The sequence below is a fragment of the Caretta caretta genome, chromosome 9 (assembly GCF_965140235.1).
Source record: "Caretta caretta isolate rCarCar2 chromosome 9, rCarCar1.hap1, whole genome shotgun sequence".
Classification (NCBI taxonomy): domain Eukaryota; kingdom Metazoa; phylum Chordata; order Testudines; family Cheloniidae; genus Caretta; species Caretta caretta.
In genome coordinates this window covers 25,803,060-25,947,238 of record NC_134214.1, presented here as the reverse complement: position 1 = coordinate 25,947,238, position 144,179 = coordinate 25,803,060, and the positions used below count along the sequence as shown (strand labels likewise).

Genomic DNA, 144,179 nt, shown 5'->3' with positions numbered 1-144,179 from the left:
AGCTGTGCCGCCATAGTGTAGACACTTCCTACATCATTGGAAGGGGGCTTTCTGTCTGGTTAGTTAATCCATGTGTCTGAGAGGTTGGAGCTACTCTGATGATTAGGGTACCTAACTACGGTGCTCAGGGCACACACAATTTTTCACAGCCCTGAATGACATAATTGGGTTGATCTGGTTTATACTTAAAAATTAGCCTAACAGTAAACAAAGTTAAGTACATGTGAATAAGTGGTGCAAGGGCTGAAGGAAATAAATTGACTATTTTTTCCTGATTTAGGATGGGGGAAAAAATTTCAAAGTCTATCTCAAAAATTATTGCAAATTGATAATCCACAAAAAAAAGTCAATTGAAACACTTCATTTTGATTTTGAAATGTTTTGTTTATGCTCTTTTAAAAGATTAAACCTTTTTTGTATAAAAGATGAAAAATTTGAAACACAACTTCAAACCAGAAAAAGGGGTTTGTTTTGAAAATGTGGAAAATTTTTAAAAACAAGTTTCAATTTTTTTTTCTATTGGAAGACTTGTCAAAACCAACCCTTTCCACTGAACAGTTTTGATTCTGATTAATCAGCATTCTCCAATAATAAATGTTTAATCTGAAAATTCCTGACTAGCTCTACAAACAATGTAGGAAGAAGGTACGCTGACAGCTATTTTCTTATTTATTCCACTAAGTTAATGCTGTAGGAGACTGATCTCTGGACACTGCAAAGGTGGGCAGGGAGGCTGCCACCAGAGGGTCCCTGGGCTGGGACCCAGAGTAGAGGGTGGGCCTGGGTCCCCCCTTTCCCCCTTGTATTACACCTGGTCATTAGAAGTGGCCATAGAGGACTGCACCCGACCCCTGACAGAAGGGGTTAGACTTTTGGGGGTGTGCTTGGCCACTGTGGCTGGGGCAAACTGGAAAGACTGCTGTTAACCTCCCCCGGAAGGGGGTGAGCGTGGACTAGGGGGCACTGCTGGAGGGCAGTGTCCTGAAGAGGATGCCGCGAGAAGGGAGCAACGTGGGTCCAGACGCCAACAGAGGGTGAGAGATGGACAGAACACCACCAGCGGAGGGTGCTCCACATGGACTGAGCTAATTCCCGGAGGTACCAACAGGAGGCGCTGCGGTTGTGAGTCCCAACCCCCTCACACATACATTGGGATTTGAAGTGACTCACAGTCCATTACTTTTAGAGAATGACAGAGGCCCAGCACAGTTGCAGGAAGACACCATTAGGTTGGGGATGGGAGAGGTCACTTGCTGCGAGGGAAGAGAGCCTAAGTTGTTGGCTACAGATGAAAGGGGGAAAATAGGTTGCTATTGGAATTTCAAACTGATAAATTATTCAGCTTTTCTACAAGGATAGCAATCACTTACCCAGGAGTATAATTTTTGCTTATCCGCAAACGTTTCTACCCACAACAAATATCAAGAGACCATTTTACCCTCTCATGTTGAGGGAAGGAGTTTGTTTCTCGTAATACAGTGATTACGAGTGTTAGAAATTTTAAGAGTAAATAAAAGGGTGTATTTATAGATCTGGATGCAAATGTATACAGAAGGAGCTGCATCAGAGCCGGATCTACAAAATGGGGTTAACTGAATTTTAAGGGTATTTATTTGCATATTTTGGGGAAGACATTGGGGAAAGACATCTTTTGGAAAGGATGTCATTAAGAATCACTGTACTAACCTAAAGTTAAGGTAATAAGGTACATAATATAACTCTTCTTTGCAAAAAAAAAAAAAAATCTTCAAAAGACTTGGACTGATCAAGGACGCAATGGAGTGTTCCTATTTTAAGTATGCTCCTTGCAGGCTAGCTTTTAGTTACATTGAAATCCATTATAAAATTTTAAGCTCCTTTTTACAGCGTAGCCTGTCTACACCATGCCGCCTTTGTCCTCCACAACAGTTTGTGCGGCACCTAGAATATTGTATGCACTATTAGAAACATTCATAATTAATAATAATGCAATGCTCTCTCCCGCATAGGGGTGTGTAAATATCCAACTGGCATTTTCTTTTACCCTATCATATCTGGCTAATAAGTTTTCTTCTAAGAAAAATAATATCTTTAGCAATTTATCATTTTATTCTTTTGAGTAGAAAGACATCTGTCATGTCCATCTGCATCAAAATCCAGATTTATGGTTATTTACAAAAAAATTGGATAAATACTAAATTTTGCATAAAATTGTGCAGGTCTGATTGCCATCTTCAGCACAGATGAGGGAATGGAAGAAAAATTAAGTAGAATGAATTAATAACTTCATTTTGTTCAGCATCAAGTATGAAATTCAGAATAGTACAGAAGCCCTTGCGTGGGCCTGTGTCACTAAATCCCACCCTATGGCTTAAGAGGAATTAATGTGGCATGTAGAGTATTGCATGGGCCTTCTCACCCCAAATGAATACATGTATCACTTTATATTTTAGGAGCCTGATTCTTAAACCAAAGCCCCTTTAAAGTGCCAGAGTAGTATAAAGAGGGCCTCGGTGTAAATGAGAATCAGGCCTTGAAACTGGAAATATTATATTCCCTGCAAATTAAATTTAACTATGCTGAGTGAAAAATCCGCAAAAAATAATAATTTATAATTACTAATTCTAGCAACTTTCAAGTGACAGCCCTCCACAGCAGAGGCTGGCTAGAAGCCTGGCAATTAATTGCGTGACTATGTAGCAAGCCATATGTGTGCTAAAATAAAAATTTCTGTGGAATTATGTAGCAATGGAAATGATTGAGGTTTGAAAGCATAGGTTTGGCATGTGAAATTACATATGTCTCCATATACACCCTTTCCAATATTTAGGGCATGATTTTTAAAAGAACAGGTGCCCACTACAACAAGCTAATTTTTGTACACAACTGTTGCCTAATTTTGTCCCTAGCCTCTGTTTGTCAGAGGGTGGAGATGGATGGCAGGAGAGAAATCACTTGATCATTATCTGGTAAGTTCACTCCCTCTGGGGCACCTGGCATTGGCCACTGTCAGTAGACAGGATACTGGGCTGGATGGACCTTTGGTCTGACCCAGTATGGTCATTCTTATGTTCTTACATTGTGTGTGTAATGACAATGGTTGCTCACTGAAATTTGGATACCTCATCATTTGTGTGTGCAAAGATCCAATGTATTGCCTCAGTCAGTCATTTTGAAAGTGAAATGTAGCCTCTTATATCACCTGAACACTTTCTAAAAGAAAGAAAGTTTAACACCTGTCACCTAGAGATATATAAAAAAACTGTCTTTCTTTTTGTCATCTTGTCATCTCAGCCATAGCTGCTCACTGCATTGTACTGCTCTTCAATGTGTACACAATTAACCCTGCTCTGCTTATCCCGGGGCGGGCAAACTTTTTGGCCTGCGGGCCACATCAGGTTTCTGAAATTGTATGGAGGGCCAGTTAGGAGAGGCTGCGCCTCCCCAAACAGCCAGGCATGGCCCAGCCTCTGCCCCCTATCTGACCTCCAACCCCCCCCCCCTGACTGTCCCCCTAGGGCCCTTGCCTCGATTCAACCCCCCCTGTTCCCTGCCCTCTGACCGCCCTGACCCCTATCTGCACCCCCATCCTCTGACCACCACCCTGAACTTCCCTGCCCTCTATCCAACCCCCCCCCGCCCCATTCCCTGTTACAGTGCTGCCGTGGCTGGCAACACTACAGCCATGCCGCCCAGAACACCAGGACAGGCAGCCGTACCACCCGGCTGGAGCCAGCCATGCCACCGTGCAGCACAGAGCACTGGGTCAGGCTGTGGCTCTGCAACTGTGCTGCCCGGCAAGAGCTCGCAGCCCCGCCGCCCAGAGCATTGCACTGGCGGTGCAGTGAGCTGAGGCTGCGGGGGAGGGGGAACAGCAGGGGAGGGGTCAGGGGCGAGCCTCCCGGGCCAGGAGCTCAGGGGTCAGGCAGGAGGGTCCCACGTCCTGGATGTGGCCTTCGGGCCGTAGTTTGCCCACCTCTGGCTTATCCTCTTCTCCAGCTATTGGAGTGACGTGTTCTTTTGAAACTAATGAAACATAAGGATTCAGCTTTATATGATTGAAGGCATATGTATGTTCTATCTGACATATCTGGTACAATTTATTTACTACTAAATGTATCGTTAATTCCTAAGACATATTAGAAGAAAATCATTTGCTCTAAAGTCACGTGTGGTGTGAACAGAACAAGTATGTTGAAAAATAAATCAATATATCGTATTTATACTTGTAACTGATTATCATGCCTAACTGATTTGGAATGGTTTCACATTGCCAAATTTTTTAATTCCATTCTGAGTGTTTATGTATGGAGGAGAGGTAAATATATATTCCTGTAGTGGTAGGGGATGACCTTGCTTTCTTTTCATGATTTACAATGGCTGTATGACTCACAAGTTGACTCACCTTAAACTCAAGTTGATCAACCACCCTCACCAAGCTCCTCTCACAGTCTACTACCCCTTCCCTTGCCAGATCCATCCCTTGTTCTATCTGCATTTGAGTCAGGCTGCTTCCTTCTCTGTGCTGCCTAGGATCATTGAGAGTACCACAGAGTGTCTCCCTGCTCTGAGTTCCTGTGCCTGGTCCTACAGCAGCCTTTGGCTGCCAGGAGAAGAAATTGCAGGGTACGTCTTGTTCAGTCCCTGCAACCCTGAGCTGTAGCATATTCAATCACTCCAATCAGCATGTAAGAGTTGTGAGGTGATGGAGCATGATCAGTACAGACAGAATCGTCAAAGAATTTAGGTGCCAACTCTAGTAAGTTTCTACTAAGTATGTGTGAACAGAGATTTTTTTCCAGAGGCTTAAAACCCACCTAAATTTGGGTCAATATTCATAGGAATGGCAAATGGCCTGACACAAGAGCAACCCCCTTGTCCAATTTCAAGTCCCCGCTCCAAAGCAAGGAGGCGATAAAGGTTCTTAATTAAAAGGTTGTAAGAATTTTTTTTAACATGAGCAAAACAAAGTATTCCCCCCCCCTCCCAATTTCATTCTCCAAAATGGGTGAACCATTTATTGCTAAAGTTTTCCAACAGCAAGTCCACCTGAGGCAGATACCCAGAATGGAAAAGTTCAGCTCAAACAGTTAAAGTATGGCGAAGTTTTTTATAAACCACTGAAAACAAGGTCTTATAGTGGGGAAATATAAGGGCAACCTTTACTATAGGAGGCACCACCAACTCTGCCTCTAATTGAGAAACCACTTCACGGATCACTGACATTCAACCAACTTTTGGGGCAGAATAAGGCAGGCGCTTAATCAACATCATGCAATTGTTTAGGACAGAAAGTGGGGGGGAAAAATACCCATGTGAACATGCAGGGAGATTTTTGGGCTGCAGAGCTGTACATACCCAAATCGGAATTTAGCAAGGGCTGTGAAGTTAACAACTCTAGTTACTGCAAGTGTACAGAACCTTGTTTTTACATCTCCACAGTAAGATGTCACTCCCAAAATCTTGGACCTGGAATACCGTACTTGCTGGTAAGAGTAGCAATTACTGAGGCACCAGCAGCATTTCCTGCAGAACTCTGCATTTGCTTTTGAGGTCTCCCATCCAAGTACTGACCAGGCTCTATGCTGCCAAGTTTTGAATCCTGGCAAGTTCACTGCTGGAATGGTATGGTGGCAATAAAATGAATTTTTGTTTGAGAACAAAAAACGTGTTGGAGAGCTGAAATCACAAACCAAGTTTAGAACATTGTTTACAAACTCATCTGAAAAGATCAGCATACAAATGCTCACGGGTTCTTCATTATTTCCGTATGGTACGGTCATTCTAAAATAACCTTAAGTTAGTGTTATACAGCCTGTTTATCTCTTGATCAGTTTAAAATCCGCTGAAAGAACGTTTTCTTTAAACTTTTCTCTTACATATTGTATCTTCTGATGTACCTGGTTTAAAGGTAACATTTGAGCTGACTATCCTTCAAATAAGATATCTCGTAACCTGTATTCACACAGAAATGAAAAAATTGAGGCTCAAGAGCTCCTTCCTCTTCTGCTTAGTATGTTTATAAATTTCCTGAGCTTGTCTTGGGATACCTGTGCTATTGAATTTGACAAGTGTATCCTTCAGTAAAAGTCTGCTCCTGACATTGGCAAGAAGTGGAGCTCCCTACAGGCTCATGTCCCTGACAATGAAGAAAGCACTACCAGATGTATTTTACCAGCGGCCTGGATGTCTCACTTTGACCTCTGTCACCTCTGTTCCCCTGGTGTTTTTTTTTGTGAGACAGTACGAGTCTTATTCATTCACTCATGCTAATTAAATGATAGCGTATTGCATTAAACTTGAACTGAGGGAAGTCAACAGCCTGCCTCTGTCATTTAAAAAAGTGATTTTTCTTAAAGAATAATGTATGAATAATGTAAATACAAGTTATGGATTCAATTATTAACATTTATATTTTATTAACTGGTTGCATTTGGGCATTTCCACTTAGGGCAATTTTGTTCCCTCCTGTGAGGGCCTGTGGGTCTCAAAGCCAAGTCTGTGAGGGTCATCATTCTCCAGTCCTCACCCAGCATCTCACAGGCAGCAGCTGGGACCAGAGTCCATGAAGCCCAACTGAGGCTCAAGCTTCACCCCTACGCTTTGACTGGGAGAGGTCCAAGGATCCTGACTGGGCTGCAGCCCCTGTTTAAGCCAGAGGAGGAAACAGGAAGTTTGTACAACTGGGTTTCACCCTAACGGTATGTCTATGGGTATTATTGGGACATGGTCCCAATATTAGGAGTTTTGTCTTGTATAGGACCTGTGGCAAATTGCCGGCACTACTATGATGGGTTTCGCGTTCTCTTCTTGGGGGAGGGAGGGGCGTTCAGGACACTGTTTCTTGCCCCTGAACTGGGGTATTAACTGCCCCACTAGTGTCCTAGAGGAGGAGAGTGGAGAGGGAGGGACCCAGGCCCGCCTTCTACTCCAGGTCCCAACCCAGGGACCCTAGGGATAGCGGTAAACCACTAGAACTAGCGGTTCCTTCCCCTGGGCTACTTCCCTCTCCTGCCCTTCAGCTTGTGGGGCTTCCTGCCCTCCCTCTGCACAAACGACATGTCCCTTTTCCTAGAGTCTCGGTCTTCTTAGCCTACCAAAGCACTTCTCCAAACTCTCCTCTGCTTCAACTCCTCCAAACTGCTCTCTGCTCCAACACCAATCCACTCTGCTTCAACTCCTCCTCTTGTCTGATTGAAGCAGGGAGTTTTTATCCTGTGACTGGCTTCAGGTGTTTTAATTAATTTATAGCAAACTTTCTTCCCTATACAGGGAATAAGGCTCCCTTCAAACACTCTCCTGCTGCCCTCTGGCCATGCTGTATCACAGACCCTATTACCCCCCACTGCCCTCCCCATCCCAATTTTTCACACTTGCTATCTGGTCAACTTAGTCCAGGGGTGGGCAAACTTTTTGGCCCTAAGGCCACATCGGGTAGAGAAATTATATAGAGGACCTGGTAGGGAAGGTTGGGGGAGGGAAGGCTGCCTCCCCAAACAGCGAGGTGTGGTCTGCCCCCCCCCTTATCCAGCCCCCCAAAACCCCATGCCACCCTGCTTGAGCTGGGGGAACTGTTACTGTGAGGGAGGGGAGAAGAAGGCGAGGGGCCAGGGGCTAGCCTCCACCCCACTCGCCATGCTGCTGGGGAGTTGGGCTGGCTCTTCTGCAAACCTGTCCTGACCACTCCCTGGCAGGAGCTCAGGGGCCAGAGGGAAGGGTCCTGTGGGTCGTAGATTGTCCCCCTCTCACCTAGTCCACGCTGCAGTTAGATATCTGTCACTGGTCCATGCCAGCTGACTCAGGCTAAGGGGTTGTTTCATTGCAGTATAGACACTCAGGCTGTAGCCCAAGCTCTGGGACCCTACCTCTTAGAGTCCTAGAGCCCAGGCTCCAGCCTGAGCCTCCATGCCTACACTGCAATTAAACAACTCCTTAGCCTGAGCCCTGTGAGGCCAAGTCAGCTGGCACAGGCCCATTGCAAGTTTTTAATTGCAGTGTAGCCATACTCTGTGGTTTCATTCTATCTGCCCCAGGCCTGGTGAAGCACATCTGCATAGCTCTTCAGGTTTTAGAGATGTGGGGCTGGTTTGGAAGAGGCTTGGCCAAAGCACAGCATCCAAAATGGCATATCTTATTGCAAATCCACCAGAATTATTGTTGGTGCTGTCATTTTTCTTGGTTCATGCTTTAAATTCCCTAGCAAAAGCAGAGGCAAAGGCTGAGCAGCATTGCTAGCATGACACACCATGGAATACCCCATTCTTCTGTGAATGTCCCGAGCCTTTCCCTGCAGATCTCAGGACATTTGCAGGGTTTAAGAGCTATGTTGCAGTCCACTCCATGGGGAGGCAATAACAGCCCCCAACTTCATGACTCCTTGAAAACTCTGGAATTGGAATCCTGAAGAGTTTTCAAAGTATGTTTTACTCTCCCACAGATATTTTGCCAGAAATCATGGTCCTGTCCCTGGCTTTTTAATTATCTTCTTAACTATCTTCTTATAAGTAACTACATGTAAACTTGTATTTGATTTAGATAAGGATGTTTATTGAAGCTAAGGTATTATCACAAAAATGTGGTCCTGTCTTTAGTTCTGAATTCTTACTATTGCCCCATTCATCTGAGACGTTATCCATCATCCATTTGCGTTTAAATAACAATGAAGAAGACGCATGAAAATGTGCTTCACTTATATTCACTTGGACAGAAGAATTGGTAGCCCTAAAATGAGTGCTATATTTATATTATTATTATGGGCAAGGTAGTGAATTTTGAGCATCCAACTAAAGATCAAGTAGAACATTCATAAATAGCACAGAATGCAAGAGCTGCAGAAACTAAAGACATGCAAAATTAGACTATCACATCAGAAACACTTTGTCAGATTCTACATAGAAAAAAATGTGGATGAATTGGTAACTGAATTATGTTAACATCCATATGCTGTTTAAGTTAGACATCAAGTACATACAGAATTGATCTGGCAGAGCATATTTTGTTTAGGAGCATCTGGTAGATGTGGATAATAAACACAATAGGATTTACCAAATAAATTACATGCAATAATAAACACATCTGATGCCAGCCAGTTATTCTGCCAATTTTAATGTATATTTTTCTTTGTATCCAAACAGATTCCCAAAGTGTTCTGAATACTCTTAAGGGGTCACATTCATCAAAGATTCTGGAATTTATAATGGCTTAAGTATATTTTGTTCTTTGGGGGCCACCTGATTTTAAAGTGGTTAGTAAAGTAATTTTAAAAATAAATTCTGAGCAAATGATTTGAACAGTTCTGCAAGATCAACCTACATTTGAAAATCAAGCTGTATCCTTTTTGCTTCATACACGATCACCTGCAATATAGACTTGAATCAAAATGCAGGGCCAAATTTTTGCCTATAAATGTGCTTTCACAGATACTACATATGGCTAATAATGTGGAAAGCAGAATGCAGATAATATTGACTCGATATTATAGGTCATATTGTCGACTGGTGTAAATCAACATAACTCTACTGACTTCAACTGAGCAATATCAATTTGAACCAACTGAGAATCTGGTCCTGTGTATATATTATAGAAATTGATAGATGGACGGATTAGGTAAAGAAAGCTTGCTCTTCCAAAGCTAAGCGAGCTCTGAAGAGCTAAGAATGTAGTTTTGGGGACTATGACTTTTAAGGGCTGAGGATCCCAGGCAGAGTACCTGAAGCACTGAAGGTCTGATTACCCCACAAATGAAGGTGTGGTGTAACTGTAGGGTGTGTAGGCATACCCATGTTCGCTCTAATCTAGCTAGTGCATGTAACCATAGCAATGAAGATATAGTGGCACAGGCTTCAGCGTAGTGTAGCTGCCCCAGTACAAGCCCACCGGGGACCCTGATTATATATTCAGATTGCTGGCTCGTACCACAGTCGGTGCTACCTTGACCTCACTGCTATCATTACCAATACTAGCTAGATTAAAGCTAGTGCAGTTATGCTTACCCACACTACAGTTGCACCTTTATTTTCAGTATACATGTACCCTAAGGGATCACGGAAGACCACAAAGAGTCGTAGAAATTGCTTTGAAGAGTAAAGCAGGAATATGCATGTGGTGTGACTCGGAAGGCGCACAAGCCGCAGGTAAGACAAGTAACAAGGTGGCAATTTTATGCACTCACTTTTCTGGCACTTGCACAGATTGAGATAGATCCAGTATGTTGCTGAGCACCCTCCGCTCCTATTGCCTTCTAACCTGACACCAGTGCCCATGGCAGGAAGTCCCTGGCTCCTGTTCTCCCAGCATGTTAATCTATTTGAAGCTTCCCTTGACACTATTATTTTATTTAATTTTTGACTCTCAAGGTGGCGCCAAAAAACAATACCATATGGTAGTTTTGATTCCTTAAAGTGACTCCATTATTAACATTAGATCCAAAGTATTTCTCAGTCTCCTTTGGATAAGTCAATGCAGTGTTTTAAACTCTGATTTTTTTTTTTAGCTAGGTTTTCTATTTACAAATAATCAAATGGCTTTTCAGTTAATACAGGATCATCCAATCACAATTGTGACAAAGCTCACTGACCATATCAAATAATTCAAAATATTTGAATCTTTGATCTATGCTGTCTGTAAACCATACTATCGAGATCAGGAATTTGCATGGTTACTTCTTCGGTGGTGAGCTCACAAAAAGCAAATGTATGCCCTTGTGACCATGTATCACAACTATTTTAACTCCTCTATTTTAGGGCTCTCAGTGGGGCTGCTCCATCACTTTCAGCGTGTTTGGAGTGCAGTGGCCCAACAGCTCGCTGGTTTGAATTATCACAATCCCACTGGGCTGATCCTGCAAGGTGCTGAAGCACGATGGCCTCAATCCAGCAAAGCACTTAAACATGCATTTAACTTTAAGCATATGAGTAGATTCATGGATCAGATTTTCAGGCCAGATGGGACCATTTGCTCATCTAGTCTGATCTCATGTCTGTCACAGGCAGTAGAATTTCACTCAGTTATCCCAGCATTGAGCTCAAACACTTGAGTTTGACTAACGCATATCTTGCAGAAAGCCATTCAGTCTTGATCTGAAGACATCAAGAGATCGATAATCCACTGCTTCCCTTGGTAGTTTGTTCCAACACTTAACCTCCTGCACTGTTAAAGTGCTTTGCTGAATCAGGGCCCAACTGCTCAGCGTCTTGCAGGATCAAGCCCATTGCCAGTCCTACTCTTTTACATTGGCTTGAAAATGGTGGATGGAACTTTAAATTGGCACCTGTGCTTTTTAAGCCCTTAGCAGAGTTGGCCTTGGTTCCCTTTGAGACCATCTCGCTGAGCATTTTCCTGATGGGTATCTGAGTTCACACATCACAAGCTGTATCAGGTTTCCATCTTCACATCTGAACTTGTCAAGCAACTGCACTTTTGCTGTGATGGGCCCTATGGTGTCAAGGTTGGATTTCCAATTAGGCACAGTTGGCATATGTGTAGGGACGCCTAAAAGTTAAAGGTGGGTTAAAGGTTTAATTTTTTATGGAAAAATGGTCAGCTGTGGGGTGGGGAGGGAGAAGGGCACTGAAAATGCTTTGCCTAGGAGTGTGTAAGGTGTAAATCCGGCCCTGTGTGGTGTGTAACTCACTCTCCCTTGAACTTTATCTCATTTCATTCTCTGTCACTTTTAGAAAAACACCTTAAAGCTTTTCCCCTTCTAAGTTGTTTTATAACAGCCTTTATTTGCAATATATCTAATTCTTTCCTCATTAAATATTTGAAGTCCACATTTATTTTTGTTTTATATTTTTAATTGTTTTTGTATAAATTTGTATTCTATTGTACAGTGTCTAAAATGCAGTGTGTGGGGTCAAGAGGGTTGCTATAGAAACACAATTATTAATTACAGCATAAATAAAGAACTATGTAATCAGACAATCTTGTAAAATGTGAGTACTGCAATTATTAATTATGGTGGATTTAGGAATGCTGATTATTTCAGTAATGTGCCTGGAGCAATACCAAACCTCTTAACGATGTTGTATGATGAGTTAGATTTGATGGTGAAACAGATGGAAAGTTTGTTTCTTTCTTTTGTATACTTTTCTAAAGATCATTCAAAAAGAAATCCTGGCTATATAATATTAACATTCCCATTCACATGCTATGAAACAATAACTGACAATTGACCTACCTGTTCCTTTTTTTAAATTTTGGGATGTGTTTTTTCCCTTGTATTCTGCAGTTAGTAGAGATAAAAATCTCTGGTTGAACATAATACATTATGTTTTCCCTCACTTATGGCTGTGGCATTTTCCCCCTCGTGCTTGTTTTTGAGAGAAGCATGTGTTTTTCTCATATGACTGTGTGGAGTTCTGTCTTGTGGAGACATATACTTTTTTTTTCATTTACATTTTTTCCTGGTTTGTTTCATTTTATTTTTAGTCAGATTTTATGTTTCCTGCATTGTTTGTGGAGTACATGTTTTGTTTGTTTAGGCTTTATCTGTGTTTGTACGTGTGCTTGGCTCTTCCCCATATGTTTTGTTTTTTCCCTGATTTTTTTTTTATTTTTTTTTAATTAATGATTTTATTTACATTCTGTTTCAGAGACCTAGGCACACCCTTTAAGAAGGCTTAGGACAATTTTTTTTTTCCTTTTTAATATGAAAGAACTCTTAATATGTTCTCTTTGATTTTTTTTTTCTTCAGTCGAATAACATAACTTCAAGTGAATGTAAGGCAATTAACTTACTGTCATCTGTATCGTATCTATTCATAATCCACTCTGTGGTCAGAAATATGGCATTGAGTAGAAATTTGGCTCTGGAAAGTTGCAGTTTTGCTTGATAACCCATGAAGAAAGGAAACCTGCATGATTTCTAGCAATAATCTGAGGTTTTTTGTGAAGAGTTTTGCTAGATTTCAAATTATTCTGCCACTTCTGATGTATTTCCTAAGTACCTGTTCAGCCAGCTGGTTAAGCATGTGCCTATCTTTAAGCACATGAATCATCCCATTGACTTCAGTGAGTTGACAGGCACATGCTTAAGTACCTGGCTGAATCAGGGTCTGTTTGAGGAAACACTCATGTAGTTACATGCTGGTTTTCATCCTACTGATTCCATAATCCTGTGTATATTTGTGGGTAGTCCAGAGGTTTTTGTAATCCACTTTGCCATAAAATCTGTCCTTACCTTAGTTGTTCTCACTCTCAAAGTAATTAAATCTCCTATAATAATTTTGCATCAAGTTAAATCCCCATCTTAGAACAAACATGACCATCATCACAGAAATGTCCTCTGCAGAGTCCAAAGCCTCTGTGAAACAGGATCCTTCCTTTTTTAGTGTAAACACATTTTTCCATGAAATGAACATCCCTTATTCTTGTCAACAGCAGAGCCTGACTTAAACAGGTCTCTTAATCTGCATGTTTTTTCCCTGAGAATGAAGTCCTAATCACTCATTCAACAATTGTCTGTGTCACAGACACAGAGAGCAGCCTTGCAACCCTCCCTTTAGCCCCTGAGCTCTCTTCTGTAAAGTCTGTGTCATGGGTCTCAGGCTACTGAAGAAAACCCTTCCAAATGGTTGCTAGGTGGCAGATCTCCACTCTGCAAAGCATTTCTTCTATTGTATTACTATTGCATGTTGTAGAATAGATTGGCTGTAGGCTCAAGTTCAAAGCTTTTTTGTATTATTGTTTTAAAGTTAAAATCTGTGGCAAAATCAAGTCCACACTTTGCAGGTACTGAAAGCACAGTGCCCTCTCAGCCAGGTGCAAGGAAATCTGGGTCAAGTATAACAAAGCTCTTGTTGGCTCCAGCTACTTCAGCTGTTTCCTTTAACTCTGTTTCAGACAGAAATGACCTAATGCTATTTCAAAAACTAATTTGGGTGGCAGAAGACTGGACAGCCCAGGCCAAGATTAACAGCAATAGACAGTAGGCATGCACCACACAGTCCCAGTTGTGGTGGGTTTTTCTGTTTTTGTAAATGAAGTTCCAGTCTGAAGAGGATCCTAAGCCAAACAGTGAAGATCTGAATTCAAACTTCTTCACAATTCAAGAGATTTCTGCTCTGGTGTTGCAGTTCAGGTCCATTATACAGTACTGATGTAGAAGTTGAGCTATGAAGTTCAGATCTGATTTGGTATCTCCTCAGACTTATGGAAGTTCACTTATGGAAGTCTCAGGAGATACCAAATCAGTGTTCTTGTTTGGGGTTTTTGTACCTTAAATATATTCTGATGGCCTTTTAGCATATGACCCCTGGTATGAACAATTAATATTGGACCTAAAAAATTACTTATTCTGAAATCTGCTTATGTTAAGTATTCTGAAAAGTATCACTTTTTTTTCTTTTTTCATTAATTTTAAATTTCAGATAAAATGAAACAGATTTTAATTGTTTTGAGTCTAGAAGGAAAAGGTGGAGTTAGAGTACCTAAATACTACCAGGACTATTATAATATGAATACATAAGACAGAGAGAAGTACCCTCAGCTATACATAACTTTCTAATAGCATGAACATCTTAATAATCAGCCTTAGTAATGTGTTTTCTGTACAGTATATTTTGCATTTCTGTCATGTTATCCATGCTTTGTTTTTTCTAGCTAGTGATAAATGCTAATTTATAACTCCTTGACCAAATCTTATTGAAGTCTGTCCTCCCAGTGCATTTTACTGAAGCAAACTGCTCAGTTGTGAACTCTGCTACATGTCTGCACAGGGGAGAAAATTGGGTGTAATTGGGTGTAAGGCACCTCTCTACTCAGCTGTGAAGGCTACCTGTGTATCATGACCAGTGGAACTGGAGTCAGAGGGCCCATGTTCCCTGGTGGGACTGTTATTGACAGGCCACCAGGGAAATGGAACATTGCCACTGGAGTCAGGCTGGAATCCATTCCGCCACATGGACAGAGCAGTCCAAAGAGTTTAATAAATTTCCAATTGTTCAGCTTAACCTAAATTCAGCATCACTCTTTATAAATGAAAGTGTTGGTGCTGTAAGTTCTCTGAAGTGCAGCAGCTGACAGCATGAACCATGGATATCCGTCTAACTCCTCCCTCGGAGCCCTGGATTTTGTAGACATAAACCTTGCCCAGTGATTGACACAGTGGAAGATGGAGTTTGAGCTGTTCAGAGACCTGGCCATGCAGGAGGCCAACAGCAACAGGTAAGTAAAACTATTATTTTACTCTACATAAGAACAGTCATACTGGGTCAGACCAATGGTCCATATAGCCCAGTATCCTGTCTTCTAACAGTGGCCAATGCCAGGTGCATCAGAGGGAATGAAAAGAATGGACAGTCATCAAGTGATCCATCCTTTCTGGTCTACTCCCAGTTTCTGGCAATCAGTGGCTAGGGACACTCAGAGTATGGAATTGCATCCCTGACCATCCTGGCTAATAGCAGTTGATGGATTTATCCTCCAGGAATTTATATAGTTCTTTTTTTTGAACTCTGTTATAGGTCTTCAAAGTATCCCCTGGCAATGACTGTGCATTAAGTACTTCCTTTTGTTTGTTTTTAAACCTGTTGCCTATTAATTTCATTGGGTGACTGTTGGCTCTTGTGTTATATGAAGGGGTAAAAACACTTCCTTATTCACTTTTTCCACACCATTCACAATTTTATAGAGATCTGTCATATCTTCTCTTAGCTGTCTCTCTTCCAACCTGAAAAGTCCCAGTCTTTTTTAATCTATCCTCTACAGATCTCTTCCATACCCTTAATCACTTTTGTTTCCCTTCTCTGTACCTTTTCCAATTCTAATATATCTTTTTTTGAGATGGGATGACCAGAACTGTATGCCGTATTCAAAGTGTGCACATACCATGGATTTATAAAGTGGCATTATGATATTTTCTGTCTTATTGTCTATTCCTTTCCTGATAGTTCCTAACATTGTTGACTTTTTGAGTGCTGCTGCACACTGAATGGATGTTTTCAGAGAACTATCCAAAATGACTCAAGATCTTTCTTGAGTTATACCAGCTAATTTAGACCCCGTAATTTTGTATGTATAGTTGGGATTATGTCTTCCAATGTGCATTACTTTGGTTTTATCAATGCTGAATTTCATCTGCCATTTTGTTGCCCAGTCACCCAGTGTTGTGAGATCCCTTTGTAAGTCTTCTATCTTGAGTAAACTTGTTTGCCACCTTACTGTTTACCCTTTTTCCAGATCATTTATGAATATGTTGAACAGTACTGGTGCCAGAACAGATCCCTGGGTGATACCACTATTTACCTCTCTCAATGCTCAAAACTGACCATATATTCCTACCCTTTGTTTTCTGTCTTTTAACCAGTTACAGATCCATCAGAGAACCTTTCCTCATATCCCATTACTGCTTATTTTGCCTAAGAGCCTTTGGTGAGGGACCTTGTCAAAAGCTTTCTGAAAGTCCAAGTACACTATATCCACTGGATCACCTTTGTCCACGTTTTGTTGACCCCCCTCAAAGAATTCTAATAGATTGGTGAGGCATGATTTCCCTTTACAAAAGCCATGTTGACTCTTTCCCAACAAATTGTGTTTATCTATGTATCTGATAGTTCTGTTCTTTACTATAGTTTCAACAAATTTACCTGATACTGAAGTTAGGCTTATTGGCCTATAATTGCCAGGATCACCTCTGGAGCCTTTTTTTAAAAACTGATGTCACGTTAGCTACTCTCCAGTCATCTGGTACAGAAGCTGATTTAAATGTTAGGTTGGACAGTTCTTCAATTTCATATTTGAGTGTCTTCAGAACTCTTGGGTGAATACCATCTAGTCCTGGTGACTTCTTTTGACACCTCAATCTGAGACCGTTCCTCAGATTTGTCACCTAAAAAGAATGGCACAGGTATGGAAACCTGCCTCACATCCTCTGCAGTGAAGACTGATGCAAAAAATTCATTTAGTTTCTCTGCAATGGCCTTATCTTCCTTGAATGCTCCTTTAGCACCTTAGCCATTTAGTGGCCCCACTGATCATTTGACAGGCTTCCTGCTTCTGATGTACTGAAAATGCGTTTTGCTGTTAGTTTTTGAGAGTTTGGCTCTTTGCTCTTCAAATTCTTTTTTGGCCTATCTAATTATACTTTTACACTTGACTTGCCAGACTTTATGTTCCTGTGAAGCGACACAGGTTTTTCTCTAGAGATGACTCCAAAGGGGAGGGGATAGACCTCTGTTACTGCCTTACACACAGTGGCTGCTATATGCAATTTTGGGGAGTTGGGGTTTGACAGACTCCCTAATTTTATGATAGGATAGTCTCTGGCACTTGGGATCACCATTTGCAGGAGTGGCTGCTCCAGAAAGGCAATCTTACATTAGACAGATGCTTAGACATGGCGTGTGCAGCGGAAGCCTTGAGAGAGGATGTAAGCCCGAGGAGACACCACGCTCCCAGAAGTACATGCAGTGAGACAACTGCAAAGGAGAGCAAGTGGTCAGGGTTCCATACCCATAGTGAGATGCATTTCCTGTGGGAGACAGCACAAACAGGTAAAGAAGTGCCCCACGCTAGGATAGCATTGCATGGAATGTGGCAAGTTCAACCATTTTAGCAGTGTATGCAAGAGCAGAGGAAGGTCTCAAAGATTCATTCAGACTTGTACAAGAGGGGGATGGCACATCAGACAGTGGTGATAACACCATAACTCTCTCCATGAGTCCATAGATAATGGAGACAATTTTGAAAGCATATGGGGATGTTTTCCAAAGACACTGTGTATCTCAGAGGAAATCTGTGATTTGAAGTAGACTCGACAATGGAACCTGCATGCTTATCACAAAGGAAAATTCAAGGGGTACTACATAATCAAGTACTCCAGGAGCTCAAAAGTCAACAGAGCAGGGATATCCTAGCACCTGTAGAGGCTGGTATAACCTTGGTAAGCAACATGGTGGTGACGAAGAAGCCATCAGGCAAATTATGCATTTATATAGAGAGAGAGCCACTGAAGTGAGCATTGAAAATATGCCACTATATTCACTGGCCACAACTGATGACATCTTACCTGAACTTTCCAAAGCCAAAATGTTTATGGTCTGATGTGAGGAATGGGTTTTGGCACATAAACCTGGATAAAGACTCCAGCATGCTGATAACTTTTGCAATGCTATTTGATCACAACAGATGGCTGCTCATGCTGATGGGCATAGGCCCAGCACTAGAGGTGGTCCAGAGGAGATTCACCCAAGCATTGGAAGAACTTCCTGGGGTGAAAATAATTGCAGGTGATATCTTCATAGGTGAAGGGAGTAATGATACAGAAGCTGAACGAGACCATGCCAGAAAATTATAAGCTTTTCTACAATGATGCAGGGACAAGAACATAAAACTCAATCCAGCAAAAATACGACTCAGACAGCATGAGGTGACATACTTCGGATATCTGCTCACAACTGAGGGATGGAACAGATTCCAACAAGATCAAGGAGTCAGAGGCATGCCAGCTTCAGTGGATGTGAAAGTGGTACAGTGCCTCTTGGATGGAAAATGTATCATTCCAAAGTTCTGTCCACACCTGGCTGTAGTAGCAGAACCTGTATGTTGACTCATAAGGAAGGATGTTGAGTGGACTGGGCAGGTCCCCAACAGCAAGCATCTAGCGCACTGAAACTGATAATGGATGCCTCTCTCCTCTCCTAAAGTATTACCAGCCAGGAGAGCCACTGACACTCCAGTGTGATGCATTGGAGAAAGGATTGGGTGTAGCTCTTTTGCAGGAGCAGCCGGTTGCTTATGCCCTCGGAACCCTGTCACAGACTGAACAGGGATATGCCTAAATACAAAAAGAGCTTCGGACTGTGGTATTTGGAGTGGAGTGATTCCATCAGTACACTGATGGCCATCCAGTAATCAGACCACAAAACCCTAGAGCAGTAGTTCCCAAACGTTTTCAATTGTGCCTCTTACGTGGTGTGCACCCCCTGGGGAGCTGGGGCAGAGGGAGGCAGAGTGAGTGTAGCAGGATGGGGGCAGGGAAGCCACGCTCTGGGGATGGTGGGGTGAGTGTGGGAGGGGGAGCCATGTACTCCAAGAATAGGGCAGGGTGGGGAAGGGGAAGCCGCACTCAGGGCAGGATAGGGGAGCCGCCAGAATCTATGAGTGCTGACTGAACACTGTCAGGTCCCCTTTCCAACCGGACTTCCTGGTCAAAAACCAGGCACCTGGCAACCTTTGGCCGGGGGGTTGCAGCAGGGAGCTGTGGCTGGGAGAAGAGCCATGGCTGGAGCAGAACAGGGGGCACAGTGGGGCTGAGTGGCATTCCCTCCCTGCCCCTAGGGGGCTGACCCAGGCTCACTGTGCCCCCTGTTCTTCTATGACCCTGGGGGGGGGTGCCTCACAGTTTGGGGACAACTGCCCTAGAGGCAAACATGACAAAGTCCCTCCTTAGTGCTCCAAAGAGATTGTAACAAGTTGTGGTGCATGCAGTGCTACCAGATGGAGATCAGACATTGTTCAGGGCCATTACTGGTGTTAGAATCCAGGCTAGATATATCTAGCATCAGCGAGTTGTGGGAAGGAGATCAGGGCACTGACTCCGTTAACATGCTGCTCTCGCTCAGGTTCAACAGTGAAGCTGATAGAAATCAAAGAGGTTACAGAAAGGACATCCAACTACAGGCAGTCAAGAGAACAATACTAGGAGAGTGGCCAGAAGATAAAAGCCAACTACCAGTAGGAGCAGAACCACATTTTCAAATTAAAGATGAGTTGTGTGTGCAGGATAGAATCATATTTTCATGACAGGGAGCTGTCTTGCCTCGTTATGAAAAAATACATGCTTCACACATTGACAACTGTGTTTACTACCTGGGAATAAATACACAACTCCACTCCTTGATAGAAGGGTCTGAAACCTGCCAGTTGTATGATTATTACCACATGACCTGCTCACCTGACCTATGTACCTATGAAAAGGACTTACTTAAAAGGAAATGCAGTATTGTATTACAGTGGAATTCAAAATTGGGAGGCCAATATCCTGCCTGATATAAGAAGCAAGTCAGTGTTTGTCAAACTGATGATATCTTTGCAAGATATGGCATTCCAGACACTGTAATCAGTAACAGCCCTAGTTTGTCTTGAAAGAATTTAAGGAATATGCACACAAATGGGAGTTTGATCACCACAATATCTCCTCCACAGAATACCCACAGAGTTAATGGTAATGTGCACTCAGTTGTGAAAACAGCATTACACAAGGCTGTTTCACAAGGTTGGTTGTTCTGGTTCAGACCCCTTGCTAGCATTTTTGGCACACAGGAGTACCCTATGTCAGGGGGTGCCAAAACAGTCCCACACAGGCACTGATAGCAGGAAGGACCAAACCCATGTTATCAATAAGGGGAGATCTGCTGCAGCCAGAAGGATGGGGACACTACTAAAAGGAGATGACCAGCAGTTAGAAAAAGCACACACTAGGGTACGACAGGTCAGCCAAGAACCTACCAGCCTTGGAGACAGGCACTCTTGTGTGGATCCAGCGTTTAGAGAGACACCGGATGGAGTGAACCGAAGGAATCGTGAGGGGTTCAGTGGCATCCAGGTCATATGAGGTGACTACACAAGAGAAACAAGGGATCTGAAGAAACAGGAAGCACTTATGAGCCAGGAGATACAATACCCAGAACAGAGAAACAAAGCCATCTTGAGGCGAAGCCCACAGGGAAGGAAGAGACTCCACAGAGAAATAGTTGCTAGACTTTGAGGTGCCAGCCATGGATTTTTAATTGCAGTCTGTCACCTGTCTCAGAGTATGTCTAGTGAGACAGAGATAGGACGCTCCTGGTGTGGTCACCTGTTGAGGACACCAAACTATCTTAAGATCTCTGTTATGTGCTAGCAACCTCTTGCCAAAGGATAGGGATCTGGGCATCAATTACTTGTTTTTAATGTTTGTTTGTAAAATAGGGAAGATGTATTACGATCAGTGGCACTGGAGTTAGAGGGCCCTGGGGCGGGGGCTATTAGTGATGGGACACCAGAGAAACAGGGAAGTCCAGAAAGTTAAGCTGGAAGCAACTTTGCTACATTGACAGAACAGGCCGAAGTGATTAATAAAGTTCCACTTTCTCAACTTAACCTGCTTTAGCATCGCTCTTTGCACAGGAAACAACCTGCATCTGCTGCCGGTGCATGGGAAGGAGACTCACTACTACTGAGATGCTACTTTCTTTCCTGTACAGGTACATGGGCAGGAGTGAGGGAAAGAAAAAAATCTTTGCTCCACCCTCTCCTGCACTGACACAGCACAGCTAACCTCACTGAGTGGAAGTAAACTGCAGCTGGAAAAGGGCTAGAGCAGCTTACTTCCCTCCTTCAAGCATGGTGCTCCACAACTATACGTTGCCCCTTACTCAAATTGGATTGCAAGGTGCCAGTCCAGCCCTAAGGGAGTGTCCATCCACGGGACTGTTCTGACCCCATTAGCTGGACAAATAGTACAGATCCCAGAGAATAAGGGCACAATTGTCTCTTCTAAAATAAGTGAGCGAGATTTACCACCGGTGCAACTTTCAATGTCCTTGAGTTTAAGCCTGCATTATATGAGTGAGTATTGAATCATGGTATCATAGTATGGTACATAGGAGAGGAGTCTTTTACAGTCAATGAGGAACACGTGTGAAGCAGTTTTGAATTTTTTCCCCAATACCTAGTCTGTTTTTATTTCTCTTGAAAAGATACATTATGTACCAAAGCCCTATAAAAGTTGCAAAATCATTACAACCACAATTTTTCAAGCTTATGTAATTCATAAGAATTAACTGCCAATAGAATTGCTGTGTATTTCCTATTTTCTTACCAAAAAGTTCTACCCTTTTCCCAGATTTGTTCTAACCTTTGTTTGGCATGCAGCAAAAGAATCTGAGCTAGCCAACTCTGATTCCCTCTCTAGAAGAAAGAACAAGTTTGCTGGAAGAAACTGTTTACGCAAACCTTTGGCCATCTTCAGTATTGCCAGTGGCCACCCCCACAAATCTCTAAATATACACAGGAAGACAAAATGTGAGATGGTACTGCTGTCCAGCAATTTTGTTACAAAATGCTGGCTTTTGTGATTTTTTTTTAAATACATTAAATATTTTTAATATGCATAGTGTTGAAATATTTGCGGTTCTCTTGGAAATTGCTGGATTGTCGTTCCTGGAGATTGCAGTCTCTTGTTTATGCACACATTTGTACTGAAAGGCTGTGACCCTTAGTTTATCTCAACCCTGAACAAGGGAGGAATTGGCAATGTACATTCAATCCATGGCCTCTTGGAATGTTTGGGCACTACAGCGCTGTAAGCTAGTGCTACATACAAGGGTAGTGGTCTAGGTGATATGGATACTTATCTATTAGGGACCAGGCTTTGGCCTCAAAATTCACCTTACGCAGCTAGTACTAACTTTTTGTCACTGCTCCTTTTGATTGGATTAGTATTCCATTTAATAAGAAAAATGTCTGACTAGGGTGTAGAGGGCCACTGAAATTTCCCACTGCATTCAAAACATCCCTTTATTCACACATGTACAAGTTTGAGTTCTACCCTGTATGATCTGAAGTGGGTGGTGGTTCTTCCAGGGTGTGATTTTTCTCTTTCAGATTTAGTCCCTAATTCTGCACTTATACAAACCCTTAACTTTATGGACAGCAGTAGTGAATTCAAAGAGGGTGCAGGCCTGATGAGAGTACTCCTGCATAAGCAGGGTCAAGGTCTTGGTTTGCAATCCCTTATTTTTCAGGTTTAAATGAATTCCCTGAAGTCCACCTGAAATGAGTTTTCCAGCACACCATTGTGTAGACAAAACTCAGAAACCTTCTGAAAGGTGAGCTGGATGCTAACTGAGGCCCTTATTCCTGTCTAGACCTAGGGCAGGCCTAAGCTTAAATGCTGTAGCTTTATGGGTGCTGCGGTAGCACTTCACTGGAGAGGCTATTCCACCAGTGGCGGAGCTGCTGTGGTTGGTGTAGCTAGTCCCTTTCTGCAAGAGGCTGTAGCTACGCTGACCGGAGAAGCCCGACTGTTGATAGTGCGCTGTCCACACCAGGCCAGCGTCGCTCCGAGGGGTGGGTTTTTCACACCACGGAGCAATGCACTTATACTCGTGTAAACTATTAAAGAGGGTCGCGCAGACGTGGCCTGCTGCACCTGTGCCATGTATGCACTTGAGTACTCCCACAGTCTCGGGGCCTAATGTCTTCTCGGGCTGCTGCCCTATGAAACAACTGGGCCATACTGTGTTAAGGGCAGCCCTAGCGCTCCACCCCTGCAGTTTCCATGGTGCTCGTGTGTTGGACCACGCTATGTCCAAGCGCTGCCCTGCTCCCAGCTCAAAGTTACAACTGCCAGCAGCGCTGGCTTGAGACAAGGACCGTCTGGCTCCAGACTTCCCCACCAGGCCCGGCGCTGGGCGACTCGCACAGCTCGGGGCCAGTCCGGGAGTCCTGAACCGCCCCACGACCTCCGGGGGCCTGGGCTTCGCAGCCACCCGAAACAGCGGGGCCGGGGACTCGCCGCCCCGAGGGGAGGGGGGTGGCGCTGGAGCCGTGACTCTCGGTGCGGGTGCGGGCGCGGCCGGCCGCGGGGCTTCGCCGGGCGCCCGCAGGGCGGCGGTGTCTCTCCTCCCTGCTCCGCGGGGCCGCGGGGGCGGCGCTTAGCTCCCGGCGGGCGGGGCGCGGACGGCTCAGGTTGAAGGCTGCGTGGGTGGGTGGGGAATCCCGCTGAAGCAGAGCGCGGTGGGGGCTGGCCCGTGCACCGCAGTCCGTGGCAGAGGCGGGCAGCGAGCGGCAGGTGGGGACGGGAGCGTCCACCCCCTGCCTTCCGGGCGAGAGGGGCTTTCCCTCCTGCGGCTGCTCGCGGCCATGCGGTGAGTCCCTAGCAGCAGCCGCTCCGCGGGGAATCGTTGCGCTTGGGTCCGGGCTCGGCGGGGGCAGCTGTGGGACAGGCGCAGGGGGCCGCGCGGCTGTGTGCAAAGTTCTCTCGCCGCGGGGCTCGCAGGCATGGGGGGGGCTCCTTCGGTGCTGGTCCCCCTCCGGCCGTGGGGCGCCCAGCAGGTGGGCTGCGGGTCTGGGTTTGCACCCGCCAAGCTCGGCTGTAAAGTTCGGCTGCCTGGCCGGGGGGAGCCCCTGTAGCTCTAGCGGCTGCTGGGGGCGGGGGGAACGACTCTCTGAAAACTCTCTCCAACTTCTAATGCCGTGCGGTCACCGCAGCGGGGCGGGGGTGTAAGTGGCATTACAAGAAAACTCCTTCTGTAAGTCCTGTTGGGGCTGGGTGTGGAATGACAAAGTTATGCTTACTACTATTTCCTCGTAGTAAAAGGAGAGCGTGCGAGGACTGAGCCTTTGCAGGATTTGTTGCTTCCTTCTTGCACTAGTGGTGACCCTAAGGAATTTGCTATGGATGGGGAAAGTGAAGTGGATTTTTCTGGTAACAACGTAACGCCATGGTGGAGGAGGAGATCGACCCCGCAGCAACGCGCCAAGAGCAAACCTAGACCCCAGTCTTACCAGAGCCCCAACGGGGTCCTCTTCACAGATTTCCCTGTGGAAGACAGGGGTACATTCACTGTGACTCAGCCCGCTGAAACAATAGTTACTTCTCCAGACAACAGATTAGTCCAAAGGAGCCCCTCCTCTTTTAAGTCCAAGATGGGATCTGTGCCAAATGGAAAAATAGGATCTCCAGAGTATAAAGCTGTTTCCCCCCAACTTTCTTCTGACCAGGCATCTCCAGTTCTGAAACTGGTTTCAGATAACTTGATAAGTTTTACAGTAACCTCGCCAGATGACACATTGCTTCGTCCAGTGATGATTTCCAGTCAATCAGCACTTATCCCAGAAGATGAACAGACTGCTTTTATGTCAACTCCTGGGTCCTTACCTGGAAATATGCCTTCACTGAGTAATAACACAATGGCTGTTTTGCAGTTACAATCCTACCAGCTTTTTAAAAACCCAGAAAAGGCACTTGTGGGACCCTCATTGGTTTCCCAGACAGCTCCCTCACAGCAAAACTTAACTCTCCACAGACTGACATCTAATCAGAACCAACTCCCAGAAAAACAGTCAATAGTTCTGAGTACAAATAGTCCTGCTGCGCTCAAAGTGGGGAAACAACAGATCATTCCTAGGAGTTTAGCTTCTGAGATAAAAGTGACAAACAAAACCAGCAACCAGAATGTGGAGCCGAACAAAAGGGTCCTCAAGGTCCGTAGCATGTTGGAGGTGCTTAATATGCCTTTGGTAGCTGATGGTGATGGAGAGACCGAAGGTAACCTGAATAGCCCAGGGGCATTGAGAAGAGGATTGAGGTCTACTTCCTATCGAAGAGCAGTAGTGAGTGGCATTGACTTTGACAGTTCTACAAATTTTAAGAAAAAAAATAGAATGTCCCAGCCAGTACTCAAAGCTGTTGTGGAGGACAAGGAGAAATTTTCTAGTTTAGGAAGAATAAAGGTGAGTAAACTGGTAGATGAAACTTATGGGTTTTTTTTGTTTGTTTTTTTTTGGAATGGTACTGGCCACTTTAAAGGTAGTGATTAGCAGTCTAAGTATTTTTTTTAATGCATTTGTTTTTGAGTTCATTATTTACTATTAGAAGCTTCTCTGTGACATTTGACAGGTATAAATGGTCACTTAACATTTCCTCCATTTTACTGTAATGAAAACAGTACTTTTAAGGATACCATTAATTTGAAACCTAGCCAGTTTAAAATATGAGTTAAAGGTAATTTCATATTTTACGTTTCAGAGTAACAGCCGTGTTAGTCTGTATTCGCAAAAAGAAAATGAGTACTTGTGGCACCTTAGAGACTAACCAATTTATTTGAGCATAAGCTTTCGTGAGCTACAGCTCATTCATCGGATGCTCAAATAAATTGGTTAGTCTCTAAGGTGCCACAAGTACTCCTTATATTTTACATTTGTCACTGAATCCCCCTGTCAATTTAGGTTTTGTTTTGCATTCATATTTGCTTAGATTTAAAAATGTTTATCCCACCCCTATATACATTTGAATAGGGGAGACAATTAAACTGACTTCACAAAGTGCTGCCTAATGTAAAAAGTAAATACAGTGGCAAAAAAATAGTCCAACTACTCCCCCCCATCTCTTTCAGTTATCATAACCTTGCCTGTTACTTGTAACAGTATGTTTTTAAAAAATTCAGGTAGAAGTGAACTTTTTAAATTGACAGAGTCCTTTTAAAGTATCTTGAAACAGCCTCAGGTGTATCCTAAAAGTAGAATGTCTTATTTCAGTCCTCAGATTTAATCCTTTTTGAATAATAGTTTTATTACATTTTCTCTTGCTAAATTAATTATAATTATGCCACAAAACCTTGCTTAAAAAAAACTGTAAAACCTTTTTCTGTCTTGAAAAAATGTTAATCTTTGTCTTTTTGTTGTGTTTCATTTGCATTCTACCCTTCAAGCATCGAATGCTTTTAATAAATTGGTAGATTAAAAAGCTCTGCAGGGTGACTTGGAATTGTGCAGTAAAGCACTCCAGGCAAGGCATAATAGCTGTAACTAGTAGAATAATTATCAAGTGTATGACAGTTCTCAGGCAAACAAAAAATTTAGGGGGTGGGGGTTGGGAGCTTTCACAGAAATTACACAAACAAGCAGTTTCAGTAGGTCAGATTGTAGGCTGTATCATTCCATTAGTTTTTTTTCCTACAGACCTCCCCCAATGAAAGCACTGAGGAGTTCTGCTTAAAATAAGAAGACATTATATTGCCCTGTCTTTATACAGAGATGACTTTTTGTTGTTGTTGCTAATGTGGTTTTTGTTGTTGTTGTTTTGCCAGTTGAACTAATAGTATTGAAGCACATAAAGGTCTAAAATGTAGTTCACCAATAAGTTTGTTTTATTTCAGAGGGCTTGTTATGGTCTCAGAAAATAGCTTACATGGTGCCTTATGTGAATTTTTTGTAGCATGAGAAGGAAAGCTAGTCCCTCTAACAAGAACAATGTATACTTGATAGGATAGCTCAGAGCCAATGAAATGCGAGTTTATTGAACTCTTGTAATGCTATAGTATGAAATAATTTTGAATGGCTTTTTATTCAGTTTGTAGGAAAAATGCAAAGTGATGAATGACTAAGCAATTAGAAGAAAGTCCATAGCAACTTTAATGTCACATCTGTAGTGAAACAATGGTTGTGTGAATAATTTACTAATTGTCAAAAGTTTATAAACTAGGAATAATTAACTCAGTGCCTTTGCTAATATTAAATAAAATAGCATAACCTTTGCTGCAGTCAGTGGCTTTGTATTCTTATTTTTCATGTTTCTTTTCTTTACAAAAACATCCTAGAAGAAAGCACCGAAAGGACAAGGGACATTTGATGGGGAAGGTAAGCACTGGATTTTGTGGAGACTGGTTTTTATTATTTGAATGCATGTTCTGATAAAAACCCAAGCTTTCAAATGACCAAATAAATCTCAAGAGAAGCTGACTTCAAGAGAATAATATGTCAAAATACTGTAGATTTTTTTCAAAGAAAAGCATGTTAGTTCAAGATTTTTAGATTTCAGTTATCAGCTGGAAATACTTTTAATAATAATACAACTGCCATTAAATTCTGTTTGTAGAATTGCTTAAAGAATACAGAAAGGCAGGTAAACAATACCTTACACTGGAATATAAAAAAGAACTATTTATATGTATTTGTGTATATAGTTTAAGCTTCAGCTCTTATAAAAAACACTGTGGGATTTGCATAAAATAAAGCCAATTCCTGCAAGCTGATTTCAGTGGTCAGACCTCATACATAGACCTTTGACTTCATTGGGGTCTAGGTGAGTGTCAGGATTAACCTATGTGGATTCAGGTTGCAGAACTGGGGGGGGGGCAAGGTGCCATTCTCTGGATTTTAGGTGTAAACCACCAATGCTTATGAAAACTATCCCTGCAGTCTAACATAATCTTTTTTCTCATGTTGCCGTTCTGACCCATAAGCTTGTAGTCTCAATGTCATCTTTGTCTCCGCTCTTCCCTGTTCCTCTGACCCTGATTTTTGATGAACTGGCTGCATCCCCTCCTCTCTATTTTACAACGAACCGTTAGTCCTTACTCTTGTAATCTCTCCTGACTATGGTAATCGGCGCTGTCTCTGCTTGCCCATCTTTAATCTCTCCCCAAGTCCATTCAAAACCTGGTTGCTGTGAACATCTTCCTTTCCCACTGCTTTGTCTCCTCTTCTTTTCTTAACTTCTCAGGTCTCATGCATTGTTTAAGCAACTCTTTGCTTTTGAAGCAATCCACGAATATGCCCTGCCTTCATTTTCTAAGATACCTCCTTCCTCTCTCCTGATTCTATGTCCAAGGTTTTCTTCTGACTTCTCCCTTCATCTCTGTTGTTCACTCCTTACTCTTTGCTCCCTAGAATGGCATTCAGGGTTCAGTTATTATATGCCAAGCTTCCATCCTCAAAGTTTATAAAAATCTCACATATTCTTTGGAGCATGCTGTCTGTAATGATCCTGGCCCACTCTGTTTTCTTAATGTAATTCTTTGGATTGTAAACTCTTTGGGCAAAGTCTTAGTTTTTTCTGGCAGAACTCCCCTGTTACACAGCACCATATGCAGTTATGCTATGTGTTTATGATTATATGATGTGTGTACACACCTTATAAACTCTAGCCCTTATGTACAACCCTTGAGCAAAGTGCTAACGGACACAGCAGCTAAAGCAAATCTGACCAGTTTGACGAAAGACTTTAGCAGACTCTTAAAGACTCACTGAGGAGCTCAATCTCTTTCACTTTCCTTCCTACAAATAGTAGGTTGTAAAAAAACACCTGCCCTTCTCCTATAAAAGTATTTGCCTTTCAAAGTATCATCAGCCTTTCTCCTATAAAACGTTTCTTCTTTTCGTGGCTTAGTTCCTGTATTTTGAGTTCCCTCTTTCCCCATGTGCTTGTGCTTAATATATATAAAAAGAGTGTGAGCACTAGAAGAAGCTGGTCTTCGTGTTTGTGCTCCTTCCCCATGTGGTTTTGTTGCATTAATACTGGTAGCGCTGAAGCACATAGAAGAGGAATCTGAGTGCACATGAAAGTGTGCAGGCCCTGCATTTAGCATGTCTCGGAAGACAGGCTCTCTCTTGGTCAGTCCTGATTTTAAAGTTCTGAAGTCAAAATTTGGGAAGGGGGAAAATAATCCCCAATGAAATATGAACAGTTTTTAAGGCTAATAGTGTAAAAATTGCCATTGGTAATAGGTTCTTAATACCTTTTACTATGTGCATGAGATAATCACACACCTGGATGATTGACCTTACTGTACTGATGTTTTTGTTTTTTTAATCTTTAGCTTGTTATGACACATTGCACAACAAATTAGGGGGAAATAAAGCTGTTTTCTGGCTTTCCCCAACAAAGGACACATCTGTTCTTTAATTCAGTCAGAAGGCATTTTTTTTTTAATAGTGGTACAGTGATCCATTGTTACTGTGCCACTGTCCGTCTTTAATAAGACACTATCTTTGTCTTCATGCAGTTTGTGAGCAACATCTACAATTTGCTTTATTTCATTGTTTAAATGCTACTTATGCCATTTGTTTTCAAAAGTTATAACTTTCTGACAATTAATGGCACTTTCCTTTGCATTGTAGAAAATGCGGTATTGTATCAAAACTACAAAGAAAAGGCTCTGGACATAGATTCTGATGAAGATTCTGAGTCCAAAGAACAAAAATCAGAGGAAAGGATAGTTATTCAGTATACGCCTCTGAGATCAACATGGAGTCAGCTATCAGTGGTGAGTATTTAATGGTTATATAGCCAGTAAAAATATAGTATGCAAGAATATATATAAGCAAGGATTTTATCTGCCAGTGGCATTTTCTGCCTGAAGTTTGACTTCCAGCCCCTTCTCAAATGTAAAGTGATTGCAGACATTTTATTAATACTCGGAGTTGTAATTGCCCATGTGTTACAGATATGGGGCCAAATCCTAAAGTCCTAGCTCTGCTTTACTCAGCTCTTACCTGCACAAATCTCTTTACTCTTCAAGATGATTTAGTAAGGCCTATTGGAAATGTCTTTTTACTGAAAAAGACAAAAGCCAGTATCTGTGAAGTATTAAGATAAGTATCTATAGAACAAAAACATAAGGCAAAATTAAATAAAGTGGGTGACATGAGAAAGTAAGTGTGACCTGAGGATTTAGTAATTTCAGTCTCATTCTACTAGAAATGCTGGCCTACGCTTGTGGAAGAGAATCATTTGGTACAAATGGAAATAATTGCTCTGGATTAACAGGACATTTTTTGGTGTATATATTGTCAATCAAATTAAACAGAGGCAAGGTGGTGAGTTAATATCTTCTATTGGACCAGCTTCTGTTGGTGAAAGAGAAGAAGAGCTCAGTGTAGGCTTGAAAGCTTGGTTTTTGTTTTGTTTTTTTTCATCAACAGAAGTTGGCTGGAAAAAAGATATTACCTCACCTCTCTAATATTCTTGGACCAACATGACTACACCAACACTGCAATCAAAATAAAGGGTTTTTAAAAATGTATGTGTGTAAAACAAAGGATAGTGTATTGCAGTTCAGCTTTACGTTCTTACAAATGACTTGCAAACTTAAATAAATAATTTTTAAAAATGCAAACTAAAGGATGTGCTAAATGGCCACAATCCAGAAAATAATTGCACATTTGCCATCTTAAGGGCCTGATCTTGCAAACACTTCCTACAGGGCACAGTGATTACTGCTCAGGCCTTGTCTACACCAGGATTTTAGCACTGGTGTAACCACATCATGGTAACCCCTTAGAAGAGAGAGAATTTTTACACTGCTGCAGTTTACCCTTGTTTGAAGGATCACATTCAAAATATCCAGACTTGCTGGATAAACTGGTTCTGATTCTACTAGGGTGGACATGGCCCTTTAGATTAAACTGAGTTCTATGTGTTTGCACTTGTATTCTTTGCATGCAAGGGCTATGGACAATCTTTAGATCAGGACCATAAACCGTGAGTGAACTTTTTTTTTTAACACAACCCTTGATTTTTAGAAGACCATGGAGGACTGGAGGTTTATTCCCCTTGACGCTCACTGTCACAGAAAGTGACTTTTGTGAGTGGAGAAGCTCATTTTAACCTGAGAGCTCTTGTGCTTTGCATGGACATATAGCTCCTGAATTTCAAATTTGAAAAGGCCATTGCCATGTGTTTAAAAGTTCATAAATGCACACAGTTCTAGATACAACTGGACAGTTAGGCATTCAACCAGATGTCCTCACATGCAAATACTTGCATATACAAATCTAGGTGCATACCATTGTGGTAACTGCACATGCAAATTGGGTGCTCAGATACGCATGCTTTTTGCATGTGACCCTAAGTTTCTCTGGTGACAGCAATAAAGCTCTTCAGTTCCCATGAGACTTTTCATAAGAATAGAGGTTTGCCTGGATGCCTTTAGTCAACAGTGCACTTCCCCCACACGTGCATCACACTTTACAACCCCCCTGCCTTCTCCAAAGGGGCTGCATTTCAGTGTGCTGTATGTAATGTGGTGACTTTTTGCTAAATATTATTTTTGTTGCTGCATTTCTTTGCTTTACATTTATATTTGGTGCATTAAAAATAGTGACCAAAGAGTTCATGATTAATAGTGAAATATGAAAGGAACAAATGTAGATGGTAAACCTAGGAATTCTAACCACCAGCCACAGGGATAATTTCACATTTTCATGTTTTGTGAAATTGCCAGACTCGTCTCTCTAAGGCGTATAACAGTTTTGCACCTCTTATGCAGAGATTGTCTGCTATCTTTAGAAAAGTTTACTTTTTTTTTTTTTTGTTTTTGTTTTAGCATATTGATGATTAATTCTCCTCGTTGATGATTTTTGGAGGCATGGAAGATGGAGAGCAAAAAATTATTATTTTCTGTTTGTATTATGATGATACTTAGGAGCTCTGGTTATGGACCAGGACTTCATTATGCTAGGTGTTGTATAAATACAGCACAAAAAGATGGTCTCTGCCCCCAAAGAGCATGCAATCTAAGTACATGTATAGGCATTTCTGAGTTTTCTACATGCTTTTGTAGTAGTCAGAAGGAGGAGTATTGAAGAGTTTCCTTTTTATGATCCTATCAAAAGGATGAGGTTGAGTTTGCAGTGCCAGAAACACATGCTGTGTCTGTCAAAGCTATGAGAGCATTCTAAATTCGCTTATACTGGTAAAAAAGGAAAGGCTCATGCTATTGGAGGAGGCTTCTGTTTGCTTTCTTGTAGGAATATGGTGAATTGGCTGCAGGAAAAACTCTTGACTTCATTATTCAACAAATTTCTTGGGCTATTGGTGGAGGTTTGTTACTTATGTAAAAGTGTTTTTTTGCCACTCTAAAGTGGTTTAGTTAACAGAAGTAATCCGTGTCATTTTCACTTTGTTTGGCAGGTGGTTTCTTTGACTCCCCTTCATTCCCCAGGAGTAACTCCAAAATGTATGGAGAGAAGGGACAGTTTCTCTGATCTTCCCCTCTCCACAGACACATGGTGGGTTTCTGGGCGTAGCTAGAGGGTTACAGACAAGCAGGGTTGCATCAGTTTAACTACAGGTGTTATTTTAAAATCAGTTTAGTTAAACCAGTGCAGAAGGCCATGTGGCCACTCTTAAACTGATACAAACTTGGCTTTAAACAAATTTTAGCATATTTTAAGCATAGGTTTAAGTTAAACTGAAATAAGCCATTATAAATAAGTGTTTTGGCACTGATTTAAATAATTTTTAAACTGTTGTATGTTAAACCAGTGCAAATTCTGTGTGTAGATGAGGGATGGGTGTCCACCGCCCTTCTTATTGCAGTCTTTCTTTCAGTATGCACAGTAGTTCTTCCTCAGAAGTGACAGGAAACCAATTAAGATCCAGCTGTTTAAGGCATCACCACGATATTACTAGCAACCCCATAAAGGTATTAATATACGGGAACAACTGGCTCTGTGGATGAGGGGAAAGCAGTGGACGTGTTATTCCTTGACTTTAGCAAAGCTCTTGATATGGTCTCCCGCAGTATTCTTGCCAGCAAGTTAAAGAAGTATGGACTGGATGAATGGACTGTAAGGTGGATAGAAAGCTGGCTAGATCATAGGGCTCAACGGGTAGTGATCAATGGCTCCAAGTCTAGTTGTCAGCCAGTGTCAAGCAGAGTTCCCCAAGGGTCGGTCCTGAGGCCAGTTTTGTTCAATACCTTCATTAATGATGTGGAGGATGGTGTGGATTGCACTCTCAGCAAGTTTGCAGATGACGCTAAATTGGGAGAAGTCGTAGATACGCTGGAGGGTAGGGATAGGATACAGAGGGACCTAGACAAATTAGAGGATTGGGCCAAAAGAAATCTGATGAGGTTCAACAAGGACAAGTGCAGAGTCCTAAACCTAGGATGGAAGAATCCCATGCTCCGCTACAGACTAGGGACCGAGTGGGTAGGCAGCCGTTCTGCAGAAAAGGACCTAGGGGTTACAGTGGACAAGAAGCTGGATGTGTGTCAGTGCGCCCTTGTTGCCAAGAAGGCTAATGGCATTTTGGGCTGTCTAAGTAGAAGCATTGCCAGCAGATCGAGGGGATGTGATCGTTTTCCTCTATTCAGCATTGGTGAGGCCTCATCTGGAGTACTGTGTCCAGTTTTGGGCCCCACATTACAAGAAGGATGTGGAAAAATTGGAGAGAGTCCAGCAGAGGGCAACAAAAATGATTAGGGAACTGGAGCACATGATTTATGAGGAGAGGCTGAGGGAACTGGGATTATTTAATCTGCAGAAGAGAAGAATGAGGGGGGATTTGTTAGCTGCTTTCAGCTACCTGAAGGGTTCCAAAGAGGATGGATCTAGATGGGTCTCAGTGGTATCAGATGACAGAGCAAGGAGTAATGGTCTCAAGTTGCAGTGGGGGAGATTTAGGTTGGATATTAGGAAAAACTTTTTCACTAGAAGGATGGTGAAGCACTGGAATGGGTTACCTAGGGAGGTGGTGGAATCTCCTTTTTTAGAGATTTTAAAGGTCAGGCTTGACAAAGTCCTGGCTGGAATGATTTAATTGGGGATTGGTCCTGCTTTGACCTTCTGAGGTCCCTTCCAACCTTGATCTTCTATGATTCTGTGAACAAAGGAACAATAATGCTAAACTGGTACAATTTGGAAAATCCTGAGGTTATGTCTGGTGAGAATAAGAAAAAGTTAGAAGTTCCACAATTTTGTACCTAACTTAATCCTCTGAATGCTGCTTTTTATAGCTTTTGGATGATGCCTATGGAGTGGGAAAGTTTTGTTCATTGCATTCTTAAGCTATAACAGAACATCTTTTCTATATATGGAGTTAAAAAGGATTAGCTTGGATGTAAAATAGAGGTCACATGTTAACAGGTCAAGTTGTGTGCCTTGACAACTTGGACTGCTGGCTGTTCACACTGAAGCACTAGTTGTTAAGATTCAATAAAATCCTACTTAGGTTATAAATTTTGTAAGAGCTGTCTTACTGATGTTGGCTCCTTTGCAGTTCCAGGTAGTATAATAGGAGAAGTTCTACCCTTACGTGCATTAGTTATAAGTTAAAGTCTTCATTCGTTTTGTATATGGACAGCTATATAGATGCCTTTGTGATTATAAGAGCACCTTATTTAAGTACTTAGAAGTTCAACTGACTTATCACGCTGTTACGTTGCCAGTTAATGAAATCTGTCTTTCTGTATGGATCAATTTAAAATGCAGTCAATGCAATAAAAGTTTTGTTGGTATTTCAAGAAAACTCTAGCAACACAGGTCCATATTTTTCTTTTGCAAATTGAGAATTTAAACTAATTTTAGTTATAGTAACAAACTAATATTATGTAAGAAAAGACAAATGTCAGTATGTTTTAGGGTTTTATCTTTGCATTTGTCTAAATAACAAGGAGACTACTAGGAGATTGGAGGCAGGAGTTCACCTATTTCTTTGTTACATTCTTGGTGCTAGTGTGATAACCAAGCCCCTTCTTTCTTTCTCTCTCTCTCTCTATCTATCTATCTCTAGTTCTGTGAGCCAGGCTTCTTTAAAGTATTATTTTCATTATTGGATACCTATTATTGAGTATTGCCCATTACAAAATAACTGCTTTTGAACATTTATTGATTTACACTGGTGCCAGACATAGCATAAAAAAGTCTGATTTAATTTAGAGTTGATATGCCATGGTTGTAGTTATTAATGGTCACCTTGCATAACATGTTTCATCCTTCACCCCCAGCACATCAGACTTTGTATCAGGATGTTTGCTTACCCTTCTTTACTTGATTTCGTAAGTGGGGGAGTGAGAGAAGTACTGGGTAGGAGAGGGCTTTGAAAATCAAGCATAGCTCCTGTGAGATGTGACACACTGGGTCTCAAAGAACCTATGTTTTCAGTTCTGTGGGAAAGCTAAATGGTGCAGTGGTGTATTAAAGAACCAAATACGAGATTGTCCAGTAAATCATGCCAAACTAGTAAATTTCACAACCTGTAATGAGGGCAGGAAAATAAATTGATTATCTAAGCTATACATGTATAAAAAGGTGAAGAATAAAATGAATCTGGAAATTCTGAAAGGGTAACTTTAGACATGCAGAACTTGGTTAAACCAGCTATGCAGGCTTGGGTTGAGGTCAGCCTTTTCATTAGAACAAATATGAAACTGAAGGTACTGTGTTGGTTACTTAGGAGTTATAAGCAAAATCTTCCTGGATGGTATAATTAGTGATTTTGGTGTTCCCATCTTCTTGCTAAACATATGCATGTGAAAGTAACATTGAGCTTTGAAGAATATTTCAAAGCGCTGAAATGTCATGGCATTTAAATGCGTCTTGTTCAAATTCCTTTTCAAGACCCACTTCTATCATGATGGCTATAAGACATTATCTAACTAACGATGAAGCAGAGAAAAAGCTCGGATATTATCTCTCTTCCCCTGCCCCAAATCTTCATTTGTTGTTTGTCATCTTAGATTCTGAGTTCTTTTAGGTGGGTTCGTCTTTCACTATTCTTTTGGATAGTGCCATTTCTGCCCGTCGTAGGTACTGTTGCTATATAGATAATAAAAAAGAAAATTACAGCGCATGCAGTGTATTAAAAAGGTTTGTTTCTCACTTCTCTGTGCTTTACTTTCCAATATTTTCCTCATTGATTTATTTGATCACTTAACTATTTTGCCTAAGGCTACAGCCCTTTTACTGTTAACCACTCCTCTCTTCTACCCATAAGCACAGAGCTGGATTTTGCAGAAAAGGATATTGCAGAATTAGAGAGGTTCAGAGAAGGTCGACAAGAAATGATCAGGGACATAGAAAAAAGAGATTGAAAAGACTGTAATTGCTTACTCTAGAAAGCAGACTAATGAGAGGAGACATGTTAAAAGCATATTAAAATAATGAATGATTTAAAGAAGGTAGATCAGGAACTTCCATTCTCCCTGTTTCATTATATCAGAACAAGGAAACATTCAATTAAATTAAAAGGTAGCTAATTCAAAATTGGTAAAAGGAAATACATATTTTGGCTTGCTACGGGAAATCATTGAGGCCAAGAACTTCAAGATTCACTTATATGAGGCCAAGATTCACTTATATGGATATAAAGAATATCCAGATTTGTTTTCAAGATAAAAATGTTGGAAGAGATATTAAACCTCGTGCTTCAGGGTTTAAGCCAACCTGTAACTATTAAGAGAACAGGATGAGGCCTAATGTCTGGGGTAGACTTCCCACATTTACTTACTGCAGGGTTCTTATACCTTCCTATGATGCATTAGATACTGGCCTGTGTTAGAGATCAGATACCGGACTAGATGGATCTCAGATCTGATCCAGTTTGGCTATTTGTGTGTTTCTTAACTGGATATTCTGAGATTTGACCTGGGGAAGTCCTGCTACCCAGACTAGTTCACAGCCTAAAAACCTACCCAAGCAGATGCAGTGAAGCAGAAACTGAAATGGTGCTAGAATGTGAGCTGGACAATTGTATGGGTATGCCAACCCCTGAGACTGCCAGCCAGTTGGATCACTAGTTAGTGTCTCAGTGGTTCCATTGCTGTCAACCTATTGTTGCCAAAGCATTCCTGCCTCATTGCAAAGTGGAAATGGTATAGTCCTTCTGAGAGTAGAGAAGGTAGTTCTGTACTCATTTTGGTCCCAGTTCTGCTCCTACTGGAGTCAGAGAAGTTCTGTCATTGACTTCCGTGTGCACTGTACTGAACCACTTGCCAACAAGAGGAATTATCTTTGTATTTACATGCCCATATTTAGCAAAATAATTGTAACACAAAACTGCAATTTTTGGAAAACTAATGCAGAAAATGTGATAGCACCATCACTGGAAATTTAGTCACTTGTAGTAGCAGGAATTCTAGAGCTCTCTTGTACATGTTCATAGGTACTCCCTGTCTCTGCAAATTTTTAGCAAATATTCAACAGCATCAAAAAAGATAGCACCACTTGTCTTAGTAGTTTTTGTTCTTTTTATGATTGCGAATTAAAATACGAAGCATACACATGCCATTTCACTCGTAAGGCATAGCACGCTCTCCTGTTCACAGCTGATCCCTAGTTGCCTGTTGAGGGAAACATTCAGCTACAGCCCTTCATAATAACACACACTTATAAACACTCTTCATCTTTATAGACCTTTATAAATACTGAGAGCAGATTATGTCTGTGGAAGTACAAGAAACTGTGGATAGTGTTTGGAGTGCACTCTGTTAACTGACCTTCCTTGCCAGCCCCAGGACCCAGCCATGAGTCACCAGGTACAGATGGCTGAAAGGGAGCATGCCTACCAGGACAAGAGGAGATCCCAGTTGGACCTAGACACTAGCTACATGCTGGCATTGGGGGTCGGTACAGTTTATGGAAGAAGATAAGTTCAAGTCTTGAGGAATTTATACTTCAGAGCATTGGAATAACACCCTCCTCTCCAGACTCATCCAACACTATTTATATACCTAATTCTTGTCTGGTCCCAGTAGTGCTCCCCTCCCAATATTTGATCCCTTGCTCCCAACCACAGTCGTCATGAGGCCCACAAAATCTGGCCACGTGATCAGACCTGGTTTTCCCTTTGTCCCTCAGAGTTGCATCTGTATCTCCCCCGCCCCCCATCGTCACAGTAGTCCTCCTACAGAAATTTGGTTTCTTCTCTTTCTTCTGCAGTCTCCCTGTCTTTCTCCAGAAGACGATGGCAAAGTGTTGTCCACACATAGTAGTGCTTTCAGACTCTCTGCTTACTTTTTTTCCACTCCATGAGATAGCAGCATACAAAAAAACCCCCACAAAACAACCCTTTCCCTTCTCTCCTGACTGAGGTGCCTCGTCTCTGTATATGGATCCTGGCCCAGAGAAGCATTTAGCTCCAAATTCACTAACCAGCTCCCAGTGTTTGGAAGGAAGAGTATTATTATGCCCGTGTTGCAGACAGAGAAACTGAGACACAGAGAAAGGTGAAGTAATTTGTATGCACAAGCAAGGAGTCAGTGCCAGAACTGGGACTTAAGTATCAGTGGGTAGCCGTGTTAGTCTGTATCCACAAAAACAACAAGGAGTGCGGTGGCTCCGTAAAGACTAACAGATTTATTTGAGCATAAGCTTTCGTGGGTTAAAAACCCCACTTCTTCACATGCATGGAGTGAAAATTATAGATGCAGACATAAATATATTGGCACATGAAGAGAAGGGAGTTACCTCACAAGTGGAGAACCAGTGTTGACAGGGCCAATTTGAGCAGGGTGGATGTAGTCCACTCCCAACAATAGATGAGGAAGTATCAATTCCAGGAGAGGCAAAACTGCTATTGTAATGAGCCAGCCATTCCCAGTCCCTATTCAAGCCCAAATTAATGGTGTTAAATTTGCAAATGAATTTTAGTTCTGCTGTTTCTCTTTGAAGTCTGTTTCTGAAGTTTTTTTGTTCAAGTATAGCTACTTTCAAATCTGTTATAGAATGTCCAGGAAGGTTGAAGTGTTCTCCTACTGGCTTTTGTATGTTACCATTCCTGATGTCCGATTTGTATCCATTTATTCTTTTACGTACGGACTGTCTGGTTTGGCCCATGTACGTGGCAGAGGGGCATTGCTGGCACATGGTGGCATATATCACATTAGTAGACATGCAGGTGAATGAGCCTCTGATGGTGTGGCTGATGTGGTTGGGTCCTCTGATGGTCTCACTAGAGTAGATAAGGGGACAGAGTAGTTAACGAGGTTTTGCTACAGGGATAGGTTCCTGTGTTAGTGTTTCTGTGGTGTGGTGTGTAGTTGCTGGTGAGTATTTGCTTCAGGTTGGGGCGGTTGTCTGTAAGTGAGGACTGGCCTACCTCCCAAGGTCTGGGAGAGTGACGGATCATTTTCCAGGATAGGTTGTAGATCATTGATGATGTGCTGGAGAGGTTTTAGCTGGGGGCTGTACGTGATGGCCAGTGGTGTTCTGTTGTTTTCCTTGTTGGGCCTGTCCTGTAGTAGGTGACTTCTGGGTACCTGTCTCACTCTGTCAATCTGTTTCCTCACTTCCCCAGGTGGGAATTGTAGTTTTAAGAATGCTTGATAAAGATCTTGTAGGTGTTTCTCTGTCTGAGGGATTGGCGCAAATCTGGTTGTATCTTAGGGCTTGGCTGTAGACAGTGGATCGTGTGATGTGTCCTGGATGGAAGCTGGAGGCATGTAGGTAAGTATAGCAGTCAGTAGGTTTCCGGTATAGGGTCATGTTTATGTGACCATCACTTATTTGCACTGTAGTGTCCAGGAAATGGATCTCTTGTGTGGACTCGTCCAGGCTGAGGTTGACGGTGGGGTGGAAATTGTTGAAATCCAGGTGGAATCCTTCAAGGGCCTCCTTCCTGTGGCTTGAATAGGGACTGGGAGTGGCTGGCTCATTACAATAGCAGCTTTGCCTCTCCTGGAATTGACACTTCCCAATAATAGATGAGGAGTAGACTACATCCACCCTGATTGAATTGGCCCTGTCACCACTGGTTCTCCACTTGTGAGGTAACTCCCTTCTCTTTACGTGCCAGTATTTATGTCTGCATCTGTAATTTTCACTCCATACATCTGAAGAAGTGTGGGTTTTACCCATGAAAGCTTATGCTCAAATAAATCTGTTAGTCTTTAACGTGCCACCAGAACTGAGACTGAAACTCACTGTGACGTCCAGTCCAGTCTCACCTAATCTAATTTCAAGGGTTTTTTCCCAATTTTAAATTTACGCTTACATTGCAGAGGAACGGAAAAAGATTAATTTTGTTTTCTAAATTGAGTTCTTTATCTTACCAATATCTGAAACTTATTTATTATTATTTCTCAAGATTTTGAATAAAATCTGATTTTTTTTTTTAAAGTCCTTCATTTTTTAGGTAATTTATACCAAAGATCTCTTAGGACTAAGTTTACTCTCTGAACTTTGTGGCCAGCGTGCGAACATATGAAAACAAGTAGAGTCAATGGCTGAATGCAGCTATTGGCAGTAAGTCTAGAATGCTTTTGAAATTCCATAGGCTGCCTCTATGGTGAAGTAAATACTATGACCCATTATCAAGGAAGTAATAGAAGAAACAAAGAGCCATTTAGGTGCATATTTACCCAGGTTTATAGCAGGCAAGCACCATGAGTCTGTCTCCGTTTAGATATTTCCTGCATCGCGAGAACCCCGGCGCGGGAGAAATGATCTATTAACTTAGTTAACCCAAGCTGAAATCAGATTACCAATAGAAAGGAATTGTTTACTATATGGTTTTAATGTTTAGATCATAAAAATAAACATTCAACATTCTGTACTTTCACATAATGTCCTGCATTTTCAGTTTCTTCTAATGCAGCAGTTCTCAAACCATGGTTTGGGACCCCAAAGTGGGTCACAACCCTGTTTTAATGGGGTTGCTAGGGCTGGCATTAGACTTGCTGGGGTCCGGGGCTGAAGCTGAAGCCTGAGCCCCACCACCTGGGGCTGAAGCTGAAGCCCAAAGGCTTCAGCCTTGGGAGATGGGGCTCAGGCTACAAGCCCCCCATCTGAGGCTTAAGCCCTGGGGCTTTGGCTTTGCCCTCTCCCCTGCCCAGGTGGTGGGTCTTGCGTGGGCTCAGGCTTCAGTCCCCCTTGTGGGGTCATGTAGTAATATTTGTTGTCAGCAGGGAGGTGCAATGAAGTTTGAGAGCCCGTGTTTTAATGATTCTCAAAGTTTAGCTCATAGTTGCACGATTAGTGAGACTATCTGTGATGCCTTAATATGGAAGGTTAATGTTTTTATTGATAAACACCAGGTTTTATTGATAAACACCAGGTTTAAATTGGATTTGTTTTGTTTTTTAAAAGGGGCTATTGAAATGTTTTACTTGTGAAAAAAATTTGACATTCATGTAAGCCCACGTTTTCAAACTTTGCTGCCTAAAGTCAAGTTTCTTAGTCTGTATTTAGACATCTAATTAGATGTGGCTTGATTTTTTTCAGAGGCGGGTTCATGCTAAGGCCTGAAAAATTGCACGCAAACTGCAGATATGAAATATCCCAGTTTGTATATTCAAATATGCATTATCTCATTAAAATAACGAACCCAAAAATATATATCACAAAACCACATCACTGTTTGAAATTGTGTAGAAAAGATGTAGGGGTGAAATGACATACCAAGTGCTGAAAGTCAGAGAGGGAGGTAGAATATCATTGGAATGGGGATGATGTAACAGAGTGGGAGGTAGAGGAGGAAAAAAAAGTTGCTGCTGATGATTTAACTTTAGATTAGACTGGTAGGCTAAGAAAGAGTCGGAAGGGAGGAGGGAGAATGGATGGTGCAGAGCTTAAAAGGGTTGTGATGGGGCTGTGAGGGGTAGAATGTAGTGGGAGAGGCTGGGGCTGGGAGACAGAATTAGAGAGGATAGGTAGGAGTTGAGACTGAGTGACTGTGGAGTAGGATGGGGAGGAGTGGGAAAGGTGAGACCAAGCGAAATTATAAATTTAATGTCAGCCTCAAGTGAATTTGTGATATGATATGTATAGGGCTCCTCCAGCATCAAATTTTAGTCAATGAACAATCTCTCTAAAAAGGCCCTGAGGTGAGAGAGAAAATATTTAGGGACAAATTTTCAAGGAGGCCTCAGAAATTGCATTCAGGTATGTTGTGTGTATGCAAATTAAGTAATTTAACTTTAAAAATAAAGTTCTGCATGCTTAAATACTTGTGTGTGCAAAATCTGCCACTTAATTCTTAGCACAAAACTTGAATCCTTGTTTACTTGGATAATGTAAAAGAAAGTGTTTTTCATAAGGATGTTAAATATTAAAATTTGTCTTTTAGGTGAAAAAGAATGGACTGTCTCTGACGATCAGTCAGGAGGAAAGAAAGAGGCAAGAGGTATTCTTTAAGTAATTTTTTTAATTGTTGATTATTTAGTAATATATAGCATGCCTGATTTGATACTTTGTGAACTTCCTTTATGTACCTGCCCATAAGGGGGACAACTTTAGTACCTCCTAGTTCCATTCTCTGCTGCCCTATAGAATGGGCTGGATTTTCTCCCTCACTGTGACTCCTTTGCCTGCACCAAGGGACAGTAAAACCAACTGGAACTCCCTAGCATGTGAATCTCCAGCTTGGGTAGCTGGGATGACCCCCTGTGCGCTCTTGGTAGAAGTGTGGTTGAGGCAGGCTGTACTCCAGTGAACTCTAGCTGATGGATGGCTCCTTAGAGGTCATAGCTAGTCAGCCCCTCTGCACTATGCTGGGGCAAGCATGGAACCAGCTCCAGAATCAGAGCTGCAGCTAGTGCCTTGTGTGATATCCCTTCCACCCTCAAGCAGAGAATATAGGCCGTTATCTCTAGATTGTGTACACAAGATTTGTAACAGTCTCCTTCTCTGCAACTCCCCCATCCCCGTGGATTTCTTGTCTGCTCTTTGCAGGATTTTGATGTATTTCATTATTTACGGATGAGGAGAATCCCAAGAGATGTGACCTGTCCCTGAACAAACCAGGGGTTCTCCTTCTGCCTGTTGTCACCTTAGTGGACACTTGTGCTACACCCTCTGGCCTGTTTTCACTTTTGGGCCTGGGAGAGGGGCCTCCTTTTCATCCCTTTTGAATTCCTCAGGAGCCATTACTCCAGCTTTCTGAAGTCAGATCTACATATACTTCCTCAGAGAGAGCAAGTCCTTTGTGCCTTTCAGGGTTAGAGCCTTTAGATTTAGCCAAAATATGTCTTGCAAGCCTCAGGTTTTTGTGTTTTTGTGCTAGTGTTTCAGCAGAGGCAGCTTTTACAGGAATCAAAAAGAAGTAATCCTAGGATGCAGCTATGCCTGTAGTTGTTTTTACACCATTCTCATTGTGTGTATAGTTTAAACTTAAAAGCCTATTTGTTAGCTAAATTTCTGTAACACACCATCGATATGGAAACTTTTTGGAAAAATTTGTTTGCTACTGTTGGGTGGGGTTTAAGAGGAACAAGATTTTAAATTGAGGCACCACCTTTAACTGTGATTTTAATATGCTAAGTCGTTGTGCGTATATTGTGTCCAAAGGAAATACTTCTATAATTATGGTGCTCTAACTAGTAATACTTTTTTAATACATTCACTTCCCTTCAAACTATCATCAAGTTCTAATCTTGAATTCATGTACTTCTGCACCACTACACAAAACTGCTCTTCCCACCAGTCTGTTAATATTTTCATGAAGCACTCATTAGCTATTGCGATACAGACAACTGCTCATGCAATGCAAATGAAGTCTTTCAGACTCTTTCATAGAAAGTCTCCTAAGTTGACTATAAAGTAGTAATTGGTACATATGATCTCAAGCTTTCTCCCTCTATTTCTGTTTACTGTTATTACTGTATATGTGAACTTAAGATTATCTTGATTTGTTCTGTCATGCTAAGTGTTTTGGATATAAAGTGGTATTATACCAAAGCTTGTTTGCACTTTGCAGTCATCACATAGCAGATATTAATAGCAAATTGGCTTTAGTGCTGATTTTCAAACACACTAGCATGGCCTTGTAGTTCTCAAACTGAAAGAAGTCAAGGAGGGCTCTCATAAAATGCAGAAACAAAGAAGCTCCTCAATAATACAGTGAAGGGAAGGCTCATGTGTTTCCTTAAGTTCAAAAATGCATAGATCAGAACAAATTAGTCATGGAACACTGCAGCTCTCTTTAGGCAAATCCTTTCCTGGTGAGTGCAGCTGGAGGAAACGCAATGTAGCCAGGGTGAAGTTAGAAATACATGTGGTGAGCAAAGGAAAATGGCCAGAATTCTGTGTTCAGACACCCTTTTCCCCCTACATCAGCCATATAAGTATAGCTGACCAGGCAGCTTTGTTGCCTTAGTCCAGCTAGCATCTGGCTATATTCTGTAGACCTCTAGGGCCGAGGGATACATCAGGCTGGAATATAATGTTTTAAGAGTCATTAACTTTATACATCTCCTTATACTAAGACAATGCACTTTTACAAGGACCATGCTGTTTAATGCAGCTGTTATATGGCTCCTAATATGTTTCCGGTCACATCCCTTTTTGTTTTGAGTCTGCTGGCTATACAGTTATCTTGTGGAGGGAACTGAGAGTGGCTAGCAGTGGGGAGGAGGGAACATCCCACATACTCACCTTTCTGACATCTCTGGCATCCCTACAGTTTTCCCTTGGAGTTGGCTCCTTCTCTTTGCGCAGCAAAGGCTTTAGAAAAGTGTAACGAGTGCCTCCTGCTGCTACATGCAATACTACAGGCCTTTTCTGCTCCTGGCAGCCCCTATAGGTTGTCAACCTTATTTGGTGGGTCTTCAATGGCTATACCCTCCGGCTGGGTCTCACAGTCCAAACATACTCCTTCTGGGGAAGCAGAGTCCAACAGAAATTGTCCATCTGCCATCACCAGGGCCCTTTAAATCCAGCCCTTCGCTTTGGCTTCTAAATGCACTTGGTCCCTTTCTCAGAGCTTAGACGGCTTTGTCAGTAGCCAGCGGGGGAACCCAAGCCTGCCCACTACTCCAGGTCCCTATAAAGAGAAGCCACGTACTGTTTCCTTGAATTAGTTGCTGCTATTTTGGGCCTTTTCCCACAGCCCCTTTATCTTCACCCCACACCTCAGGGTTAAGGTTCTCAGGCCCTCTCTTCCCCAGTTTAAGCAAATACAGCTGGTCATGCTCCTGTGGCCAGAGAGGAGCTCCCAGCCAGAACCTGACCTACTAAGGGTATGTCTACGCTACGAAATTAGGTCAAATTTATAGAAGTCGGTTTTTTAGAAATTGTTTTTATGTAGTCGATTGTTTGTGTCCCCACACAAAATGCTCTAAGTGCATTAAGTACATTAACTCAGCGGAGTGCTTCCACAGTACTGAGGTTAGCGTCGACTTCCGGAGCATTGCATTGTGGGTAGCTATTCCACAGTTTCTGCAGTCTTCACTGCCCATTGGAATTCTGGGTTGAGATCCCAATGCCTAATGGGGCAAAAACATTGTCGCTGGTGGTTCTGGGTACATGTCGTCAGGCCCTTCCTCCCTCTGTGAAAGCAGAGCAGACAATCATTTCGTGCCTTTTTTCCTGAGTTACCTTTGCAGACTCCATACCACAGCAGGCATGGAGCCCGCTCAGATCACTTTGGCAATTAGGAGCACATTAAACACCACGTGCATTATCTAGCAGTATATGCAACACCAGAACCTGGCAAAGCGAAACCAGGCAAGTAGGTGACGTCAGCACAGTGACGAGAGTGATGAGGATATGGACACAGGCTTCTCTCAAGGCATGGGCCCTGGCAGTGTGGGCACCATGGTGCTAATGGGGCTGGTTCATGCCATGGAACGCCAATTCTGGGCCAGGAAACAAGCACAGACTGGTGGGACTGCATAGTGTTGCAGGTCTGGGACGATTCCCAGGGGCTGCGAAACTTTCACATGCATAAGGGCACTTTCATGGAACTTTGTGACTTGCTTTCCCCTGCCCTAAGGCGCCAGAATACCAAGATGAGAGCAGCCCTCACAGTTGAGAAGTGAGTGGCAATAGCCCTGTGGAAGCTTGCAACGCCAGACAGCTACCGGTCAGTTGGGAATCAATTTGGAGTGGGCAAATCTACTCTGGGGGCTTCTGTGATGCAAGTAGCCAACGCAATCAAAGATCTGCTGATATCAAGGGTAGTGACCCTGGGAAATGTGCAGGTCATAGTGGATGGCTTTGTTGCAATGGGATTCCCTAACTGTGGTGGGGCCATAGACGGAACCGTATCCCTATCTTGGCACCAGAGCACCAAGTCGGCGAGTACGTAAACCGCAAGGGGTACTTTTCAATAGTGCTGCAAGCACTGGTGGGTCACAAGGGACGTTTCACCAACATCAACATGATGCTCACATCTTCAGGAACTCTGGTCTGTTTCAAAAGCTGCAGGAAGGGACTTTATTCCCAGACCAGAAAATAACCATTGGGGATGTCAAAATGCCTATAGTTATCCTTGGGGACCCGCCTACCCCTTAATGCCATGGCTCATGAAGCCCTACACAGGCAGCCTGGACAGTAGTCAGGAGCTGTTCAACTACAGGCTGAGCAAGTGCAGAATGGTGGTAGCATGTGCATTTGGACGTTTAAAAGCATGCTGGCGCAGTTTACTGACTTGCTTAGACCTCAGCAAAACCAGTATTGCCATTGTTGTTACTGCTTGCTGTGTGCACCACAATATCTGAGTAAGGGGGAGACATTTATGGCGGGGTGGGAGGTTGCTGGTTATGCGCAGCCGGATTCCAGGGCGGTTAGAAGAGCACAGGAGGGCACGGTGCACATCAGAGAAGCTCTTTGAAAACCAGTTTCGTGACTGGCCAGGCTACGGTGTGAAAGTTCTGTTTGTTTCTCCTTGATGATCTCCCACTCCCCCCCACCCACCCCCAAAGGAGGGCAGTTGGTTACACAGGGGCTGTAGCGGCGGTCTGTGCTCCTGCCTTTACTGCAGCTCAACCATACACTAATATGCTCCAGTTTGATCCTCCAGCAGCCTCATCATTGAATCACGCTGCTGCCACCTGTCAGCTTCAGCCCTCTCTTCAGCCTGCCACTTACCCTCTTCAGCCCACCACCTCTCCTCCCAGTCATTTTGTGCTTTCCTGCACTCTGACATTGTTTGCCTCCACACGTTTGTCTGTGCTCCATCAGTGTGGGAGGACAGCATGAGCTCAGAGAACATTTCATAGCGAGTGTGGTTTTTTCGCCTTCTAATCTTCGCTAGCCTCAGGGAAGGAGAAGATCCTCTGATCCTTGAAACACATGCAGCTGGTGGAAGAAAAAAAAAAGGGGACAGTATTTAAAAAGACACATTTTATAGAACAATGGGTACACTCTTTCACGGTAAACCTTGCTGTTAACATTACATACATAGCGCATGTGCTTTCGTTACAAGGTCGCATTTTGCCTCCCCCCACGGCGTGGCTAGCCCCTCCCCGTGGCTAACAGTGGGGAACATTTCTGTTCAGCCACAGGCAAACAGCTCAGCAGGAACGGGCACCTCTGAATGTCCCCTTAAGAAAAGCACCCTATTTCAACCAGGTGACCATGAATGATATCACTCTCCTGAGGATAACACAGAGATAAAGAATGGATGTTTGAACGCCAGCAAACATACACTGCAATGCTTTGTTCTGCAATGATTCCCGACTATGTGCTACTGGCCTGCGTGGTAAAGTGTCCTACCCTGGTGGACGGAATAAGGCTGCCCTCCCCAGAAACCTTTTGCAAAGGCTTTGGGAGTACATCCAGGAGAGCTTTATGGAGATGTCCCTGGAGGATTTCCTCTCCATCCCCAGACATGTTAACAGACTTTTCCAGTCGCTGTACTGGCCGCGATTGCCAGGGCAAATTAATCATTAAACATGCTTGCTTTTAAACCATGTATAGTATTTTAAAAGGTACACTCACCAGAGGTCCCTTCTCTGCCTGGTGGGTCTGGGAGGCAGCCTTGGGTTGGTTCGGGGGGGACTGCCTCCAGGTCCAGGGTGAGAAACAGTTCCTGGCTGTCGGGAAAACCAGTTTCTCTGCTTGCTTGCTTGCTGTGAGCGATCTACAACCTCATCATCATCATCATCTTCCTCATCCCCAAAACCTGCTTCTGTGTTGCCTCCCTCTCCATTGAAGGAGTCAAACAACACGGCTGGGGTAGTGGTGGCTGAACCCCCTAAAATATCATGCAGCTCATCATAGAAGCGGCATGTTTGGAACTCTGACCCGGAGCAGCCGTTCGCCTGTCTGGTTTTCTGGTAGGCTTACCTCAGCTCCTTAAGTTTCACTCGGCACTGCTTTGGGTCCCTGTTATGGCCTCTGTCCTTCATGCCCTGGGAGATTTTGACAAATGTTTTGGCATTTCAAAAACTGGAACGGAGTTCTGATCGCACGGATTCCTCTCCCCATACAGCGATCAGATCCTGTACCTCCTGTTCGGTCCATGCTGGAGCTCTTCTGCGATTCTGGGACTCCATCATGGTCACCTCTGCTGATGAGCTCTGCACTCACCTGCAGCTTGCCATGCTGGCCAAACAGGAAATGAGATTCAAAAGTTTGCGGGCCTTTTCCTGTCTACCTGGCCAGTGAATCTGAGTTGAGAGTGCTGTCCAGAGCGATCACAATGGAGCACTCTGGGATAGCTCCTGGAGGCCAATACCATCGAATTGCGTGCACGCTACCCCGAATTTGACCCGGCAAGGCCAATTTCAGCACTAATCCCCTTGTCGGGGGTGGAGTAAAGAAATTGATTTTAAGAGTCCTTTAAGTCAAAAAAAAAAAGGGCTTTGTTGTGTGGACAGGTGTAGGGTTAAATCAATTTAACGCTGCTAAATTCAATCTCAACGCCTAGTGTAGACAAGGGCTAAGACTCCTTTTATCTGAGCCCGCTGGGATAAAGCAGTAATTGGCTGCTTCCATGCAGCCTTTCTAGGCAGGCCTGGAGGAGCCACCTTTGCCGCTCCTCTCCTGGGGCGTGGCATAGTAGGACCATGGGGGCTTCCAGCAGAGGGCCATGAAGAGCCCTAGTACACCCAATCACAGAAGGAATACGTTTTTGTGGATTTGATTTAAAGCTGGAGTTTTTAAACTATCCAATACCTGTTACTTGTTTTCAATTTTAAAATCCCAGTTCTTTGAAGAAGAGATTTTAGAAACAAATGAAGGATTTTGAATAAAAAATCTGGGATCTGAAGGGAATAATCATGAGCACCCATAAGCACTGAAGGGCATTCATTAACATCTACAGAAGAGTCCACTGTACTTGAGATGCTGATCAGTCCTTTCAGAAGCTGGAAAGGTCCAATGTGTTCAACATGTTTGTCAACATGTATGTTACTTCTCAGTTAGTAAAAATCCATAATCAGAACTTTCAGCATACAGTCAGCTTCTGAAGTATATTCCCTTCAGGTTTGAAGATGCTTAGAGACACTAATTACAAATAGTTCCTGAAATTCATGTGAAGATATTTACATTTGTTATGTTGTCAGCCAAGTTCTATAAACTCTCCAAGTGTCCTTACTGTAAGACAGTCAAAAATTTCTAGGAAGTATATGGAATAACAAATGTCTCAGAGCCAGTGGGACCCCATGGTGCTATTTAAAAAGGAAGTGTCAACATTCTTTAGTGATCAGCCAGTCTGTATATACAGCGAGATCCAGGAACCCCAGTTAGATTTTTTCAAATGAAAAACTAAAAGCAGGGCAGGGGAGGATATTACAACAACTGGATACATTTCTACATCTGAAACAGTAAAACCCTGGTTGACCAAACCTCTGCAGTTCAAAGATCAACTGTATCACCTAAGGTTTTCTATGTATGTCAGCCAGCTGAAGGAAGAGTTGGGAGGAAAGACCCAGGGGTATGGTGCTATATTGGCTGACTGATGGGGAGAGAGAGAAGCAGTGACAAATCTTTTTGTGAGAGGCTGTATCTGTGTGCCAGAGGTCTATCCTTTCCTCCTCAGCTAACTGCTCCACCCTCCTAGTTCTGTCTACTAGCTGAATCTTTGATTATCCAAAGATTTTAAGTGTTCCCATAGACTTTTGGGTAATCAAGGTTCCATTACACAAGAATGTTGCCCTAGTAGATAACTTGAAAAGACACATTAACTGATGTGTAGCAGCCTGCCTATGTTTAAATTCTCTGCCCCAGAGTACTGGAGTGGGCAAATCTTTTAAGAGACATGTTGACGTCTGCAAAACTGGAAAGATCACAACTGGTTTGAGTTTAACACTTGGCTTAACATTCTTTGGATATGTCTACACTACAGTTAAAAACTCACAGCTGGCCTGTATCAGCTCACTTGTACTCGTGGGGCTTGGGCTGGAGCCCAGGCTCTGGAATTCATGTCTACACTGTAATATTGCAGCCCAAACGTGAGTCAGCCTTGGATGTTTAATTGCAGTATAGACATACCCTTTGACTATGAGTCAGAGTTGAAAAGGCTGCTTTTTTTTTTTTTTTTTTTTTTTTTTTTTGCAGTACTCCACTTTACATTTAAAAGTAAATTTTGTGACTACTTTTAAACTTGTATTGGCAAACTTAGTCTGGATGATAAATTCTTCTGTTGTAATTTATACCATAACTCCATCCAAAACAAAACAGTTGATTGTAAGTCTGTTTTTCCTACCGTGCAGGCTATATTTGAAGTAATATCATCTGAACATTCATACTTGCTGAGCTTGGAGATTCTGATCCGGATGTTTAAAAATTCCAAAGACCTGAGTTTAACAATGACCAAAACAGAAAAACACCATCTTTTCTCCAATATTGCTGATGTCTGTGAAGCGAGCAAAAAGTAAGTTTATTGTAAAGGACAAAACCCTTTTTTATTTGCATGAAATTCTGAGAGTGGTGGTTACGCGCAGAAATAAATTACTGTGTGCATTATATTTCATGACTTTAGTAGGAAGCATCGTTACTTGATTTTTGTGGTGATAGCAAGAAAAAAACAAATCTATTTTTCATTAAAACCAAATGGTCTCCAATGACAAATATAAAAGGTTGATATTTTATGCTTTAAAAAGACTAATACATTCAGATGATAGATGGACCTGTCATATTTTAAAATAGTAAAATACATTTTGCGGCAGTTCAGAATAAGTAAAATACAATAACTAAAGCATAAAATTGTGGTACTTCAGTTACTTTTTTAATGATTGACAAGGAGATGAAGTTGTTCGTTGTTTTAAAAACAACAAAATATATTTAAGATGGATTCCGTAATAGGTGTTTGTTGAGTTATGGTATGTCACCAGTTATTAGCAACAGATTTATTGTTGCCTTACTATAACTCTGTGCTGAGAGGAAAAATTAGCTACTAAATAATACATTAAAACTGAATGGAAATCATTTTGAGAAGATGTCAAAACGGGAGTTAATCTTCTGGAATATTTTAAGGCATTAAATAAACATTCTTGTTTTTTAAAAGGGAGATAAAACTTTCGAAGTACTTAGAAATATGAAATAAGGAATAGCATGAGTATCATTAAGTCAAACCAAAACAGCAGAAAAATATTTCAATGATTCTTTACGTGAACTGAAGAGGTGCTGCAGAAACTACTTCCGTGTTTATCTTGCTTGTATCGTACACACGCAAATGTGTCTGTGTTTGGTTGGAGGAGGAGGAGGGAGATTGATTTTGTTTGTTCATTCTTTAGTTTTTGGTCCAGATTTTGTGCTTATTAATCCCAGTCCTGCATGGAATGAAATGAAATCCGTACCAAATTAGTCCCTTTGTGTTTTGAGATTGCCAAGAAGACTGATGACAAAACAGTGTACTATGTAGTTGGAAATGACTGCATAGCTCTCTCTTTTTTTCCTCCATGAAACAATACATTTTCTTTTTTGCATTGTTTACATGGTTTGGGGGCACGTATTGTGTGTCAGAATTTGAAAACCAGTATGCTACAGGTAAATTAGCTTCATTATACAACTTGAAATTAAATATAATTACTCTTTCCTTTTGTACCTAAAGCTCTGAAATCAGGTAGGCTCTTCTGAATAAAGTGTACAATTTCTATCAGGCTGTCTTTTCACTTTTTTTTTTTTTTTTTTATTTCTGTCCAAGCACCATATCCTCAAATCTAGTTTTCATCCAGACAAGTTTTTGGAGTTTTGACTCTTTCTGTCTAATTCTTTTTATCAAACTGATGTCCAGCTATATTATAAATATTCTTATATCCAGCTACAGGTTTTTTGGAAATTAACATTAAATGCAAATACTGGAGATCAGTTTTAAAACTTTATTTTGTATTTACTTTTTCAATAAATTTGAAGGAAATAACATAATACTAAAGAGCAAAGTACTGTCATAGAATGAACAGTATAAGAAGAAGGAAAAACATTCTGCGAGAAAGATACTGTTTTAAATAACAATTAAACTCCCATTTAGGGCCCAAACCTTTAACTTCAGTGGGAGCTGAAGATACTCAGTACCTTTCAGGATTATGCCCTTAGTCTTTCATGGTAGAAGCTCAGAATTATAACTTTACAACTAATCATTGCCTGATATTATACTGATATGAAGTGATAAGAGAAAAACGACCTCTTTCTATCCCTGGAATGTCATAGCATTTGAAGGGAATAGAAGAATATTTTTGAATACTATTCCCATCTGCTGTCCTTTGAGATTTGGTTCATATGGCTTCCCCACTGACTTCACTGACCTACCTGCAGTGTATAAAGTGAAGCACAAAGTTTGCAGAATCAGGGACTTAGGTTCTTCATTTGTGGAATATCAAATGTCATTTTCAATTCTTGAAGTCTCTTCTAACAGGAAATCTTTTTGCAGAAATAATCTGACCATATTCCTTCCTTCCTTCCTTCCTTTTTTTTTTTTTAAAGTAGGGTTTAATTGTTACAGACAATATCATAGGTGTGCATGATGCATTACAGACAACTAAAATAATTCCAAGCCTCATGGAGTTTTTAATCTGAATTAGGATAGAAGGGATGATGACAGTAATGGAGAGTGAAGAAGGGGGAAAGAAAAGTTGTGGATTCCAGTAATAAGTCATGGAATAACCATATGTGTAATTGCATCTTGTCAGTGCCATTTTTTTTCTTTAATACATTAAACATTTGGGATGCTGTCCAGAGTGGAGCTATCAATGGAAACGAGCATCAGATGGGTAACCAAAAAAACTGATGGTAAAAAAAAAAAAAAAAATTTTCTGACAACATCCAGAAACCTATTTCCAATATTTTTTCAGGATTCAGACTTTTCCGTTGGGTTAAATAGACTTTATTATTCAAAGCAGCAAATCTGGTTGCTACTTGCATTAATTGAAAGAGAAACTGGAACAGATCCTGCTTCCTTTTTGCTACTCTAGCAATCTTTGCCTGGAATAATGGCCCCTTGGGGCTGGTGAAAGCCAGTGCAATGGGCCTCTGGCTGGACCAAGATTGGGTGGAGATGGTCAAGTGGCATAATGTCAGCTCTGGCACCACTCTCAATATGTTCAAAGTGTAGCTCTTGAAGATTGAGCCCTCTGCTTTCAAGCCGGAGGAACCATGTTTCATGACTATCAACCTAACTTCCATAGCTTGGATTTTACCAGTCTGAGAGTCTAACTTTTTAAAAATCGATATTAGAGAGCGACTCCTTTAGTGAAGCAGTCCCATGATTTGGATTGTATTTTCTTGATGTGCAGCTTTTTGAGATTGTTGATCTTGTATCATCAGGGTCCTACCATAATATTTGCAGGACTCGGGCTGTATCTTGAACAGGCTCTTATACTGAGAGATCTTTCATAGAATATCAGGTTTGGAAGGGATCTCAGGAGGTCGTCTAGTCCAACCCCCTGCTCAAAGCAGGACCAATCGCCAATTTTTGCCCCGGATCCCTAAATTAACTCAACCCTGGGTTTAGCAGGCCAATGCTCAAACCACTGAGCTAGCCCTCCCCCATCTTTTATCTTGTTAGCTTTTTCTAATGCTTTCCTCACCACAGTACTTGCAAAATAAACAGCAGATAATTGTTTGCTTTTGTGACTGTAGTGACTAGATGAGAAAATGCTTGAATGGAGCTGGTCAGAAGTGTTGAAAATTATTGTTTATTATTATTGAAAATTATTTAGATTTAATAGAAAGTATTAATTAAATGCCAGTTGTTGTTAATCAATTTGGGAAACTGACCTACAGTAGCTGGAGGGGAGGAGCATATAAATACATCTAAATATGTTAGAACACTGCATCTCTAGAGTACAGTGGTCTGCACTATCCAGTACAACTACAGGTGCCTTGTCTATATCCATTACAACTTCCAGTCCTGGATAGTTGAAGAATTGTCTACTATTTCCAAGGAAGTATGCAAAAATATATTGCTTAGCAGTTCACTTTAAATTCAGGAGAACATGAAACACTGTTTTAACACACTCTAATTAGGCAGGTAGGGATAGATGCACATAAAGAGGGGGAAAATTGAAAATATAAGTTAATGTACTCTTAAAATTACTTTTTGGATTTAAAACACATTTGTTTTTATCATTAAACCGTTAATAACCAAAAATTGGAAAATAAAACAGCCATATCTAGTCTTTCAGGATTTTTAAACTAATCTTAATATGAGTCTATTGAACTGTCCTAAATTCAGCAACAGTTTAATATTTGTCCTCAAGTACTGGCTCTTGCAAATGCATTCTTTAATCAGTGAGTAACTGTTTACCTTCTGTTGAATGTCATTGTGCAGCATTCCATTTTATCTTTTTCGTAAAGTGCATAGTCCCTTTATTGTTCTTGAACAGTGTCTGTGTATGTCATAGCACCTGTCTACAGAAAGCTGCATTGTGTTTGGAAAGGAACTTTCTTGAGTAGACAGTCACCAGAGAGAGAAAGAAGTGCTAGATAAACAGAGCTCATATGAAACGGATGTGTCTGCAAATCTTTAGATGGTTGCTAACATTGTAAAATCTAATTATGTTTCTTTTTTGGCCAACTGTTCAGACTTTTATTTGTATTAAGACTTTTTTCAGTCATTTTCTTGTACTCTAAAAATGGCAAAGTAATTTTTTCATGGAGTGTGTATGCGTATGCTACACTTGTAGGTACATATGTAATTCTCAATCCAATTAATTTCTCAGGGATTGTATTACTATAGTTTGTGCATTGTCCACAGCCTGGTGAGTGGGTACTACACTGGCTGACAGGCCTGAATTGCTATGTCCCAAATAAGTAAAAGAAATTAAAGCTTTTGCTATTTTTTTTTCTTTTCTCTTCCTGGTTTCTAATACGAAAGTCAGCAAACTGGATGAAGGATTCACACAAAGGCCCCTATCACCTTGCAGTCTTTAATGTATTGATCCTCCCAACACCCATCTGAGGTAGTGATTAGTACGCCTATTTTACAGATGGGAAACTGAGACACAGAGGCACTATGTGCCTTGCCCAAGGTCATACAGGAAGGCTATAGCAGGAAAACTGAACCCAGGTTTCCCGAGTCTCAGGCTAGCACCTCAATCATAGACCATCCTTCCACGTTTGCATTTGCTACCTTTTCCCTCTTCTTCTGTCCTTCATTTTGTATCCTTTTCTATGTAGAAATTGCTGTGGCTTGAATTTCTTTAGGCTGCAGAATTTGTAGGCCATATGGGGGAAGGACTCTCCCCATTCACCCTAGTGCATCTTATAAATTCTGGAGGCTCCTAGCCCCACTGACCTCACCTCTTGCTTCCCATTTATTTCAAGTATCCCAGTGAATCTTATGTCCCTTGTGTGGTAATATAGTTTCATATCCCCCAAGGTTGTACTGTAATATGATTTTATTTCTCAAAGTTTTGAAACTGGAAGTGGTATACATCAGACACAATCTGGATTTTGGCTTAAGTATAAGATGTGAGTGGACAAAATGATTTGAGAAAGCACGCTGCTGCCATAAACTTAATAACTATTTGATCGGAATGTGTCTGTACATTTCAATATTTGGATTAATTTCCCCATAAAGCACAACACAGATACAGTTTTCTTTTCTAGTGAAGTCTTAGTTTTACTCAACTTGTGGTAAATGGCACAAGTACATTTAAAAGTTTCTTGTCCCAAGTTGGGCAGGGTTAGATTCTGAGATCTTTACTTCACAAGTAGTCCCAATGAAACCAACAGGAGTAAGGAGCATCCTGACTAAGGATGTGAAAATCTGACCCACAAAGTTTGAATGTGTTGGTCTGAATTAGAACCCAGAGCCTGTCTAGGTAAGTCTTTTAGTCTAACGGCTTAGAGTGCTCTCTCACATTTGTCACTGACTATTTTATGCTCCACTTATTAAATAATTCTGCGTTCTAAGGAATTAGTAGTTTTATTAGTAAGGGCATTGCAAATAAAATGAAATGGCCCACCATTTATGGCTGATGATGGAATCTTTCATCTCCAGGTAACTCATCTGCAAGGCCCCAGGTTGGCAATTCTGAAAACCAATATTGTCTGACGGTTGTTTGGTAGAATAATATGAGTTGGTTATCTCTCTCCAGTTCTTAATGGACAGGTGTTGATGTTACAAAACCACTCTTGCAATAGGTAGTAGTTGGCACCTGTTTTTGTTAGCTTAATACATAGCAACGATTTAGTTAGCCTAGAAACTTTCCTTCCCCTTTGGATCATTCCTGTAGGGCACAGCATACTGGCATATCAGTGATCAAGTTTACACTGGGATCCAGTGTTAATCATCAGCTTTTCTTATAACTAAATTCACTAAAACTATTTTTGAATGAGAATTTTAAAGTAGCAAAAGGAAAACAAAAGTTTTTAGAGGAATCTTTCTAACTCCTCTTAAATAATTGTCTTCAAAATAACGGGGGAGGGGGAGCAGGAGAGAGGGGAAACAATGGAAAATAACAAACTGGCCTGAAATTATAATTTTATTTCTACTTGTCTAGAAATTTAGTTAGTGGCTCAAGAACTTTTTTTGTAGTTTGGAGTGAAAAATGAGTTGTTTATTCCTTTCTCAGAACTTAAAGCATATTTTATTTCCCCAATTACAGGATTCTGTAAAACCATAGTGAACAAGGTGCTTTTGAAATACTGTCTTTCTGCACCTTCATCTATACAAACAAGCCCATGGGAAAGGATTTTGCAACTAAAACCTTTCTCTTAGTACATCAAAACTGTTTGACCTCCTTTTCAAAAGTTTCAAAGGTGGTGTAAAAACATTCCTCAGTCACGAAAGTGTAGTAATTTAATACAGCTGTCCTATTTTACATGGTATATTCTAACCAAACTTCCTTTTGTTTTTAAAAACACAGTCTCAAATTGCATATTAGGGTAATAGCTGGAATTCGCTGGCTTCTGAGACAGGAAGGTAGCTACTGAAAAACAAATGCACTGGCAAACATACTACATTTTAATGAAGATCCCATGTAGTTTATATCTGGTATCTTAAGGTTGAACATGTTCAGTGGAAAAGCTCCCCAGAAATGTCAAGCTTCTAATAAATGACAAGGCCATTCCTAATTGAACAAAGCTCTCTTTGTAACAGGTAAAAAACAGACAGCAAAGCCTGTCTCTGCATTTGGAAGCTTATTGACATATCTCTCCTCAGAAAAGAAGGGTTGATGTGAATAATTTGTGTAGGGTACAATATGCACAGTCATGTTTAGCTATAAAATACTTTGCAAGATTACTTCAAAAAGCTAAAGTCTCATAATTGTGTGTATATATCTGATTATATAATATGCCTGTTCACAAAGGATATACAGTATGTATAAAATCATATGAATTTTATCAAAATTCAGTGAGAGGTGGACTGTCTTGGGAAAGAAGCTAATGGGGTTGTAATAGGCTGATTTACGCTGAAGTAAAAGTTTGTGTAGCCTGAGAATAAATCAGTTGTCAGATAAAGAGCTTGAATCTCAATGCATTGAGCAAAATGGTCAGTTTCCCAAGAATCTGTCTTGGAAAGGAAAAGTCAAAAGGAAATTATTTAAGCATCTCTGAAAACAGTTTATCCGACATCCCTAAACAACAAATTTACAAGACTGTTGGGAGTTTTACTGCGGTGTTCCCTTTTCTCCCATTAGTTCAACAAATGCTTAGAAACCTATAGAATATTAAAAGATTAGTGTTAATAGGGAAGAAAGACAAAGAAATAGAAAACACATTGATTCACAAAGTTGTTTAGACTATGCAATGCCTAATGATTTCAGAGGTATGTGGCTTGTGAGGAACCTAGCACATATTGGGAGCTTATGTTCCCTGAAGCATCTGGCACTGGCTTCTGTTGAAAGACTAACCATTGGTCTGACTCAGACTGTGGCCATTCTTATGTTTTTTTTAAATATATATTGCATATGAGCTACACGTGTAAGACATACCTGTGTTGGGAACAGGTAGCTTTTCAATAGTACTGCTTTGTAAATCAAACTAATGTATCTATACTTGCCCATATCTTGATATTGTGCACTTTTTGCTTTTGCCATATAATACTCTTCCTGCTGGTGAATATTCCTGTTTATGTTCTCTCATTCTCATACTGTTGAGATGGTACATACTGACACTCTTAATCCTTTTTGATCTTTAGAAGTGGTGAATTGTTTGGAGTTTGTGTAATATATTAATGTATAGTAGGTGAATGGTAACGAAAGAATTTTTCACAAATTCTAGATCACCAGTTTGAGTGCAATCTAAGACAGAGACTAACAGTCATTACCATCTGCTAACTCTACAGTGGCCTGAAATGAGTTGGTTTTCTCAGTCCAATTTATAGTGGACAAGTGTCTGTATCCCAGTTGTCCTCTTTTTTTTTTTTTTAGCCATTTCAGCAGAAACAGGCCAAGTGCTAAACTGAATGCACATAGAGAATTAGCTACTCTCTAACCCCTCAAGGTGTTGCTTCTAAATCAAGTTGGAAGCACACGGATAGGTAAAACCACAGTATTAGCATTACCAATTTATGTTTAAAGATTTGAACTCTGATTTTTCACATTGGACACAATGGGTTAATCTGTAAGGGGGAAAATCTAATTCCTTGGCAGTAGATCTGAGTGAATGGGCTTTGAGAAAGAGGGCAGACAAACAGGGATGGGAGGGACAAAACCCTCCCATGTAATCTGGAAGCAAGGTGTGAGAAGCACCTACTCAGCTGATTCATGGCTGTTACTATTACAACTCATGAGTAGTTTTACTACTTGTAGTCTATTGCACTAGCAGTGCTGGTGGCCTGTGGACCCGTGCAGTGTGCTGACTTGTTGACCGTACCCTATTACTCCTGTGTTCAGCCCAAATCTCCTACTCAGAGTAAAACTATGCAGAGATCTGCAGCAGAGTTTGGCTCCACGTTGCAGGGGACTGCTGCATAAGGTGACCAGACAGCTAGTGTGAAAAATCAGGATCGGGGTGGGGGGGAGGGGGTAATAGGCTTCTATATAAGAAAAAGCCTCATATCAGGACTATAAAATCAGGACATCTGGTCACCCTACTACTGCATCTCCCCTTTGCAGTCCTTGCCTTTCCCAGCATCCACTTGTATCCTGCATTTTGCACCTTCTGTGGCTGTCACAAAATTCCAAGGAGCCCAGAGACTTTAGAGCAGTGGTTTTCAACTTTTTTAGGCTGCGTACTCCTTTCGAAATAATGTAGTCTGTGTACCCCAATCTGAGAGAGGGTCATAATATAGCTATGATTAAATTGCCAAGCCTTACTAAATAAAATATATTGTCCGCCATTGCAAGATTTTTCTTGAGTAACCCTGGTGAGAGTTTGTGTACCCCAGTTTGAAAACTACTGCTCTAGATCAGCAAGTTCCAGAGTATCAGTGTCCATTTCCTAGCTACAGTTCATGGATTTCTGTAGATGCCAGCACATGAATTTTAGCATTTGCAGTATCAATAACTTTGTCAACTATTCAGCACAAAATACATTTTCACTTCCTAAGAATAATTTTCTAAATGACATTTAGGGCAATGATAGACGGTTAACGTAAAGTTGAGGCAACTGGTGCTCTTTAGAGACATTTAGGAGAGACAAGTGGCTAGAGAAAACATTCGTTGTTATTGTTTGGATAGGTGTTTCCCATAAAAGGCCTTTATTTGGTCTTTCCTGTAATACTGTTTCTATATTCTTTTTCAACAGTTAGTCCGTACACCTTGTGTCTTTTACACTGAATCAGCAGCAAATCTAATAGTGTGAAAGAAGTAACATGTATATTCCATAGAAAAAGGTGCTGGTGGAAGAATAGTTAAGTACCCCCAAGGTCAAGAAATATCAAAGCTAATGCACATGTAATCTTAACTGCTCCTCATAATGTGTTTATGAATTCTGAAGTATGTGATCACTGAGGCCTAACAGTAAGGCTGATGTGCTTGCCAAAGTAAGGATTGTTCAATGTCGTCATTTTTGCAGTTAAAAAAACTTCGCAGCTTTTCTTAGATTAATCTAGCCACTGTTAAAATGTCTCTGTATTTTACCTCTGGCTCTTTCCCCATTCAGATAAATTGGCTTCAATTATGTGATAAACCTAAAACAGAGCATTGGTGAAATTTATCTGATTACCTAGCAACCCATCTATAGAAGCTTCTTCACTCCTACTTTGATTGTCAGTATTCTTTGTGTGTTGTTCTTCTATTAAGGGTATTCTGACAAATGAATTCTCTCCGTTTGTGCCCCTTTCTGAAAGATTTATGACTCTGGAGAATTCTATTCCATCAGTATGTCTTCCCTATAGAAATACAACACAGATGGCACATAACTCATTGCGCCACATATTTATGAGAAGAGTTTCACTATAGGAGCTCCCTTTGGAGCGTTCCCTTTTATAACTCTGGATTTATTCTACACTCTTCTGTCAGATCTGTTGTCTAGGACTTCTCTATGTCCTCGTTTTCTTTTGCCTCTAGGATCAAGTATGTTTAGAGGGGCTCATGCTCAGTTCAGATTGTCTTCTGTTTTTCCCACATGAATTAATAGTCCTTAGCCTGCCTGATTCTTTATTATCTAACTTTTTATCTTTGATAATGTCAGTAAATTACCAATCTGCCTTTTTTTGGCAACAACTCCCTCAATGAGAAAACACACACACGCACGCTTCTGTATGTCAGCCCTCTAAAAAGATTGGTTGAATTAGTCTTATTTCTTTGTACTTATATATCAACAAATAAGTTTATCACCAGCAGTAATCTCAGAAATCTGAAAAGGAGTACTTGTGGCACCTTAGAGACTAACCAATTTATTTGAGCATAAGCTTTCATGAGCTATAGCTCATTGCATCGGATGAAGTGAGCTGTAGCTCAGGAAAGCTTATGCTCAAATAAATTGGTTAGTCTCTAAGGTGCCACAAGTACTCCTTTTCTTTTTGCGAATACAGACTAACACGGCTGCTACTCTGAAACCTGTCAGAAATCTGAGTTATCCAAGCCATAAAACTGAAAATATTCCAGACAAAAATTATGTCTCATAGTAGTGTTAGGAATAATTTCTGATGACTTTTGCACTTGGAACACCATGGCTCTTGGTGAGCAAGTATAGTTCAGTCCCCCACCCATAAGACAAAGTTGGAAAATGAATTAAAAGGTGCATTGCTAGGGATGGGTGGGGCGATATGCATTGTGCTTCCTTATGTGCTGATACACAGGTACAGATTTTCAAAGGCACCAAATGGAGTTGGTGTCTAATTCCCATTGACTTTCGATGAGAATCAGTTGCCTAACTGCAGTTAGTATCTTTGAAAATCTCCCCAAAAGTCAGTAGTTCACTCTTTTTCAGTGCAATAATAATTTAACAGATTCATTCCCAACCTTCTTAAAATAAGGAATAAAAACAGAAATATTCAACATTACTGAATGCATTGTTGGACTTGCCACCCAGTAACCAGAAAAAAAAAACAACTTTTGTTTGTGGTGTACCTCCACATTAGATTTGACTAGCTCAGATTTGCTTGACCTTGAAACTTTCACATCCAACTGTCTAATGTGAATTGACTAGATAACGGTAACTGAGATGTTCATGGATGCTAAAACGTTAGAATGGAATAATTTACGGTTACAGATGCAGTTTTAAAACTCTCAGCAGCAAATTGTGTTGCAAAACCAGAAAAAAAAAAATTTAAATGCAGCAGAATTTGTAATACCATCTTCAATAAAGTAAGTGTTAGTGGTCAGAGAAGGGACACAAGAACTGGCCAAAGAAAAAGAGTGTTGATTTTATCAGTCTTTGTTTCTCCCTCAATAAGTTGCAAGTGGTAGCTTGCTATATTGGAAGTAAAACAGAGAGGTACCAAGCTATATGAGGAACCCATAATTCTCCCATAATGCACAGTGGATGTAAGGAAAGAAAATAAGGATCTTTGTTAGAGTATGCACAGTATACTTGTATGACAAAAAGATTAAATGAACCCAGTTGTCTGTAGCATAGTATCCCTTCAGTTCTGAATGATTATTAAGGATGTTTTTTTAATTTAATTGTTTGAACTGTAGCAATAATGATTAAATATAACAGCTACCACTTAAGTTCAACTGAAAATGATGATTCTTTGCACTGCATGTAATATTGGTTTCTCTAGCTTCCATGTTCTCCATGTGTACTGAACTTTTCAGCACCAGAGTGGTAGGTTACCACATTACACTTTATTGCAGGGGTTGGCAGCCTTTCACAAGTGGTGTGCCGAGTCTTCATCTATTCACTTTAATTTAAGGTTTCACTTGCCAGTAATACATTTTAACGTTTTTTAGAAGGTCTCTCTAAGTCTATATATTATATAATTAAACTATTGTTGTATAAAAAGTAAACAAGGTTTTCAGAATGTTTAAGAAGCTTCATTTAAAATGTTGATCTTACGCCGCCGGCCTGCTCAGCCTGCTGCTGGTCTGGGGTTCTGTTCACCTAGACCGGCAGCAGGCTGAGTGGGGCCTGCAGCCGGGACCCCGGCTGGCAAGGGGCTGGCAGCCAGAACCCCGGGCTGGCAGCCAGAACCCCGGGCTGGCAGCCAGAACCCCGGGCTGGCAGCCAGAACCCCGGGCTGGCAGCCAGAACCCCGGGCTGGCAGCCAGAACCCCGGGCTGGCAGCCAGAACCCCGGGCTGGCAGCAGGCTGAGTGGGGCCGGCGGCCGGGACCACTGAGCAGCTCAACCCGCTGCTAGTCCAGGGTTCTCTCCACTAGCTCTTACCAGCGAGGGTCCCAGCTGCCGGCCTGGGATCCTAGCCCTGCCCAAATAGAGTGGGTACCAACCTTCTCCCTGGTTCTAGCCCATTTTCTTCCTCTCTCTCTGCACTGAGCACAGGGCTGGGGGTGAAGGAGCAGGCTGGGGGTTGGGGTGTAGGGTCTGGCCAGGAACTAGAATGAGGGAGGGGGCTGAGGGTTGGGGCAGGAGGTTTGGGTGTGGAGTGCTTACCTGGGCAGCTCCCATTTGGTGTGAGGGGTGCAGGCAGGAATGTGCGGGGGGTGCAGGAGCTCCCGTTCGGTGCTCAGGGTGGGGATGAGAATGTGGGGGGTGCAAGAGTCAGGGCATGGAGTGTGGGGGGGCTGGAGTAAAGGCTGGGGTCATGGGGGGTGCTGGGGTCAGGGCATGTGGTGTGGGGGGTGCTGGGGTCAAGGTTGGGGTTGTAGGGGGGTGCAAGGGGAGTACAGAGGTCAGGGCAGAGGGCTGGGGGTGTGGGCTAGGGACGTGGGGGTGCTCCCAGCCCCCTGCCGAGAGCAGCTCACGGCGGGGGGCTGGAGGGGATATGCCCTGTCCCCACCTCTTCTCCGCCTCCTTCCCGGAGCAGCAAGCACGCTGGGGCTCCACTTCTCCCCCTCCCTTGCAAGGGCCATCAGCTGATCAGCGGCAGGGAGGGGCAGGAACCCAACATGCTGGGGGAAGAGGCGGGGGTGGGGGGAGCTCGCCTGCCCTGTAGCGGCAGCGGGCAGGACCAAGCTTCTTCACCCTGCCCCCGCGGGAGGGGACGGGGGGGGCGGAGAAGAGCGGGCAGGATTTTTAATGGCACGCTGCTGCCTGCCGGGGTCCTGGCCTGGGTTTGGCAGCAGGCTGAGCGGGACTGGCAGCTGGGACCCAGCAGGCAGCAGCGTGCCATTAAAAATTGGCTGGCGTGCTGTCTTTGGCATGCATGCCATAGGTTGCTGACCCCTGCTTTATTGTATGCAAGCTGATGAGACTTCTATCATAGTGTTTTCAAACTGCCCATAGTGTCTAAGCTTTTCTGATATAAAATAGAATGCCAGTAGCCAAGTTTCCAGTGGGCTTCATGGAGTCTGATTTGTCATCTTTTCAGGCCTATAGAAAGCTCTGAATAAGGTAAGCTTTTTTTTGGGGTGGGGAGTGGTTGTATAGGATAGAGAGATTCAAATATTCTAGTTATGGTTGGAAAAGCTTTATCAAGTAAGTTTTTGCAGCATTTTCTGAAGGAGGTCAGACTACTGATTTCATCCCATCTCCTCTGGAAGCTTGTTACACATACATATCCGTTCAGCTGAGTGTGCTTTTTTGTTGGCTCTTAAGTGCTTTATTCTGGTAGCATAGAGTTGCCAACTGTCTAATCTCACAAACCCAAACAACCCCACCCTGCTCACTCCATCCCCTCTCCCCTACCCTCACTCACTCTCACCGGGCTTGGGGAAGGGGTTGGGGTGCGCTCTGGGTGGGGGGGCCTCTGGGCTGAGCCTGGGGCAGCGAGTTTCGCTGCCATAGAGTTTGGGGTGTGGAAGGGGGTGAGGGATTTGGGCTACAGCTGGGCGGTGCTTACCTTGAGCTGCTCCCGGTTGGTGGGTGCAGGCAGGGCAGCAGGTCCCTGCCTGCCCTGGCCCCAAACCACTCCTGGAAGTGGACGGCATGTCTCTGCAACCTCTGGGAGTGGGGGCAGGGAGGCTCTGTGCTCTGCCCTTGTACCCGCAGGCATCGTCCCCGCAGTTCCCACTGGCCGCAGTTCCCGGCCAGTGGGAGCTGCGGAGTTGGCGCTTGGGGTGGGGGCAGAATGTGGAGACCCCCTAGCCCCACTTTCCCTCCTGGGGCCGCAGAGACATGCTGGCTGCTTCCGGGACTTCCATGGGCAGGGAGCATGAAAAGTACCTATTGCAGCACAGCTGGTTTAATCTTTCTTTAGGAAGCTGTCACAGTATTCATGTGAGAAGAATAGTCTCCAGTTCTACATTTGTAGAGAAGAACTATATAAAAGTATTGTATGTAAATAATAAAATTTATATAACACGTATTTTGCATCTTTCCAAGTAAGTTGTTCAAAAATCTGAAGCTGTGATCCTGTGTTTTGCAAGAAATGGGATTTTGCCAGAATCAGTCCTTGAGTATTAGGAGCTTAGAAAGCATAGTTTATATTTTTGTCAAAAGGGGTGGGAGGTGTGTGCGCGCACCTGTTGTTTTCAGGGAGACCTGCTATATTATCCCTAAATGGTGCTCAAATTTTAAAAGCAAGGCTGTTGAGCTACATTTCTGGCAATGTGGATGACCAGGCAGAACCATGTGACTGACTTGTACAAGCATACACTGACAAAACAAACAAGTCTTATTGTTCTGTTAACATCATGGAGTTAAGACCAGTTCATGCTGTGGTTTTGTACCAAAATTAAATCTGATACAAAACATTGTTAGCGTTTCTTCCTGTCCTGCCCAATACCATTGTAGCTCTAGACTAAAAGTACTATTCTTCCCTTCCATTCATTGCCACTCTTCATTTAGAAATAAATATACCACTCATGGTGATAAGCAATAATCAAATATTTTTGGTAAGAAAACATTTTAAAAGTTGCTAATTACTATATTCTGATGCTGTGTACTAGTTTTTATTACTGTAAAAATCTAAAATTGGTGAAATTTTATGGAGCTGGTGAAATTAAAACAGCCCTTGAATGTATTTATGTAGGAGTTTCAGTGTAGGTGACAAGATTTGATTCTATGTATAATTCATCTACAAGAACTACAGTAGAAGAATGTTAGTTGCAAAGTCAAATACTCAAAAATTAGGAAATGTGACAATTAAGGTTGGCCAAGCATGTTGTATATGCATTGTGATAGTGGCTTAATTACATAATCATACTTTTTTTAAAACACATTTAATAATGAGGTTAATGCTTATTCCTGAGTAGTCCCCCTAAAGTCATCCCTAAGTATTTGTACGATGGGTCCCTGAGAGAGCTGCCTTATGGGAGCGTCTATGGGAACTAACCCGATTCTGTGCTGCCTCAGTGTATGATCCTAAATGAGCCAACGCATACCTGACTAGTGCACAGAGTATCAAGCCCTAATGTACATGTATGGAAAGTGGCCAAAATTTGACCTCAGCTGCAGTTAAGTTAGCAAGTTCTGTAAGAATTTGGATGTTGATGTTCAAGGAAAGGCTCTCTGAGACTGGCTGGTAAAATACCAGTAGCCTTAAAGTTGTGCATACTTTAAATGTTTTTTCACTGTTCTGATACCAGGCATTCAATTAACAGGAATACATTTAAACCCAGATGGGATAATTTTTATGTATTTTAAAGATTCTGTCTACCAAACATCACTGTGTAAAGGGTGGGAATGTTATGGATTTTTTTTTAAGCAAATACATTGCAAATGTGACTTTATGAAGCAAGACTATTTCAGTTGAGGTGGTTAGACTGTGGTTTCGACTTATTGAGGCTAGAATTTAAGTTTGATTAGGAGAGTCCCAAGTGGATTGATTTAAATAAATCAGTCCTAATCATGTTTTGCATTTGTCCTTTAGTTATTTTCCTTTTTTAAAAAAAATGGAAACTTTCATTGGTTGGTAACAATAATACTTGATTGGCAACTAAATATAGCCTTCCCCTAAATTTGGTGCTTTTTTGCTAACCAGGAAGATACACTGCATTTATACAGCCAATTGTGTAGCTTAATGTTTTACTTGATGATAAAGTTTTGTTATTTGTGCCAAACCCTATTTGGATGGAAATTTAAATTAAAATGCACAAAATAGCATTTTATTTTAAATTAAAACTATTTTAAGTGTGCTGGATACTTAAGACATTTACCAAAACATGTTTTGCATTTAAAACTAATTTATGAAACAAAGGAAGTATCTGTATTGAAATCAACTGACTGTTTCTGGTCACTGTGTCCTTCAAGATTTTAGAACTAGTAGATATCACCCTTTCACACCTAGTTTTTTATTCATCGATTAGAAAAGGAAAACAGGCTTTTCTGTTTGTTTAACTCTGAACTAGTCATTGAACTAAACTAGTTGAATAAATTTCAATGAAGAAAATACTCTTTGCACCTTCAGAAAAGGCTACTGCTGTCAAAAGCTGGTTCAACAAACTCTGGTTCCATGTGTTTTATCCAGTGACTTCCAACAGTTCTGTGGTTTGATTATTTAAAACTTTGGGAGCAAGTGTGTGTTGCTTGATTTTTATTTAAGTGATTTTAATAAATTATTATAGTGTAGGCCTTAATGTAGGTTGTCAATTTTAAAGAGGTTTAGTTTTTAAAACTAAACCTATTTAAATAAGTTTTTTAAAAATCATTGATTTTTGTCCATCCTGGGAGAGTCACCTGCTGATGAATATAAGTGGTTTGGCAAAGCAGCAAGTTGAAATAGGTGGTTAGTGACCTCTCACATCCAGGAGTCCTGAAATAGTCTTTAGTTTATCCTGTTCATTCCTCTGGGATAACAATGGCCTTTCTGCTTATGTTCTCTGTTTTTTTCTTTCCAGCTTTCGTGCTTCTGTTTTCTATCATTGTAAATACTGTGGTAAATATAGGTAAATGGGTACAAGGTCAATCCAGTGAGTGAGCTGTTTTTAAAGTACAGAGGTTAAATGCCAAATTTAACAAATTGTTACAGCAACAAGTTGTAGCAGGGAAGTGTGCCTTTAAACTCAGAAGTTTAAGACAGTGTTAGCAACAGACCATGAAGACAAAACTAATTGGTCACTTGTGGGTGTAGCTTCTGACAACTGCATTTAGGTAGCAATGGGTTGCCGGTTTTGGATGGATATATACCTGGAGGTTTCATCACATAACAATCTTTAATTAAAGATTAATCTTTAATTCCTGGAGACTCTAGGACAGTCCTGGAGGGCTGTCAACTATAATGTAACAAGGAGGGGAAAGTAGTATTAAAATGTGCTCAAGCTAAACAATAAACCAGATGAAGTCATGTAAAACAGACGTGTGCTGTGCTCTACTCAGTTTCTTGTATGCATACTAAAATGAAGTTATAAAAATCCACAAAACACTCTGAAATGTGCAGTGTTCTTACTGACCTTTTGGTTACAGCATGAGGAAAATAAATCTTTCAGAAATAAATGTTATCTGTACTTCTCTGTAGTTTTTAAAGATGCTGGAAGCTAGCGTGAGGGTTTGAAGCAATAACTAACAACATAACTAATGGTATGCAGTATATATGGTATAAATGGTATGCATGGTGTGCAGTTATACATGGTGCAGTACATTGATTCAGAGCTTTTCTAGTCCTGTTGGAGTAGCAGAGCTCTCTAAACAGTTTGCCCTGCAAAAACTCCTGTTAACTGTCACTGCTTGGTCTAACTGAACATTTCTCTGAGAGATGTTCATACTTATTCATTAGGGAAATAATGAAGTTCCAGGTTTGGTTGGTCAACCTGTTAGGCATTTTCAGAAACACAGACTTTGTAAAGTCATTTACACTGATGAGAACAAAATGGATATAAGCTGAGCAATTTGATGCAAAAGTAGCCCCACCCTTCCCTTCCTCCCCTACTTCGCCCCACTGTGAGGACTCCAGTGTCAAAAAGAATAGTGAGTCCCATATTGACATCAGGCAAAACAAACTATCACTTTATTTATATTTTGGTTATCTAACTAATGCAAAACAGTTACTTCCTTTAAAGTCTTGTTTTTTTTTAATCCTGCACTTTGGCAAATCTTTTATGTTAGTTAAAGCAACTTGACTGTACACTATTAATGGCCAAGTTACTGTTGTTGGTGGGTTTCTGACTGTATTCCTTCTTATATTAGACCTGGAGAAAAGGAACTTAGCATCCTTATAGCAGCAACAGAGTAGCTTCTAAAGCATTTCAGTGCTCTATATATTATTTAACACTTTGCATTTAGAATGAGAGACTTTGTGAGCAAAGAGTAAATGCTTTGATTGCATGAGGCAGAATGGACTAGGGGAGTGAGTACAAGATCAAGAATTATGAAGACATACATTCTTATCCTGTCTCTGCAATAGATTTACTATGTTCCCGTTGGCAAATCACTTGTCTCATTTTCCAGATCTGTAAAGTGGGGCTAATACTTTACAGGAATTTAGAAAATTTGTAAAGTCTTTTGAAACATGTGAAGTGCTGAATAGGGACGTCAGTAAATAATAATAAAGCATGATATAACTCTAGGTTTCATTGAACAATGCTTAGATAATCAGAATGTGTTAAATGCCTCTTAAGACGAAGGAGCAGATAATGATCTCAGTTATGCTGGTGTAAATCTGGAGTAACTCTATTGACTGCAATACTTATGCTGGTGTAAATGTAGCATAAGTATTGCAGTCAATAGGGTTACTCCAGATTTATACCAGCATAACTGAGATGGGAAACTGACATCAAGCCTCTAATATCCCTATTGTCTAGCTTAAAAAATAAATATTTAAAATAGAGCTGTCAATCGCAGTTAATGCACGATTAATTCAAAAATTGCAAATAATCGCACTGTTAAACAAGAGAATACCAATTGAAAATATTTAGGTTTACATTTTCAATTACACAATACAAAGTGTACAGTGCTCACTTTTTTTTCAAATACTTGCACTGTAAAAAAGATAGTATTTTTCAATTCGCCTCATACAAGTACCTTAGTGCAATCTCTATCATGAAAGTGCTTTTTACAAATGTATTTTTTTGTTACAGAACTGCACTCAAACAAAAACAAACAATGTAAAACTTTGGACTTGTAGGCGCTAATCAGTCCTACTTCTTGTTCAGCCTATCGCTAAGAGAAACAAGTTTGTTTACATTTATGGAAGATAATGCTGCCCACTTCTTATTTACAATGTCACCTGAAAGTGAGAACAGGCATTCACATAGCACTGTTATAGCTGGTGTTACAAGATATTTACGTGCCAGATATGCTAAAGACTCATACCTATTCATGCCTCGGACATCATTCCAGTGGACATGCTTCCATGCTGATGATGCTCGTTAAAATAATAATGCATTAATTACATTTGTGAATGAACTCCTTGGGGGAGAATTGTATGTCACCTGCTCTGTTTTTCTCCCACATTCTGCCATATATTATGTTATAGCAGTCTTGGATGATGACCCAGCACATCTTCATTTTAAGAACACTTCCACTGCAAATTTGACAAAATGCAAAGAAGAAATGTGAAATTTCTAAAGATAGCTACATCATTCAACCCATGATTTAAGAATCTGAAGTGCCTTCAAAAATCTGAGGGACGAGGTGTGGAGCTTGCTTTCAGAAGTCTTAAGAGCAACACCAAGATGCGGAAACTACAGAACCCAAACCACCAAAAAAAGAAAAATCAACCTTCCGCTGGTGGCATCTGACTCAGATGATGGAAAATGAACATATGTTGGTCCTTACTGCTTTGGATTGTTATCGAGCGGAACCGTCTTCAGCGTGGATTCATGTCCTCTGGAGTTGTGGTTGAAGCATGAAGGAACATATGAATCTTTAGCGCATCTGGCATGTAAATATCTTGTGTTGCCGGCTACAACAGTGCCATGTGAACGCCTGTTCTCACTTTCAGGTGACATTGTAAACAACAAACAGGCAGCATTATCTTCTGCAAATGAAAACAAACTTGATTGGCTGAACAGGTAGGAGGACTGATTGGACTTGTAGGCACCAAAGTTTACGCATTTTCGAATGCAGGGTTTTTTGTACAGATGTAGAATTATGTAAGTTCAACTTTCATGAGCGAGATTGCACTACAGTACTTGTATTACATGAATTGAAAAATACTATTTCTTTGTGTGACGGGGTGCGGACTCACCACTGCGGCACCTCCTGTTGGAACCTCTGGGAATTGGCTCAGGCCATGTGGAGTGCCCTCTACTGGTGGTGTCCCATCTGGATCTGTGTTGCTCCCTTCTTGTGGCATCCTCTTCAGGACACTGCTCTCTAGCAGTGCCCCCAAGTCCATTCTCACCCCCTTCCGGGAGGGTTAACAGCAGTCTTTTCGCTTCACCCCAGCCGCAGTGGCCAACCACATCCCCAGAGTCTAACCCGTTCTATCAGGGGTCGGGTGCAGTCCACTATGGCTACTTCTAACAGCCGGGTATAGTACAAGGGGGAAGAAGGGGACACAGACCCGCCCTTTGCTCTGGGTCCTGGCCCAGGGACCCTCTGGTTGCAGCCTCCCTGACCTCCTTCGCTCCCCTTGTCCGTCTCTCCTCCCTGGGCCGCTTCCCCTTCGGCCCCCTTGCACCTTGTGGGCCCTTCTATCAGGGCCTGCAGCCTAGCAGGTATTGGGCTGGAGCTCGCCTCAGCTCCCCCAAGCCTGGCCAGTACTGCGCTGTTCTGGGTGCTGGTCTCCTTCACTCAGGAGATAGACCTTCTCCCTTGAAAGTGTGGGAGAGACTGACTGCCTCTCACCTGGGCAGCCTTCAAATAGGGCCTAGCCTGGCCCTGATTGGCTGCCTCTTGCTCAGCCTGATTGGCTCCCTGCAGGCCCTCTCTGACTGCCTGTCTATGTAGCCGCTCTGGCCTGCTGTAGCCCAGTCTGGCCTGAGGGTGGGGCACTGCCCCACCACACTTCTGTTTTTACAGTGCAAATATTTGTAATGAAAAATAAATATAAAGTGACCACTGTACACTTTGTATTCTGTGTTTGTAATTGAAATAAATATATTTGAAAATGTAGAAAACATCCAAAAATATTTAAATAAATGGTATTCTGTTATTGTTTAACAGAACGATTAATTGAGCAGTTAATAGCAATTAATTTTTTAAATTGCTTGACAGCCCTAATTTAAAACCTTCCTAGTGATAAGATTGACTTGTGATTTTTATTTATTTATTTATTTTAAGGCCAGATCTCAGCTAGTATGAATCACTATGGCTCCATCAAAGTCAATAAGGTATGCTCACTTACACCAGCTGAGGATCTGACCCATTGTTTAGTGGTGATCTCAGAAATTGGTGGAAGGATTTTGAAAAGTCCACCAAACTATTACATTGTTTGTAGAAGAAATTAGCATGTTAGAACATGATGCGCATCCTAGTCCCCTGTGTGAAACAATAAATATGCTGTCATTTAAACAATAAGAACCTGGGTGGAGAAAGACATAAGTGAAATAATTTTAGTGGGCAGTTTGAAATTTTTCTTTGGGGGCAGGGAGCAGAGGAGAGCGAATAATGTTTGTACTTAGCTAGACAACCAGTGAAGAAAAAGCCGAGACACCAGAAGAGCCCCACATCTCCCTGAATCCATACAGAGTAAGCCTGTTTCTCATGGCTTTTTATGGATTAAGAATTGGAGGACATTAAATAACATGAGGATGGAAAAGGATCTTTTGAGTGCTCAATCCTACAAGGTGAAGAGCACTCCTGTGAGGTGCAGAGAACCTCCATTTGCCAGTGACTTTGGTTGGGAATTGAAGGCTTAGCACCTGGCAACAATGCTCAATGTTTCTAAGAATGGAGCCCTAATTTACAACAGCAAAGGAAACAGAACAAGCAGTCTAGGACCCAGTTATACCTAGAGATGTCCGAGTTATATTCTCTTGCTGTAGTTGTAGTTTTCATATTAAATAGTGCACATAGGATAAGGAAATTTAAGTACTGATTGTCTACCTCCCTACTTAGAGACCCCTTTAATCAATAGCACATGGAGAAATAGAAGTACAAACTGACCACTTGTGAAGCAATCCGATTTACTTTAGTGTGTCCTAATGTGAGACAGATCCAGTCCTAAATTATCCTGGTTAAAGGACTCAAGCGTCCACGTAAATGCATACTCAACTGCCAAGTGTCTTCAAATTTCAGTCTTGTTCAGTAACTCTTGTGGTTAATTTGAGAGGAAATGTTTGCCAAAATGAAATGGTTGATTTAAGGTGTTGGTTCCTTCTAGGGCGCTCAGAGCTACTAGCTGGAGCTAATTCCTGTTTGCTTTGTACAAAGCTCCCACTGAAGTCTGTGAGAATTTTGTTTGTCTAAATGATTTGGCCTCTACAGTAGTTAGCTCATATGAATTATATCAATTAACTGTGATGGCATTTGTGATGGTAAATCAGGGGTTAAAACTGTTCATATTAGCAGGAAAACATAGCATGAGCAAATTGCCAGCACAAATATCAAGGCACTGTTCCTGCGTAATGCTTAACTGAAGGTTAATGATCAGCTTAAAACGTAGAAAGGCTCTTAACAAAGAGCTGCCAAATTAAAGCAACAAGCATTTGGAGAGAGTCTTCCTTTCTCGTTAGGGAGTTAGGATTGACTAAAGCTTAGTCTGTTGTTCCTTGATCTAAGAAATCAATGAAGATGCATTTTCTAAATAAATTTATATAGCCCTTAAAAAAGAGGCAGCCTGACTTACATTAGCGAATTACAGGTTGGATATTTATTTGAATTACCAAAGATATGGTGAAAGAATTGGACCCTCTTTCAAGGTCTTGTCTGACTTTAGTTTAAATGGGTTCAAAGTTTAATCAGAAAAATTTCTTAGATTTAAAGGAAACAGCAACACTTTATTTAAGTCTTCTGGTATTAAAAGGCCAGACACAGTTTGTGATGAGCAGCTCTTGTGATTGATCAGAACTAATTTTTAATCTTCAAACCTAAAGGATTTATTGAAGTAGCTGGTTTACTGATAAGCTATAGTAAGCTGGATGCACAAAGGGAACCTGTTGATCCGAATCTTGATTCATAGCACTCTGTATAAGAATAGCCTGCTGCTCTAGGTAGGTTGTTTTTTTGTTTTTAAATAAGTGTGATTTTCCCTTATCTTCTAAAACATTCCTACCCTAGATTTTTACTGTTCCCTGAAAGGATTATGGACTGAGCACCTGATGCCAAAAATATGATTTAATTTTTAAAACATAAAGATAATTTTCTTGTTCAAACATCTAGCAGCCTTCAACTACCTGAGGGGGGGTTGGGTTCCAAAGAGAATGGAGCTAAGCTGTTCTCAGTGGTGGCAGATGACAGTACAAGGAGCAGTGGTCTCAAGTTATAGTGGGAGAGGTCTAAGTTGGAATTAGGAAAACCAGTTTCACTAGGAGGGTGTAAAGCACTGGAATGGGTTACCTAGGGAGGTGGTGGAATATCCATTCTTGGAGGTTTTTAAGGCCCAGCTTGACAAAGCCCTGGCTGGGGTGATTTAGTTGGGGTTGCTCCTGCTTTGAGCATGGGGTTGGACTAGATGACCTCCTGAGGTCTCTTCCAATCCTAATCTTCTATGATTCTATGATCTTTTCAGCATGCCAGAATATGAAATGGGAAGAAATGTCATAGTTCATCATTTCTTAGCATATTGCTGATTAATTTTATACAGGAGTTTCTACCAACTACAAAAATGGTGGAAATGGTTTCTAGTCACTGCCTGCAACTGTCATAGTTGGGTTGTAGGCAGCCAGACCTAGTGGTGTCAGAGCCAGAGTCCACAGTCACAAGACAGGAGTCAAGAGTCAGCTGGGTCAGGATACTGGGAGATCAGAAGCAGGAGATAAACTTGAGATCAGAACCATGAGTCAGGACTGATAGGCCTGGTCAGGATACGAGGGAGTCTGAGGCAGGAGACAAACTGGAGGTCAGGAACCACAAGTCGGATGCCAAGAGTCAACCTTGGTCAGGATGCCAGGAAGTCAACATGTGGAGCAGGGTGGAGCCCAGTTGTTTAGACAGCTTCCTGTTGGTCCAGCTGGCTGCTCTGGGACTCCATCAGTAGGACCTCAGGGGTGGAGCCACAAACTGGGGCTGGGTTTCATGGGTCCCAGATAAGCAGTTGTCAGCAAGCTGACAGGTACAGGGTTGGAGCTTGGCCACTCCTGTAAACCCTGCGGATCTGGGTTCGATATCCGTGGATCATGACAGCACCTAGGTTGGTCTGTACTTTAAATCTGAATGTTGTAGTTCATAACATAGTAGATGACCCAACTTGAAAACTTGTCCTGCTTGATTAATAGAATTCTGAAGGCCTCCAGAGACTCTTTTGGCAAACCACCGGTTCACAATGAGTAAGTCAGCATATGTAGTAGGAGATAGAACTGCAGACTGGTGTTCTTTGCCAGCCACTACTCTTCTCCAAATCACATGGACAATACTTAATGTACATTGTCATTGATTTATATTATATTATCTCATCCTTTGAAATGAGAGGGGCAGGAGTTAGAGGCTTTCCAGTGAGATTATGCCTCTTAGAATTGGAGGCGTGTCATTACAGCCAGGAAAGACTGCGCTATCAATAGAGAAAAACTGCAAGGGAGTCGACGCTGAATATATGTTTATAACCATATTCTTCAGCAGCTGTCAAGGCTAATTCCCCACTCTGGCACTTTGAGTGCAGAAGGTGAGGGCCCACAAGGATTCTAAAAATCAATACTGGCCACTCCTGACTTGTATTAAACTCCCAAGGTTACAGCTTTTCTCTGACCTTGGATTGGTAGATGCTGCCACCATGCAAGTGCAGAACTCCTTTGTGAACCCAGGAAGGCACACTTGGGAATTCCTTCCTATGGCGTACCCTCAAGCCCTTTCACACCACCACCCCTTCAGGGAAGAGCTGAGAAGGGGCGGGGGGTGGAAATTAAACATGTGCACAAACCTCTTAAGACACACAAATCCAAATCCTGTTCTTAAAAAAATAAATGTTATTGAAAGAAAGAAAATACATCTGGGAACTCAGGCTATTGCTAGATTTTAAAAGAGCCACTATAAGAATTAAGCACTAAGAATAGCTTTGTTGAGGTCCATCTTAAAGGTTACAAGCAAAACAGAAGCACCTGGGGTTAGCACAGAGGAATCCACAAGCCATAACAAAATAAAAGGGATAAATCTAATTGCGTCTTCCTAGACATTTCCTGATCTACTTACATGTCTGGGGTTTTAAATTAGTAGTTTCTAGGTATGATACTGATGATTTTTCATACCTGGTCCAAGCGTCTTACAGCATAGCTGTTGCCCTGTCCACCTCTCCCCGGGAGAACAACAACAGACAGACAAAAGGGGAGTCTTGTTTCAATTTTAAAAAGTTCTAGACCTTCCCTTGTTTCTTTTGGCCAGGTTCCCACTCGCTTCCTTTTACCTATGCATAGCAGTGAGACTTTTTAACCCTTTACAGGTAGAGCAATTAGAGAACAGCTATTAAGAGGAATTTTATAGCTACTGGCTGGTTGGGAGTCCATAAAAGGGAGTTACCCCCAACCCCCTTCATTTATCACAGCAGCTTTGTCAGTAACTACAGTACTGTAGTGTAGACACTTGCTACAGCGACAGATGGGGTTTTACCATCACTCTAGTAAATCCCTTCCCTCAAGAAGTGGTGGCTAGGTTGATGGAAGAATTCTTCTGTCAACCCTGCAGTATCTATACCAGGGCTTAGGTTGGTTTAACTGTGTCTCTGGTGTGAATTTTTCATGCCGGTGAGTGACGTAGCTTAGGTCAACCTAAGTTTTAGGCTTCAGTATCTCCTTTCTGGGTTTGACTTCAATGGTATGCTGAATGGTATAGAGCAGGTAGCGTGTGCTCTATTTGGAGCAGGGTGGGAACTCTACCAGGTCATTCAGCACATCAACCAGCAATTTAATTTAATTTTTTCTTTTTAGTTTTGTAGTTGACTTTTAAGTTGATGTGGAGTTTTCCGGTTATTGTTGCAGCTATGCTATTGCACGTCCATTACTACAAGGAGAAAAGATTCAGTACTCATAGAACCATAGATGTTGTGTTTCAAGTAGTTTCACTTCCTTTTCAGCCGTATTGTTGAAAAGTACCGTTGCAACCCTATTAGTAGTACTCTTTCTGTTTTAACTGTTTGTGAAAAATAACTTGACCAGCTTTGCTTCTGCTGGAGTCTGATGGGTTGCGCCACATTTCCTTTACATATATTGTGCAAAAAATACAGGGACAGTTGAGCCCACGGGATGAAGATCTCACATCAGTTAATCTTTTCCTCCCCTACAGAGTCCCCAAATTTCTCAGATTGTCCCTGTATTGCCCCTTGTTTGTTTATGTGGTTAAAAGTTCTGTGAAATGATCCCATATCGTGTCAGGTAAAGTTTGAAATGCTACAAGAGACAAACCATTATGAATTATGTTTAGTGAAATTGGTAATTTCTTCTCTTCCTTTGCAGGTTCTTTAAAGAACTTGAAGCAAGGCATCAGAACAATATCTTCATAGAGGATATTAGTGATATTGTTGAAAAGCATACTGCATCAACATTTGACCCATATGTGAAATACTGTACTAATGAAGTCTACCAACAGCGAACGCTCCAGAAACTATTGTAAGAAATTATGCTTAAAATGCATGTTTTAAAATCATCCCCTTAACAGCAGCAATCAGGATTTCTTAAAGCATAACATCTGGGCTCCAGTTCAGCAAATCACTTAAGCACATGCTTATTTTAAAGCACATGTTTAATTCCATTGATGTAATTGAGGGTGAAAATATACTTGGCTGTAGAGTCCAATCCTATTTGCAGTCATGTACTAAATTGTCTTCATTGACAAGCACAGTTTTACTAGTTTCTTCATAGCAATGCTTTTATACTTTTCCCTTTGTATCATATATTGCATTTTGTTGATTTTTGTGTGTATGCGTGCACTGATGTATCTAAATATCAGTTATATTTGTATAATATTTCTAAATATAACTGTCGAACACTAAAAGGATGAGATTCCCTCAGACTGCCCTTCCTCTGATTTAGTGACATCACTGCTATTTGAAAAGAGAAATTCACATTTCTAAATTAAAGCAATCTTTTAAAAACCTGTGGTTTCTTTTTTTTTCTTCAGAGCTACAAATCCAGCCTTCAAAGAAATGCTGTCACGGATTGAGTCCCATGAAGACTGCAGGAATTTACCTATGATCTCTTTCCTCATTCTTCCAATGCAGAGGGTTACACGCCTTCCGTTGCTGATGGATGTGAGAACAGAGATTTTTTTTTTTTTATCTGTATATTGTGTCCTTGGAAATTAAGCAACCTTTCTTTTTTTAGTTATTGGCCCATTCCCACCTTACTTTGTTTAGACTGGAGCCGTGGCTGTATAAACTGGTCTGTCAACAACAAAGAGAAAATTGTGAAGTGGGTAGTGGCATTTATTTGCACTTGCACTGACCAAGGAACTGTGTAGAAGATCAAGTCAAACAGTTGGGCACCAGTCTCTAATGAAACTGTATGTCGAAGTCAAAGTTAAGACACAACTACCATAGAAGTTGCATACATACAGAATTGGGCCTAGAACCTGGTCCTTCAGTTCAAAACATAGGCTTTCTGCATGCAGACTAAAGGACTCCTCCTTTAGGGCCAGACTGTGCACCCCACTTTTCTCACAGGAATAGTCCTTTTGGCACTGAAAATTAAGGGGGTCACAATCTGATCCGTAGCCAACAATTTTAGTAATTTCTCCTCTGCCCTCAATGCGGCGGGGAAGCCACTAGAGGGAAACCTCTTTTACATCCATAGCTAGTAACCAGCCTGTTATGGTGGGGTGTGTGGGGATCTCTCTCCCAACAGACAGCTGCAGTGATTGGGAGAGCCTACAGTGAGGGAGCTTGCTAGGAAGCAGAGGTGGAAATCTGATGGAAACATACATACTCATGAAGTCTGTGGCATTTTGGTTTGGATGCCAGGACTGAATGTGATCTGCACTGCTGCCAATTACATGGATTAAAATCCACACCTGAATTCTGGCTTTAGTAGGACCCAGATCAGGACTTGTACAGGTCAGTCTCCTCTGTAATCGTGAATACTGCTATAACTATGGGGATGTGTTCAATACTTCACAGTGGCTGATTAAATAATAGTCCTTTATATATATCTACAGTTGCTAGTTTAGACATCCTGGCCACATGGGCCCTACTCTACTGTTCAGTAAATCCCTGTGTTTGTTTAAAAAAAGAAAAAATCCAAACTATTTAAATTCAGGATACTTCTATTCTTCAGGTATGAAAGCATCTAACAAGCTGAACAGAATGGAAAATTACAAAACAGTTTTTTCTGGGAGATAATTTCTAAACTTTATGTTGAAATTTTTTCTTTTTATAGTGAGTTTTCATTGTTTCACTTAAATTGTAATATGAAAAGTATGATTTTCTTCTGACATTCAGACTGTAAAAACATAATTGCACCTGAAGAATGGTTTCACATTAAAGGTCTTACAATATTTGTGTAACTCTACCAAAAACATAATTTAGCCCCTTCATTGTTAGGAACATATTGATACATATTGATATTTATTTTGGCCGAACTTTATTTTCATGACCAACTGACGTGGTTAGCCAGCTTTCAGCAAAAGTTCCACAGTGCTTTGAACATTAGTGATTGGATTATGTTGAACCTTTATACAGTAGGAATAAAGGGTGCAAAGAGCTTCCCTCCCTCCCCACTTTCCATGGTCGTCTTAAGGGACAGAGACAATTGAAAGGGAGCACAGGCTCTGCTCTCTCCAGGGCCTTTAGGAGGACATGGTGCTCCAAGCAGGCAGGTCCGTGGCTTACCCCCTCCCTCAGCATTAGACCATAAATTGGTATCGGCATGCTGCACTTCCTGAAGAGCACATAAGTAGGTACACACCCCATGTGCACTGAGTTCTGGCTGGTAGGAAAATATGCTTCTATGTTGCCCCTCCATGTTTAATTTCATTAATTGTACTGTAATTCTGTATTCATCTGATTTTAGATTTAACAATATACAGATTTCAGTTTTGTGAATTGATTGACTTTTATTTCAGACCATCTGCCAGAAAACCCCTAAAGATTCACCAAAATATGAGATCTGCAAACAAGCCTTAAAAGAAGTGAGCAAGGTATGTTTTTAAAAAGCAAATCCTACACAGCCAACCTGCTTCTATTTAGACTCTCTTCCTCCTCAGTTGTGCAGTGTGCTTTGGCCAATTCAATATGCCAATCTGAGACATGCTCACTTTTGTTTTTCCAAATGGCTTTGGCCCCTTATTTTTATTATATATAGCACCACTTATTTGATGTATTATTTACCTCCTTCATTATTTTCTTGATCATGCATTTCATAATGAAATTGGACAACTTGGTTCTATTCTCCCGTCATTGTCCAAAAAAAGGAAAGTGGTACAACACCCAAAGCCTGGAAACTGCCATGGATTTTCCAGAGTTAGAAAACTGGAGCTCCTAACAACATTTAAGGATTTTTTTTTTTTTAATGAAATTAAACCATTTCAGTCAATAAGAGCTGTGTTGAAAATCTCTTTTCAGCTTGGAACAAGTATTGAGTACACGCAACAATAGAGGAGCAATCCATTAATACCCAAATCATAAATATTGCCCATAATTAATTCTGTAATAACCTCCAATGGGTTTCTTTTAAAGCTGATAATGAGGTTTTAGAATTTGGCATTGGTGACAACTTCCAACTTCACAATGAAAACTGTTGGCCTCAAAAGCTTTTTGAAATAAAGGGAGAGACAGTTTGAAATGGAAATCTAGAAACTAGCCTCTGAGATCTTAGAATTTGAGACCCTACAGTACACAAATGAATGTCATTAAATTTGATGGATTGGGCATACCCCTATTGGAAATAAGGTTCCCTACATGTTAGGGCTAGACACTGCCTTAGGCTCTGAGCATTCCTGGCTCATTTAAATTATTTATGCATGGAAATTGACAATTCTTCTCTTAAAGTGGAAGAGTAATGAAGGATGAAAATGTCAAATTGCTTTATTCAGGAACAGTCACTGACAGATCAGCTTCACATTTAAATGATTCTGTTTCTCAGAAAAAATTCTGAACTGCTGCAGTAACACAATACTGCGGCCAACACACTTGAATTTTATTGTGGGAACTTCTTGTAGTGTACAGAGTATTCAGACTGAATAGGAGAAGGGGGAGGAGAATTTGCCTGACTGATATTGTTCATACCTCTTTCTCCGGATGCTGCTTAACTATACCCAATAAGCATGACTTTTATCCCTGACTCATAAAAATCCTCCTGTAGAACAAATGTTTTACAATTTTTTTTTCTCAGGGAAGGATATCTAGAGCTTGGTGTATAAGGGCTTTGTCCCCATAGTCTTCAAATACTCAGCTGTTGCACTGAATTCATTGCCTAGTCGTGTGCAACAAAATAGTTTAATTTGTCTCCTATATAAAATCCACTAAAAATGTAACAGCCTAACTTGCTAACATGCTGCTTCCTATCTGCCCAACAACAATTATAGCAAAATAAAAAGTGAGCTTTTTTTCCTATTTGAAAAGCTGGAAGGCTCATTTGTCCTTTCTAGACTTTTGATGCTGCAAGTTAGCCTAGAGAATGCTATCCAGACAGACTCAATTGATTTGTGTTCCTACTTTCATCCTACTCTCCACCACTCAACACTGACAGGGATTAGCAGGAGTCATGGTGTTAGCATTCAGTACATTAGCTATCCTTTTCATTGAATTGCTGTGGTACTGGAAGGATCTGGGGAACTGAGTGAATCAATGGAGTATGCTGTTGCTCAGACATATCTCTCTCCCCTTCCAGGAATTGAGAAACAAGAAGGGGCCCATTGACTTTTGGGGAGCCCATGGAAGGGGTTAAGGAGTATATTTTATTTTTTCCATTTAACATATCTGGATGCCTGATCTTCCTCCCTTTTTTTTTGTGGGGTGGGTGGGGCTCTAGAGGAATATGACAAATTTTCAAATCACATTCTAAAGCATGAGTGAATAGTTTTGTAAAATACTACCTTCCTTAGCTTGCCAAAAGAGCATCATAACGTTTGCCTTGGTCCTTCAATAAACAATTTGCATGTCTGCAGTTATAAGGGCAGCATATAACATTGGGTCACAACTATACAACTCACTTAACTTGCCAGAGTTAGAGTTTATGTTCTCTCAGGGTGCCCATTACGTTTTTTGGACTGAAGATCTGCGATCCTTTTGAGTTAGATACTTTGTGCCACTTGTACTGCTCTGTGTGGAATAATCAATCCTCTTTGTGGTTTACTGTAAAAAAAAAAAATCAGTTTCTTTGATTTTCTTGCTTCTTCAGTGGTATGCATTTCCACAGAAAAGTTGCCATGTAAAGGAAAAACTAGTAATGCAATATCTAAATACATTAAAGTAGGAACACTTTTTTCCTTTTTCTTTCCAGTTGGTCCGTTTATGCAACGAAGGGGCTCGAAAAATGGAAAGGACAGAAATGATGTACACAATTAACAACCAGCTGGAATTTAGAATCAAGGTATGATATTTGCATTCATGAACTCATTTAGCATGTGCAGAACTTTTGCCTTTCCTTAAGTTTTAAGACTGACAGATTCACAGCCAGAGAAAATGAAGCAAATTAGCTGGGGACTGTAGAAGCCATGATGCTGAACTGACCTTTCAACAAAAGACTAAAAGTTTGTCTCCTGAGAGCAGCTGAGGCTGTGAATGCTCAAAGAGCAACAGATGCCATTGCTAACCATATCTCAGTTACGAACACCAAGCAGCTAGAGCTTTAAACAAAAAGTAATTACACAAGTTAACACTACTCACCTGAGTATGGTGACCAGATAGCAACCGTGAAGAAACAGGACAAAGGGTGGGGGTAATAGTGTACCCTTGTTACCAAGAAGGCCAGTGGCATTTTGGGATGTATACGTAGGGGCATTGCCAGCAGATCGAGGAACGTGATCGTTCCCCTCTATTTGACATTGGCGAGGCTTCATCTGGAGTACTGTGTCCAGTTTTGGGCCCCACACTACAAGAAGGATGTGGAAAAATTTGGAAAGAGGCCAGCGGAGGGCAACAAAAATGATTAGGGGTCTGGAACACATGACTTATGAGGAGAGGGTGAGGGAACTGGGATTGTTTAGTCTGCGGAGGAGAAGAATGAGGGGGGATTTGATAGCTGCTTTCAACTACCTGAAAGGGGGTTCCAAAGAGGATGGATCTAGACTGTTCTCAGTGGTAGCAGATGACACAGGACGAGGAGTAATGATCTCAAGTTGCAGTGGGGGAGATTTAGGTTGGATATTAGGAAAAACTTTTTCACTCGGAGGGTGGTGAAACACTGGAATGCATTACCTAGGGAGGTGGTGGAATCTCCTTACTTAGATATTTTTAAGGTCAGGCTTGACAAAGCCCTGGCTGGGATGATTTAGATGGGGTTGGTCCTGCTTTGAGCAGAGGGTTGGACTAGATGACCTCCTGAGATCCCTTCCAACCCTGATATTCTATGATTCTAATAGGTGCCTATATAAGAAAAAGTCCCAAAAAACGGGACATCTGGTCACCCTACACGAGTTACACATAAAAACCAAGAGTATTTGTGGCACCTTAGAGACTAACAAATTTATTTGAGCATAAGCTGTTCTTTTTGCGAATATAGACTTACGTGGCTGCTACTCTGAAACCTGACATAAAAACCAGGATATTCGGACAGAAGGCGTCTCACTGTCAGTGAAATCTTGCCCCCCTGTTGAAGTTAATGACAAAATTCCCATTGACTTCAGTGGAGCTAGGATTTCACCTTGTCTCTTTAACTCATGAAGTTCTGTAGAAGTGTTCAAACACAGATGAGATATAGAACTGTTCATTGGTCTTTTTCTCTCTGTCTCTTTCTTTCTTTCTCCCTACCTTTTCTGGGTTTGTCACCTCTTGGATATTTTCAATAAACTAAGAAGATACTATGAGAAGTGTAGTGCATTTTAAAAATACTGTAATAATTTAACTAAAACATATTTTAAAAGTGGTAAAGTATATATTGTTTAGCAGGAAAAAACAAGTATCAGACATTATTACATTCACAGCTGTTTTGCCTGTTGACATATTGTGTTAAACTCATTAAAATGATTAGAGTTCAGTACTTATTAAAAGGGCTGCATATGATAGTGATATTTTCCAAATCTTTTGAGTACAACCAAAGTTACAGATTGTGGTGTTTGTTTCCTTCATCAGTGGCCTATCGAACAAGAGTCAAATGTGATTTACAAAGTTTTTGGTGGCATTTTCAAAGTATCAACAATATAGAAAAAAAATCTTCTTTGTACCTCAAAAATGTTCATTTAAAACAACATTTTGTAAGTGGAATATCATACCCATGGGATGACATTATTTCTCAAGAATACTTCTTACTAATGCAGTGACAAAAGTACCATTTTGTGTATTGTTTTTTTTAAAAGTCTGTGTATTTTAAAGGATTTCTGTACCCCCATCTTGGCTAGGGAAAGTTCATGACTCTGGAGCAAGACTTTTCAAAGGGTCCACAGCATTTTTATTGACATATTTCCAATAAAAATAGAAAAATAGGGTGTAAATATTCACTTACAATAACAAAAACAATAAGAAATTCTTTGTAAGGTGATCATGAAGTTCACTAACGACCTTGGGATAATATTCTCAAGAGATTTGGGAGACCATCTTTTCAGATTTGTCATTCCAGAGCCTTCAAGTCTGAGTAGTTTCTAGGAGTTTATATAGCCAAAAGGCTCTCACAATGCCACTGTAAATGGCTTATATTCTTTATTTTCACCACAAAAGATGTCCATAATCTGTTGTTCTTGATTTAGGCAGAAGGATCAATCTCTTACAGTGTACCCTCTTCTAGAATGTATACTGCAACTTCCCCCTCTCATCAGTTTCATGGGAATAAAACAAGCAACTTTTATTCTTTAGCTTTTTTGCTAGAGTACCATTCTGTATATCTTAAACATGACTCCTTGGTGGTTTAAAATTTAGCTGTGGTTTGAGAGTTTGCCAGTCTGATTGTAAAAGGCTGATTTTTCTTGGCATAGTTTCAATACACTTTATTATGCTGAGCCTGTTTCTTGTATATAGGAAGAAGACATTCTGTGTTCAGCATTGCATATATTTGACAGTTAGAAAAAAATATTTTTAAAAGTCAAAGCAAGTGTTCTCTGGAATCTAACCTGTTAGGAAACCATATGCTGAATTTATTTGGCATAGAAAGCAATTTTGAGGTATGTTGAGTTAATAGCAAATAAAAGCTTAGTTAAGCCCTTTTTAGGTATAAAATAATTGAATATCTTGAGACTGTCTTTCTTAGAAATATACATAATTTAAACTATAAAATAATCTCTAGGCCCCCATATGACATTCTTAGAATTGCTACAATGTTTCATTCAATCTAACTTGGTTTGTGAAGCTTGAATAATCAAAGCCACTCCAAAAATGGTTTAGTTTCCTTTTTATGTACTTACTCAGCTGTTTGCCCATCCTGAAGATTTAATTTTTAGTTGAGATGAGAGGATATTTATTCAGTGTCTTCAGTTTGAGATTTCATGTACAGTACTGGGGAAGTGAGAGGCTTTTTTCCTGCAAACAGAAATAAGAATTTAATTATTTGGAGCAGCATGCATTTTGTGACTGCTACTGTCAAAGACCATTGTTGAAACTCAAGCGCTGTGTTTGCATGGTTATGAAAACATGATATTGGGATATTAATATAGTTGTATTTGTGTCAGTCCCAGGATATTAAAGAGAGAAAATGGGTTAGTTAATATATTTAATTGGATCAACTTCCAACAGAAATTGGAGTCTTGATCACTTGGTGGAGAAAGATGGGAAGCGGCATTTGTCTTAGCAATGTTAGGTTTCATTCACATGATTTCGTGATCCCTGAGTTTTGGATGAGTGGGTTGAGTTTCTTGTTCAAACTGAGCCAAAATTTCAAGTCAAATATTGCTATGAAACTTATTACTTTGATTTCATAATGATGAAACTCAATACCTCCTGCAGCACTGAGGAGTTTATGAGTTTCATATCCAAGTACTGAACTAATTAGACCAGCGGTTCTCAAACTAGGGGTCATGACCCCTCAGGGGGTTTTGAGGTTATTACATGGGGGTCGTGAGCTGTCAGCCTCCACCTCAAACCCCGCTTTGCCTCCAGCTTTTCTAATAGTGTTAAATATAAAAAAGTGTTTTTAATTTATAAGGGGGGGGGTCACACACAGAGACTTGCTGTCTGAAGGGGGTCACTAGTACAAAAGTTTGAGAACTGCTGAATTAGACCTTCCATGGGATGTAAGTTTGAACAAGGTGACAATGAGGTGACAGTGACAAGGTGAGATAGCTACTGATAAAGGGAATTATATGATATTCTTATAGGAAAAATTGAGAAATGTGGGTTGGTTAGAATTATTGTAAATTGGTTACAAATCTGGTTAGAAAACCAAACACAGTACCTAATTCTGTACTGTTGCATGGGTGTACATTGGAATAATCTCAATTTAAATAAAACCAGTTTGATTGCACACTCTAGTCCACTGAGAGCAATTGGGGTTTGGTTCATTATCTGCTTGGAGAGTAGCATCTATGTGGTGTCATATATAGATTAAAAGAGGGCATACCAATATTTAGTATATTTATGACTTGGAAAAAGTAGTAGAAAAGAGATTAAATTAATGGATAATAGAAAATTGTGGACATTTAAAAGGGAAGTCCTCATTGAACAAGAACTTGCAAGTTTTGTTAAGTGAAAAGCAGCTGGCGGGGGTGGAGAGAGAGATTCTGGCCCAGCATCTACTGTATTTTATATTGGCTTTTCTATGTTATATAGCATAGGCAGGAAGGGCACTTTGTGAACAATTTTATTATTTTACTGTCATTAAAAAGGCATATGCAGTAATGTATTTCATATGCAAGAAGAAAGTTGTTGCCTCTAAAACTATGGATGTATTTATTCTCACCCTTTAATTCTTGCACCAGTGAGATCACAGCTGAAATACTGTGTTCCCTTTTGGACATAATATTACAGTACAAATACAGACAAATTGGAGACAGTTCAGGAAAGGACAGCTAAAATACTTAAAAGCCAGAAAAATAAGACACATAAGGAATGATTACAAGGGCTGACAGCTGCATGGAGAAATATTTTATGAGCATGTAAAGGGGTGTTCTAGAGACGAAATAAAGCAGTTGTCTTCATTAGTCAAACATGACAAGACAAGTAATGGGTTTTAGCAGCAGCCAAGAAAGTTTAAATTCAGGTGCAGAGAAATTCCGTAGCTGAAAAATCAGTCACTGGTAGTGACAGAACAGTGAGATAACAGAGGGAGGGGCAGAATCAAAATTTCATAATGGACTATGGGAAATGGTTAGTGGTTTTAGGATTCTGCCACAATAATGGAGGATTAAAGACCTCTCAGATTTCCTTTCCTCCTGTACTGGTTCTGGTTCACGTGATCATCAAACACAAGGATATTAGTGAAAGAGTGTGTTCCCTCATGGTTAAAGTTTGATTGGCTTTCCATTATAAACTCAGTTTTGACACCCCTTCCACCCACCTCTAACTTTATCAGAATTTAACCAGTCTCCCAGGGTCTCTGGTCGACTACATGAGCACTCACCTCAGGATACTTTGCTGTGACTCACATGGGGCTTTAAAGTTGTGCAGGAGCAGACACATTCACCATGCTCAGGCACCTCTTGGCATCTAGGACTAGAGAAAGAGACACCATGAACGGGCAGGATTGATAAGCGCCACGGTCTGCCCTGACCCAGTGGGTTTCCCTGGTCCCAGCCCCAGCATCTCTCGCTAGGTCTTCTGCGATTATCTGTGTCTTATAAGGAGGGGCTGAGGCTGGCGCACTCAGTGATTTTTATAAGCTCTAGAAGACAATGGGAGTTTAGACATTTACTTCAATAGGGCCTGGCTTTCACACCAAGAATGCACTCAGAGTTTCTCTCTAGCAGAGTTTATAAACTCTGCAGCAGTGAATCTCTCCATATTCCCCTTGTCCCAGAAGGTGTGTCATATTCTCCTGGCTGGGTGTTGAATTGGTGGGGGCTGATTTCCTGCTGCAACCAATCTATAAGGATACATTATAGTCCTAGTTGGTTCATATAAGGGTCATTAAACTTTGTGTATATTTTTTGTTTTTACAAGCAGTTTACAAGCATACACACAAGTAACTAGAATTATAACAATTTTCATAACTATTCTTGGGGGAGAACCAAGAAAATTAATACTTTTAAGTTATGTACAGGAGAAATAGAAATATACATCAGACATTTTCATTATCATAAAAAGAAAATAAAATCCGAGCCAGAAACCTTTTTAACATAGATGTTTGGACTTAGCCCAAGTATTTCCATGTTAGTCTTTGAGATGATGATGTCCATACAGATCCCAGTGTAGGTGCACATGCGCCTCATGCAAGCAAGGTTGGAGTCTTTTGAACAGCTGTGTCTGTTGGGGCTATGCATGCATCCTGTGCCTTCTTGTGCTTTCTGGAAAACCTTTCACATGCTTGAAGAATATTTTCCCACTCAGCTGTCAGCCCTCTTAATCATTCCTGATGGGTCTAATAAACCTGATACCTGAAGTACTAGCAATGTCAGGCCCACCCAGGATCAGCCTTCCAACAAATGGGTACCCTGCACAGGCCCTGTGGCAAACACCTGCCATTATACCATCTGCTGCAGAAAGGGTGGGAAAATGGTATTAAGTCCCTAAAAAAACGTTTGAGTACTTGTACGCCCACCTCTTTGTCATCTCAGTAGTGCAGGAGAAATCTACATCCAGCAAAAGCATCCCAAAGGACAAGGACCCAACAAAGTTCAACCTGTTTGGGGAGAAATCCTACTGCTATACCTCCTTTCAGCTGCAGGTGTAAATTGTCAGACCCTTCTGGCCAAATAATAATTTCCTGAATTGGGATGAAGTAACGGCCTTTCTATCAAAGCTCCCACCTGAGAAGTATTCAAGGATTTCGTTGAAGAGGACCAGTAAGTGCCTAAAACGCCCTCTAAGCTGCAATGGATGTTTCAAACACTGACTAGATCCATCGCCACAGCAGTGACAATGCGATGGGATTCATGGTTTCAAGCATTGGCATTCCCAGAGAAGTGAAAGTCACAATAAACCACCTGCCCTTTGAAGAGATGGAGTTATTCAGTGAGCACACAAATAACACACTACATTCCTTAAAGGGCACAGAGACTTCCTGGCACTCCACAGGGATCTATACCTGTCATAAATACAAAGGGAAGGGTAACCACCTTTCTGTATACAGTGCTATAAAATCACTTCTGGCCAGAGGCAAAGTCCTTTTACCTGTAAAGGGTTAAGAAGCTCAGGTAACCTGGCTGGCACCTGACCCAAAATGACCAATGAGGGGACAAGATACTTTCAAATCTGGAGGGGGGAAAAGGCTTTTGTCTGTCTGTGTGATACCTTTGCCGGGAACAGATCAAGGATGCAAGCCCTCCAACTCCTGTAAAGTTAGTAAAAGTAAGCAAATGCGTAAGGTTTTCTTTGTTTTTGGCTTGTGAAATTCGCTGTGCTGGAGGAAATGTGTATTCCTGTTTTTGTGTCTTTTTTGTAACTTAAGGTTTTGCCTAGAGGGATTCTCTATGTTTTGAATCTGACGGTCTGTAAGATTATCTTCCATTCTGATCTTACAGCGTTGTTCTCATCTTTTTTTTGTTCTTCAAATAAAGTTCTGTTTTTTAAGAATCTGTCTGGGTTTTTTGGGTCTTAAAAATCCAACACTGGTTTGTGCTTATCTTGTTTGTTCTCCAGCCTCCCCAGCAAAGTGGGTGTAAGGGTTTGGGGGGATATTTTGGGGAAATAGGAACTCCAAGTGGTCCTTCCCCTGTTCTTTGTCTAAATCACTTGGTGGTGGCAGCATACTGTTCAAGGACAAGGTGAAATTTGTGCCTTGGGAAAGTTTTTAACCTAAGCAGGTAAAAATAAGCTTAGGGGGTCTTTCATGCAGGTCCCCACATCTGTACCCTAGAGTACAGATGTGGGGACCTGCATCTGTACCCTGACAATACCCCACATCTGTACCCTGACAATACCCCAGCCCCTTATTTCAAACCACATAGTTACCAGACCCCGATGAGACAGAGGAAGCCACTATGCTGTGCCAAACAGCCTGATTAGCCTCCCAAGGAGAAGCCCAGATGAAGCCGGAAACACCATCTTCCTCCTTCTCCTCAGTGATGTACCTTGCTCCTGTGGCTTGTTAGCAAATTTAATAAGGCTTTTAGGAACAACAACAGAGCCAATTAAGAGCATGCAACCTTCTGAATCCGCTTTTCCCCATTTCACAAGGCATGGTCTGCCATAAAGTTGGACAGATTGGTGCTAGAGAGCCTTATCCGATTTCACTCTGTAGCTCCTACCATCCCCTCTTCCCCCACCCTCTTCAGGAATCCTTCTCACAAGAGCCTGTTACAAACAGAAGTGGCTTCATTGCTTCATCTAAGAGCCAGCAAAAGTCCCAGCAGAATTTGGGAGGAAGAGGCTTCTTTCTACTCATGGCATTTCCTTGTCCCAAAAAGAAAGGGGATCTTCGTCCTATATTAGACCCGCAAATACTCAGCAAATACATGCACAGCCTCAGGTTCAGGATGGTAACACTTTCTTCCATCTTCCCATCTCTTCAGGCTCAAGAATGGTTTTATGCTGCTTGACTTGCAGGTTGTGTACTTCCATATGCTATCCAGGCAGCCCACAGGACATACCTAAGATTCATAATAGGGCCCACCCATTACCAGTACTTTCCATGCCATCAGGAGTATTCACAAAATGCCTGGCAGTGGTAAGCAGCATGTTTAAGAAGACAGGGCATTCACATCTATCCTTACCTAGAAGGCTGGCTGATCAGAGGCAGGTCTCAACAGGAGACTGCAACAGCCCTGGAGTATGTCCTCTTCGTGTTTCCTCAGCTAGGCCTCCTAGTGAACTTTGAGAAATTGTCTCTCAACTCATCACAGATAATAGCCCATAGGGATTCTGTCATAGACTTTCAGTTGGCAAGAGCCTACCACCCAGAGGACAGGTTCTAGTCTCTTCAATCCGTGACAAATTGCCTAAAATCTGATCTGATGACAATGGTACATGCTTGCTTAGGACTAGTAGGCTACTTGTCAGCATGTGCATATGTGATTCCAATTGCCAGGCTTCATGTGCGGTCCCTAATTCTATGGCAGATCACTCACTATCTAGGCACTACTTGAACAAGAGCCACAGGTCCACCTCAGGTCCTGTGGTAGCTGATTTCATGGCTGCAGCTGAAGAATGCTGTGACCCTGCCTTGGCAACAACACTCCTCACAGACACCTCAGGGACAGGTTGAACCATCTGCAGATGCAGGGAACCTGGTCCCAGGATGACTTGAAACTGTGTAAATGTCCTGGAGCTCAGGGCCATGAGCTTGGCCTGTGTAGGATTTCTGTCTGTTCCGCAGAATTCCTCAGCGGAGACCTTCACAAACAACCCCTCCTCAGTGCACTGTTATAAACAAACAAGAAGGCATTCATTTATCCCCTTTCTGCCAAGAAGCCATCAGGCTGTGGACATGGTGTCATCGGGATAATCCTGTTGTTTTGGCATGTTCCAGGAACCAGCAACAACCTGGGGTGACGCTGTCCTCAGGGCACCCAGAACCGTAAGCTACTGTGTTGTACCTCCTTGCCTCACAAGAGAGAGCTTTGCTGCAGCTTTAATCTGTCAGCTCCCTGCCTCATCAGCTAACTTCTTGAGACGCTGCCAGTCTTAACGTTGCCTTGCACATAGCGGTCAGTGGACCCCAGTTCCAGAGTTCTCCAGTGATGTGTCTCTGCAGTGTCCAGTCCCTCTCACTGGACACTCCCAGAAATTTTTAAGTTCGCTGCTTCCAAAGAGACAGTGCACACACCAGCCTGTTAGTTTAGCTGAGGACTGACACTTTACTTCAGTATAACAGCACTGAGATGGTTTATAGTAAAGAAAAGAGATGTAAGTGATACTAAGTAAGAGGGAAAAAAAAACAGGTATGGTAACAAACAAAATAATAAAACATGCTTTCCAGTGTCCAAGGCTGAATTTTATCAAACTAGCATGTTTGTCTAGACAGCTTTCTCCCTGGCCAAGGCAGTTCTATCTGTCAGACCCGTTGCAAATATCCAGCTGGCCTCCAGTATATCTCCCAGCCTGTCCAGTCATAATCTCAGAATCATGGTTAGTTTATTGCATCACGACCCACAATCATTGCACTTAATGGCTTGGATGTTGGCGACAGACAGACACTGCTCTATACAGATTCAAGAAATTCTCATCCAGAGCAGGAAGTCATTACTAGGAAATCCTACTCCTCTAAATGGAAAAGATTTTCCATATGGACAACTTGACAATCTAGACTGAGTATAGACCCTGAGATTGAGAGTCCTCGACTACGTGCTGAGCTTCAGACTGGCCTAGCGTTTAATTCTCAAGGTCCACCTTGTTGTAACGTTGGCATGTCACATTCTGGTGCAGTTTTGCTCAGTCTTCTCATATCAAACAGTATCCATTTTCCTCAAAGCCCTTCTGCATACTACTCTCCTGTTAGAGACCCAACCCCAGGTGGGACCTCAGTGTCATTCTCCCAAAACATATGGAGCCTCCTTTTGAGCCACTGTCAAATTGCTTGGTACGCCCCTTTACCCTCAAGATGTGTCTTTATAGTTGCTCTGCAAGGAGAGGGTCAGCAAGTTCCAAGCCCTTCTAACCAGATTTCCTTTTACAACCTTTTAGAAAGATAAAGCTGTGTCGAGACTGCACCTTAAATTCATCCCTAAGGTGGTCTCCAAATTCAACGTCAATCAGTCAGTAAACCTGCCAGTGTTCTTCCTAAAACTTCACTTGATGCTGGGAGAAAAGAAGCTGTGGGCTCTGGATGTCTCGAGCTCTATTATAGCAGTAGTCAATAGTCAGACAGCGGGGCAAATCCAGACCACCAGACACTTTTGAATGGACCCTGAAATCTTTTTATTTACTTATGATCATTATTGTTTGTTTTTTTTATTTGCTCTGGAGTCTGGACCTTGACTATACCTTGAGCAAGAAATTTGGACATTGATAAAAAAATAATTGACTACCCCTGCTCTATTACCTTAATAGGATCAAGGTTATGTCCCCACCTCTTTGTGGCTATATTCAGCCCATCAAAAGCCCAACGTGTCTCATCGTAGAGACTTTGAGTAGATCGTGCAGTGTTTTTCTGCCTGCTTTCAGATAGCCGATGGTCCTGTGCCTCCAAATATCAGGGGACTCCACTGGGGCACAGGCAGTGTCTTGATCCTTGAGCTTCAGAAATATGCTGCTATTTGAGATCTGCAAAGCAGCAACATGGATCAACTCACTTACCTTCATTAAAGATTACACTCTTGAAATGGCAGCCAGGTCAGATGCCAAGTTGATGGGAGCGGTGCTGCAATCATTATTTCACTAATAATTTCTACTCTTTAGAGGATGCTGCTTGCCTGTCAACTACAAAGGGATCCATACTGACACACATTTGAGAAGAAAGAAGGGTTACTTACCCAACAGTAGCTATAAGATGCAGTCAGTTTGGGTCCCACTGCCCACTCTCCATCCCTGCTTTTCAGAGTCCTCTGCAACCATGGGCTTTGAACTGTGAGGGAACGAAGGGAAAGTCACAGCTGCTCCACCCTTTTTGCTCTCATAGAGGAGCATGAGGAGGCACAGGATGCATGTGCGGCTCCAGTAGACTGCTATGCAAAAGGACACATGCACATGGGGCACATGTGCGCTACTGTAAGATCTATACCTGACAACATTCTCTCCAAGAGCCACCGTTACTGTAGTAGGGCAAGTAACTGTTCTTTTTCTGATGTTTAGGAGTTGATAGCTATGGGTTTTGCTGTTTCCTGACTTTCAGATACATTTGCTTTTGTTTTTAACCTTTGCTGTGACTTTACTGACTTTCAGACCTCTTCTATTTTAGTAACTGCAGTATTCTAATCTGGTAAATTTTTCTGTTTGTAACTTGAATTCTGCTTTATGAGAGACGGTGGTCTGGGAATATTTAAACGCCATTTTATTTCTGCCCTTTTGAAGAGATTTACTTAGTTCTGCATTAGGTGGAAACATGCTGGTAGGTCCATTTCACAGCATGCTCAATTCCAGATTCTGTTTGTTCTTAATTGATTTGAGCAGATGTAGTGTGAAGGTAGCCAGTACTTCTAAAGCATCCACTGTTGGCAGGTGTCTCCTGCATTGTACATTACTTTGAATCTTGAAGTCTCTATTTGACACCTATACTCCTATCTTTGTTTTGAGTTTATTCATGCATTTTTCCAAGTGATCCTGATACTCCTTTGTCTCACAGAAGGCTTGTGACTTACGATGAAAACGTTTTTTTTCTTATTTTGTAGCCATTTCCACTGGTCTCCTCTTCCCGGTGGTTAGTGAAAAGGGGTGAATTAACAGCATATGTGGAAGACACTGGACTCTTCTCTAAAAGGACCTGTAAGCAGCAAGTGTACTTCTTCCTCTTCAATGATGTTCTTATTATCACAAAGAAGAAGAGGTAAGGGATTCGACACTCTAAAACTGCATGTGTGTCTAATTCCTTGAGTCACACGCAAGCCACAATTGTCTTGAATGTTGCATGAGTCACCCTGGGGAAATGAGAACGTAAACTTCCTGGCTTCACAACGGCTAAGTTTATTCAATATTTACCTCAAGTATAATTTATTGTTCCCAAAGCCTTTTTAGATTATTCCTTTAGCAACTGTTTGCATGTTTGAGTGAATGAGGAAGATATGAGAAGAAGCGGTTATGCATAATATGCTTGCAGCACAAAAACAAAACCTCATGTGAGTGGAAATGTTGACTAAAAATGCATTAAGTGCTGCCAAAACATCTACAGTTTTGTAGTCATACATTTTGGTATGCTGTGCCTGTACAAAGAATGAATGAATTAAGGAGGCATTTTTGAGTCTCTCCTATTTCTCCATCAGACCATACTCAGAATTGCATTGGTTGGAGATCAAACAGAAATGAAAATTCAATCCAGTCATAGTGACTCAGCAAAGGTATACATTTTAGCAAGATAAATAAATATGTAGAACAGGAATGTCTCTCCATACTATTCTTTCCTGGAGAATCGGTATCAGTGATGTGATAGAGGAGGCTGCTGGGAGCACCCTGTTAAAATTCCACCACCAAATTGAAGGGATCGTTACGGTCATTCCTCTGCCTTTGATGGAGTTCATGCCCTCTGCAGATGCTGCTCTGTCATTCCTGACGGAGATGATTTGCTCCTGTGGTTACTAAAAAATAGTTTTGAAGAGCAAATGTTCTGCTTTTGGGTTGACCAGTTACACCAAATATCAGGTATTTTAAAAATGATTTCGAAAATCTTGAGCCTGTGCTTCAAACAGTACGATTGAGCATTATGCTATAATTCTGTTGTAGTTTATGCATTTTTGAGAAACAAAATGTGAACACTTCCAGCAAAGTGTGGCATGATTTGTTTGCTGCCTTAGTTCTTGGTTATATTCAAGTGAATAGATTTCTCCCCAGCCTGTTCACTGTAGTACACACACGGCTGGGACACAGGGTTTATCACAGGCTACAGGGAACACTTTTATGGGAGCCCCTTTTTGAAACGTTGGCAGCGCATCAAAGATTTGAATCACACATGTTTAAACAGTGTGTTTCTTTCTGTTCTCAGGGGACTAAAGTTAATATTTTATTGTGCTGGTAGCTAAGTAAACTTCTGAATTGGAAAACAATGAAAAAGTCTATTATCTGTATTACATTGTTTATTGGTTTCCTGTGGAATAGCTTGGTTACCCAGCTTCTGAGATAATTTTTTGTAATAATGTATTCTTTCCAAACTCTGGCTCTTTTGATTTATAACATCTTCCAGCTGTTGGAATCTGTGAGATCCTAGTGGACCCTATAAGTTACAGTAAATAAAACTTGATCTTAATTATGGAGTTTATATATTCACTGTACCAAGATCTTTCTAAATAAACACATGAAGTTGAAAAGTATTGATTCCTGTGATTCTACCACAGTCATTCTGATCACAAAATATGTACTGCACAAATGCAGACAAACTTACTAATTACATTCTTTTATGTGATCCATTGCACCTTAGCTGTGCAAAAAAAATCCATTCCCATGCAGTTTTTCAAAGTTAAATTTGAACTGGCTTCTGCACATGTTATAACATTAAATAATTTAATGACTGTACTAACACCATTGGTACAGTTCCTCTAGTTTTTAAGATGTAACCAGGGATATTTTGAAGGTGATATTCAAGTTTAAGACACTATGTGTTTACATTTGCACATTTGGGTTTCACATGCTTTTTTCACTGCTGCCATAAAAATCACTTTGTTGCACCCCTGCATTATAAGTCCTAATCATTCAGCTCCTTGAAATTGTACAAAATGAGTTTTCTTTCTGTATCCTGAAGCTTATTTTCACTTGCCCTGTCCAAGTTATTAACCATATTTGTAGAGCTCAGCACAATAAGGAGTGATTAAGTCCAAATTCTTTAAAGGCCAGGATTGATGGTATAGGTCAAAGTAGTCCCACAGATAACTGATAAGCAGTGTTGGTCCAACAACATTCAGCATGTAGAGCAGTACTTACATTTAGACTCAGACTTTAAGGACAAAAGGGGCCAGCGTGATCATCTAGTCTGACCTCCTGCATATTGCAGGCCACAGACTCTCACCCCCCCTTTCCTGTAATAGACCCCTAACCTCTGGCTGAGTTACTGAAATCTTCAAATCTTGATACAAAGACTTTGTTACAAAAGTTTTACCTACCAGAAGTATAATTAAAAGAACTGCATTTGTGTATTACAGTGAGCAAGCACTCCAGAAAAGCATTTGTTCAGTGAGATTTAGCTATAAGATGATAAACCTCATGATACTGTACACGTAGGCATGCTCCGCATCAGGTTTTAGGCTTTCATTCCTACAGTGCTTTCCTCGTCAGATCCATCCACAGCCCCTAGTTTGAGCTCATCCTGCATTTGTAATGGTAAGACTTAATGGCCTACCTTTATGTTCTCAAATAGTTGAATGGGATTTAGCAACCCAATTCCCCTTGCTTTAATGGGCATCATATGGCCAAATCCCATGGAACTCTGAAATATTTTAGAGGCTTATGCTTTAAACATCATGCTGCTTTGCAGCCCAATCATGCATAAGTATATTAAATGCGCTTTTGGGGATCGCTTAGGGCCCCATTTACTTTTCTGTGTATCACAAAGAAGCAGGAAACTCAGAGTTGCTTCAACATGCTTGTTCTTTGAGGGGTTAGGGCACTGTAGTGTCTGCTGCAGAACAGCCTGGCCCTTGAAGCTAGCAGATCACAGGAGACACCCAGTGAGTCCCTGTGCTTTTGTGCAGCTGGCCTGCTGGCAGCATGGTTCCATTGGGCCATAGAGCATTAACACCAAATGGATTTCTAATGATTAAATCCACAAGGTTGGTTGAGGGAACCTGCTTGAGTGGCTCTTCCACTGCTTCACTCCTCACTGTTCCTTCAAAAGTGTGAGAGGCCTGGGCTCCACTGTTTTTACCTCAACTGAGTCATTGTCTTCCACATCCCTCCTGGCTGGGGGGAATTAACAGTTGGCAAGTTATAGCCTGAATCCAGCATCTTTTTTTACCTTCTGGCCCAGAGCTTTAAATAGTGGCTAAAAATTCCATCCCTTCTCCATTGTTTAGCATGCAGCTTCTTGTGATCCTGATTCAGTTTATTCTCCAGCTTCTGTGGAGTCTTCCAGGACGTAGACGATATCTGCATTTTTAATGTAAAAATCACACATGGACTTTTTACGTAAACTTTTCTGGCCGCCTTAATACAAACTTTGATTTCTATCTCTTGAATGCATGATGGAAGACTGAATGTATCCAGGGTGTCAGACTCTTGGAGAGACTCAAATCCCATTTTTATGCTTGATGGACTGGGGCATAACTTTAGTGCCGGTCACTAACCACCATGCATGGCGGCTCTCCCGTTGATGTCAAAGATTTAATGGTAGACAGCGGCCCTTAAGTAACAGCTTAAGTATTCAGCTGCTATTGTTATGTATGTATTCAGTATATGTTGTATTCATCATTACTCAGTGAGAAAAATTACCACCACTATTTTTACTTTCCTACCTTTCCCGTCTTTCTTCCCTGTTTTTTTTTCTTGTTCTTCCTCTGCATTTTCCTTCCTGCAGCAACACCAAATTCTAGTCCTCTGTGCTTCACACTCATCCTTATCCCCATTACATCTACTAATATGATTGCTAATGGAATGGTTCACATTGACATTAAAGTCCAGTAATTACCCTTCAAATGTAAACATCCTAGGGGGCAGAGGAATTCACACGCTTTGTCTCTTGAGTCATTATTTCAGGCTTTTTGTATCAGGCAGACAGCACTTTATTAGCTGTACTTGGGTCACATCTTGAAGGTTTTCTTCACAACTATGACAGCAAGCAGTTTTTTAAAATGAATATTCAATTCTACAGAAACCAAGTATTTAATGTAAATACCTCACATAAATACCTCAAGCAGGTATCTACCTATACAAGGGTTTACATGTGACACCTGAGATATAGACAGTGCTGCTTTAAAAGAAAGGTACCCCAATAGGAATCTCTATATTTTGCTAGTAATATTAATCTTACTTTTATGTGTTCCTCCCAGGTTGAACTTCCAGGGCCATCCCCTCTCCTCTTGCTACAGTTGTGTATATAAAACATATCCATTCTGAACTTGACCCAAGGCACTGTTATGGAATTGCTAGGTTCAGAGAACTCTTCATATGTTGCCTTTTGTCACAGTGTAACTCCCTTCTCTTCATGTGCCAATATATTTATGTCTGCAACTGTAATTTTCACTCCATGCATCTGAAGAAGTGGGGTTTTTAACCTATGAAAGCTTATGCTCAAATAAATCTGTTAGTCTTTAAGGTGCCACCGGATTCCTTGTTGTTTCTATAACTACATTTTCCCAACCAGTCAGAGAGCTCAGAAAATGAACTGTCTGTAGGAACATCCCTATAACTTCTCACTGAAGCCTGGAAGTGTTTGCCATAGCAGCATTCCGCTAAGGATAGAACAGAGCTCCCTCTTGAACCTGCCTGGATTGGATAGCTCCTATGCACACAGTCCTGGGATCAAGAAGGTCTGGTTAAGGATTCCAGCTTTCAATATGGAGTGGCTGCATTTGAGCTGGCATGCTGTGGTCCTCCCTTTCCACTCAAGAAGTAGTGAGTTCATGCTATGTTTAACTATAGTTGAAGTGGACATTCTTTATTCACCCATTCAAAAAAGACCCTCAAACTGCAATATTGTAGATTATTAAAAGGTTTCTCACAAATTGCAAGGATACCTCTATTTTAGTTTTCAGAGTAACAGCCGTGTTAGTCTGTATTCGCAAAAAGAAAAGGAGTACTTGTAGCACCTTAGAGACTAACCAATTTATTTGAGCATAAGCTTTCATAGGTTAAAAACCCCACTTCTTCAGATAGCATGGAGCTATTACCAGCAGGACAGTGGGGTGGGAGGAGGTATTGTTTCATATTCTCTGTGTATATATAAAGTCTGCTGCAGTTTCCACGGTATGCATCTGATGAAGTGAGCTGTAGCTCACGAAAGCTCATGCTCAAATAAATTGGTTAGTCTCTATTTTAGTGAGGATATAGAGTTATTAAATGTTTTTAGCTCACTTTCTGTAATCCCTTAAGGATACCACTAAAATCATGTCTGTTTAATGGCTGCATGGCTTGTCAACTCCTGAGATAATCTTGGCAATGGAATGCAGCTGGACTTCATAAATTGGAAACCACCCAAAGGTCAAATAATACTTTGGAATGTTACCTGTTCGCAGCTGCTCGCAAAACTGGGTTTGTATACCAGATTGCCCCCCCCCCCCCCCCAACCAAGGAAAAACCATAGTTTCCTAATTAAAGAGGCAAGTTAGATACCGCATCACAAACAAAAGGAAGCAACTTTTGTAATGAAATACTGAAGATTTCAGTGTGTAACTTGCAAGTATTCTTAATGGTGGTAAGCTAAAATAGGAGGTACTTACATTTTATTGGTTTAAAAAGACCCATTTTAAAGAGTGAAGGAATAATTTGGGATTTTTTATCTTACGTTTTCTAGGGTTGTGGGGGGGTTTCTGTTTTGTGTTTTTTTGTTTTTTTTTAACTTGTATAGTGTATTTTTGGCCGTGTTGGACTCGGGATACTGGAGAGGCCAGGAGGGTGAGGTGATGTCTTTTATTCCAGTGGTTTTCAAACTGAGAGTCACGACTCAGTACTGGCTCGTGGAATGTAAGGCACTGGGTCGTGGTGGCTCTGTTCAGCACCGCCAACCGGGCCATTAAAAAGTCCCGTCGGCAGTGCTGCCCAGCTAAGGCAGGCTAGTTCCTACCTGTTCTGACACCACACTGCACCCCAGAAGTGGCCAGCAGCAGGTCTGGCTCCTAGGCGGGGGGAACACGGGGCTCCATGCGCTGCCCCCGCCCCGAGCACCAGCTCCACACTGCTATTGGCCAGGAACTGGGGCAGTGCCTGTGGGCGCAGACAGCGCATGGAGATGGACTGCCTCTGTCCCCCCCCAGGGGCTGCAGAGATGTGCCAGCAGCCGGCCACTTCTGGGGACTGTGTGGGGCCAGGGCAGGCAGGCAAACTGCCTGAGCCCCGCTGTGCCGCCAACCAGGAGCCAGCTGTAGTAAGCGCCTCCTGGCCAGAGCCTGCACCTCGCACCCACTCCCGCACCCTAGCCCAGAGCCCGCACCCTCATCCAAATTCCCTCCCAGAGCCCACACCCTTTCCTGCACCCCAATCACCTGCACCAGGCCACAGCCTTCGCCTGCACCAAACTCCCAGAGCCTGCACCCCTCACCTTCTCCTACAGCCCAACACCCTGCACCAGCCCAGAGCTCCTTCCTGCACCCAAACTCCCTCCCAGAGCTTGCACCCCTCATTCCTGCACCCCAACCTCCTGTCCCAGGCTCAGCCCAGAGCTCCCTCCCACACTCCAACCACCTGCCCCTCAGCCCAGAGCCTGCACCCGCCCCCCCCCACACACACACAAACCCCCTGCCCCAGCCCATTGAAAGTGAGTGAGGGTGAGGGGACAGTGAGCGGTGGAGAGACGGGGAAATGGAGTGGGGGGGGCCTCGGGGAAGGGGCAGAGTAGATCCTGGGTTGATCTGAAATGCAAAAAGTGATCTTTTGCGTAAAAAGGTTGGAGACCACTGGTCTAGTGTGTCTGTTCAGTCCATGATTTTTAGTGTCGAGCAGCGTTCGCCAACAGGTAATAGGGTGTTCTTGTCTTTTATCATTTTCCTGTGTGAGTACATTTGAGAGTGAAGAATTGTCTGGTTTTACCCACATAGTTGTTGGGGCATTTAGTTCAGGAAATAAATCTTTCCTGGACCCCCACTTCTGACCTTCAAACACCTCCCTTCCCCAATCTCTCCAAGCTTATCATAAGAAGCAAGCTCCCCACAGACCAGGACACACCAACTCTCAAAGCAGCACCAGATCCTGCCGGAAGAGCAGATGCAAAACCTGCAGACATAGCTCCACTGCTACAATGATCAACACCCCCCCACAACACATCTTTCAAGATCCCTGGATTCCACACATGCCTATCCCAACATGTGGCGTACCTTATCCAGTGCCCCAATAACAACTACTTTTAGCTTAGAACTATCCGGATTGTCAAGTCTCTTTTTTTTTTTTTTTTTTTATTCCACCCCCCATGATTTTATTGCAGACTTCTGGGGGGTCTCAGGGCATAGCTATTGCATGGGAACCATGCAAAAAAATTAGTGGGCACTCATCAACCTCCAGCTCCCCTCCTCCCCCCCCTTGCCTCCTGTCCGCTGGTGGCTCCACCAATCAACTCCTCCCTTTCCCTCCCAGTGCTTCCCACCCACAGTGATCAGCTGTTCCATGGCATGCAGGAGGTGCTGCTGGGGGACGGGGAAGAGCGAGGATGGGGCACGCTTGGGGGAGGGGATGGAAATGGGTGGGAAGAGGTGAGGTGGGGGCAGGAAGAGCTGGGGCAGGGGTGGGGGCTTTGGGCTTCTTGGTGGATTATAATGGGGTCTTGCAAAAACTAATAATTTAACTGCCTGCCTGCTGAAAAGTGGAAGCTGCCCATAACTCTTCAACTGCATGTCGCTTAATTATTTTATTTGTTTTTTTAATTTTTTTTAACATTTACTGAAATCTTCCAATATTGTAAAATATTACTCCATCTCGGGGATTAAAATGAATTCTTCAAATCTTAAGGAAGTCCAGTTTAGCAACACAATAGTTCTGGCTTCTTTGTCTCATATATCTATGAAAGTATGCTTCTGCAATCTTGTATGAGCTTGTTTGCTGTGGGAAATCCTATATTGTCGCTGAGTTGGTGCCTAGAAAACTAACTTGCAGATTACAATCTAACTCAAAATTGGTCTTTGTTTTTTAAAAAAATCATTAAAATTGCTTGCTATAGTGTAATCTTTGAAGTTTTACATATTATCTGCATATTTTGTTTGTCTGTCAGAGCTGCTATTTCCTGGTTGCAGGTGGCATTTTGAGATTTGGGATGAGTATGAGTTGTTGGCGTGTTTTTTTTTTTTTTTTTTTCCCTAAGGGGTGGAATCATATTAATTATTTAGAGCACCAGTATGACAATCCCAATAGAATGCACCTGTGCTTGTCTCTCTCTGTCTTTGCAATACATGCTGCTTCCTCAGGAAATTAACTTTGTGGGTGTGTGGGGACTCAAGACTCTCGTGTGTTAATTTTAGTGCAAAAACTGAAATTTCATTCTGTCTGGCAATTGCAGCTGTTTCTCACTCCTTGTGAACAAAATAGATTTGGGATCTGACTGATTCGGTTTACACTAGTGTAAGTCAGAAGGAATTCCTTTATGATAGTGTAAAACTATCAAGATCAAGAATCTGGCTTGAACTGAAAATATCAAAATCTCTATTTTCCTATAGAGACTGCCAGCAGTAAGATATAATGCAAATATTGTTTTAAGCAGCTATACTTTATATAATATTATAGAGTATACAGATATAGAGTACTATTAAAATAGGGAGGTCCAGCCCTCCAGTAGTGTGTAAATATCTCAAAGTAATTTAACTTCCCTCCCCACAACTGTATTTTTGCAAGAGAGGAAATACATTTTTGAGGTGTGAGGGCGTATGCGTCATTGGTTGTATGCTCTGTTCTTAATACCTTGAGACTTAATATTAAAAATTAAAACTCTTTGATTTCCTACAGTCCTGTAAAATAACATACATTTTACCTGTACAGTAGACAGACCAAACAAAAACTGCTTGCACCGTTACTGTTCTGTTTCTAATTCATAAATGCACTTACAATATTCATATTTTCAAAATAAAGTAGAAGGGAGAGAGTAGCACATTAGAATGATGTTTCAGATCAGGGATTCTCAAACTTCATTGCACCACAACCCACTTTTGACAACAAAAATGATTACACCACTGCAGGACAGCTGTCCAAAGCCGAAGCCCCAGCCGGGGGAACCGTAACCTGAGCCTTGCTACCCAGAGCTGAAGCCGAAGCCTGAGCCCCTCCTCTGCCCAGGGCTGAAGTCTTTGGGCTTCAGCACCAGGCAGTGGGGCTCAGGCTACGGCTTCAGCCCCAGACCCCAGCAAGTCTAACACCAGCCATGGCAACCCCATTGAAATGGAGTTGAAACACACTTTGGGGTCCCAACCCACAGTTTGAGAACCGCTGGTTCAGATTATAGATCTGGCTAGTTACAACAAATGAAGGTGCTGCAGCTCCAAGTTAAAGTCCATGCCAAGTGATGGAATCTGTCCAAAACAATTATTCATAAGTAAACCCATGGAGTGCTATATAAGGCCGTTATCCTTACAAGAACATACTCACTGGATTGGCATTTCTTTGGCTTACAGTATTACATGGATACAGAGATAAGCCAGAACAAGGTTGATGCCTTTGTTGGCTTGCCTACCTCTATTATATAGTACTGCTTACTTTGGTTTGTACAGTGGTGATATATGATTTAGGGCACAGTGTCCTGCCACTGCTTAGAGGAACCTTGTCTAGACGATATGAGGTTTTTTATTTAATTATATTAAAATAATTGACATAGTCCTTGTGACGGGTTCGGTCACAGAGACCTGCTTGGGAGTGTCACCAGATGTGCTGAAATTACCTCTGAGCCCGTTTTCCCTGGCAGCTTGGGACTCCAGAATCCTGCCTTGTGGAGGCAGACATGCTAGTCTGCTGCAACACAGACCAGGTCTGGTCCACACACCCAAAGCTGCAGACTTAACTGAAAACAGCTCAGCAGGTTTCCTGTCCCCAGCAACCAGACACCCAGTTCCCAATGGGATCCAAACCCCATATAAATCAGTTTTACTCTATATAAAGCTTATACAGGGTAAATTCATAAATTATCTGCCCTCTAGAGCTCTGATAGAGAGAGATGCACGGCTGTTTGCTGCCCTAGGTATTAATCACTTACTCTGGATTTGTTAATAAACAAAAGTGATTTTATTAAGTATAAAAAGTAGGATTTAAGTGGTTTCAAGTAATAACAGACAGAACAAAGTAAGTCACCAAGCAAAATAAATCAAAAACAAGCATGTCTAAGTCTAATACATTAAGAAACTGATTACAGGTAATATCTCCCCCTCAGCGATGTTCCAATAAGCTTCTTTCACAGACTAGACTCCTTCCTAGTCTGGGCCCAGTCCTTTCCCCTGGTATGGTCTTTGTTAGTTCCAGCAGACATCTTAGGTGGAAACTAGGGGAGTTCTCATGACTGGAAGCCTCCTTTGTTCTGTTCCACTCCCTTTTATAGCTGTGGCACAAGGTAGGAATCTCTTTTGTCTCTCTGGGTCCCCACCCTTCCTTCTAAATGGAAAAGCACCAGGTTTAAGATGGATTCCAGTATCATTGACATGTTCACATGTCCTGTGAAACCCCAGCCTCCATTCTTCCAGGGCTGGCCCACACATACACCGGAAGGTTTGCATGTAAACAGAGCCATTTACAGCTAATTGCCCTAGTCAATGAGAGCCATCAAGATTCTAAACCACCATTAATGGTCCACACTTTGCATAATTACAATAGGATCTCAGAGTTATATTTCATATTTCTAGCTTCAGATAAAAAAAGATACATGCATACAAATAGGAGGAATGTATTCAGTAGTTTATAACCTTTGTTATACCTTACAAGAGACCTTTTGCATAAGGCATATTTCAGTTACATCATATTCACACTCATAAGCATATTTCCATAAAACATATGGAGTGCAATGTCACAGTCCCATAACAAAACACACACTGAATTCACTGTGACTTTGTTTGGACAGGGAATAAGTATTTTTAAACATCTGAGTTTGCAGTGAGGTTCTGTGCAGTTTGATGCCTTCTGAACCTTGCCAGTGTCTAAATTGGATGTTTTGGTTGAATTCAAGAAGCAGAAAGAAGGAAAGCAGAGCTGTTGGTCAATGACATATTACTAGTGGCTTTCCAGAAGTTGAAATGAATCTTAAACTAGCTCTCTTCAATCCTTGTTCTGCTGAGCAGAGACGTTACTTAAAAAAAAGAAAGAAAAAGGGGGTGTCGTAAATATAAATGGAAGGGTAAACACCTTTAAATCCCTTCTGGCCAGAGGAAAAACCCTTTCACCTGTAAAGGGTTAAAAAGCTAAGATAACCTTGCTGGCACCTGACCAAAATGACCAATGAGGAGACAAGATACTTTCAAAGCTGAGGGGTGGGGGGACAAAGGATTCTCTCTGTCTGTGTGATGCTTTTGCCGGAACCAGAGCAGGAATGCAGGTCAGAACTCCTGTAAAAAGTCAGTAAGCAATCTAGTTAGTTATGCGTTAGATTCTGTTTTGTTTAAATGGCTGATAAAATAAGTTGTGCTGAATGGAATGTATATTCCTGTTTTTGTGTCTTTTTCTAACTTAAGGTTTTGCCTAGAGGGATTCTCTATGTTTTGAATCTGATTACCCTATAAGGTATTTACCATGCTGATTTTACAGAGATGATTCTTTTACTTTTTCTTCAATTAAAATTCTTCTTCTAAGAACCTGATTGCTTTTCATTGTTCTTAAGATCCAAGGGTTTGGGTCTGTGTTCTACTATGCAAATTGGTGAGGATTTTTATCAAGCCTTCCCCAGGAAAGGGGGTTAGTGCTTGGGGGAATATTTGGGGGGGGGTGGTTCCAAGTGGGCACTTCCCCTGTTCTTTGTGTAACGCTTTGGTGGTTGCAGCATTAAACCTAAGCTGGTAAGAATAAGCTTGGGGGGGGGGGGTCTTTCATGCAGGTCCCCACGTCCATACCCTAGGATTCAGAGTGGAGAAGGAACCTTGACGGGGAAAAGTCTCTAGTTGTGTGTGGGAAGAAGCATATACTATATGTTCTGATTTGACTGGGTGCTGATTTTATCTTGCATGGTTGTACAATAATATGATCGTGTGCGATGTAAAATCTTATACCTTGGAGCTGTACTCTTGTCTGTTTTGTGTGATTTACTGCTTAGAGAAGAAAGCTTGAAAGAACTTCTTGGAAATAAGCATCAACGTTACTGTAATCTCAAAAAATGAACATAGATATTAGATAATCCAAAATGGGATGTTGATTGAGTTGCTGTTTAATCTTTTTAGTGCTAAATAGTTATGCAACTTTTGTCAGGGCTTGCATCCGGTATTTTCAGGCAATTAATGACTTCAGTCTCCCATCTTGTATTGGACAGTGCATGTGCTTGTGAATTGATGTATATCTGCCAACATCAGTAGGGGCAAAACACACACTCTTTGGAGGCACCAGAATATAATGCAAACAGACTTTTGTTCAATCCCTAAATCTCTTAGAAATTTGCTCTCACAAAGTTATAAAATAAGTGTTTGGAGATTGTGCAGAACAAAAGTAAATATGTGTGTAAACAATCCCAGTGAGTGAATAAGAAGAATATTCATAGTTACATAAACTATGCTGGCAGGGACTACTAATTCACAAATTTCAGTCATAAACCGCTCGCTATGTAGGGCAGAAAAGAATGGTCCTAGTGCTTCACAGGGAACTAAAGCATCAGGAGGGGCTCATGCTTTGAGGCAGAATGGACTTTTGCGCTGTTCCATTGTAGCAAATATTCTGAAGTTGATTAAAAATGCATTTCTTCATATGAATGTAGATTCATTTACTATTATACTGTTGAATTGATAAGGATTTATGGGCATTCTTATGAAATACGTAGAATTCATCTTAAAAGGTGTTCAGTTTTCTGTATATATCCACCTATTATCCTGAATCAGTTTGTTTTTCAGACTTCAGCTATTACCACTGTCCACGTCTGTTATCTCTCTACTGCAGACAATAAGGAAAGACCTACAGAATAGATTGTACCTCAGTGGAGCCGTGCAACTCATATTGTACCCTTTTGGCCATAAGTGAAGTCCATGACTTGACTAAGCTTTAGTATGGATTTTGACTCGCTGAAGAGAGAGATTTCAGAGTAACAGCCGTGTTAGTCTGTATTCGCAAAAAGAAAAGGAGTACTTGTGGCACCTTAGAGACTAACCAATTTATTTGAGCATAATCTTTCGTGAGCTACAGCTCACTTCATCGAGTCAGTCTCTGAAAGAGCAATGGTTCAGTTGGATTATCTGTTTAAGGGGAGCTGAATAAAGCAAACATTCTGAAATTAAACAGAGCAGTTACTGTGAAACCTAGAATTATTATTGTCTTCTATTCATATCTCATTGCTAGATGGTTAGTATCTAATTGGTTCAGATCCTGGCGACTGGTTAATTCGTGGATTAGTAGTCCATACCAGTATAGCTCGTATAACTATAAATACTATACTGGTTTGAACTAAGGAGAATTTCTTACTGCACAATCAAAAACAATTGAGAAATATATTGACCATGAGATCCTTTTTTTCTGTGCTGCTGTACAGAAGATTAGTAGATTTGGGATTTTTCTTTGTTTCATCAAGCCCTTGGGGGGCAATAAATCTGCAAAATGACCATGCCTGGTTTTAGTAGTGGGGGCCTTGTCACAGTTTACAATCCAGAGTAGCCTTACTGAAACTGATAGAGCTAGGTAGTTATCAGCTGCCTTTAAAAAGTATCTCATCTTGATGAACAGCTGATGAATTTACAATCCCATATAAGACAATTACGGGAAACACACACACACACACACACTCTCTCCAATGCAAGGAAAAAAGGCTTTCAATGTGCCTTTTTTCTAGCTGAGCAATTCTGTTTCCAAAGTAAGTGGTGCAAATTCTTTTAAATGATCCTTAACTCATGTTTTGGTAGCTGAATGCAGGTAAACAATTTAAAGAACTGGAAATGTAATTAAGATGAACTTCTCCTTGAAAGGCTTTTCTAGCATTTCTTTATACTAATTGGACATGAATGAATAAGTTGGCTAAAACAACAAATATAAAAGAAACTAGCTTGGATTCACAGTGTGGAGTGCTTAGGCATGTTTCTGAAGATGTCTGGAGACTCCACAGTTCAGGCACCTGTTGTCACAGATAAATGTTAATGGATTGGGGCCCGGGAGGGGTTGAAGTAACTGTTTACTGACAGCGCACAGAAACTTCAAGTAACAAGATGACCTGACCAGGCATTCTCTTACGCAACAGCTGAAGGCATGGCAAAGAGAGATTTTTTGATTAGCTAGAGTAGTTCAGATTTAGGAGAATGAATGACTAAGTTGTTTAGGGAGAAGGAGTGTCAGTTTTTAAGTGTTGGTGCTTGGGTAACAGATTTTTTAAAATTGTATTTTTTAGTAACCCTAAACAAAAGTAATGCAGAAATGTGTTTATATAAAGTGCTATTGCATGTCCAGATAATCCTGGAATATGATTGAGTAGTGCTTCAGGTGCTAATGGTGCTTCGTTTTATTTGCTTCCTTGGTTTGTAACAAACAGTGTGTGTGTGTGTGTGTGTGTGCGTGTGCGCACGCTCCACCACCCTCTACTATATGGAATATCGCATCTTCTCGTGTTTGTTTTCCTCTCTACACCTCCCCCCACCACCACCACTGTCTGAACTAGTGCAGCCTATCCTTACCTGACTGAAAAGAGGTCCTGAGTTCTTCCGTTTCCAAATATCTTTTACCCAATGTGTGTGGTTAGCTGACATCTGTGGTGTATTTATTTGTAGGCAGCCATAATTTATTAGTTCTTTCGCACCAGAATCCTCTGATTATTTTTGTCAGGAATGTGCTTAGCAGTGTAAAGAGTGTTTGTCAGTTAACAGCTGCTTTCAGAGCCTGCACGGAGGTACACACGTATTGTTTTAGAGTATCGCTTTTTTAAAAAAAAAAAAGAAAAGTAGTATCTTAAAATACGTATCTTTATAGAATTCAGATGACACATCCATGCCCACCTTCTTCCCCAAAGCCACCTCATAATAAGCATTGTAAGGTAAAGTGGAGCTTTGGAGCTCTACCTCTTGTCAGTGTGTCTTTGAATACTTTTAGTGCAGTTATCGAGCATGCACAGTGGTCTTGTTTTTTGTAGTCACTAGAATAGATAGTATCTTTTTATTTATCTCATATGGGAAAAGAGATCATGTGTCTAAAAGATATACATTACTATACTGTATTTCAGCAAGACCAGTACAAGGTGAGAAGAATAGGTGACAGCAGTTATCAACTATTCGCTTGAGGCCATAATGGTGTTATGACCATATAGCAAGTTTTGAAACTTTGTAAAAATAGATTGTGGTCCAGCTCCTGTACATGCAGATTAACAGGAAGCTTAACAAAAAAAGCATCATTTTCTCTGCCTCCTTTTTAAACACAGGTTTATTATATTGCACAATCCATTATAAATGTAGGCGTTCGTACTTTTGGAAACTTGAAAAATGGAAGTGGGGAAAGTATATTCTGTTTAATGGATTCAGTGGCATTTCTCTATTTGTTTTTGTAATGTGCTAACTTCTGAATGTTAAATCTGATCAAGTCCAAAATTTCAGGGACTGTCCTAGGAATCATTGGGTAGAACCCTATTTTAGTGAAAATATATTTAAAAAAAAAAAAAAGGAAACCAAATGAGAGTAATGAGGGGTACACAGTGCCCCAGGCATCTGGTTAGCGCACACAGCACTTCAGCTATCTTTGTAATTGTCTGTAGGTCAAAGATGGCAACAATTAACATCTTCCAGCGTAATACCCTCCAGCTTAGCTTTACTCAGCCTCCTAATACAGTTAAAAAAATATTGACACTCTGAATGACTTCTCTCCGAGCCAGAAAGTGGGGTGGGGGAAAAAGAACGATGGGGGAAGAAGGGAATGGGGAAGCTCAAAGAGCCCTTGGCATGATTGAGGGAGAAATGGGGGGCGCGGCCATGGGAGAAACGGGGGGTAAACAGAAACAAAACCTCTGGCAGTGGGAGAGAATGGAGAGCCCTGCTGTGGGGGGCCTGGGGTACATACTGAGTGGGCAGGGGAAAGAAGATGGGAATGGGGGGCAGAATACAGAACCCGTGATGGTGGAACAATGGGGGACCCTGGTGTAGAGGGAAAGAGCGGTATGAAGGAGCACCCAGAGAGCTGCAATTGGGGGAAGCGTGAGGGACAATTATATGGGCGATGGGGGCCATGAGGGGGACAGAGTGCCCCCGGTGTGGGGGAAGGGGAGGCGCACAGGGTCCCTGGCATGAGGGTGGAGGTTGCAAGGAGTCCCTGAAATAGAAGTAGATGGTACGGTGGCATACAGAGAGGTGGGGGATGGGGGGGGCAAAGAGCCCCTGGTGTGTGTAGTGTGCTCAGCCTACAGAAGCAACAAAGTGTGTAACATTCTAGTAAATTATATTCTAAAACAGAGTTGCTTTTGGATGTCAGGTATTGCTTAGGAGTTACAGAAAATAAACCAGAAGACATTATTCTCCATTTGCTATGGAGTAAGGTAAGCTTACATCATCCAAGGAGTGTCAAAGCCATGTAAACTGTGCTGCTGACTGAAGTGCCTTAAAGCGCAAAGATTAATTTCTTCTGCATCTTTGACAAGCAGATGCTTTGTAAATTTTTGAAAAAAAATTTTTTGCTAAAGGGCTGAAAGTGTCAGAATAATTATGTGCTATAGAAAAGCATTGGAAATGGGTGCTACTCCTGAATTTGCTTCTTGACACGTTTAGTGGAGAATTGTTTACTCTGAGCAAAAGTGTTAGGTTTTTTTCCTTGTTTTGCAGTGAGGAGAGCTACAATGTCACAGATTATTCCTTGAGGGACCAGCTGTTGGTTGAACAATGTGACAGTGAGGAGCTGAATTCCTCACCTGTAAAGAACAGTTCCACGATGTTGTACTCGCGGCAGAGCTCTACAAGTCACCTCTTCAGATTAACTGTCCTTAGCAACCATGCAGGAGAGAAGGTGGAGATGCTACTGGGGACTGAGACTCAGTAAGTAGATGACTAAAAACTTCTCCAATTCTCCTTCCTTCTCCTCCCATTTGAGGCATTTTTCTTTTATCTAAGGTGCTGGAGCTTCAATTCTACTCTGTTTTGTTCAGCAAGTCTAAAAAACATAGCAGAGTCCCCATACAGCATCTTCATGAGAGGCCTAAACTGTAGTGGTCAAAGTAACAAAACAAAACGGAACTGCTGTCAAATCCAGATATCTCTCTGGACAGTGTAAGGGTATGTGTACACTACAAAATTAGGTCGAATTTATAGAACTCGGGTTTTTTTGAAATCGGTTTTATATATTCGAGTGTGTGTGTCCCCACAGAAAATGCTCTAAGTGCATTAACTCGGCGGAGTGCTTCCACAGTACCAAGGCTAGAGTCGACTTCCGGAGCGTTGCACTGCAGGTAGTTATCCCACAGTTCCTGCAGTCTCCGCTGTCCATTGGAATTCTGGGTTGAGATCCCAATGCCTGATGGGGCTAAAACATTGTCGTGGGTGGTTCTGGGTGCATATCGTCAGGTCCCCATTCCCTCCCTCCCTCCATGAAAGCAAGGGCAGACAATTGTTTCGTGCCTTTTTTTCCTGAGTTACCTGTGCAGACGCCATACCACGGCAAGCATGGAGCCCGCTCAGGTAACTGTCACTGTATGTCTCCTGGGTGCTGGCAGACGCGGTATGGCATTGCTACACAGCAGCATCAACCCATTGCCTTGTGGCAGCAGACAGTACAGTACGACTGGTAGCCGTCATCGTCATGTCCGCGGTGCTCCTGGCCACGTTGGCCAGGAGCGCCTGGGCAAACATGGGCGCAGGGACTAAAGTTGGAGTGACTTGATCAGGTCATTCTCTTTAGTCCTGCAGTCAGTCCTATTGAACCATCTTATGATGAGCAGGCAGGCGATACAGATTGCTAGCAGTCCTACTGCACCGTCCTCTGCCAAGCAGCCATGAGATGTGGATGGCTTGCAGTCCTTCTGCACCGTCTGCTACCAGCCAAAGATGTAAAAGATAGATGGAGTGGATCAAAACAAGAAATAGACCAGTTTTGTTTTGTACTCATTTGCTTCCCCCCCGTCCCCCATCTAGGGGACTCATTCCTCTAGGTCACACTGCAGTCACTCACAGAAAAGGTGCAGCGAGGTAAATCTAGCCATGTATCAATATGAGGCCAGACCAACCTGCTTGTTCCAATAAGAACAGTTACTCATTGATGTAAAGCCACCCCCTTCGTTGATTTTAATTCCCTGAAGCCAACCCTGTAAGCCATGTCGTCAGTCGCCCCTGCCTCCGTCAGAGCAATGGCAGACAATCGTTCTGCGCCTTTTTTCTGTGCGGACGCCATACCAAGGCAAGCATGGAGGCCGCTCAGCTCACTTTGGCAATTAGGAGCACATTCAACATCACACGCATTATCCAGCAGTATATGCGGCACCAGACCCTGGCAGAGTGATACCGGGCGAGTAGGCGACGTCAGTGCGGTCGCGTGAGTGATCAGGACATGGACGCAGATTTCTCTGAAAGCATGGGCCCTGCCAATGCATGCATCATGGTGCTAATGGGGCAGGTTCATGCTGTGGAACGCCGATTCTGGGCTCGGGAAACAAGCACAGACTTGTGGGACCTCATAGTGTTGCAGGTCTGGGACGATTCCCAGGGGCTGCGAAACTTTCACATGCATAAGGGCACTTTCATGGAACTTTGTGACTTGCTTTCCCCGGCCCTAAGGCGCCAGAATACCAAGATGAGAGCAGCCCTCACAGTTGAGAAGCGAGTGGCAATAGCCCTGTGGAAGCTTGCAACGCCAGACAGCTACCGGTCAGTTGGGAATCAATTTGGAGTGGGCAAATCTACTGTTGGGGCTGCTGTGATGCAAGTAGCCCACGCAATCAAAGATCTGCTGATATCAAGGGTAGTGACCCTGGGAAATGTGCAGGTCATAGTGGATGGCTTTGCTGCAATGGGATTCCCTAACTGTGGTGGGGCCATAGACGGAACCCATATTCCTATCTTGGCACCGGAGCACCAAGCCGCCGAGTACATAAACCGCAAGGGGTACTTTTCAATAGTGCTGCAAGCTCTGGTGGATCACAAGGGACGTTTCACCAACATCAACGTGGGATGGCCGGGAAAGGTGCATGATGCTCGCATCTTCAGGAACTCTGGTCTGTTTCAAAAGCTGCAGGAAGGGACTTTCTTCCCAGACCAGAAAATAACTGTTGGTGATGTTAAAATGCCTATATGTATCCTTGGGGACCCAGCCTACCCCTTAATGCCTTGGCTCATGAAGCCATACACAGGCAGCCTGGACAGTAGTCAGGAGCTGTTCAACTACAGGCTGAGCAAGTGCAGAATGGTGGTAGAATGTGCATTTGGACGTTTAAAGGCGCGCTGGCGCAGTTTACTGACTCGCTTAGACCTCAGCGAAACCAATATTCCCCACTGTTATTACTGCTTGCTGTGTGCTCCACAATATCTGAGAGTTCTCTTTGTTTCTCCTTGATGAAACCCCCCGCCCCTTGGTTCACTCTACTTCCCTGTAAGCTAACCACCCTCCCCTCCTCCCTTCGATCACCGCTTGCAGAGGCAATAAAGTCATTGTTGCTTCACATTCATGCATTCTTTGTTCATTCATCGCACAAATAGGGGGATGACTACCAAGGTAGCCCAGGAGGGGTGGTGGAGGAGGGAAGGAAAATGCCACACAGCACTTTAACAGTTTACAACTTTAAAATTTATTGAATGCCAGCCTTCTTTTTTTTGGGCAATCCTCTGTGGTGGAGTGGCTGGTTGGCCGGTGGCCCTCCCACCGCGTTCTTGGGCGTCTGGGTGTGGAGGCTATGGAACTTGGGGAGGAGGGCGGTTGGTTACACAGGGGCTGTAGTGGCAGTCTGTGCTCCAGCTGCCTTTGCTGCAGCTCAACCATACATTGGAGCATACTGGTTTGGTCCTCCAGCAGCCTCAGCATTGAATCCTGCCTCCTCTCATCACGCTGCCACCACACTTGAGCTTCAGCCCTGTCTTCAGCCCGCCACTTACTCTCTTCAGCCCGCCACCTCTCCTCCTGGTCATTTTGTGCTTTCCTGCACTCTGACATTATTTGCCTCCACGCATTCGTCTGTGCTCTGTCAGTGTGGAGGACAGCATGAGCTCAGAGAACATTTCATCACGAGTGTGTTTTTTTTTCTTTGTAATCTTCACTAGCCTCTGGGAAGGAGAAGATCCTGTGATCATTGAAGCACATGCAGCTGGTGGAAGAAATAAAAGGGACAGCGGTATTTAAAAAGACACATTTTATAAAACAGTGGCTACACTCTTTCAGGGTAAACCTTGCTGTTAACATTACATACATAGCACATGTGCTTTCGTTACAAGGTCGCATTTTGCCTCCCCCCACCGCGTGGCTACCCCCTCAACCCTCCCCGTGGCTAACAGCGGGGAACATTTCTGTTCAGCCACAGGCAATGGGCTCCTCTGAGTGTCCCCTGAAGAAAAGCACGCTATTTCAACCAGGTGACCATGAATGATATCTCACTCTCCTGAGGATAACACAGAGAGATAAAGAACGGATGTTGTTTGAACGCCAGCAAACATATACTGCAATGCTTTGTTGTACAGTGATTCCCGAGTACGTGTTAGTGGCCTGGAGTGGTAAAGTGTCCTACCATGAAGGACGCAATAAGGCTGCCCTCCCCAGAAACCTTTTGCAAAGGCTTTGGGAGTACATCCAGGAGAGCCATGAATGCCAGGGCAAATTAATCCTTTCACATGCTTGCTTTTAAACCATGTATAGTATTTTAAAAGGTACACTCACCGGAGGTCCCTTCTCCGCCTGCCGGGTCCAGGAGGCAGCCTTGGGTGGGTTCGGGGGGTACTGACTCCAGGTCCAGGGTGAGAAACAATTCCTGGCTGTCGGGAAAACCGTTTTCTCCGCTTGCTTGCTGTGAGCTATCTACAACCTCCTCCTCATCATCATCTTCTTCGTTCCCAAAACCTGCTTCCTTCTTGCCTCCATCTCCATTGAAGGAGTCAAACAACACGGCTGGGGTAGTGGTGGCTGAACCCCCTAAAATGGCGTGCAGCTCATCAAAGAAGCGGCATGTTTGGGGCTCTGATCCGGAGCGGCCGTTCGCCTCTCTGGTTTTCTGGTAGGCTTTCCTCAGCTCCTTAAGTTTCACGCGGCACTGCTTCGGGTCCCTGTTATGGCCTCTGTCCTTCATGCCCTGGGAGATTTTGACAAAGGTTTTGGCATTTCAAAAACTGGAACGGAGTTCTGATAGCACGGATTCCTCTCCCCATACAGCGATCAGATCCCGTATCTCCCGTTCAGTCCATGCTGGAGCTCTTTTGCGATTCTGGAACTCCATCATGGTCACCTCTGCTGATGAGCTCTGCATGGTCACCTGCAGCTTGCCACGCTGGCCAAACAGGAAATGAGATGCAAAAGTTTGCAGTTCTTTTCCTGTCTACCTGGTCAGTGCATCTGAGTTGAGAGTGCTGTCCAGAGCGGTCACAATGGAGCACTCTGGGATAGCTCCCGGAGGCCAATACCATCGAATTGTGTCCACAGTACCCCAAATTCGACACAGCAAGGCTAATCCACTTGTCAGGGGTGGAATAAGGAAATCGATTTTAAGAGCCCTTTAAGCTGAAATAAAGGGCTTCATCATGTGGACGGGTGCAGGTTTACGTCGATTTAACGCTGCTAAATTCGACCTAAAGTCCTAGTGTAGACCAGGGCTGAGCCATTACACTAACTGCACTGGATAGTAGGGCTGGGCCAGAAGCTGTTTTACCATCCTGTGAAAAAATTTGTGATTTCAAAAATTCCTCATTCTACATTGAGGTTTTTTTTGTGAAGAGATTGAGACCCACAGCAGAATAGCACGTAGTCTGAATCAGGCAGAGCAGGAACTTGAATCTGCTTTTCCCACATCCCAGGTGAGTGCCTAACCATTGGGCTATCGACTATTATAGGATGCAGCTATTGCTCTCTGATGCTGAGTAAACTGACCCTTTCCCACCAAAAATGTTGGTTTCAATGAAACAGCATTTTCAATTCCAGACCCACTCTGCTAGACCATGTATTGATCAAATATAATAACTTAACCTGTTTATCTTACAGTAGAAGTAAGCTGCATATTGTTGGCTCATACAAGATTTTAAAAGTATGTACAGTATGTGATTTGCTTGTGGTTTTTAAGTGTTGGAGTCACTATTTATTATAGTTTTATAATGTGTTGGACCAAAATGGCATAGAAACAAAGAATATGCAAAATTCTACCCATAACAGTTAAGGGAGCAGTTATAGTGGCACTTGAATTTGCCTTCTAGGGAAATTCGTGTATTTCTTTCATGTGTATCAAATGAATTCTACTCCAGGTTCTGTACAGGTAGGGTTTTTTTATCTTTTTCCAATCAGAATATCTGTTCTTTGAGCTGATTAAGCTCATATAATTATGTCTCACTAGTCAGATCAGTAACTTGACTGGAGCCATGGTAAACTAGAACAAGACAAAGAGACTATATGGATGCTCCTGTGCTCTGAATGTGTATGCAAATTATATAATGTCAACCCACGTCAAGATACAGCCCATACTTAGAGTAATATGAAATGTTAGCCTGGGATATTATTTGACATCTGTACACTACAAAACTCTGTGGAGTGCATTAGAGACCATTTCTACAGCAGTATCGGCATCCGATGAAGTGAGCTGTAGCTCCCAAAAGCTTATGCTCAAATAGATTTGTTAGTCCCTAAGGTGCCACAAGTACTCCTTTTTGTGGATACGGACTAACACGGCTGCTACTCTGAAACCTGCATCAGTATAAGAGGACTTAGATGCAAACTTCTCCATACTTGAGATAATGGTAATATGTAGCTATCTGCAGTTTTGCACTAGCATAATTAATTGCTGGCTGTTAGGTTCTGTGGAGTTCTATGACTAGAGTATAGGATGACTGCTGAGCTCTGCTCAGTACCTACAGCTCAGCCCAAGACTGTCACCTGCACCAGAGCACACACTTTTAAAAATAGGCAAGGGCGGTCCTGACAAGCCAGGAGGGCTGTTGTCCTGCTTTCTGTCCCCTTCTGTGGGCAATAGGGCAGGAGAATGTGTGGCTAGTGAGACTTCCCCTTGTGGCAAGAGCAGCACAGAAAGAGGAATCATAGAATCATAGAATATAAGGGTTGGAAGGGACCCCAGAAGGTCATCTAGTCCAACCCCCTGCTCGAAGCAGGACCAATTCCCAGTTAAATCATCAGGAAGCTGCAGCTAGATCCCAGCAGGGCAGAAAGAACAAAATGCCAGGTGCCTGGCTGCATCCAAAGGGCAGATTCCATGGCCAGAACATGAAATTCTGCAGCAAGTTGGCAAAATGCCAAATTCCACGTTCAATTCAGTGAACAAGGAATTGTCGAGGATGCAAGGCCCTGTGTATATAAGTCATTTCCTCTGGCAGCTTTACCAAAGCAGAATCTTTCAGAATGGTCACCGAAGGCTCAGGTGAAATATCACTCACAAAAAGTTTTCATGAGAGTTCAAAGTGAAAAGTGTTTTCCTTATTTCCACTCCTGCAACTTTCAACATCAACCTTACCCAGATAATTTTCCACTGACTGCAGCCTTAAGTCCTTTTTAAAGGTGCCAACGTGTATATGTTCAACAGAGATTAACTAAATCTGGCTAGGTGATAGTGGCCATTGTACATGCAAACAATTTTATGCAGGGTGTTTGGCCTCTTAAAACTAATTTTTACTGCCTCTTCCTCAAGATCACAACCCTGATTTACCTGATCTTATCAGTCTTTGAACAGTTGTTATTTCTCCAGCTGATCATGTCGATCAGACTTCCTCAAGAGTGATTGAGGACAAAGTGGTTTGTTACTCCTGCTCTTAGGGGAGGGCTAAAGTTTGAACATTAAGGGAAAACCCTAATGAGAGGTAATATCTCTGTCTGCCTCTGGATAAATGAAACACTTCACTACCTCACTGTCTCTTCTTTCAGAAGCATGAAAGAGTCAAATACATATTGAAACAGAAAATACCGTTATGTTTTAAACCATGGGTCATGCATTCTTCTAGTGATGATAACCCAGCAGTTAAGTGTAGGAGGTTACTTTATGTCAAACTCATTGTTCAAAAGTTGTAAGCGATTTTTGCCAAACCTCTCTGACCACAAAACAGGATATAACAGTGAAATTAATTTTAACCTAGCATACCTCAAACCCACCATGCTGTTGCGGATGTAAACTGTGGTGAGTTGGCCTCTGTCAGTCAGTGACTTTAGCAAATGAAAAAAGACTTACATGTCTTAGCAGTAGAGTCATTCTGAGGATACAAATGTTAGCTGTTAAATATTTCATCTATCTAAGGCAGGGGGTCTCAAACTGGGGCTTGTGACCCCTCAGGGGGTTGTGAGGTTATTACATGGGGGTCATGAGCTCTCAGCCTCCACCTCCAAGCCCCCGCTTTGCCTCCAGCATTTATAATAGTGTTAAATATTTTTTAAAGTTTTTTTTAATTAATAAGGGGTGTCGCACTGAGAGGCTTGCTGTGTGAAAGGGGTCACCAGTACAAAAGTGAGAACCACTGATCTAAGGGCTTGTCTACATGAACATTTTTTGCCACAAGCTTAGGTGTGAATCTACTCTGCACTAGCCTGCCATGCACTAACTGTCCATGTGAACCCTGCAAATGTGCACTAATAATTTGTTAGTGTGCTTTGATCAACCCCACTTTGCAGTGGGAGAAAATTAAAGTAAGCTCCACACAGAAAGTTAGTATGAGGCAAGCTAGTATGGGGTTGAGTCGCCCAGCCTGCTGTGAACTAAATGTATACAAGCCTTTAGGTAAAATCTAGGCACAATCTGAATGTTGTTCATGAATGGTGTTTTGTCACAGATCTTCAGGTTTTCCTGGACAGTTTAAAAACAGAAGGTAGGTGAATATGAAATAGAATTAAATTAGAGAAAAGGGAATATTAAAAAGAGGAAAAAATAAAATATGGCGGTGGATGGAGTGAGTGAGGTGAAAGGGAGAAGAAGAAAAGTGTCAAATGACACAAAAATGGAGAAGTTAGTGTTTTCAATAAAGGAGCATAAATAAAATTATACTTCATTGGCAGACATCGATCTCCATGCTTTGGGGAAAGATATGTGATGGGTATTTTGAGCACTTACGTTAATATGGATATTATTACCTATTCTGGAATAAAAATTGGGTTAGAGATGAAAGCAGAATTCACTAGAATTTATGCACAGCCTTCTGGCTGATGGGGGCAGGGCCTAGGAGCCTTCAAATCAACCATTTTTCAAGGGATAAATCTGAAAATATAACTGTGTTGGCAGATATATAGATGGAGCTGGGCTCCATTTATCCTGCAGCAGAGAAGGGCAGTGGCTGCTCATAAATCATTACCCTACTATAAGAAATGAGACAGTTAAGTTTGAGTTAGAGGAGACCCAAAGAACCATCTTGCTGGCCTTCTCCAAAATCCTTAGTGTGGCCATAGATTCATGGAGGCACCATGATCCACTGGATAGAACCCAAGACTGGCAGTCATGAGACCTGAGTTTTGTTTGCTCTGCTACTGACTTTGTAATGTGATCTTGGGTCAGTCGCCCCTTTGTGTCAGAGTTTCCCATCTGTGAAGAGCGGATAACCCTTTCCCACCTTCGTAAGACACTTTGAGATGTGTCTACTTTTAGGTGGATGAAAACTGCCTTAAAACATCTTGGTGGAAATGGTGGTGTTTAATTATCACAGTGGATGTGAGTGAGTTACATTATGGACTTCAGGGGGGGAAATTGCTTCAGGGGCACAGTCCAAGGTGCTAAGCCCAGCTGTTAGGAGTCAATTTTCATAGTGAGATGTGGGTGAATTACACCACTTAAGGCCATTTTCTTATATGTTCTGTAAAACATACCTATGTATATGAAATATTTTTTTGCATTGTCAGAAACTTCCACTCCTGTTTGCTACAGGTTAATCTGCTATCATTAACTCATGTTTATAGAGAGACTCTTTTTAAAAACAATAAATCCAAACTAGGCAGCTGTTGTCTCATATAATCCTGTCATGAAAGGATTGAGTAATTATATATCTCTGCATTTTATGACTAACCATACAGCACACAGTTGATTACATTGCACTGAGTCTGTGTAAACAAACTCTTCTTTTTAGATGTTTATTCACTGGTTATACTTCAGTTTGGTAAACAGCCTTAATAATGCATGTGATCGTATTTGTTGTGTTGATTCTGAAATATGTTAGAGGTGCACTAAGTCCTTGAACCCAAGACTGAGCCCCCCCAAAAGTTCATGAAGGTGCTCTGATGTCTCACATGTGGAGTTGTTTCAAGAAGGAGCTGTGTTAGTTCACGGGCCATGAATTCAGAATAAATAGAGCTTTTTTTAAAAGCCTGTAGTCCATGGGTATAATTTTTAAGAGGAGAATAAATATAGGATAAATAATAGTAATTTTTTTGTAGCTGATTTCTAGCCGAGACTAAAACTTTACCTAGTACTGGGAAAATACATTCAGTCCTAAGAATCAGGGATGCAGAGACGGATTAGGGGTTTGTGGGGCCCTGGGCCAGAGCAAGTGGGCACCCCTTCTGCCTGTAGTCCCCCTGCTCCAGTTGGGAAATGGGCTCGGGGCATGGGGGCTTCCCCTGCTCCCTGGCAGGAATGCTGGGTGGGCAGAGCAGGGCAAGCCCCCGTACCCTGACCCCATGCCCTAGCAGGAGTGCCAGGTGGGGCAGGGCAAACCCCCATACCCTGACCCCGTGCCCTGGCAGGAGTGCCAGGTGGAGCAGGGCAAGCCCCTGGGCTCCGATCCCACTCCCCAGCAGGAGTGCTGGAAGGGCGGAGCAGGTCGGGGTGCAGGGGTGCCTCAATTGGCACCGGCCCCATTGGCCCGGTGGCTAATCCACCACTGCAAGGATGTACCGCCATCAGTGATGCAGTGGTTACTTGCTCTTAACTCCTCCTTCATTGGTCTTGCGTGCTGGGGGACAAGGGATATTGAGTGAACGAGGTAGAATCCTGGGTACTGAAAAATCTGTCTGTTATGAGGTACCACAGTGTTTGTATTAGATCTTGGTGCCAAGAACTCAGAATGTCTGTGCCATGAAGATTATCAACTCTCCAGTCCCTGAAACAATGGCATAGCTCTAGGTATGAAGACCGCTACTCAATACCCTTACTAGCAGAAGTTACTTCAGGCTCTGATGCAGTAAGAGAGCAGGAATAGAGTTAGAAGAGGAGAAAAAAACGACATAATCAAAACTGATTTGCATATGAAACTAGTGTGTTCTGAAATAGAACCTGGTTACAACTGAAGCATTCTGATTTGATGTCAGTAATTTCATACCCATGTCAAGAGCCCCCACTGAATAGTGAAATGACTTTGCAGTTTGTGTTACATAAGCAGCAGAAAATATGCTAGGCAGTACATCTTGTGGCGGAGGGATGGGTATGTCTGCACTGCAGCCGCATGTGAGCCAGTGCGGGTAGACGGACTTGTGCTAGCTAGCTCAGGGGCTCAAGCTAGCACACTACAAATAGCCAGCTGGATGTTGCAGTTGGGGGTGGAGCTAGATGAATCTGTCTACCCTAGCTGGGAGGCTTGCTCCCAGTCCCAGTGTAGGCTCAGCCTGTTTGTCTTGGATGGTTTAAGGAGTGAGATGGGAAGCCAAGGTGTGCAGTAACTCCAGGAATGCACTGGTTATCATACCTCAAGGCCTAAAACAATTGCCTGAGATGATCTAAGAGTTTGGCAGCAACTGTGCTTGCTTCTAAAATGGAGAAGAATCACTCAGGGGCGTATACAGGTCTTTGTATTGTGTTTTTCCTGCCAGGAGGCTCTGACTGGAAGTGTTTCTCAACCTTTTGGTACTAGGGACAGGCTTGCTGCCTTCCTAAACTATGTCAGGGAGATCTCGGGGACCAGCTGTTGAGAAACACTGGAGTAGGGCATTTATAAATGGAAAACTCATCTGGTTTTCATCCAGACACAAGGGAGTTTTCAGTCAGAGGGCCAGATCCTTAGCTTATTTAAGTCAGTGTAACTCCATTGAAACCTATGTAGCCATGCTGATTTACACAGCTGAGGATTTGAACCGTGATGTTTGAGCACTTACAGAATCCATCCAGCAATCCATTGCAAACTGCAAATATATATTTGACTTAATTTATTGGCTAATTACTTGTGACTTCTTCAATGAGAAATGTAAACAGATGCTTTTCAACACACAATACAATAGGGAAAATCCAGATTTTCTGTTTTTGTTCAGATTGTGTTCAGGGGAGAGAAATCTCAAAGTTCATACATACTCAGTTGTGATATCCATCTATCTGTCTACAGTATCTGCCCTGGCCACTTGGACTTGGGTTACACTTGCAGATAAGAACATAAGAATGGCCATACTGGGTCAGACCAAAGGTCCATCAAGCCCAGTATCCTGTCCTCTGACAGTGGCCAATGGCAAGTGCCCCAATCTAATGAACAGACAGTTTATCATCAAGTGATCCATGCCCTGGCACCCAATCCCAGCTTCTAGCAAACAGAGCCTAGGGACATCATTCCTGTCCATCCTGTCTAATAGTCTTTGGTGGACCTATCTTACATGAATCTGTCTAGTTCCCTTTTGAACCCCGTTATAGTATTGGCCTTCACAACACCCTCTGGCAAGGAATTCCAAAGGTTGACATGTGTTGAGTGAAAAAATACTTTCTTGTGTTTGTTTTAAACCTGCTACCTATTGATTTCATTTGGTGACCCTTAGTTCTTGTGTTATGAGAAGGAGTAAATAACACTTCCTAATTTACTTTCTCCACACCTACCTATTATAAAATCATGATTTTATAGACCTCTATCATATCCCCCTTAGTCATCTCTTTTCGAAGCTGAAAAGTCCCAGTCGTATTAATCTCTCCTTATGCAGAAGCTGTTCTATCTATACCCTTCATCATTTTTGTTGCCCTTTTCTGAACCTTTTCCAATTCCAATATATCTTTTTTGAGATGGGGCAACCACATCTGCACACAGTATTCAAGGTGTGGGAGTACCATGAATTTATATAGAGGCAATATGATATTTTCTGTATTATTATCTAGCCCTTTCTTGATTCCCAACATTCTGTTCGCTTTTTTGACTGCCGCTGCACATTGAGTGGATGATTTCAGAGAACTATCCACAATGATTCCAAGATTTTTCTTGAGTGGTAACAGCTAATTTGTAGAGCGCTGGGAGTTAAACCAGCCTTCAGAGACCGCAGCAGGGAAAACGCTGCCATGTATTTACACTGTCAGCTGCAAGTGCACTGGTGTGGCCATATTAGCAGCTCTTGCAATGCCACAAAGAGCAGTGCATTGTGGTAGCTATCCCAGTGTGCAAGTGGCTGCAGCATGCTTTTCAAATGGCGAGAGAGGGAGTGTGACGTGTGTATGTGGTGGGAGAGACGGTGTGTTTTGGGGATCAGAGAGTGCGTCAGCATGCTGTCTTGTAACTTCAGACAGCAGCAGACCCTCTTTCCCCAGCCTCCCTCTCTCTCACATTCCCAGCCGCAGCATTCCACAGTAACGGCTTGCCTTGTCCCGGAGCAGATAAGCAGGCAGCTGTCAGAAACGGAGCTTTGAAAGGGGATATCCACATGCCTGCAGCCAAGTTCAAAACCATGACAAGAGTGGCCACTTGACTTCAGGAGATTATGGGATGTTTCTGAAGGCCAATCACAGCACAGTAATGCAACACCTTGTTCACACTGACGCCTGGGCGTTTCAACCAGGGCACATCAAGCTTTATGCTTCTGGTGGAGGTAGATTACTAGGAGCGCTCCAGCTGCAGAGTCCAGAAGCTTTACGTGCCTTGCCAGTGTGAACACCTCAGGAGTTAGGGCGCCCGGGACTGATTTAATGCACTCTAACTTGCAAGTGTAGCCAAGCCCCTCGCACTTTTTGCAGCAGTAAGTGTATTAACCCTGGTCAAATTCCTCCTTGAATAATTTTTCTACTTAAAATCACCTTTCGTTGGAATATATTCTATTCTCACTTCCTATCCTAGGCATTATATGCTATTGATGATTGCTGTTAAGTGATTGCTCTATTTCACAAATGCTTTGTTTCACCTGTGTCACTGTAATACAGTGGTAGACAAAGTCATTTGTACATGTATCTAGTGAAGTTTTCAACCCAGTTTGGGGTGCTCATCTATTAAAGTTGATACTTAAATTAAAATGAGTATCAAGCTTTGTTATCTTGTGAATTTTTTGTTGTGACATAACAAAATTGATTAAAATTGTAAATATAAAAGCACTTCATGTAGTTTTACATGCATTTTGGAAAGTTACAATTAATACAATTCCTACCAGTTATTAGCTGTACATATTGTAGGTTGCAGTACAGGGCACAAATGTGCTTTCATTACGGGCCTGATCCAAAGCCCATTGAAGTCAAAGGCAGTCTAGGTCTACTCTTTCCAAGAGGAATATGCAAGCCAAAAAATCCACCCAAACAACCCTTTTGTGTGTATTCATCAAGATGAATCACAAATGCTTGCAACTGACATGGACAATAGAAATGACAACACAATATATTCTTCAAAGTAGACAAGTGAATCTGGGCTGTTTTTCAACTGGGATAAGTCTGCTGAATGCTAAGAATTAGTGGTAGTTTGCAGTGTTGTTGTGGCCATGTTGGTCCCAGGATATGACAGAGACAAGGTGGGTGAGGGAATATCTTTATTGGACCAACTTCTGTTGGTGAATGACACAAGTCTTCAGGCTCTACACACAGCACTGAAGAAGAGCTCTGTGGAGCTCAAAGGCTTGTCTCTTTCACCAGCAGAAGTTGGTCCAATAAAAAATATTACCTCATCCAACTTGTGTGTGTCAAGAATTATCAGCATGCTTGATCAACATGCAGTAAATTATTCAGATTTAATTTTGTGATTTTTTTTCCTCCCTAGTAATAATTGAAAACCCTTACAGAAAGTTTCCTCTCATAACAAAGGGAGTCATGGTGAATGCAATCAGTAATAAGCCATCCAAGTAACCAGTCTTTGAGACAATTTGATGAACGCATTTTTTCTTTAACTTTTCTGCCTCCTTTCCTGCCTGCCTGTTGATGATTTAATCAACATCAGAAAGTAAATTGACAGTCTTTTTATTAGGATAATTCTTTATATCAGAGAGAAAATTCAAAGCAAAAATCTGTGGGTGAAGCTTGCAGGGAAGGACACAATCATATTAATTGACAGTCAGCCACACTGGTTTATCTTCACACAATTTGAGGAGAACGCCATATAATCAGTCTAATTTGGGAACTGTATTGCAGATAGTAAAAGAAGTAGTTTTGAGTTATAATTTGCAACTACTGACTGTTACGTTTAAAAGATTAATTAGATTGATAGGACTAATGTGTTTTAAGAAGAGGCAGAGCAAATGATTATCAACTTTTGTTATGCTGATTATTTACTGGTTTCTGTGTACTATGTTTCTAAGTGGTGTGCACTGTTGAATTTGTCCATCCCTGCTATATTTCTCGATTTATGTCCTTTGTTATAATTTTGATTTGATTTAGACCTTATAAAGGCATCAAAATTACAAGGATATTTGCCTTGAAGCCATTAGGTTTGTATCTTGCAGAGCTGGCTCTACCATGTAGACAAAGCAAGGAGACACCTGGAGCACTAAAACAGTTGACAGTTTACATTGGTAGCAGAACATAACTATTAGGGATGTTCCCAAAGCCTGTCTTCTCCAAAGTACAGGGCAGAGAGAAATACATATACAAGTCTTATGTTGTGGGGAAGGACTATAGCCCCATACTCAGTTCTACCACTTATGGCTTATTGTATGCTAGGACCATAGGCATTCTCCAGTGTCCACTGGTGCCAAAAATGTAGATGGAGTGTTCTAATCAAAAATATAAAGTTTTGATTTGTTTCACTGTCTCTTTAAATTGAAGAATTAGCCTAGTGGCACTGGGTATTTTTAACTATTTGATTTTGTGCAGATTTAAAAAAGAAAAAAGTTTATATGCTAATACTGCTACACAAGGCCAGTTCATGGCTTTTCACAGCTCATGCAGTAATAATTTGGATAACCAAAGCTCTTTCAATAATGAAAGAAGAGGAAAACAAGTAAGCACCGTAGGGAAGGGATTTAGGTCAGAAAAAATAGATCTAAGTGTCTGAGAATGAGGAGGAAGTGTAGAGTTCACTGTGTATCCCACCAAGCCAGGCCTCTACTCCTGTCACTTCACTTTCACCCTCTTGTGCATGTATTGATAGTGGGAAGAAGTGAGTTCTTTTGTGCAGTCTCTTGTTCCTTGAAGGATGGCCTTAGCAATTCAGTCTGAGCTGCAACTTAAATCTCCATTTGGGAGGGGTTTATTTTTGTTGTTTTTCTTCTGAATGTAATTTATTTTGGCCATTTTCAATCTGTCCTAGCACATGAAATACAATTTTGAGTTTAAATGCACAAAAATGCTTCCAGAAATTAAGTGTTATGTCCAGTACCATGGTCTAATTGTTTTAGATATTCTAAAGGAAACTAATATAAGAGCTGGGGTGTTGCATTACAGAAAGTGACTGACTGTAATTGTAGCTGTGTCGGTCACAGGATGTTAGAGAGACAAGGTGGTGAGGTAATTAGCTCACCTACCTGGTCTCTTTATAAAGTGGCTAAAGCACATGACCAGACGCTAAGTTTTATTGCTTTTTGTTTGTTTTTCAAACTGAGAGGTAATGTGGACTACTCTGATTCCCATCCACTTGACAACACTGGTTTAAGTATTGGCGCAGAGGACTGGGACTCCAGAGATGTGGATTCTATTACTGGCCCAATGAGTTAACATCTTCTTGCTTAAGTTTACCCATCTGAAGAACTGGTATGATATTTTCTGCCTTGTGCATCTTAATATTTGTAAATATTCTCTGATGAAGGATAGCATAAAGTGGTGGTGGTTATAATTCCTTGCATATATCCAGAGAATAAGTGCATACAGTAAACTGGAAGGGTAAATAATATGCATTTATTTGAAAGCATGAATGTCTATTCATCCAAATGGGTTGGAGCGCTAATAGCTCCAGTCTCTGAGATAACTAATGCATGTTTTAAAATCTCAAAGGAAAGAATTTTTCAAAGGCAAATTAAATGTCAAGGGCCACATTTGCATACTCTCCCTAACTGCATTAATAAATATTGCAGGCACACCTGTTTGTGAAACTTCATATTTGCCTGTGCATGTTGGATAATCAAGCAACCAAAAGTGAGCAGAAAAGCAGGGAAAATGGCTGGTTTTATAAAGGTTGCAATTCAAGACCCCCTTTCGAAATGAGTTCCGAAGTTCGTAACTAATACTGACCACAGTGACACAAACAATTCCTCTGCACCCTTAATTCCTTCTGAACCTCTTCCCTCATTGGTGTAGTAGAATATGAGTCTTAACTGTTGGTTAATATTTTTAGCATCTTAGCATTTTATAAAATTAGGTCTAGACACAGACTATAGTACAATCAGGAGCTGTGGCAAATCACAGTCCTAATTTAAGATGTAACAGATTAGGAGTAACAAAAAAAATGTAATTTTTGTTCTTGTGACTGATTTGTAGAGTATTATTTACCACAACGCTTGGAAGATACAGCATTCTGTTAAACAGTAGTTAAACAGTAGTTGAAAGAACTTTGCATAGTCTAGGGGAAGCAGTGATAGAGGTGGTCCTTGTTCTGTTGGAGCTGTTTCAGGGAGTGTTCTGCTGTAGACAACAGCAACAAATAGTGTCTTGTTCTCTCTAGTACAAATCCCTGTGAGAGGCCATCTCTGAGATGCCATTAGCATCCAAGCTGCCCTCCACAAAAGTGAAAGATTTTATCTGTCTCACTGGACTGCAAAGACTGGAGGGAACACATTAAAACATAAGCCACACAATGCTCCGGGCATATCCGTGCTTGGAAAGTTTTAGTCGTGGATTTGCTTTCAAAGTTTAGAATAACCCTGAAAGAAGCTTTAGATCATTAATGATTCTTTAAAGACCTCATTACTGTAATCAGAGGATGAGTAAAACATGTTCTGGAATGACATGCTTCCTGGCAAAAACTGTGTGCTTTTTTTAGTTGTTTGGGGGAGGGGACGTTTAGTAAAACTTTACTATTTTTTACTAGTTTGTGTTCTTGACAATTACAGAATTACCTTGTTATATGGCACTAGGTAAAAAACAAAAATGCCAATCCCACAAAGTTTGGTGGGAGGAAGAATCCAGACAGGAATTTGATAGCAGTCTACACTCTCTTTTAAGACTGGATGCTAAAGGTAGAGAAAGCAAAGAAGGAAAATATCTGCACTAAGCAGGCCAAACTGAATGGGGTAGAGATTGCTGCATTTCTAAATGTAATGCATTGTTGTTAATTCGACGATGCACTTAATTTCTCAGCCACAACTTGGTTGTCTGGCCATTTTGCTTGGGGCTTCAGCCCTGCGGGAAGTGCCTGCCAGGCCTCATGGCTTCAGCCCTGCCCCTGCTGAAGCCCAAGATCCCACTCCCCACTGGGCAGAAGGTCCTACCCCACCACCTCACTGTAAGGCAGAGGTCCAGAGCTCCTCCCCCCCAGTCTGGTAAGTGGAGAATTGGAGGAGTGGGGGGGGTTCTGCAAGCTGCACTTTAACTGCCCCCTGAATCTGAGAATGTAGCTGTGGAAGTTGAGGCTGGGAAAGTTGTTAGAGATTAATTCCCCGTTCTAACAAACTGATCAGGGCCTGCCATAGCCAGCAAGTTTCCTGGAAACAATAGGCATTTTTCAGCTGCTTATTAAACAAAATCTAGGGAGAGAAAATTGGGTGCACATAAAATGTTTGGGGATTGGTAATGTGAAAACATCTTGACAGAAAAACTGTACATATGCAAATAGTTAACCTTGTATCCTTTTTAATATGTTAAATTATTGCTTTTCATTCTGTTTGGGATTGGTTGTTGGATATCATCATTTTAGGTCACATTGGGACTATGGGTGAAGCTGAGTTTGTGGTGGGGGAGCTGCTGTTATGAGCTGGATTAAACCTTGTTATGGATTGAGTTAAAACCCCATTGAGATTGATAGGTGTGAACTCATCATTCACTTAAGACAGCTGTAAGCATACGCCTCCACCTAAAACAAAAATAGTGTGTGAACTGACCAGGTGCTTTTGCTGAGTGTTGTTTTGGGTATGGGTCTGTGTGTCGGAAAGCAAAAGAGACTGAAATATAGAGGGAGCCCGCCTGAAAGCAGGGCCCTGTAAGAGAGCTGAAAAGTGTGTGCTTGGTGCTGTGAGAGAGAGAAGCTGTTTCCTGCTATTTGATTCCTTCTGTGTTCAGAGAGACACAACTTTGCACATTCTTTGTAAATAAACAAAACTGCATCAAAGGTATAGCTGACTATCACCAATTTCTCCTCCCAACTGGAACATCTGGAGGGCCCCAAACTGTGACTAGCCACTTGGGTCAAAAAAGGGAAACAATATCTATAAAGAGCCATTCATCAGAAAATCTAATGTGCTTTTTAATGAGCATTATTAAAGTTCATCTCTTACACATTCTTCTTGGGATAGCTGTAAGGCTCCTGCCACCGACTACAATTATTTAAATTAAATTGTCACTTAGAATTGGAAAAACCATTACTGGCACTGGCATCTATTTTTTGTCTTTATTTCAACTCACCTGGTCACCACACTGGCTTCCACACAAGACTAATCTGACTCTTGACACCTTATTTGAAAGCTCCAGAAGAGAGTGCATTTCAGCTTTTGCACATTGTTCAAAATCATATTTGCTCTTTGTTTTTATAGTTGGAATAAGTTTAGAAACATTTTCTTGCCTAGATGGCATATGCACCAACCATTGCATGTTTTGTTCTTTTCTGTGTACAGTGCAATGAACTGAGAGATTAGAAAGACGCTAACGTTTACATTACAGCACAGTCAATTACCATTTGTTATTTCTCTGAGCTGCCTGAGAGGAATGATAGGTGCCATGAAGATAATTGTGTTCCTATTAAAAATGTCTACAACACAGTTATAAAAATGGAAAATATGAATCCGTAAGCAGTATGTTTTTCATTTGTTAAAACCAGATTTAAATTAAACCCATTCAAAGCACACTGAGTACACTCTTCTATTAATTTTAGAGTGGTGTATTTCAGTTTAGCATAAACTTGCTTCTAATTAATTTAAGCTGTATCAGCATACTCTAGAATTATGTTGATTTAAGACACAATGTGTCCACAAAGGTTTTTGTGTCAATTTAACTAAACTGATTTTAAATCATACCTTTAGTGTGTACACAAGGCCTGAGATAGAGAAGACCTGTTTTTTTCCATTGTCCTATACCTTCTATTGTTCACACCTGTGCAAAGTGGGTGTAAAATGCCACCAAATCAGAATGGTAGAGTTTTACACTCCTCTGCACAGCTGTAAATGATTACACAAGTTAGTGGGGTAGTACAGTACAGAATTACAAATGATGAAACAAAGATACAGTATTCCTGGACAGAGTGCTAATCTTCTTGAAGCTAGTGGATCTTTCTCTCATTTTTGGTTTAGTCATCAATACGTGATCAGCACTTGATGATTACCTTGTCTGTGGAGGATGACAAACGGGCTGTGGGCCATTCATGTATGGAAATTTTCAGTGGGAAAGGGAGGAGTATTTGTGATGCAATAACTTTTTAAAATGTTAAAATTGTGTTTTTACTTTCTATATTCCAGAGGACAATACAAATATTCCCATGCAAAATGGTCCGAAGCCTATGTGGGGAAAGAAGGATCCTTCAAAATTTTCTTCCAGCCAACAAGTGCATTTTTCTAATCACAAAACTACCTAGAGCTGGTTGGAAAACTGGGGTGGCAGGGAGCAGGTGGCCAGGGAAAATTTCTACTTTTTGGCCAAAAAAACCCCCAAAACCAAGCCCCTAGACTTCCATCTGAAAAACTTCAATCTGAAATGCTGCCACAGTGCCTCATAGGAGTTATAGTTTAGATGCCTCAAACTCCTATTCTCTATTAGACAGTCTCCATCTCCCTTGAGGCAGCACCTCCCCTCTTGCTGAGCCGCCGTTGTGCCTCATGGGAGTTCCATTTCCACGGTGCATCATGAGAGCTGGAGTTTGGCCATGGAATGTGGCCCATAGAGGAGAATGAGAACATGAGATACAGAAACAATAATTCCTACAAGGCACCGTGGAAGCATTTCCTAACTGAAATTGTTTGGTTTTCAGGTGACATTTTTCACTAAATATTTCGGCAAAAATCCAATATTTCATCAGAAAATTTTCAACCAGCCCTACTAATATCCCATTAACTTGCTGAATTTAATGTACAATATTAAAATATTATTCATATAATATCTAATTTTTGGTCATGTATATTAAGTTGGAAGTCCATTCCAACTATTTATCACTCTGTAAATTAATACCTCAAATTCTTTCAACATATGTTCTCTCTCTCTCTCTCTCTCTCTCAACTAAACCTTTATCCCCTAGTTCTGGTGTGCCCAGCAACCACCAATAATCAGGATTAATTAATAATTAGGAGGCAATAACCCTCATCTAAATCATGTCACCCTTGAAGCATCTTCTCTCAAAACTAAATAATCCTAATTTTGTCAATCTAAGTACAACTTCGTATTCCATTTATCCTCTTTGTTGCCTTACACCATTGTGTCCTTAATTTAATCATAGTTTTCTTCAAGTAAGGTAACCTAAACAACACTCTGCCCCCAAGGCAGTGTAACCAATGCTTTATAAGAGAGCACAATATCATTAGACTTTTATTGTATAACCCACACTTGAGTCAAGCCAGCATCCTGTTAGGAGGGTATAATGGAAAGTACTTGTGGGACAAATGTATTCTAAGGAGGAATTTGCACATCTGGAGGGAAGAGCCAAGCCTAGAATATGGCATGATAGATTAGGCAGTACAAGGAAGCGCTCAAATGAGAAGTTTGGGAGGTGGATAGGCAGCAAGATGGGGATCTTGAGCACATGATAGCCAAAATGCAGGCAGTGACAGAGTTGTACAGAGCTTTGAAGGAGATGGGTGCCCAAATCAGAACTGAATTTTGGGGCTCTGGTTCATATTTGGGATTTTTAAACCCTACAGTTTGGTTTGCATAAAGGATTTTTACTCACAAGAGAAAGGGGAACGAACTGTAAGGCTTAGGTTCCAAACACCTCAAAGTTCACATCCAGGATTATGTTCCATCACCATTTCTACTCTGAATTTGACATGGGAGGTTGAGGGGATGCCAGGGAAAGGGTTTCAAAGAGGGAGGTGACATGGTCCAAATGTCAGAAGATGTTTTTAGCAGCAGCGTTTCAAAAGACTGGAGGGGAGCGAGGGGAGATTTCAAGATGACATTCTCTTTTCTGGTGACCTTTTCAAACTGCCCTAACGCTTCTGTTTTTCAGTTCTCTTGATTTCTTATTCCCTTGAAAACAGTTTTTGATGTACTGAAATATTGTATTAGTTGATAAACCTCTGAGCATGTTGCCAGTTTCATGCACATAGTTGTTCATCTGAAACATGGGATATAAAGGCTTTTCATCTTTTTCATGTACAGTAACTGTTTTTTAAAAGTAATGTTGATTGCAGATTTTAAAAGCACTCTAACCTTTTACTGAAATGCATTGAGGCAGACACAGTGGAGAAACGAGGACAGACACATGCATGGAGTGAAGTAACAGGATCCAGCTTTTATTAAACTTTAGCACAGGAGGGGGGCACTACCTGCCGTCACCCCTACTCTCCCCCTACAGACATTTCATTGGTTCCAGTGTGGAAGTTACATGGCTCCTTACCATATAACCTGTAAGTTGGGTAGGCTCTCCTCAGCATACACCCCTGGACTTGGCTCTCTCTGAGTCCTAGCATCTTCTCTTCCCCAACCCACATGAGGAGAACAGAGGGTGCTGAAGGGTGAGGACCTTGGCCTGCAAGTGCCACAAGATCTCACCTTATCCTGTGAGCCCGAGGCCCATCACCAAAATCCCAGGTCTTTTACCTCTGGGAACGGTTCATTTTATTCTCTTAACCACACTGGTAACTGGCCACAAGTTGCAACACATTAACCACTCAACCCCCAAGTTACCTGAGTTAGGTTCCATGCACATTCCTGGCTAGGAAGTGCTGTGAAGAAGGCAAAAAAACTTTCCTGGTCCTCTGCCAGTTGGCCCATGTGAGAAAAAATTCCTTACAGACCCCCAAACAGCTGATCAGCTAGACCTAAAGCTTCTGTCAGGCTGGATTCTGACAGGTGGGTAGGGTGGCCTGCTGGAACAGAGCCAAAAGAGGCTCCACATGGCCCCTGTGCCAGGTTAAATCCTGGGAGCTGGGGAATGCTGGCCCAATGACTGCCAGAGACGACTCCCGCCCACCCCCCCCCCCCCCAGCTGGACAATGATTGCCAGAGACTCCTGGCAGGAGGCGCTACCTGGTGTCCCTCAGCAAGGGTCTCCCTTGCTAACTGCTGGGACTCCCCTTTCACCACCGGCCCCATCAAGTTCCCCCACCCATTGAGGCAGGTGGGTGGCATTTTTCCTGCTGCCTAAACCATCTGAGTGTGTGAGACTCCCTTCAACAAGGCAAAAGAATTAGTTTAACTGAAACACTCACACTTTGTATTGTACCAAAGCATGATACGTCAGATTCAGACCTTAATTTGTCAAAACCCAAATCCATTTGGATTTAATTATTATGGCTCAGCTGTTTATTTGGATATCTTTTACATAATCTCTTACCATTTTCCTTCATCTCCTGTCCATTACCACTCTTTTACCCCCATCTCACACACATACACACCCGCCACACACACATGCAATCTTCTCAAAAATTGTTCTGTTAACAATTTGTTCCTTTGGGAGAACTGTGTGATACTTAGAATCTAATTATTCCTCTTCAGAAATATTGAGATATTCTAGCTGAAATCAATTTTTACCTTATTATCTAGTTATCCAAGGTTAAGTTTAAATTATTCTTTTATGGCACAGTTCTGCTCTTGTATGTTTGTGGCACATCTCTCTGACTTCCCAAGTGAGCACATCAGTGACAGAACGTGGCCCTTTCAGAGCACCGTTTGATTTTTGTAAGGGACTTGCTTTCCTTTCCAAATATACATCCAGCCAATTGTTAGTTACAGGGAAACAGAAGATTTTTGTCTGCTTACATTACATATGAATGGTGTGCTGTGCCCATTAAATCTGCCAGATATGCTGCATATTTTTTGTAGAGAAGGCTGCTTATAAATACACATTTAAAATGTTATTTTTATTTAAGTTCTGTGGTGTGTGTTAGACTAATAATTAATATGAAGGCCATTAGTTGCAGATACTAGGACAAAGCTTATTTTAATGAAGCTTAATTAAAACAATGAAAATATGCACAAGAGACCATCCTTTTTAGGCAACTTTCTTAAAACAGTTCCCAAATATGTAGAATGTTGTTCTGTTCCTCCTTTATTGGAATACCACCTTTTCTAAGCAATCCATTATTGTTGGTCGCTTAATATGTTTCACTTTACTTGAATCATGAAGTGTTTACAGGAAAATATATCTTGCTATGTTTAAGAAAGCTCTTGACTTTAATTAAAAAAAAAAAAGTAATATGGTTTCTTCCCAGGAGAAAGAAGAAAGATTTAAATCTAAGATCCTGAAAAAGGTGTGATCTCTAGCACTCTAAGGGTCAGGTGTCTTGGAAACTGACTTTCTCTCTATTGGTTGCAGGAGTGAAAGAGCTCGCTGGATTACTGCACTTGGACAGAACAGTGACAGACAGAGTGCAGACAGGACAAGTAAGTGAGAGACAGTAAGAGTTTTCAGAAACTTAACGTGAAAATAGAAATATACTGCCCCTCAGTGGATAGCTTGAATAAGTGTAGACTGTAAGAATAAATGTGTTTCCTTCCAAAAAAACAAATTATCCAGATTTCCTTTGCGATGTTCCTTTTGGTCTAGCATAGCGCACATTTGTTGACCTTCTGTGGATGCTGTTTATCAAGACCTTTTCTGAGGAAGTTTTTTCAAGGTTTTTGTGGTACAAGGAGTTATTTTACTTGCATTCATTAAAACTGCTTTGGCCAGTTGTATCAGCCTATTAGTGACTAGGTTGAGAATGCAAGCTGATTTTATGTCTGACCCAAATTCATGTGTGTGTGTAGTTCCCCATTGGGAAGCCAGCATGTTTAATGTGCTCCATTACTGAGATTACTTGGGTTGTTTTGTTTTGGCACATTCTAAAATGGGATGTTAAAATGACTTTTGAGTATGTTGCTTAAATATAAAGGTATTCAGTTGCTTATACACATCATGTGGTTCAGTTTATCCTGTTTCTTCCTCAGCATTGACACAGGTAGAGATTGTCAGAACTTACACTGCAAAGCAGTCAGATGAACTATCTCTTCAGGTTGCCGATGTGGTTCTGGTTTATCAAAAAGTGAATGATGGTGAGTAAACATTTTTCCAGTTTGCTACCACCAAGATAGATTAGTCAAGCTGGGAAACTGAGTCCTAGTCTAGTATCAGCTTCACAATGAAATGGGGTGTCAGCCTAGAAGACACACCACAGAAAGCCATAGGTTTAGGCCTAGGTTCTTGAGGGACAACCACTCTTTATGCAGGTTTCAGAGGAACAGCCGTGTTAGTCTGTATTCGCAAAAAGAAAAGGAGTACTTGTGGCACCTTAGAGACTAACCAATTTATTTGAGCATGAGCTTTCGTGAGCTACAGCTCACTTCATCAGATGTATACCGTGGAAACTGCAGCAGACTTTATATACACACAGAGAATATGAAACAATACCTCCTCCCACCCCACTGTCCTGCTGGTAATAGCTTATCTAAAGTGATCAACAGGTGGGCCATTTCCAGCACAAATCCAGGTTTTCTCACCCTCCACCCCCCCACACAAATTCACTCTCCTGCTGGTGCTAGCCCATCCAAAGTGACAACTCTTTACATAATCAAGTCGGGCTATTTCCTGCATAGATCCAGGTTTTCTCACATTCCCCCCACCCCCATTCACACACAAACTCACTCTCCTGCTGGTAATAGCTCATCTAAACTGACCACTCTCCAAGTTTAAATCCAAGTTAAACCAGAACATCTTGGGGGGGGGGGTAGGAAAAAACAAGAGGAAACAGGCTACCTTGCATAATGACTTAGCCACTCCCAGTCTCTATTTAAGCCTAAATTAATAGTATCCAATTTGCAAATGAATTCCAATTCAGCAGTTTCTCGCTGGAGTCTGGATTTGAAGTTTTTTTGTTTTAAGATAGCGACCTTCATGTCTGTGATTGCGTGACCAGAGAGATTGAAGTGTTCTCCGACTGGTTTATGAATGTTATAATTCTTGACATCTGATTTGTGTCCATTTATTCTTTTACGTAGAGACTGTCCAGTTTGACCAATGTACATGGCAGAGGGGCATTGCTGGCACATGATGGCATATATCACATTGGTGGATGTGCAGGTGAACGAGCCTCTGATAGTGTGGCTGATGTTATTAGGCCCTGTGACGGTGTCCCCTGAATAGATATGTGGGCACAATTGGCAACGGGCTTTGTTGCAAGGATAAGTTCCTGGGTTAGTGGTTCTGTTGTGTGGTATGTGGTTGTTGGTGAGTATTTGCTTCAGGTTGCGGGGCTGTCTGTAGGCAAGGACTGGCCTGTCTCCCAAGACTTGTGAGAGTGTTGGATCATCCTTTAGGATAGGTTGTAGATCCTTAATAATGCGTTGGAGGGGTTTTAGTTGGGGGCTGAAGGTGACCGCTAGTGGCGTTCTGTTATTTTCTTTGTTAGGCCTGTCCGGTAGTAGGTAACTTCTGGGAACTCTTCTGGCTCTATCAATCTGTTTCTTTACTTCTGCAGGTGGGTATTGTAGTTGTAAGAAAGCGTGACAGAGATCTTGTAGGTGTTTGTCTCTGTCTGAGGGGTTGGAGCAAATGCGGTTGTATCGCAGAGCTTGGCTGTAGACGATGGATCGTGTGGTGTGGTCAGGGTGAAAGCTGGAGGCATGCAGGTAGGAATAGCAGTCAGTAGGTTTCCGGTATAGGGTGGTGTTTATGTGGCCATTGTTTATTAGCACTGTAGTGTCCAGGAAGTGGATCTCTTGTGTGGACTGGACCAGGCTGAGGTTGGTGGTGGGATGGAAATTGTTGAAATCATGGTGGAATTCCTCAAGGGCTTCTTTTCCATGGGTCCAGATGATGAAGATATCAATATAGCGCAAGTAGAGTAGGGGCTTTAGGGAACGAGAGCTGAGGAAGCGTTGTTCTAAATCAGCCATAAAAATGTTGGCATACTGTGGGGCCATGCGGGTACCCATAGCAGTGCCGCTGATCTGAAGGTATACATTGTCCCCAAATGTGAAATAGTTATGGGTAAGGACAAAGTCACAAAGTTCAGCCACCAGGTTAGCCGTGACATTATCGGGGATAGTGTTCTTGACGGCTTGTAGTCCATCTTTGTGTGGAATGTTGGTGTAGAGGGCTTCTACATCCATAGTAGCCAGGATGGTGTTATCAGGAAGATCACCGATGGATTGAAGTTTCCTCAGGAAGTCAGTGGTGTCTCGAAGGTAGCTGGGAGTGCTGGTAGCGTAGGGCCTGAGGAGGGAGTCTACATAGCCAGACAATCCTGCTGTCAGGGTGCCAATGCCTGAGATGATGGGGCGCCCAGGATTTCCAGGTTTATGGATCTTGGGTAGTAGATAGAATATCCCAGGTCGGGGTTCCAGGGGTGTGTCTGTGCGGATTTGATCTTGTGCTTTTTCAGGAAGTTTCTTGAGCAAATGCTGTAGTTGCTTTTGGTAACTCTCAGTGGGATCATAGGGTAATGGCTTGTAGAAACTCGTGTTGGAGAGCTGCCGAGCAGCCTCTTGTTCATATTCCGACCTATTCATGATGACAACAGCACCTCCTTTGTCAGCCTTTTTGATTATGATGTCAGAGTTGTTTCTGAGGCTGTGGATGGCATTGCGTTCCGCATGGCTGAGGTTATGGGGCAAGTGATGCTGCTTTTCCACAATTTCAGCCCGTGCACGTCGGCGGAAGCACTCTATGTAGAAGTCCAGTCTGCTGTTTCGACCTTCAGGAGGAGTCCATCTAGAATCCCTCTTTCTGTAGTGTTGGCAGGGAGACCTCTGTATTTGTGGCCACATTCAAGTACATTTCCATCCATCTCAGAGGATTTGCATAGATAATTAATTTCAGGTGCAGCAATGTGGGTATAATTCCCCCTCCCCCCCAGGAGCCATGTGCCCATAAAGGAGAAGCTAGGTTAAGGCCTCTTTGAATATCTCTCTCTTAAGAGTCATCATTGCTTTGTGAGCAATGTATTTGTTGATTTGTCTGAATAATGCACACATTCAAGGTGTTTACATCTTGTGCTATGCTTTAGTACATGGTGACTCTCTAAGGGGTAATCTTGCAGCATATGAGGCAGGGACTGTCTTTGTTACGTAAATGCTAGTCATGTTGGAGCCCAACCTGGTTATTGCTACCACAATAAAAATGTTATAACAATGCTGAACATGTCCTGCAAAGATGCTGAGTACAGTCAACTCCCAGTAGCTTCAGTGGGACTTGAGTGCTCAGCACCTTGCAGAAGACAACCCTTACCTCTAACCCAGTTGTTTACTGTCACAAAGAGTAAAAAACAAATGGAAAACCTCAGGCTGATTGGTTTGTTTATATTCCTGAGATCCAAAGAAGGTGTGTGGTTTTTCAAATATACTGTACCTTTACTGCTTTATTTTTATTATTCCTAATCTGCATGCACAATGTTTCCAAACAATGTAGCCTATCTATACCTTATACTTGACTCATTGTAAGCATAACCATATTACAGATACGACAGACTGTGTGTACAGGAGTCTCTATAAACATGCCATACACAGTATATTACACATGTATTTATTGTTGCCTCCCCATTCTCCCTTGCAGGTTGGCATGAAGGTGAACGATTGCGGGATGGTGAGAGAGGTTGGTTTCCAATGGAGTGTGCCAAGGAAATCACATGTCAAGCCACAATTGACAAGAACATGGAACGGATGGGACGTTTGCTTGGACTTGAAACAAATGTATAGAGTCCCTAAGATCTGTTTTTTCTTTGCTGCAGGATTTGCACTAAGGGCCCAAAGTGGTGGCTTGGTTTTGTGCTTGTTGTCCCACTATAGCTGTAGCGTGGGAGCTATGACTCACAGATTTGTAAAATCAGTGTCGGGAGGAAGGGCGGGGGGGGATCTCAGGAATATAACATGTTGCCCTGCAAGGAAGCAGCAACAAACAACTAATATATGGGGATTTCCCACTCCTCAGGGGAAAGTTGCAGTGCTGTATTGCTCGCACCAGATGGTGCTGTGTGTGGGGATAAATAGCAGCTCGCTAGCCCCTCATATGGCCTAAAATGTAATCCATGAGCACACACTGTATAAAGTGCTCTCTCCCCGATAAGGCTCCAGAGAAGACGTAGACCAAGTGAAAAATATTCCACTAAATTATGAGTGCACAGCTCTCTACCTTTGTAATATAAGAGCATCCTTCTGTTCGGTCTTCTCATCTTTTTCCTTGTGGCTCTCTGTCTACATCTATCTATATGTCTGTTTCAGTGAAGGGTTTTCATAACATTAGATTACCTTTTGTGTTAATCTTTTAAAACCTTCACTCCTTGGGCTTTCTCTTCCCAAATGATGGCTTCTTATTTCACGCACATGATTTTTTTTAAAAGCTGTCATTTGGAAAGCAGTGATTAAAGTACATCTATCCCAGCTAACAAAGCTAATGTGTTCTCCAGGGACTGAGAGGGGAAATCCAGAATGGTTTTCTGTTGGTCTTTTTCGCTGATGATGATGTTTTATCTATTCAAGCAGCTCAGATTTTGTTTCCTTCCAGTGTTGCTTCAGTGTACAGAGGGCCAGGAAGGGTTTTCAATCAAGAAGTATGCAGTGAACTTTTGTAGTGTGGGAAAATAAGCTTGGTCTCCAAGGCTCCAGCCTCCATTCCCAGAACAGACCAGTCTTACGGTATGTCTCCCCTTTTAGCTGGGGATGTAATTCCCTGCTCAAGGAGACTTACTCAGGCTAGTTCCCATTGAGTTAGAACAGTAAAATCAGAACATAGCCCCGGCAGCGTGACCAGCAGGACGGGGTAGCTACCCTGAGTACGTACCTATCAGATACCTTAGCTTGTTTTATCTTGTTCTTATTTAAAAAATATTCTCCGTAAGTATAAGCAGCTCTGTGCTCTACACTGCTCCTCTGTGTAAGTCAGGCAATCTGATTTTCTGTGTTATAATTCTCTCCAAGCTTATCCAATTTCACACAGTATTTCACTGGAGTCCCACGCCAGCTGATTCTGACATCTTCTCTTGTGTCGTTTCTCTTACTTCCCTGGCCCTATTTAAACTAAACTAAGAATAAACTAACCTTCTGTGCTCTGGAGCACACACATGCATGTGCTGATTTGGTGTCTGGGAAGGCTAAGCACAAGCTGAGATGTAGGATTTGGCTCCCCCTATTGTCCATTATGTTAGCATTACAGTATCTTGTTGACAGGTTTCAGAGTAACAGCCGTGTTAGTCTGTATTCGCAAAAAGAAAAGGAGTACTTGTGGCACCTTAGAGACTAACCAATTTATTTGAGCATGAGCTTTCGTGAGCTAGCGAAAAGCTCATGCTCAAATAAATTGGTTAGTCTCTAAGGTGTCACAAGTACTCCTTTTCTTTTTGCGAATATCTTGTTGAGGAGTTTGCACTTTTATACATTTACAGACATATTTTTAATACTCATGCTGTAAGTTGTAGCTACAAAAAATACTCAGTTACACAGTTGCGTGTGAACACTTTTGCAGGGGTATCTTAAGATCTGAATTTTATCAGTTTGTGTCTTAACTTCCACTCCCACAGCGCAAGGATTATAATGCTGAATTCTTGGCTTATTTGAAAATACATGAGGATGTTGATCTCTGGGAAACATTCTATTAATCATTTCATTTCAATTCCAGTTTTGCCTATAAATTTAACTAGGATTTCAAGATGTGTTGTTGCTTTCGTTCAAGGTTTTGCTGGGAGAGTGGAGTGCTTTTTAACTTTTCCATTTCTGTAGCAGAGGTGGTAAAATTAATTTCCTGTTTTTTGTTGGGAAAAGAGGTGTATGAACCAGAACTCCAGGATACCATCACCTTCAGTCCTTGTTACATGTTAATTACTACAGATACAGAAAGGGAAAATTATATAAGAGAGCAACACTAGTATTGACTTAAACTCTTGGTCATACAGTTCAGAATGGAGAAAATGAGAAGGCCTGGCAATGAGGGAGGGTTTGCAGGGACTATAGAGTAATATGATGTTTTGTCAACTTCGCCTTCCCATTCCTAATTGTGACCTGACCTGCTGATTGGAGACTCCATTGTGCACATGATGGTGAGAGAGGGAATAGTAGAAGCTCACGTTGGCGCTGCTCAACACATGTTCTCCTTTGCCTTAGAGAGTACCTGTCAAGATTGTACTCCAAGCATCACTGGCCAAATTTGGCATCTTCAGCCTAGCCTCAGAATTTCACAGGAGAAACAACCATTTAATGTTGTCTGACCAAGATGCACTTGTAAACAGGAAATAATTTTCAAAACATCTTTTCTGTAACTAGGTGTTATGGTTTGCACACTGTATGTATTATAAATATGTTAATCCTTTTAAGACACAGCTGATCACTCGGCAGGGTTGAATAAACGTTAGCGCAAAAAATGAGGTAAAAACTTATATTAGAAAGGCTTCCTGCTTGTAATATTTTCACTCCATTTTTTTGGAGGGGCTGCATGTTGTAATATATACTGTAATATGTTGAAGATTTGTAAATGAATGAATTGTTCATAAGGTATCCCTGTAACAATTACACTTAAAAATATATTAGAAAAGCAATAGTTTTGTATAAAGTAATTTGAAGATTCACAACCTTGGAAGTTTGACATGTGGTTATATACCCTTGTGAATTAATTTATAAGTGGACTGATGAAACAGTAATGAGCATATTGTAATCTTTGTAAATTGAACAGTCTTATTTAACATAGGTAAAAAAAATGCTAATTTTTTAACAAATAATTAAAAAACCCTACTGTATACAGCCAGATATTTTATTCAGGTTTTTTAATACATTGTATATATTTTTCACACCTAATTTTTTCCAAATGTTTTTATAAATGTTTTCATTTCTCCTTTTATCAGATACAATTCTGCAGGAATTAGACATCAGTGACCGTATAGGACAACAATCAATAAAATGCTTTTAAAAACTTTACTAAAAAAAAAAAAAAAAAAAAAAAGCTTTGACTTTTACTAGGAAAATACCAAACATCACTTAAAAATCCCTGCTGTCATCCTTTTTGTTGGAATTAGTTTGGATCTTTTTAACCTTTGTCTTTCTTGTTTAAGACAAAGCCATAATTCAGTTGGACCTTATGCACCTTGCTGCTAACATGGATGAAAGTCCAGGAGCCATAAATAGGGGAGAGCAATAGCTCTGTGGTATACTCTGTGGTATGTGAGAGTTATAGAAGTGAAAAGTCTCTTGGTATGTCAATGGAAGTCCTGATACTTCTCTCTTCCAGTGCTAATATGCCAGATGCACAAACTGTATGATAAATGAAAGGCCCGATCAATGCATTTCTCTCCCTTACCCCCTTTTTTGGTGTTCAAGCAAGAGCAGCATAAAGCCCTTAACTTTTCTCAATTTAAGAGATATAGATTTTACTTAACTTAAAATTTTACAGATAATTTTCTTAAAAGAAGAACTGATTAAAATTTTTCCAAAAATAGATATTTAAAGCTTCCCTGTGAAATGAAAATTTATGGAAGCCAAGATATGGGAAATTCAGGAGACCAGTGTCTAAAATCCCTAATAAGTAGAACTGGGGAATAACTTAATGAATGAGTTGGCACATTCGCATACATTCAGCTTTTGGAATGTTATTGCAAGAGATAGGGACTTGCTGTAGGTGTCATTTGTAAATGCAATGAGAGCATTCCTGCAGCAGTTTGTTGGGGTAGGATGTCATCAGTTATGCAGTCACATAATACAGATTCTTAGGCCTCAAATAGTATTCATGTGGATCCTAGAGTAGGATGAGGACCTCACATTTTAACCATCTTCTGAATGTGCACAATACTCATTTGCTGCAGGTGAAAAATATAGCACAGACTCTATACGATAACTGCCAGAAAACAAGAAACTTGCAGATAACCTTCGACTGTTGTTGCCTATACCTTGACCTAGGGCCAAGTTAGTCTCATAATAGATATTCTCAGCAGGGGAGAATAATTTCAAATTATGCCAGTTAGATGTTGCCTTGGAGATTTTGGTCAGGTGCTGAAAATATCATTGTCTCAAAGGTTCACAGATTGTAAAATCAGATACCCCTTCTGAGAAGTAAACCTAGATACTTGCCTGAATTCCAGAAAGAAGTAGCAACCAAAATTTGAAATGTGCTGCTGGAAAGAAATGAGGAGCCAGTTCTGAGAAGACTCGAGATGGAGACCAACAAGCCAAACCAGGGGAGCTAGAGCTAATGACCCAAGAAGTACCAGACCTCAGCATTGGTGTGGATGCTGCGGTGAGGCGCACAATATTAAATACCGACAATTGTGAATTGCATAACAAATTTCATGTCCTACAGCCCTCTATAAACAGCCTTTCTTCCCCTATAGACAACTTCAGTGAACCAATCTTCACAGCAGAGTACCACCTCTCTGTAAGAGAAGGAGGGCAAATCCCCGAACAATAAGGTAGTGCAACAAAAGGGGAAAAGTAAAAGGTAGTAAAAAGTGTGACCAATTAATCTGTTTCTTAGCCTTTCCTAAGCAAAATTACAACCCTTGACTTGCTGCAGCTGTTAGCCTCTTTGCTATCAGTCTCTAATTTAAGAGAAACTAAGCCAAAATTGTTACGGATAGCCAGGCAAAATACCTTTAAGAGAACAGCAAGAAAGCTGGGTAATTACAGTAACCATGAGACAATCCTCACC

At 41.7% G+C, this 144,179-nt stretch overlaps 1 protein-coding gene across 4 annotated transcripts; it reads left to right on the top strand.

Annotated features, from left to right (window-relative positions):
- The first annotated feature begins 23,716 nt into the window (after positions 1-23,716).
- ARHGEF26 (Rho guanine nucleotide exchange factor 26) lies at positions 23,717-142,283 on the top strand. Of its 4 annotated transcripts, none has more exons than XM_048864738.2 (15): positions 23,717-23,831; positions 24,278-25,419; positions 27,285-27,324; positions 29,587-29,732; positions 42,260-42,316; positions 50,571-50,731; positions 77,114-77,266; positions 77,778-77,907; positions 79,716-79,790; positions 82,094-82,183; positions 94,098-94,252; positions 110,931-111,140; positions 134,895-134,962; positions 135,509-135,613; positions 139,110-142,283. In XM_048864738.2, exons 2-15 carry the CDS (start codon positions 24,361-24,363, stop codon positions 139,250-139,252), a joined length of 2,592 nt encoding a protein of 863 aa, XP_048720695.1. In that variant the 5' UTR covers positions 23,717-23,831; positions 24,278-24,360; the 3' UTR covers positions 139,253-142,283. The 4 variants fall into 4 exon arrangements, with proteins under 4 accessions (XP_048720695.1, XP_048720696.2, XP_074988277.1 ...); XM_048864739.2 differs by having other exon boundaries at positions 23,761-23,831; positions 24,339-25,419; positions 27,288-27,324; XM_075132176.1 differs by having other exon boundaries at positions 23,761-23,831; positions 24,339-25,419.
- The last annotated feature ends 1,896 nt before the right edge of the window (positions 142,284-144,179 follow it).

What these genes read in the sequence shown, in the direction of transcription:
- ARHGEF26 (XM_075132176.1), top strand. An exon ending in CTAGTTTAGGAAGAATAAAG is followed by an intron (nt 25,420 to 27,284) that starts GTGAGTAAACTG and finishes AAAACATCCTAG; the next exon opens with AAGAAAGCACCGAAAGGACA. An exon ending in TTATCAAAAAGTGAATGATG is followed by an intron (nt 135,614 to 139,109) that starts GTGAGTAAACAT and finishes TCTCCCTTGCAG; the next exon opens with GTTGGCATGAAGGTGAACGA.